Here is a 144,179-nt window from a genome sequence, read left to right as displayed (position 1 = left end):
CACCAGGTTCCGATCCTGGGATACTACAAGGAGGATTTATAATCATCAGTCTAATTCATAATGAGCATAACCAAAAGCATAACCCACGAACAATAACCACAAGAACACCACCACAAAATCCACTATGATCAAAAACTTTTGAGTACAATGCGACTGAAAGGGAAAATACAATGTAACAAAAGAAACAAAACTCCAGAAGCTCGGCTGCACGCTCCAACTACAGCGAGACTATGGCTGCGACTGCGTCCTGGCGTCACCTGCACGCATCAATCATGCATAAGCTTATAGAAAGCTTAGAGGGTGGTGTAAGTATGTGCGCAATATAAGCGTGCTCAAAATGCAAGGTCAGAGTAATGCGGAATCATGGTGATGAGCATATGAATGCAATCAGCCGTACCAAGGCTATGCGGTGCAAGATATGAATACTATCGCCCATAACACGGCCATGCGATGCGAGATGCAACTCAAGCATGCCAATCCTCATTATGTATCAGTACAGTTCTCATTCTGGATAATTACCGGGGTTCAATACACACCAAATGGCACTGTCGCTCTCCTAGCCGCACAGTCCAAGTGAGCGTAAGAAACCTCACTATCCGCCTGGCCAATAGTTTGTCAATACCTATCCGGCACGTCGATAGCAGACCCATTCACGAGCTGGTCAAACTCAACCTAGAATTGCCCCTACCCTCGGGCGAATAAGGCCACACTCCTTTCCAACCGACCACGACACAGTGGGAGACGCGGCCTCCTGGTATTCGGCCCTCATGCGCTCATATATCCACTCGGTCTCGACGTTGGAGTCATCCTCTGGTACCATCGGGTTTAGAGATTTTCACCCAGGGATGTCTATGGCGCCCGTATGCTAGAACCAAACATTTTCGGTATCCAACCCAGCCATCCACGATGTGTCTGTGAAGGCTATGGCCCTGATGTCACTAAGGCTTACAGTAACTACAATCACACAAATGCAAGTGCATGAGTCACACTATCAGTCATGTAACAGTCCTGCATGTATCATACACTTATATGGGGCAACTCTGCCTATCAGGGAGCCCATAAACAGTCTGCCCAAAGGCATATGCTATGATCGGTCACTCCTCACATCAGGCATACATATGATGCGTATGATCATGAATCATAGATCTATGTTATACATGTTATGTGGTGATGGTCTCTAATCAAAATGAAGATGGGCCTGGACAGCCTATATACTACAGGTATGGGCCTATTAATGGGCCTTAGGGAGAATCGTAATGCGTACATTTAACCAACATTATCCTCACAATGTGGACATCAAACCAACATTGCTCCCAAGGAATGGCCTTCCAAGAATCACACATTGCAATGGGCCTTTTGTACATCTTATTGGGCCTCGACCCATGGGCCTCTAACACATCAAATGGCCTCATACATGGGTCTCACATATATCAAGGTAGGCCTCAATGACGGGCCACAAATGCATCCACATGGGCCTAGTCACATGGGCCTTGCATACATCACAATGGGCCTCATAAAATAGGCCTTAAATTATCTCCAAAATGGTTGGACAGTTGGATGAAACACATGCATCATGATGGAGCCCACTCTAATGGAGGGTATGGTTTACAACACATACATAAGTGGGTCCCATGTGGGGCCTACCATAATGTTTATTTCCCATCCAACCCATTGATAAGGTCATTCAAACCGGGCCCACAGTAATATTTATTTTCCAAGCAATATAGGGCCCAACATAATGTTTTATTTTCCAACCAACTGTTCATGAGGTCATGTGGACCAGGGTAGGACCCACTGTAATATTTATTTCATCATCCAATCTATTCATAAGGTCACGTGGGCCTGGATAGGGCCCACTGTAATATTTATTTTCCATCCAAAATGGGCCCACTGTAACATTTATTTTCCATACAACCTGTTGATAGGGCCGTGTGGACCAAGGGCCCACTGGAATGTTCATTTGCACCCAACCGTTCACAGGGCCACGCGGTCAGGGAGGGGCCCACCGTAATATTTATTTTTCATCTAACCTGCTGGTGAGGTCACGTGGGCAGGGAGCCCACCGTGACGTCCATTTGACGTCCAGCCTGTTTATAAGGTCACCTGGACCTGGGGGTGGACATGGGGCCCATCGAAATGTGGTTCACAAATCCAGCCCATCCATTATGTGGGTCCCATCTAACTGACGGTACAGACCAAGTTTCAGCAACATCCAAAACTCAGGTAGGCCCCACCAAGTGATTTTATATGTTTTGGCATGTCTTCACATGATTTTAAATGGTATGGCCCACATGAGTTCCGTATAAGGCTGATTTTTGGGATGGACGGTTGGTCCGTGGGGACCCATCAAATGCACGGATCTGATGGTCAAAAAGCATCAAAGTGGGGCCCACAGCTGGGGCCGTGAGCCCCAGCCCGTCCGTCCGTCAGCGGCCAGTGCAGGCAACGCCTGCATGTGCGCTGACAGCAGCAGCAGCACTGCTGCTCGTTTTTATTTTTATTTTTACGATTTTCTATGGATTTTAGTAGATGGGGCCCGCATCCGCAAGATCCACTCCAGCCATGGGTCCCTGTGGCTCGATACAAACCCATAGAGTCCAATGTTGGGCTATTTTTGATATACAAGAGCATCAGGGAGTAAATCGAAGGTAGGATCGCTATTTCCTATAGTATGACCCGCTTGATTTTCAGATTGGTCCCAAATTTTAGCTCAACGGCTAAAATGATCTGGGCAACGGGATAGACGGCTTAGATTATACGTATACATCAAGGTGGGGCCTACATGAGTGGCCCACCATTTCCTTCTCCCTTAGCTAGCTTGTTAGTACCGTCCCATGCTAGTTTACACTTCCCTGTTTGCCAACGTCCAGCGTCCAGGGACGCTGGACGGCATACATAAACATGTTATTGTGGTGGGTCCCACGTAGATGTGGCCCACCAACATATATACATATAATATATACATAATACATATTATATTATATTATATATATATATATATATATATTATATAAAATATAACATATATATAAACAAAAATGATGCATTGGGCCCATCCAAACAGTGGATGGTGTGGATCATCACCTGTAATAGAGTGGGCCACACCGTCTGATGTAGATGGACGGGGTAGATGTAACATGTATTAGTGGGATCCACACCATCACAAAGAGAGAGAGAGAGAGATATACGGTGAGATAGAGAGGAGGGACCCCGCCACTATGGGCCCTCCATTGATACAACACATACATCAAAATGGGTCCCACAACAAGTGGGCCGTAAAGATCAAGATTCCAACGGTGGATCACCCACCTTTAAGCCTCCTCCTTGCTCCCTTGGCCTCAAATGCTCCTTAGCTTCAACTTTGATGGAGGTTGATGGGGTTTAGATGGTTGAGATGGAAGATGAGAAGGTGGACCACACTTGGGAGGGAGAGGAAAGCTTGGACGTGTGAGGCTTGGGTTGCTTGGAGATTTTAGAAATGAGAGAGAGAGAGAGAGGTGATAAGGATGGGTGAGGTGTGATGGGTGATGGGTTGGGTTGAAATTTTTGAAAAAGGGGTATGGATGTTGTTGAAAATGGGAAAAAGAGGAGTGGTGAGGTGGAAAGAGGGTAGACTTTTGAAAAAGGAGGAAATGGGTTGTTGTACTTGAGGTAAGGCTTGCATTAATGGTTGATTGATGGGACTAATTGTAGAGATTCCCTCGAAATCCGTAATGCGCGGTATTTCTTTTGGATAAACGCAGATCAGCATCTTCTTGCCTGGGTATCGGTTCAGTGCGCGAGTCGCGGCGTTGGAACCGCGGCGACGGCGCGGTCGCCAAGATATAGGTTTCGGATCGAGCCGACGTTGGTGTACGGGACCTGGCTTAGGATCGCACGCAAACGTCGGGTATGGTGCGAAGGTTGCCAGAATTTGACCGGAAGGACCGCGGAAGCCAACGGAACAGTACGGACTAAGACACGGGTCTTACAGCCATGCTATTGTAACAATGGTGATTGGTCATTAAAAATTTTTTGTAGACCACAAAAGCTTTGGATCAAGCTGATATTTGTTTTTTTTCCTCCTTTTTCTGGATCTGTTTGACCTTATCAACAGGTTGGATGGCAAATAAAAATTACGGTGGGCCTTAGTAAGTTTTTAATGATGGCCTTCAATCACCACTATTTCCTGTAGTGTGGTTCACGTGAGATTTTTATCTACTTCATTTTTGGGATCATGGTTAAAATGAGCTGGAAAAACGGATGGACGGGTGGATATACTATACATACATCAAGTTGGGCCCCACGCTCAGGGCCGCACCGTGTTGGGTGATGGCCCGCACCTAATTCTCTCCCCTTATTATGCGTGGTCATAGGAGGCGTGCTTACAACCAAGCGAGCATAAGGGGAGAACATGCATGGGTTCGATGCCGTCCATCAGGTGTAGCTATCTGAAATTTACCTTGTAAGTAAAAGAAATAAAAAAGATTATCTGCTCCATCCAATCCACATATGAATATTCTCACAAGATAAAAGTACGCGCAAGGAGTTCTAGGAAGATTTTACAGTCATTCTTCTGGTGAGGCCCACCTTAATTTCAGATCAGTATAATATTCGGGATCAAGGCTTAAAATGAGGTGGCACACCTGATGGACGGGGTGGATCTCATCCACGTGAAGTCTTCCATGGAAATCAGTATCTCGAGAATCACGCTTGTATTTCCAACATTTTGCACATGGGCGTTCAGTTTGGGGAAGTGAAGCCTATGATTTAGTAGTCCATGCACATGTGACCTCTGCAGTGGAAAATTCTAAATTTTCAATTGGGTGCCCTGCAAATGGACGGTTAAGAAACAAAATACAGCAACGGTCAAATTTTAACAGCAAATGCCAAAAGGTTTGACGGCTAAAATTACACGATCTGCAAGAATTTCGTCGCACATGGCATTCTAGGTAGGGTCCATCATATCAACGGTTGGATCACTAAACGTTGAGTCCACTTGTAAAAACTGAAAGCCTTAAAACGGTGTATACTACTTTATCATGGACCAGTACTAGAGGTGTACACGAACCAAGCTAGCTCGGTTAGGTTGCTCGGCTCGACTCGTAAAAGCTCGATTTCTTGAGTTCGGAAATGAGTTCGGATCGGATCAAACCCAACTCAAATCGAACTCAGATGGAACCAGTTCAGTGACTGGGTTACTTTGATATTGATGTTTCTCAACAAGTGTTTGATGAATTGACTCAACAAAGTGTGGCCGGTGGCAAGGAAGGTATGTATATGAAATAAATACCATTTTTTTTCTTGATTTTTATGTTGCTTATAAGGTGTTTGATAAAATACCTGTAAAGTCACTGCTGCTATTTTACATACAGTGAGAATTTGAAGGTGCAATCCGTGTGTTTCTGAAAATGTTGCACAAGAACTCGGCTCAAACTTAGCTCGAACTGGCCTGAGCTATTGACCAAACCGAGCTGAGCTGGCCAGTCAGGCTCGAGGACCAAGTTGAGCCGAGTTCGAGCTGGGGTCAGCTAGTGGCTAAGCCGAGTCGAGCTGAGGCCAGCTCGACTCGGTTGGACTCGATGTACTTCCCTATGGACTAACATTGTATTCTAATCAAGGTATACAAGGAAGGGAAGGGGAGTGAAGGGAAGTGGATTGCCTGTGACCCAGGCACAGAGATATTCTTGTGCCCGAGGCTGCGTGGGACCATAGAGATTTTCGTGCCAAATCCACTCTGTCCATTTGTTTTACAAGATTACAATAGGATAGGTCTTAAAAAATAATAATAATAATATGCAAATCCAAAATTTATGTGAGCCACACCACAGAACATAATGGGGATTGAACACTTGGAGCTGACAAAAGTTTCGTATCGGGATAATATTTGTTGCTACAGTTTATTAGAGTGTTAATAACCCTATGAACGGTTTGGATGGCATATAAACAACATGATCAGCTCCATTAGAGTGTTAATAACCCTATGAATGGTTTGGATGACATGTAAACAACATGATCAGCTCTAGTAATGTTTTAATGGTAGACACCTCCCTAGCCCATGTTTCGTTTTGTGCAACCTGCCTGAGTTTTGGATCTGCCTATTTTTGAGATTCATCTTTGATGTAGGATGTGGAGCAAGCAGAGTCCCATCACAATTGGATAATAAGAAGTCCAAAAAGAAATCAACAAAAATTCAGCATAGTTCAATCGATTGAGGTTTATTGAATAGACTTATCGAATTAATTGAGTCGATCGGTCAATTGGGTCAACTAATCGGTAGAAATTCAGATTTAGGTGAGAGCTTGCTGGATATTTTTTGCTCGGTTTAATCGATCGACCAATCGTGATTGGAACAAATACAATTTTTAGATTTTTACTCTCGTTTTTGTGTCGTTCCAATTGATCGATCGATAATCAAAACAATGGATGGCGAAAATTTGCACGTTTTTCAACTTTTGTTTCCTTATTTGTTTAAGTCTTTTCTAATTATTTCTTAGGATTTGTTTAAGAGAATTAAAGCATGCAAACTCATTTATTTTTATGGTTATTTTCAAGTGAAATTTTCTAATTTTTTTTATTTTTCTCATGAATTCAAGAAATTCTCTCATGGATTCAAGAGGGCCTTATGGATTTAAGGTATATATTGTTTGAGGAGGACGGTGATCATCCTCATCATGCCCTTCCCTGTATTAATTCATTATCAGAGTGAGACTTTTCCTCAAATCGATGGCTTCTAGCAATTGATTGGATAACAATCCCATGGACAGTGTGAAAAGGCCGAGCTATCTCGAGGGGGTGAATAGGACTATGCTAAATTAAAAAATAACAGCGGAATTCATATAATTTAAATACAAATAGAAATAGACAATCCCACAATGCTGAAATTAAAGACAACCTCAAATAAACGAGTATTAAGAGGTTGATACAGATGTTGTTCTAAGGACAACCTTACACCATAAAAACTAAGGGTTTATGGCAGGACAACCTTACTAGAACGGTTTGTGTATCAAAAACTCAAACTAATATAGAGGAATAAAGAAATAAATAGCAAGGAATGAAATCTACGCTATTACAACATTCTCCACAATGCAAAAAGGAAATTACAATCATCCACAAAATAAAATAAACATTCAATCCACAAGACCAAGAATTATAGTGGTTCTCTTGTGTGTACACCAACTGTTTAAAAAAAATAGCCACACAACTACTCCACTCCTAATATCCTCATACAGTGGATATTAGCGTTCACTATGAAATAGGTTTTTCCAGGTTCACCTAAAACTCTCATAATTGTGTCTTTCAAGTGGGCTTACACAATTCAAAACCCCACACTCTGAGTTTTCTGGATCACCTCAGACAAACCAAAACAGAGAGATTTTTCTGGCTTAATCTTAATGAAACCAAAATACAGAAATTTACAATAATGTAAAATACCTGGATATTCTCTTTTTGACGAAGCCCGAAAGAACCAAATCGGAGTAGAATTCAACGTAGAAGTTCAATGTCCACACTCACTTATGAAATGGTTCTAGGTTCTAAATTAATTTTAAATTAAATCAAGTTGAGCTAGCTCTATTTGATTTTGATTCCAAGAAAAGGGCAAGACTCAATCCCTTCTTCAAATGTGATTGGAATAAAGAATACAAAATCAAATATAACAAAGCTAAATTAAGAGAATATTAAATGAGCCCAATATAGCTTAAAAAAATTACTAACTTATCTCTTAAAGTGGCGTATTGATTTATCTTGAATTGAATGAAAAACGCTGAAATTCGTGCTCTATTTATTGGTAAAGAAATCGCATTCATGATTGGTCCAGAGGACACCACGACTAGTCGTAGAACTAACAGATTTTTAAAATTTTAAGCACGATAAGATAAAGTCGTTCCACGACTGGTCGTAGGCCCAGCACGACCAGTCGAGGGACCTCCACGACTGGTCATGACCTATCCACAACCGATCGATCGAGTGGAATCAGATATAGTTGCTGGACTTTGAGTCGAGGCTGCAGGACTGGTCGAGAATGAGTCAAATACTATTCACACGACCGGTCGAGCAGTATCCAGGACTGGTCGAGGCTTAACAAAAAATTTCAAAATTTTACAACAAACTTAGGACTGGTCGAGGAATTTCTTAGACTGGTCGAGCCAGTGCTAGGACCAGTCGAACAAAGTTCAAGGCTAGTCGAGAAACAGTCTATTCACTTATAAAATGAGTCAATTGAATTATGTATTCAAAATGACCTACCCTATGGTCAATCTAGGGTCATTCATACCTTATACATGATGTATGAACATTAAAACTTCTTTTCCTTCGGTTGATAGTCGTTCTTTAAAGTTCGTGAAGCTTGAGATCTAGTTAAAGGATGAAGCTTGAACTTGAGTCTCTTGAAGCTTGAGAATGACTAACGTTGTAGCTTGAACTTGAGTATCAAAATCTAGGAATGTTGTCTTGACTTGTACAGAGCTTTGAAAATCTTGAACTCTTAAATCTTGAAAGCTTGAATGCACAATTGATGTTGAACTCGAATATGACCATGTAAACTTGTATTAAAGATCTTTGTTCTTTTGTTCTTCAGTGATGCACAGTCTTCATTATGTAAATGAGCTACATAAGACAGAGATTCCAAGAGAGGTTTTGGCAATACAAAATTTGACAATTATCGGAGCTAGAAGCCATAACACTTACAATCTCCTCCTTTGTCAAATTTGTGACAAAACACACACCACAATAACATAAACATTATATGCACAAAGAATCATGCACCAATTATCAATATAAACCAGTCAACCTGGTTAAAGAATCATGCACCAGTTATAAACAGGACAAAGCATTAATTCATATCAATTAATTCGCATCAATTAACTCGCACCAATTCCTCCAATAATACTCCCCCTTTGTAATGACCCTGGAAATTTTTCGCTAATCTTTCCTTAGTAGTTGTTTTTGGGGTAATTAGCGTTATACTCGATTGCTTGTGAAATTGGCATCAATCACTTTAAATTCGATCTGCATAACTCAAAACTTGTAGATTAGTTAGCGCTATGTTACTTTGAAATCTGGGATCCATCACTAAATCCAGTTGTTCTTAGGAATTTTTAGAAGTTCTGAATCGGACCTGGACCGCGCGTCGAAAGTCTGATAGCGATGATCTTAGGCTGTTGCGGTCACCAGGTTGGGCTTGACCATCACCTCGAAAATCAGGTCTATGTGATGTTCTGGGTCGATTTGTTTGAGTTCGGAGTGAAGAGTGTGAGAACGGTTGGAAATTTATTGAGCTTTTATGAAATCTGAGTCGTGTCGCTTGCGCGACGATTTTAAGCAATCTGACCATTGAATTCTGACCCAATTTCACCCTCTGATCAGGGAAGGTGGCCCAGGCACGTCCTTATGCTTGTGGACCTGATCGAGATTCAGTGACCGTTGAATTGTGTGTGGTCCGCCACGGCTGATCTGAAGAGCCGGTCGGTACGAAAACTCAGCTTGACCTAGATCCATGGTCAGTGAGCTTAAGTCCGACCTTTCGTGGTAATAGGCCCACCAGAAGTGCTTCGTTGGATCGTGAGAGGCTGGTTTTGGTTATACCCTAAGTATACCTTGGCCCTGGGGTTATTTTCATCAATATTAAGCCTATTTATAGTCCTTAAACCCTAGCTCTCTTTTCCATACAAATTTCCTAACCCTAGCTTAGAAAGAGAGTGGAAAAGAGAGAGAAAGTGAGAGAGAAGTTGGTGAATCATCTTAGATTCATTCCGGTTCTTCTTCATCCTTGAACCTTCACTTTGAATCGTTATTCTGATGATTCTGAGTTCATCTTGGGGTAAGTTAACCTAACCCTAATCTATGTTAGAGCTTAGAATAGTCTTGGTGTTGTTGTATCTCATTTCTATTCTTGCTTTAGGGTATTCTATCGCCGTTGACGAAGACACATCGTCTGAAATCAGTTCGGTGTTCTCTTCTGGCTTAAGGTGCGGACTTTAAGTGTAACGCCCTGAAATTCGGGTGTCGAGCATAACTCAGCTCCCGAGTTCCAAAACATCACTTATGCAATATAATTAATGAGAGATGTATGTTGACTGTATTAGTGCATAAAACATGGAATAGATTAAGCCAAAACACAGATATGATTCAGGGATAAGTGAATAAAGCAAGCGGAAGACTTATAGTAAAATGTGTACAAGTGTAAATCCCTGAATTACATATACAACCAGATCGTGTAAAAGTGTTATTTAACAAAATTATAAGTATCAAATTACATCATTTCAGTTCCCAAAAAAAATAATCCCAGAGATCCCGCGCAACAGACCGAGGCTCACTAGAACCCGTCTGAAAACTGCATATAGGAGAAGGCAGCCTCGTCGTCATCCAGCTCCCGCTCTGCCTCAGACGTCGCATCCACATCTGCAACATCAGAGCCTAAGACAGAGTCTGGTGGGTGTGTAACACCGCCCAGAAACGTGGGAGTGAGTGATCAACTCAGTGGAACAATAAGGCACTGGTTAACATGTTATCAGTTCAATCAAACAGTAATGATAAAGCAGGACAATTAAATAAATCCTAAGTACTCTTGTTAATGCAGGTATGAATGCAACATGATGCGTGCCCTCACGCGTACACCCTCAGCGTCTTCATCTTACGTTACGCATGACATCGCCTCAAAGTACGCCACATCTACAAAGCACATGCAAATGCGGTGCATGGATATGATTACCAAGTTGTTATTAGTCCATTTCACACAACATGATTGGGAAGCTAAGATACCTTCCTCATATCACCATCCAAACAGTGATCCATACTAGAGTCGTCAATCCTAGACATCTCATACGATCATATAGTTGAGGTCGTAGCAAAGGGCTCGTCACCAATCAATGCACGCCTTTCATGCCTTTACTACCACAATTTGGCTCGTCACCTCCTTGCGGTATCCAGGTATGCTCGAGGTCACTACAAAGGGCTCGTCACCAATCAATGTAGGCCGACAGCACGAATATAGTGTCCCATACCACCATAATCGGCTCACGAGTTTAGTTGCTCACTGGTCACTACGGGGAGGCTCGTCACCCCAGCGTAGGCCGACAGCTCGACCACGGTGTCCCATACCACCATGTCCGGCTCATGAGTCTTAGTGGATCAAGTACCATAGTTAACAGGATTTCACTGGTAAGTTCGGTATCCTAGATTCAAACAGTAGCGTCCATACATGGTTAACATACATCGGACAATCGGGTTACTTGACGAACTCGACTAGCACAAGCGCACGTCGAAATGAACGACATAGAGTGCGCAAACACTCCGCGTGGCCAAACCACTGCCGCCAATTCTAATACGGCTCGGGTTCTTCTAATACGTGCTACGTGGCGAAAGCAATCTCAACCACGAATATAGGGTCAATTACCGATCTCCTGGACTAAGGCATAGTCCCAAACATCCTACACTACTATAGATTATGGGATGTAAAACAGTAATGGAACAACAACTCAAATCATGGTACATCATCACTTGAAGAAATAACAACTTAACGTACATGTAAGCATAGGAGATGCTTGAATTTAAATAACATGGAATGTAACTGCATAAGGGAAATCATGCGCATCCAGGAGTATTGAGAATCACTTCTCAACGCCCACAATTCGTGTAATAAGTTACACTTAGATCATTCATGCATTTCTACCAACACTTAGCATACATGGAACAACATACATGGCGTATGTTGGAATACATGCACTTAGACAATTCCTTTTACCAAAGAGTCATCATACATGCATCTAGCATACATACATGACAAATAATCATGGCAAACACAAGTGCATATTTTATACGTATACGGTACTTTATAAATGCACATAGAATACACAAATCTCAATATAGCACATGCATATCAGGAAAGCAATGTAAACACAACATTTGGCATGTGAAATGTCATCCATAACAAGAATAAATCACTAACTGGGATTGAAAGCCTTGAAAACCATAACCTATACACTTAAAGTCCGCACCTTAAGCCAGAAAAGAAACACCGACTGATTTAGACGAGTTGTCTTCGTCAACGGCGATAGAATACCCTAAAACAAAGATAGAAATGAGATACAACAACACCAAGACTAGTCTAAGCTCTATCACAGGTTAGGGTTAGGTTAACTTACCCCAAAGGAACTCAGAACCGTCAGAAGAACGATTCAAAGTGAAGGTTCAAAGATGAAGAAGAACAAGGAAGAAATCAAGATGATTCACCAACTTATCTCTCTCACTTTCTCTCTCTTTTCCACTCTCTTTCCAAGCTAGGGTTAGAGAAAATCGTATGGAAAAGAGGGCTAGGGTTTAAGGACTATAAATAGGCCTTTTCTTGATGAAAATAACCCTAGGGACAAGGTATACTTAGGTTATAACCAAAGTAAGCCTTTCTCGATCCAACGAAGCACTTCTGGTGGGCTTATAACCACGAAAGGTCGGACTTAAGCTCATTGACCATGGATCTAGGTCAAGCAGAGTTTTCATACCGACCGGCTCTTCAGATCAGCCGTGGCGGACCACACTCAATTCAACGGTCACGGAATCTCGATCAGGTCCACAAGCACTAGGATATGCTTGGGTCAACTATCCTGATCAGAGGGTGAAATTGGGTCAGAATCCAACGGTCAGAATGCTTAAAATCGTCGCGCAAGCGACACGACTCAGATTTCAATAAAAGCTTAATAAATTCCAACCGTTCTCACACTCTTCACTCCGAACTCAATCAAATCGACCCAGGACATCGGATCGACTCGATTTTCGAGGTGAAGATCAAGCCCAACTCGGTGACCGCAACAGCCTAAGATCATCGCCATCGGACTTTCGACGCACGGTCCAGGTCCGATCCAGATCTTCCAAAAATTTCCCAGAACAACTGGATTTAGCGATGGATCCCAGATTTCAGAGTAACGTAGCGCTCACTAATCTACACGTTTAAAGCCATGCAGATACAATTTAAAGTGATTGATGCGAATTTCACAAGCAATCGAGTAAAGCGCTAATTACCCCAAAAACAACTACTTAAGGAAAGATTTGCACAAAAATTCCAAGGTCGTTACATTAAGTGTATAGGTTATGGTTTTCAAGGCTTTCAATGCCAGTTAATGATTTATTCTTGTTATGGATGAGATTCCACATGCCAAATGTTATGTTTATGTTGCGTTCCTGATATGCATGTGTTATATTGAGATTTGTGTATTCTATGTGTATATATAAAGTACCGTATGCATATAAAATATGCACTTGTGATTGCCATGATTATTTGTCATGTATGTATGCTAGATGTATGTGCGACAACTCCTTGATAAAAGGAATTGTCCAAATGTGTGTATTTCAACATGCGTCATATATGTTGTATTATGTATTCTAAGTGTTTGTAGAATTGTCTGAATGATCTAAAGTGTGATGTTTCAACCTAGTATGGGTGTTGAAAAGCGATTCTCAACTCTCCCACTAGTGTGTATGATTTCCTTCTTGCAAGTTACATTCCTTGTTCTTTAATTTCAAGTATTACTTATGTGAAATTCCATGTTAAGTTGATATTCTTTAAATGCTCATGTACCATATGATTTGAGTTGTTGTTCCATTGTTATTCTAAATTGTTGATATCAATATCTGTTATAGTGGAATGTGTTTGGGACCGTGAATAGTCCAGGAAATCGGTAATCGGCCTTAAGTTCGTGGCTGAGGTTGCTTTCGCCACGTAGGACGTAATTAGACGAACTCGAGTCGTATTAGAGTTGTCGGCAGTGGTTTGGCCATGCGGAGTGTTTGCGCACTCTATGTCGTTCAACCCAACGTACGCTCGTGCTAGTCGAGTTCGTCAAGTAACCCGATTGTTCGATGTATGTTCACCATGTATGGACGTTATTGTTTGAATCTAGGGTACAAAACTTACCGATGAAATCCTATTAACCATAATACCTTGATCCGCTAAGACTCATGAGCCGGACATGGTGGTATGGGACACCGTGGTCGAGCTGTCGGCCTACGCTGGGGTGACGAGCCTCCCCGTAGTGACCAGTGAGCAACTAAACTCGTGAGCCGATTATGGTGGTATGGAACACTATATTCGTGCTGTCGGCCTACATTGATTAGTGACAAGCCCTTTGTAGTGACCTCGAGTATGCCTGGATACTGCTTTGAGGTGACGAGCCTTGTTGTAGTAACGAAGGTATGATAGGCGTGCATTGATTGGTGACGAGCCCTTTGCTACGACCTGAAACCATATGATCGTCTGAGATGCCTAGGATTGACGACCCTAGAATGGATCACTGTTTGGATGGTGATATGAGGAAGGTATCTTAGCTTCCCAATCCTGCTGTATGAAAAGGACTAATAACAACTTGGTAATCATGTTCATGCACCACATTTGCATGTGCTTTGTAGACGTGGCGCACTTTGAGGTGGTGTCATGCGTAACGTAAGATGAAGACGCTGAGGGTGTACGCGTGAGGGCACGCATCATTCTGCATGCATCCTTGCATTAACAAGAGTACTTAGGACTTGTTTACTTGTTATGCTTTATCATTACTGCTTGATTGAACTGATAACATGTTAACCTATGCTTTATTGTTCCACTGAGTTAATCACTCACTCCCACGTTCTGGGGCGGTATTAAACACCCACCAGACTTTGTCTTAGCTGATGATGTTGCAGATGTTGAGGCGACCTCTGAGGCAGAGCGGGAGATGGATGATAATGAGGCTGCTTTCTCTTATATGCAGTTTTCAGACGAGTTCTAGCGAGCCTTGTTCTGATGCACGGGATTCTGGGATTATTTTTGGGAATTAAATGATGTAATCTAATACTTGTAATTTTGATAGTAACACTTGTCAGAATGACCTGGTATGTATATGTACTTCAGGGATTTGCACTAGTACACATATATTTCTATAAGTCTACCGCTTGCTTTCTTCACTTATCCCTGAATTATATTTGCTATTTGGCTTAATCTATTCCATGTTTTATGCACTAATACAGACAACATACATCCATCATTAAATATGTTGCATAAGTGATGTTTTGGAACTCGGGAGCTAAGTTATGCTCGACCCCCGAATTTCAGGGCGTTACACCCTTACTTAACTCCCCTTCACCAAAAATAGAATCATTCACAATCCATAATCCACATCCATATACAATCCACATGCCATATACCAATATACCACAATCACCATATATTAAGCATGCCAAAATTCTCCCCCTTTTTGTCACAATATGACAAAGGAAAGAAAAAAAAATAGAAGTGGAATTATATAATAAAGGAAGAATATGAAGAGTATTGAGGAATAAATGATCAAGATAGTATCCATGTAAGTTATATTCAAACATAATTAACCAAGTTCAACCAATTTAAGTCAAGTATAACCACACAAGACAAAAGAAATCTAAGTATCATGAAAGTTATTACAAACCAAGATTAGAAAATACTAATCAAATCCTGAAGAGGGAGCAGGAATAGATGGATCAATCTGATGTAAACCCTTATTAATACGGCTCATATATTTACGCATATAAGTAAATTGTGAATCCTGGGTTATACGTATCTGAGCCACTTGTTCCTCAAGAGAATTTAACCTCTCAGCAAAATCAGAAGGCTGATAATCAGGGTCAGCCTTAGAATCTGATCCGATCTCATCAAAGATATAGTCCATGTTAATGTCTTCTAGAGGTAAATCACCTTCTTTTTCATTTATAGCTTTAGCTCCACCAACACCCACATTGACTTGACCATCAGCTAGCCTCAAATTCATTTTGTTTATATTTGAGTTGTTGAAGATTAGGTGTTGAATGGGAGCCTCTCCAACAGGCATAGCCACTAACATATGGGTGGCCAACACAGTCATAAGATATGCAAAAGGGATATCACTGTGTCCAGGATGGAGACAAAATTGTATGATGAAATGACAGATTAAAGAAGGAAGACATACATTGGTACCAGAAATGATGGAATGCAGAATCCGAACCATGAAAGAGGTGAGTTTGGTTTTATTACCAGAATGTGGATAAAGATTTGAAATAAATATCCTGTGAAAGACCCTGTATCTGGGTAACAAATACTTTGAAGCAAGCGCATTCCCATTTTGACCCGATTACACATCTATATTGCACAATGCTCTAGTAAGCATACGTTTTTCTGATTCAGATGGTTTAGCTACTAGAGTGCTAATTGGAATACCTTCATCATTGACAGGTATGTCCATTAGGCCAAAAATCAGATGACGGTCAACTTCAAATGGACCTTCTCTAGTTGCTATAATAAAAGTTAAATTTTCAGTTGAAAAATCATAAATACATGCAAACATAGCTTGTGCAATAGACTGGTATGCCGGCCCACCCCAATGTAGAATGTTAGCCCATCCTACAGATTGGAGAAGAGAAAGGATTTCAAATATAGCAAGATGTTCAACATGAACAGGTCGTTCAACTATCACATTGCACAACCTTAAATCCCGCACATAGGGAGGATCATCTTCGGGTGACCGAAGGTGGCGCCTTGTGATAGGTGTCGATTTAGATGCTGAAGGACCATGAGAACTTTTCTTTTTGCCTCTGCCTTCCATTTGTAACTAGAAAAATAAGGAATCAAAAGGTTGCAACAAAAGTAGAGTGGGTTTTCTCTAAATTAGATTTTGGACAAGAAAACCCTAAAAACCTTAAGGAAACAAGAAATAAATCACTCCAAAGATACAAAAGAAGTGATATGAACTTGAATCTATAAGGAAAATGGAAATAAAGCACTAACCTTAAAGAATAATGGAGATGGGTTCGACCGATCGTGCTAGGACCCGTTGGAGAAGAAACCCAAATGCAGAAAAAGGATTTTTTTTCCCAAATAAAGCATCAGCTCGCGCTCCACGACTAGTCGAGTTCATGCTTGACCGGTAGTGTCACGACTGGTCGAGTATGTACTCGATTGTCGTGCACAGCTAAAAATATGCATTTTTCATGAAATTTTGAAATTTAAACATTCAAACTAACATATATATACATTATGTTACAAAAATGCATGAATAATCAATTCAAATTACATATACCAAGATCAAATTTCAATTTAGAAAACCTGCTTTTGTCGAGCAGTTTCGTGAAAATGTCAGCAAGTTGAGTCTCAGTAGGAATGTATTCCAAAGTAATTGTCTTTTCTTCCACTAACTCACGAATGTAGTGATATCTAATATCAATGTGCTTGGTTCGTGAATGCTGGATTGGATTTTTAGACATGTTAATTACACTAGAATTATCACAATATAAAACCATAGAGTCCTATGCAATTTCGTAATCGCTTAACATTCTTTTCATCCATACAAGTTGAGTGCATGCATTACCTACAGCAATGTATTCAGCCTCAGCGGTTGAAAGCGATACAAAACTTTGTTTCTTACTCTGCCAAGAAACTAAACAGTTCCCAACATAGAAACAACCACCACTGGTTGATTTCCTATCATCAACGTTACCAGCCCAATCAGCATTAGTGTAACTAGCTAATTGAACACTAGTATCATGTGGATACCAAAGACCCAAATTAGCTGAACTTGCGACATATCGCATAATCCACTTAACAGCAGTTAAATGTGACTCTTTAGGGTCAGATTGATATCTAGCGCAAATCCCTACGCTAAATGCAATATCAGGTCGACTCACAGTTAAATATAGCAAACTACCTATCATACTGCATATAATTTAGGATCCACTTTCTTACCTGCAGAGTCCTTTGAGAGTTTTAGAGTCATACTCATAGGAGTATCAAAATTTTTTCCATTCTCAAATTCAAACTTTTTAACTAAGTTCAGAGCATATTTGGTTTGAGAAATAAAGAAACCATCAGGTTGCTGTCTAACTTGCAACCCTAGGAAATAATTCAATTCTCCAACCATGCTCATTTCAAACTTAGATTTCATAAGATCTGCAAACTCAATAGTCATGTTAGCACAGGTAGATCCATAAATAATATCATCAATATAAATTTGCACTATTAAAATGTGATCATTATGTTTCTTTACACATAATGTCTTATCAACACTTCCCATTATAAAGTTGTGACCTAGTAAAAACTTAGTCAATTTTTCATATCATACCCTGGGAGCTTATTTAAAACCGCAGTGAGCCTTTTTTAGGCGATAGACATGATCAGTATTCTTAGGATCTTCAAAACCCGTTAGTTGTTCAACATACACTTCTTCATGCAAATCACCATTTAAAAAAGCACTCTTTACATCCATTTGATAAATTTTGAACTTTCTAAAGCAAGCAATGGATATAAATAGTCTGATTGATTCAAGACAAGGTACTGGGGCAAAGGTTTCATCATAATCGATGCCTTCAATTTGAGTGTACCCTTGTACAACTAGTCTAGCCTTTTTTCTAATTATATTACCAAGTTCATCAGATTTATTTTTGAAAATCTACTTAGTTCCAATAATATATTTATCTTTTGGCCTAGGAACTAAGTACCAAACATCATTTCTAACAAATTGATTAAGCTCTTCTTACATCGCAACTATCCATTTTTCGTCAGTAAGAGCTTCTTTTACGTTAGCCGGTTCTATCTGGGATGTAAAGCACACATAGTTACACACATCTTCTAGTTGTTTACAAGTGCGTACACCAGTGAGAAGGTCTCCAAGAATTTGATTAGTTGGATGATCTTTAATAGTTCTTAGTTCAGAGTTGTTTTGACTTGATGAAGAATCTGGTTTATTAATTAGAAGTACTTCATCATTATCTAAACTTGAGATGGGTGTATTCAAGTGATCATCAATAACCGCATTAATGGATTTTTGAATTACACTAGTTCTATTATTAAAAACCCGATATGCTTGACTATTCAGAGCATACCCTAAAAATACCCCTTCATCACTTTTAGTGTCAAACTTGCCTAGATTTTCTCGGTCACGTAAAATGTAGCACTTGCTGCCAAAAACTCAAAAGTATTTGACAGTAGACTTCTTATCAAACCACATTTCATAAGCCATTTTACCGTTTGATTTTCTAGTATAAACACGGTTAATTATATAACATGCAGTATTTACGGCTTCTGCCCAAAGATTTTTAGGAAGCTTCATACTGTTTAACATTACATTTGTCATTTCTTAAAGCACTCTATTTTTTTCTTTCTACTATACCTTTTTTTGGGTGTTTTGGGCATAAAGAATTCATGTGATATTCCCTGATCACTGCAAAACTTCTTAAAACCGGTATTCTCAAATTCTGATCCATGATCGCTATGGATCTTACAGACTTGAGTCTCTTTTTCAATTTGGATACGTCTAAGTACCCTTTTAACTTCATCGAGAGTTTCTGATTTATCTCTTAAGAAGACTACCCAAGTATATCTGGTAAAGTCATCAACGATTACCAGAATATACTTTTTACCACCTCGACTCTCCGTTCTAGTTGGTCCAATAAGATCCATATGGAGGAGTTCAAGTGGTTTAGATGTGGCATTGGAGTCTACCTTTTTGTGAGAGCTCCTAGTTTGATTGCCAATCTGGCATTCGCCACATATTTTATCTATTTTCTGTATTTTGGATAAGCCTCTTACTTACTCTCTTTTGCTCAATCTATACAAGTTGCGGTAGTGTACATGTCCAAGGCGTTTATGTCATAACTCGGTCTCATCGGTATGAACCATGTAACACGATAAATTAAATGAGCTAGAGTCACTTACAATATAGCAGTTTTCAGAAGTTCTGCGACCAGTTAATATTACAAAACCGTTTTTATTTAAAATTTCACACCCTAGGTTAGAAAATTTTACACTACGACTTTTATTGCATATTTGAGAAATGCTTAATAAGTTATATTTTAAGCCTTCTATATATAAAACATTCTTAAATAAAGGGAGGTTAGAAAGTTGAACCGTACCTTAACCAATGATCTTGTAGTTGCTACCATCACCAAATGTGACTGAATCATTAGTCATGTCTTTAAGATTGATGAACAGACCTTTGTCACCAGTCATGTGCCTGGAGCATCCACTATCTAGGTACCACTTTGAATGGGTTGAAGCTTTGAAAGCCATGTAGGCACCCAAGCAAGTAACCTTAGGAACCCATTTCATTACAGTTTTGGGTTTAGGAGTATAGTTGGTCTTCTTGTATTTGTAGTTGATATAAGACCCACCCTTTGAGTTAGATTTTAAGAGCTCCTTAAGTAAATCAACAATTTTTTCAGCAAAAGGGTTACAATTCTGATTTTTATAGTTGATATGGTTGCTTTTAGGTTTTAAGGATTGAAAAGTTTTATAATTTTGATTTGAAATTTTCCCTTTTGAGTTTGAAGACTCTCCTTTCATAAACTTAAGAGGAGTATTCTTATGTTTGGGAGAAATATTTTTGTCGTAGCTCAAACCAGATCGGTTGCCACATTTTCTGGATCCGGGTAATAGTTTTTCTAACTTAAGATCACCTTGGGCATACCTCTATGTATCCTTTAAACTTAAAAGAGAAGAGACTTCAAATTTTAATTTTTCATTTTCAGATTTTAGATTTTCAATAAGGGAGGTTTTGAAATATAAATCGCATTTAGTTGTTTAAAAAGAATCTGAAATGTGATATTTTTCTAAAATAAGAGTATCAAAATTTTCTTTAAGTTTGGAGAACTTCTATTTCTGAAGTTTTAGTTTTACCACAATTTTACAACTCTCCTTTTAAATGGCATTATACGCATCTTGAAGATCTTCTTCATTTTCATGATCACTATTCAAATTTTCTTCACTAGTCATATCATCATGATCTGAAAAAGTGAACTTGGCTAGAGTCATAAGGGCTTTAACTTCATTACCCGACTCGGTTTCAAAATCTTCTGATTTAGAAGAAGCTTCAGTGCCAGAAGATTCATCCCAAGTAGCTAACATACCTTTCTTTTTAGGTTTATCCTTTTTAGGACACTTGTTTGTTAAATGCCCATATTCATGACAGTTATAACATTGACTATCTTTTACAGATTGCCAAGTTTTAGATTTAGATCTTTTCTTATCATTAGATTTTTGAAAATCAACCCTCTTTTTACTTTTAAAAATCTTATAAAATTTTATAGCTAAAAAGGCCATATCATCTTCAGAATTTTCTAAATCAGAATTACTCTTTTCTTGAGAAATACATTTAGAAGATTTAAGGGTGATGGATTTACCTTTAGGAGGTTTAAAGTTTAACTTATAGGTCTGTAAGGACCCAACTAATTCTTCTACCCTCATATTGTCCGTATCACGAAGTTCCTGGATCGCAGTCACCTTTGAATTGAACCGTTTAGGTAGTGAGCGTAGTATCTTTGCAAAGACTTCACTTTCTGAGATTTTATCACCAAGACCCCACATAGAGCTTACAATGTCATTCAATCTTATATAGAAGTCCATGAAGGTTTCATTCTCTTCCATACATATTTTCTCAAATTTGGTTGTGAGGATTTGGACTTTAGACTTCTTGACAATTGTTATTCCCTCGTGTGTCATTTCTAAAATGTCCTAGGCTTGCTTTGCAATATCACAGGATATAATTCTTTTGAATTCATCCGGTGATAGTGCGCAAGTTATGGCATTTAAAGCCTTTGCATTGGTACTACTCTTATTTTTTTGAAGTGTGGTCCAAGTAAAATAAGGTGTGATTTTCATAGACTTGGATCCATCGATACCAGTTACTTCAATGGTAGGAGGGGTCCATTCAGTCACTGTGGCTTGCCACACGCTCTCATCCATGGATTTTAGGAAAATCATCATTCTGGCTTTCTAATGGGCATAATTGGAGCCATTAAATGGTGGAGGCCTAGTGACTGAAAGGCTATCAAAATTTGACATCTCAAATAACTCAGATGGATTAGCTCAGGAAATAAATCCAATAAGAATAATTAAAAGCGAGCTATTAGGCTTTGATACCACTTGAAAAGGCCGAGCTATATGTCCTAGAGGGGGGGTGAATAGGACTATGCCAAATTAAAAAATAACAGCAGAATTCAAATAATTTAAATATAGATAGAAATAGACAATTCCACAATGCTAAAATTAAAGATAACCTCAAATGTACGAGTATTGAGAGGTTGATATAGATGTTGTTATAAGGACAACCTTACACCATAAAAACCAAGGGTTTATGGCAGGACAACCTTACTATAACGGTTTGTATATCAAAAACTCAAACTAATATAGAGGAATAAAGAAATAAATAGCAAGGAATGAAATCTACGCTATTACAACATTCTCCATACTTGCATAAAAGAAATTATAACATTCTCCACAATACAAAAAGGAAATTACAATCATTCAAAAAATGAAATAAACATTCAATCCACAAGACCAGAAATTATAGTGGTTCACTTGTGTGTACACCAACTGTTTAGAAAAATAGCCACACAACTACTCCACTCCTAATATCCTCACACAGTGGATATTAGCGTTCACTATGAAAATAGGTTTTTCCAGGTTCACCTAAAACCTTCACAGTTGTGTCTTTCAAGTGGGCTTACACAATTCAAAAATCCCACACTCTGAGTTTTCTGGATCACCTCAGACAAACCAAAATAGAGAGATTTTTCTGGCTTAATCTCAATGAAACCAAAATACAAAAATTTACAATAATGTAAAATACCTGGATATTCTCTTTTTGACAAAGCCCAGAAGAACCAAATCGGAGTAAAATTTCAACGTAGAAGTTCAATGTCCACACTCACTTATGAAATAGTTCTAGGTTCTAAATTGATTTTAAATTAAATCAAGTTGGGCTTGCTCTATTTGATTTTGATTCCAAGAAAAGGACAAGACTCAATCCCTTCTTCAAATGTGATTGGAATAAAGAATAGAAAATCAAATATAAAAAAGCTAAATTAAGAGAATATTAAATGAGCACAATATAGCTTAAAAAAATCACTAACTTATCTCTCAGAGTGGCGTATTGATTTATCTTTGAATTGAATGAAAAACTCTAAAATTCGTGCTCTATTTATAGGTGAAGAAATCACGTTCACGATTGGTCCTCAGGACACCACGACTAGTCGTAGGACCAACAGATTTTTAAAATTTTGAGCGCGATAAGATAAAGTCGTTCCACGACTAGTCGTAGGCCCTATACGACTGGTCAAGAGACCTCCACGACTGGTCGTGACCTGTCCACGACTGATCGTGTGGAACTAGATATAATTGCTGAACTATGAGTCGAGGCTGAAGGACTAGTCGAGAACGAGTCGAGCACTGTTCACATGACCGGTCGAGCAGTCTCTAGGACTGGTTGAGGCTTAACAAAAAATTCTAAAAATTTATAACAAACTTAGGATTGGTCGAGGAATTTCTTGGACTGGTCGAGCGAGAGCTAGGACTAGTCGAACAGAGTCCAAGACTAGTCGAAAAACAGTCTATTCACTTATAAAATGAGCCAATTGAATTATGTATTCAAAATGACCTACCCTATGGTCAATCTAGGGTCATTCATACCTTATACATGGTGTATGAACATTGAAACTTCTTTTCCTTCAGTTGATAGCCGTTCTTTGAAGTTCGCGAAGCTTGAGATCTAGTTAAAGGATGAAGCTTGAACTTGAGTCTCTTAAAGCTTGAGATTGACTAACGTTATAGCTTGAACTGGAGTATCAAAATCTAGGAACGTTATCTTGACTTGTACAAAGCTTTGAAAATCTTGAACTCTTGAAGCTTGAAAGCTTGAATGCACAATTGATGTTGAACTCGAATATGACCATGTAAAGCTGCATTAAAGATCTTTGTTCTTTTGTTCTTCAATGATGCACAGTCTTCATTATGTAGATGAGCTACACAAGACAGAGATACCAAGAGAGGTTTTGGCAATACAAAATTTGACAATTATAGGAGCTAGAGGCCATAACACTTACACAGTGCTCCAGGGAATTATCCTGTAATGGTGGCAGCTTTTGAGACAGCATAGCTGGAGAATCGATAAGTCATACAAGGGTTGCAAGCTGCTCTTGACTGCTTAACAGAGGACTTAGGGTAACTCCATACTCGTGGTAATGATCCGCCTCCTGTAGGCATTAGAATTCGTAATCATGCTGATCACGGGACAATGCTGGTGGTGAATCGTAGAATCACGTTTGAGGAAATGGGATCATGCGACAAGTAGATCAATGACATGTCGTCTAATACTCCAGACGAGGCAGCAGTCGGGTAGATCGGACGGATCAAGAATTCAGGATGAAATCTTCTTAGCTTTAATGGCCAACTCCACATCGAGGACTTTCTCGATTAGCTTCTTGAAGTCAAGCACTTATTCAACTACATAGACATCCCTAAAGAGAAAAAAGTTAAATTGGTAGTTTACAAGTTGAAGGGCGGAGCTTCAGCTTGGTGAGAACAACCTCAGCTCATGCGAATGAGATAGATGAAGGCACCAATATGCACATAGTAGCGGATGAAACAACTGATGAGTGCCCAATTCCTCTCTAATGATTACGATCAGGTATTGTTTCAACAATACCAAAATTGTCAGTAGGGTAGTCAATTGGTAAGAGATTACATAAAGGAATTATACTGTTTGGCTGCGAAACAATTTAATTAAGACTGAATCACAACAAGTTGCCTGATTCAACGGTAGTTTGCATGTTGCAATTTAAGATTGGGTTAGTATCTAGCCCGTTTAGACGATGAACGAAGCGATCCAGTTAGCCACCTAAGTGGAAGTACAGCTTGAGCGATCCAATACACAAGCCTATCATGCTAATAGGGTAGCCACTATGTGTCTTCCACAGAGAGCACCATAGGCCAAGGGGAAAGAACATGTAAGGGGTGTCCTCAACCTCCTATACCCATGAACTGAGAGTCGGGGAGCAAACAAGTGAGACCCCAAAGAGCAGTGACCACTGTTGTCGGTCCAAGCAGGATCTTGAACCCCTACGGTTGATAAAGGCAAGACCATTGTTATCGATGTGGCCAATCGGGTCACCTATCAAACATTTGTCCTCAGCGGCAAGTGGCTAACCTCGCTATTGATGATGGAAGCACCGAAAGTATAGAAGGAGACTTGAAGATTTATGAAGCAGAACCCACCATGAATTATGAAGTAGATTGGGTCCCCCAAGATTACGGTGAATCTCTAATAATGAGACAGCTATTATATATGGTAATGAAGGAGGTACACTGTGAGACCTGTACCTAGCCCGTACCGTTCCATAGGCTTCCCTGGTTCTCCCAATCGAATTTCAGCGACCCGCAACACATAGATAGCATTTGCACACAACCCTGAGTTGTATCTCGTATTCTAGAGTCAGCTCGACCTGAGAATTGTACCCTTATGACTGTGCTGTCGCCGCGGTTCTGGCGCTGTGTCTCACGCGCCGATGCGATACCCGGGCTAGGAGATATGGGCCTGCGTTTAGTTCAAGGAAAATGCTGCCCATTTATAAATCTAAGGGAAACATGTTAAATCAATTACATCACTAGTCAAAGTACAACACTCATCCCCAAGTACAACCACCCTCCCTAAAGTCAACTCTCTCTCTTACAACCAAGTACACCCACCACTCACCCATCTCTCTCTCTCTTACAACCTCTCTCTCTCTCTCATCTCTCTCTCCCTCATTCTCTAAGCAACCCACATCCAAGCTTCCATGAGAGAAGCTAGTGTGGCCCACCTTTCTACCTCCCATCTCCACCATCCAAAGATCATCTCGACCGTTGAAATCATTCCCTTGGAGCTCTAGAAGCTATAGGCAGAGAAGGAAGAGGAGATCAAATCAAAGGTGGGTGTTCATCATCTCGATCTTTGATGATTTGAGGGGCCACATGTAGTGGGACCCATCTTGATGTATGCATTGTATAAGGAGGGCCCATAGTGGCAGGGTCCCTCCCCTTCTCACATTTCTCCCTCTCTCTCTCTCTCTCTCTCTCTCTCTCTCCTTCCTTGTTGATGTGGGCCACCTATTTTGTGCATGTATGATTCAAACCGTCTAGCCATTAGGCTAGCCCCATTGCCTGATCTGGATGAAGGGAAATCACAAATATCAGCTTGATCCCGACTCAGGTGGGCCACCACGTGGACCCACCATATTGTATGTATTTTATCAACGCCATCCATTTGTTTTATCCAGGCCGTCTAGCGGGCCTGGACGATGAGAAAACACAAATATTAGATTGATGTAAAGCAGGTGGGCCACACATGTGGACCCACCTGATGAATGCTCTTCATCCATGCCATCCACCATCCATTGGATGGATGGTGGAGCGTACCTTGATGATGTATTGATTATCCACACCATCCAATCTGCTAGACGGTGGGGCACCGCTGTGATGTAAGTGATTTATCTAGACCGTCCAGGTCTTGGATGGTGGGCCATGTACGTGTGGACCCACCTCTGATTTATGCGTTTCATCCAAGCCATCCAATGATGGAGACCACCTCCTATACGGCTATTGTGTAGACATCATCAAGTTCTGTGGGTTCCATGAGGTATGGGTTATATCCAATACCCTCAGCCCATTTTCTTGATGCGTGGGACCCACCCACACGTGTTGCACGTGTGGGGTGGGGCCCACCTTAATGCATGTATTCTGCATCCCCAACGTCTAGAGATCTCTGGACGGTGCTGTGGGACTCCACCGTAATGTATCTGTACATCCATGCATCCACATATTTTGGGTAGGCGTGGGGCCCACCCCACATGTGTGGGGGTGGGATCCACCTTGAAATATGTATTTTGTATCCACACTATCCATCTGGATGGTGTGCTGCGTGGAGCCTAACCATGATGTACATGTTATTCCACGCCCATCCACTAGGCAGGACGATGGACCCCACCTCTGATGTATATATTATATGCACCGTCTGTCCATTGCTGTGGGGCCAACCGTGATGTGTTTATTTCATCCACACCGTCCAAATTGTGTTGGACGGTGCTGGACGATGTTTGGACAATTCTGATTTACATGGACGATGTTTGAATGGTGTTGTCATGCCAGGCACACCGTGATGTATGCGTTTCATGCAGGCCATTCATCTGCAAGTCCACCTGCAGCGTGCAGGGCCCACCTTGATGTATCTATTCTATATTCACTCCATCCATATGCCAGATGGGTGGGGCCCACCTTGAGATGTGTTATATCCATAACATTCACATGGAAATTCCACCCGTGATGTATATTTGAGGCCCACTTACGATGTATTGAGGCCCATGTGTAGGGCCCACCTATTGTGTATTTGAAGCCCATGGGTTGTGGCCCATTGTGATGTATTCAAAGCCCATGGGCGAGACCTGATGTAATGTATTTATGGCCCATGTGACGGGGCCCACCTATTGCGTATTTGAAGCCCATGGGTCGTGGCTCATTGTGATGTATTTTTAGCTCATATGTCATGGCCCATTGTGATATACTTTCGGCCTATACGATTAGGCCCATTATGATGTTATGAGGCCCATCGCGATGTATATTAGGCCTTTGTGTGAGGCCATGAGCCCATGATACGTTTGGCCTTATGTAGGCCACTCCTTAGGAGCAATGATAGTTAAATGTCCACATTAATGGGCGATGATGGTTAAATGTCTACATTGTGACCTTTCCTTAGGCCCTTTATTAGGCCGATTACCGATTCTGATTGTCGAGGCCGATTCCGATTGTCGAGACCAATTGTCTAAGCCAATTCCGACTGTCGAGGCCGATTGTATCGGCCGATTATTGATACCGATTATCAAAATCGATTATGAGTATGCGACAACATAACATCATGATACATGCACTTATGCATCATCTGCATGTTTGTTATAAGATGTGGTTGACCATTGCATATGTCATTGGGCAGGTTGTTATGAGACTCCTTGATAGGCAGAGATTGTCTTACATGAGTGCACGGTATGTGAAGGATTGATGCATGACTGGATTGTATGACTCATGCATCTTGCATTGTGTATTATTACGCCCTAGCGACATCAGGGCCGTAACCTCCACAGGCATATCGTGGATGGCTAGATGGGACACCAAAAATATTTGGTTCGAGCATCTGGGCACTTTGGATGTCTGTTGGTGAAAGTCCCTAAACCTCCGTGGCCAAGAGATGCCCCAACGTCTAGACAGAGTGGATACATGAGCGCCCAAGTGCCTAATACCAGTAAGTCGCGTCTCCCACTGTGTCGTGGTCGGTTGGGAGGGGGTGTGGCTTTATCCGCCTGAGTGAGGGAGTTATAAGCCAGGTTGAGTTTGACCAGCTCCCAAATGGGTCCACTATCGACGAGCCAGGTAGGCATCGGTATACTACTGGCAGGTAGGTAGTGAGGTCTTTTTCACTCGCTGGGCTACCCAGCCGACCGAAGTGGTAGCTAGCTTTGAGTGTACTAAACCCCGGTGATGATCTCAGAGAAGTACGGTACTGATATGTGGACTTATTGAGCAGGAGTTGCATAATCATTCAATCATTCATTCACTATCCACTCAAGCTGGTAGTGCGCAACTAATTGTTATATACTTTCGCAATGGCAAGGATTTTGGTTGGGGCGCATGACTAACCTGAGATCAGGAGTCTACTACATTGAGTCTTACTCTCCAAATTTAGGTATGGAACTAGTTTGGATAGAAGTTCCTTGTGATGGACCCCATAGCATGCAATACTACGTACTATCATCCCGACTTCACTCCAGCATGGTCATATCATTTGTACTGCATATTGCATTACATCCGCAGTATTTAACATTCTGAGTTGCCATATTTTTACATTGATATGGCCGTTAGCATTCATGTCTTGCATTGCATAGCCTTGGTATGGCTGATGACGCTCATGGACTTATCAATATATTTCGCTTACTCTGATATCTTATAATTCATGATCTTACCAGTATTTTCGATATTGAATGATTATGGCATTGTATTTGTGTGCTTGGCGCTTATCTTGCACACACACTTTCACCACCCTCTAAGCTTTCTATAAGCTTATGCACGATAGATGCGCGCAAGTGGCGTTAGGTTGCAGTAGCGTGGAGATTGGAGCATGTAGCTGACTTCTAGAGCTTTGATTTCAATATATGTATTTTCCTTTCAGCATTGTATTCAAATGTTTCTATTAATGGATATGTGATGATGATGTTGCCTTTGTAATTTGGGTAAACTTGTGGTTATGCTTATTACGAGATAAAAGTACGTTGAAAAATTCTCCTTGTAGGATCCCAGGATCGGAATCTGGCGTATGGACGCTAGGAGCCGAGAATGGGGTACTATGGAGGCTGTCAGCATCGGATTCAGCGATCAGGAATTTTGTGAGCCCGGTTTCTGAGTTTGGGTCATGACATACACTCATAGCTATATAATATCTTTCGAACGAGGTGTATAGTAGGAGAGTTTGTGATGTGATCATAAATTGTGAGAGCAGCGAGAATATCATCTTCAAAGTCATGGTGAAGAAGTTGCAACTAAAAACAGAAAGACTTCATTCCCCATATATAATCAGTTGGATTAAGAAGGTCAGCGAAATGAAGGTAACTAAATAATGCATTATATCTTTCTCAATTAATAAACATAATAAGGACCAAATAGTATGTGATGTAGTTGAAATGGAGGATTGTCATATATTACTCAGTGTCGTGACAATCATATCATGATACCACTCATAGATAACGAGATAATGTATACATTTTCATCAAGGATTGCCGAAAAACCATACTCGCCCCTATGGACCCATATGAGCAACCTGGAGCTTCTAAAGTGGAGGGGCATTCTCTCCTAACAATACAAGACTTTGTGAAGGAATCCAAGGAAATGGGACGAATTTATGGATTAGTTGTGAAGGGTGAAGAGGTAGAGCCCACGATTATTTCTGAAAAACTGAAACCGTTATTGCGAGAATTTAAGGCAATCTAGCCCGATGACCTTCTGATGGGTTACCTCCCATGCGGGATATACAACACCATATCGACCTTGTCCTAGGGGTTAATTTATCCAATTACCCTCATTATCAGATGAGTTTGAAAGAGTGTGATATTCTACAAGGACAAGTTAAGGAATTGATTCGTAAGGATCTAGTGCAAGAAAGGATAAGCCAATATGCCGTACCAACTCTATTGACACCTAAGAAGGATATGACAGTCGAGCAATAAATTAAATAACAATAAAGTACAGATTTCCTATACCATAACTAGATGATTTCCTATAACCATAAAGTACAGATTTGTCAGAGGGGGCGGAACTATTTTTCAAAATCGATTTGAAGAGCGGCTATCATCATATTTATATTCGGTCGGGTGATAAGTGAAAGACAGCATTTAAGACCAATGAGGGTTTGTATGAATGGTTGTCCCTGCCCTTCAGACTCTCAAATGCACCTAATATGTTTATGAGGTTAATGAACTAGGTTTTATAACCATTCATTGAGCGATTCATGGTGGTTTATTTTGATGATATCTTGATATACAGTTAGAGCAAGGTAGACCATGTAGGGTATCTCAAACAAGTGCTTCAAGTGCTCGCAAAGAACAAGTTGTACTTCAATCTAAAGAAGTGCAGTTTTTTGACAGAGAGTCTCTTGTTTTTATGCTTTGTTGTAACATCGATGAGCATTCGTGTGGACATTACGAATGTGATAGTTATTAGAAAATAGCTGGTTCCGACGAACATTAATGAAGTATGAAGTTTTCATGGGTGGGTGACGTTCTATCGTCTGTTCAGGTGGAACTTTAGTACCATCATGGCACCAATCACCGATTGCATGAAGAATGAACATTTCAGTGGACTAACGAGACCAACAGAAGTTTTGCTGTAATTAAGCAGAGGTTGTCCACTACCCCAGTCCTCGTACTCCATAACTTTGATAAATTATGTAAGTGCTATAATGTATAAAGCACACTCTTGTTTATCAAATTTTGATGAGACAAAACAACTTATGATATAGTTCACCTTCACGTGAATCAAGAAGATGAAAAGTTCACCTTCAAGTACAAGTAATGAAGTTGGAAAGTGCAAGCTTAAGTACAAGTCATGAAGTTGAAAAGTTCAAGTTGAAATGAATTTAAGTTCTACTACACTTAAAGTAGAAGATCATGCTCCACATTCAACTACACTTCAAGTATAAGATCAACTATGCTTTATTGAAGATTTAAACTTTATACTTCAATGTCCAGTCTTCTTAGGTATAATAGACCCTAGAAAGACCTTAGACTTATGTGCTTTCAAAAGATAAACTTATATGGGTTTTTATACTTTAGTTAAGCTTAAGTTCGACTAGTCTAAACCTTGGTTCGACTAGTCTAAGCTGTGCCTCAACTAGTCTAAGATAATCTTTGACTAGTCCAAGTTTGAAATAAAAAAACAGATATTTCTGGTGCTTTCCCGACCAGTCAAGTAAACTGCTCGACTAGTCAAAGAGGGACCTTCGACCAGTCGAGGGTCGCTTGACTCGAAGTCCAGCAACTATATTTTAGCTCCCTCGACCAGTCGAGTAGGGTCCTCGACTAGTCAAGCAAGGCCTTCGACCAGTCGAAGAATAATTTTTTCCGATTGTGCCCAAAATTTGAAATTTTGTTAGATCTTAAACAAGTCAAAGGAGACCTCAGATGAGTCCAAACAACAACATTTCTAACTATAAATAGAGGTCTTCTCCCATTCCAAAATTACTTATTTCAAGCTAAGAAAAGCCTCCACTAAGAGAGAGAAAAGTTCCCACTATCTTCAAGCTATTGTATGGTATTTTAATATTTTGTTTATATAGCTTTTTCTTTTAATTCCTTGATCTTTTTTCATGAATATTATTCTTTAAAGAGAGTAATTTCTCTTCTTTGAGATCTTAAGGAATTCAAACAAGTAGCCTTTGGTTTAAATTAATATAAAATCAATCTAGAACCTAGAACCCTCGTTTGTGTTACTGAACATTGAACATTCTACTTTAAACGAAGTGGTTCTACAAGCTATATCAAAAACGTCTTCAATGAGAAGATAAGTATAATTCTATTATTTGTATTTTAGTTTCTTTGAGATAGCCAAAAAATCTCATGTGTTGGTTTTGACTGAGATAGCCAGAAAATTTTAGTATGGGGTTTTTGTTTGTGATAGCCCTTCTAAAATCACAACTATATAAGGTTTTAAGGTGAACCTGTGAAACCTTGTTTTAGTGAATGCCAATATCACGTGGGTTGTAATTATTGGGAGTGGAGTAGGTGTGGTTGTTTGAGAATAGTTGGTGTACACACCAAACCACTATAATTCCCGGTGTTGTGGTGAATGTTTAATTTTTGTATCTGTGATGAATGCTTTTAACTCTTTATTTTTACACTGGTAATGATTGTAATAGATAAGTTTATTATCTCATGCTTGGTTTGAAGTCTTGATCCTTACAAACGTTCGTGAAATCAAGTTCTCCTACCTAAAACTTAGTTTTTAGTGTAAGGTTATCCTACGAACTAAGTTTGAATCAATTTTTCAATACTAGTGCTATTGAGATTTGTGATTTATTCTTATTTATTTATTATTTCAGTACTTTAATGTTTTATTTGGCATAGTCCTATTCCCCCCCCCCCCCCCCCCTCGAGGACTGTTACGCTCGCCTTTTTCAAATTATTTAAAGTTAAATACAATGCTTTGTATGTTGGCATTGTGAGTGTGCTGTCTTAAGAGGGCGGGCCAATATCCTTTTATAACGATAAACTTAGTAATGCTCGGAAGAAATGGTTGACGTATACATAGTGGTTCATGCTTCGTGGCATTAGAGGCATTATTTGATTCAGCTGGAATTTATACTCTATACGGACCACTAGTCCCTTAAGTTTATTAACATCCAAGCTAATATTAAACATGTGTATGCTAGGTGGATTTCTTTCTTGTGAGAATTCACATTTGTGCAGAAGCTTAAGGCTAGGCAACAAAACAAGGTGGCAGATGCGCTTAGCTAGCGTGCAACCTTATTACTCACAATGAACAACAAGGTTATCAAGTTCAAATACCTCAAGAACCTATATGCCGATAACGACGAATTCAAGGATGCACGTGATTAGATGTAAGGAGGATTAGTCCAATGACCTCCATATTTATGATGGTTTCCTTTTCAATGAAAATCGTTTGTACATTTCATAGAGTTCGTTACGAGAGCGTGTTATCCAAGAGCTACATGAAGGTGGCTTCGGCAGTCGCCTAGGGCGAGATAAGACAATAACTTTCTTAGAGGAGCATTACTTGTCCTAAATCTTTCACCTCAGATCTTGACACTAAGTTCCTTAGTCACCTTTTGAGAACCTTATAGAGGCGATTTGACACCAAGCTCACTTTAACAATGCATATCATTCGTAGACATATGGACAAACTGAGGTGGTGAATCGTACACTCGAGAACTTTATGCGATGCATCTCAAGTGATAAGCCTAAATAGTGAGATTTTCCTTGGCTCAAGCAGAATTCACGTTCAACAATAAGTAAAATCATTCCACCAACAAGTCTCCATTTGAAGTTGTATACGGACGAGTACCTAAGTATACTCTTAATTTGGTTCCATTAACCAAGCTGCCAGGAATGTGTGTTGGTGCAGGACAGATGGCAGACCGAATCATAAGTTTATACGCCGATGTATAGGCCAAGTTTTAAGTATCTAACAAAAAGTACAAGGAATTGGCTTACACATCAACACCTAAAGGTGATCAACATGGGTGACAATGTCATGGTTCACCTACGCAATGAGAGATTCTCGATCGGGATGTACAACAAACTGAATAATAAGAAAATTAGGTTGGTACCTACACTCCATAAGATCAATGACAACACCTACGTTGTTGATCTTCCTAAAGACATGAAGATCTTCCGCACGTTCAATGTAGCAGACCTGTACGAGTACCATGAACTGGAGCTAGAGGATAACTCGAGGATGAGTTTCTTTTCAAGTGAAGGGGATTTGATGTAGGACATGGAGCAAGGATGTTCCTATCACAAATGGACCAGAAGAAGTCCAAAAGGAAATTAATAAAAATTCGGCATAATTCGATCAATCGAAGTCGATCGAGCAGACTGATTGAGTCAATCAATTTATGGAAATTCGGATTTAGGTGAAAGCTTGATGGACATTTTTTGCTCAGCCGATCGATCAACTAATTGGGTCAATCAATCGGAACAAATACAATTTTTGGGATTTAGTCTCTTGACGTTTTTGCCACATTCCAATCAATCGATCGGCGATCCAATTGATAGACAATGGAAATTTGCACATTTTTTAGTTTTTATTTCCTTATTTGTTTAAGTCTTTTCAAATTGCATCTTACGGTTTGTTTAGGGTATTTAAGCATGCAAACTTGTTTATTTTTATGACTTTTTTCAAATAAAATTTTTTAAAATTTTTATTTCTCTCGTGAATTTGAGAAATTCTCCTATGGAAAGACATTAATTGTCCTCATTATGTCCTTTCCTGGGTCAATCTTATTATGGTATTTCAAAACGCTATGGTCTTTCAAAATAGATAGACTGAATGAATTTGTCATGGGCATCTCTATGGCCCCATACAGCCCGGGCATAGGTATATCTTTGTTTCCAGCCAGGGTCATAAGTAATCCACTTTCATAGGAAAGGGAAGCAAACTACCAATGAGCCGACACACAAATATTCCTATGCTTGAGGCTATGTGGGGCTAATACTATAATGAATCCACCTTATTTTGAAAGACTGTAGTAGGAAAAGATTCTAAAAGTTAGGTACATCCAAAACTCACATGGACCATACCACAATAAATAATGGGAATTGAACACTTCATGTGACAAAAGTTTTATATCAAGTTGATATTTATGCTTACAATTTATCTAAGTGGTAACCCCACTAATAGTCTGAATGGTATGTAAACATCATGGTTAGCTCCAAAAGGGTTTCAAAGATGGACATTTTCATTTGGTGGGGCCCATCTTAATTTTGGATTTGTCTGAATTTTAAATTGTTGTCTCATCGAGGTCTTTCAAAACAAATGGACGAAGTGATTTTGTCATGGACATCTCTTTGGACCCACACAGCCCCAAGCACAGGTAAATCTATGTGCTAAGCCACAAAAATATTCTGTTACACCCACCCCAAGAATAGTGGTACGGCGTGGTCCAAACTCTTGGAGCCAGCCTGATATATGTGTTTTAGCTACATTATTCATCTGTTTTTCCAACTAATTTTAGGGCATGAGCACAAAAATAATGTAGATCCAAGGCTCAACTAGACCACACCACAGAAAACAGTAGGGATTGAACGCTCACGGTTGAAAACTTATCAGGGATTACAAAAGTTTTGAACTTATATTTATGTTTTCCCTTTATCCAGGTCTATGCATATTAGATGGAAAATAAACATCATGGTGGGTGGCAGGAAGTTTTCAACAATGGTCATTTAGTCCTCACCGCTTTATATGACATGGTCTACTTGAACTTCGAATCTGCATAATTTTTGGGCTCATGCCCTAAAATAAGCTAAAAGAACGATAAATGGCATGGAATAAAATACATACATCACGGTGGGCCCTACAAAACGTGGGCCACATCGTGCGACTGGATATCCCTGCGAAGGGCGCAACAGGAAATACACTTTCGATATAGAGACTCCGAATAGGGTATTTTTTATATATTGGTGCAATTACGCATGACTCTTGATACTCTTAGTGTAACCAGCTATTTTCAAATTACAGAAAGAATATATATATATATATATATATATATATATATATATATATATATATATATATATATATATATATATATATATAGATTGGTTGCAATATCCTAATGATTAGTGGACACATGTTTGTTGAAATAAGATTATTGGATAACCGTCCAATAAATGTCCACTAATCTGACAGTACGAAAATCAAATAAGCTTAATTTTTAGTGCATGATACATCTCTATTGGTATTCATAATTTGAATCATTTATTTTAAATTAATTGCATGTAGTTTCTAAGTAATTTAATAAGCATTTGCATATCATCCATCACATTCTGCTAGAGTTCTTCACAGGAATTTGTTCCTGATGAGTAGGCCCAAAAGGAAACTCACACCAGGCCAATAATCAATCTCGTTACTCACTGATAACATCTGCCAGAGCTGTAATACAATGTTAAGGCCTTTGGGTTGTGTACACGGAAGTAGATTGCACGTGGCACCGCCATAGGAATATCCTCGTAGCATATCCAAGGTTGTTTATCCATTTTTTAAGCTCCTATTGCGGGATGACTATAGAAATGATACCGATCCAAAGTAAATGATGTTGATCCATAGCTCAAGCTGACCCATAAAAAAATGGAAATTGAACACCTACAATTGAAAACTTATTGGGCCATAGAAGTTTTGGACTCTTGCTCGACTGGTAGACTCTCTAGAGTTTCAACACCCGGTCAAGGGTTCGAGCATCCATAGGTGGTGAAATTCCACTAGCATGAGTGTGTGGGGTGTGTGTGCGTGTGTAAAAAATTAAAAAAAAATAAAAAATCTTATATTTATACGTTCCCTTCATCCAGGTCTCCATGACCTTATGAATAAGGTTAGATAACAAATAAAACATAATGGTGGCCCTTGGGAAGCTTTCAACTATAGGCATTCATCCCCACTATTCCACTATTTTTTGTGGTATGGCACGCTTGAGCTTTAGATCTACATCATCTTTTGAGCAGGTAAACTGGATGGATGACATTGATAAAATATAAAATACATACATTACTGTAGCCCTATGGGGCTTGGTCAACAATCCGCACCTGTGTATACTGTAAGGCCCGTATCCTAGTCCGTACCATTCCTTGGACTCACGCGGTCCTCCCGGTCAAATTTCGGTGACCCACAACTTGTAATCGGCATTTGTGCGCAACCCTAAGTCGTACCGTGTCAACCCGAGTCGACTCGACCTTAGACTTGTACCCTTACGACCACGTCGTCGCCGCGGTTCTAACGCATGTCTCATGCGCTGATCTAATACCTAGGCCAAGAGATGTGGGCCCGCGTTTATTTTGAGGAAAACGCTGTGCGTTGCGAATTTCAAAAGAATCTCTACCAAATATCACATCAATCCATCAATCAATCAATCAAGTACAAGCAACCCAACCCATCACTCTCTTACACCACCTTACCTAAAGTCAACTCTCTCTCTCTCCACCCATCCCTCTCTCACCCAAAATTCAACCCAACCCATCCCTCTTCTTACACACCCATCCCTCTCTCCTTACATCGCCCCTCTCTCATTTCTCTCTCATTCCAAGCAACTCTCAAAGAGAGCCAACCGTCCAAGCCTTCCAAGGAGAGAAAGAGACTAGGTGTGGCCCACTTCTCTACCTCAATCTCCACCATCCAATCTTCATCTTCCTCCGTCAAAGAGCAAGCTTAGGAGCCAAGGAGTCCAGGGAGCCTAGAAGCTTTACAATCAGTGGGTGATCCGCCGTTGATTTTCATTTAAGGGCCCACTTGTAACGGGACCCATTTTGATGTATGTATGTAATTAAAGGGAGGGCCCATAGTAGCGGGGTCCCTCTCCTCCATCACGCGTTTCTCCTTCTCTCTTGCTCTCTCTCTTTTTTTTCTTTTGTATGGCGATGATGATGATGAGGTGTGTGTGGCCCACCTGATGTGTGTGTGTGTGGCCCATCATGATGTGATATATCCATGATGTTTACCTGTGGGGCCCACCTTACTGGACTGTCCAGCATATAGGCTTGCTGGACAGGCCTAGACGAAGAGGAAAAACAAATGTCAACTAATCCAAGATGGTGGGTCCCACACATGTGGACCCACCTACAATGCATGTACCTTACATCTACACCGTCCATCTTATACAGCAGCGAGTTGCTGTGCTGACGTGGCAAGCTCTATGAGCCCCATCACGAGGTATATGTTATATTCATGCCATCCAGCCATTTGGCACGTGTGGGGCCCACCCCACACGAGCTGCACGTGTGGGATGGGACCCACCTAGATGTATTTGTTATATCCAAACTGTCTATCCGTTTGGAGACAGTGGGGCCCACTGCTGTCCAACGTCAACAGGTTATGTGGCCCCACACGATGTATGCATTGTATCAAAACTGTCCATCCATCTGTAACTCATGGGCCCACCCCACACGTGTGACATGTGTGGGTGGGACCCACCTTCATGCATTTATTCTACATCCACACCGTCCAATTGCCAGGACAGTGGGACCCCTGTGGTGTATGTGTTTTACACACACCATTCATCTATTTGATCGTGGGGCCCACCCCACACATGTGGCACATGTGGGGGTGGGACCCACCTTGCTGTATATACTCTATGTCCACACCGTCCATATGGACAAGTGGTGTGTAGCCACCATGATATATGTATTTCATCCTTGCTGCCCGTCCATTTCTGGACATGTGGGGCCCACCCCGCATGTGTGGCACGTGTGGGATGGGACCCACCTTGATGTATGTAATCTATATGCACACCGTCCATCTGCCCCTGGATGGTGGGGCCCCCTATTGTGTATGTGTTTTATACACGCCATCCATCAACATGTGGGGCACACCATGGTGAATGTGTTTCAACCACGCCGTCCATTTGTTTTCTGGGATGAGGTCCACCTTAATGTATGCGCTGTACATCAGCACCATCCATCTAGACATGCTATGGGATGCACCGTGATGTATATATTGTATATCTATGCCGTCTATTTGTGCGGCCTGCTATAATGTATGTTTTGAATATCTATGCCGACCATTTGTGCGGCCTGCCGTGATATATGATTCAGGCTGCCCATCCATTTCTCCTGGGTTATGGACTATCCCAATAGGCCCACCTTGATGTATGTATTGCAAGTTCACTACCCATCCCTTGTGCCTAACCCGTAAGCCCTTGTGTGTGGCCGAATATGATGTATTTGTGGCCCAATGAGGCCTATTGGTGTAGCCCGTTGATGTGGCCCACTTGATGTTTATGAGGCCCATTGGTGTGGGCTTTTGATGCAGCCTGCTTGATGTATATGAGGCCCATTGATGCAGCCCACTTGATGTTTATGAGGCCCATTGGTGCGGCCCGTTGATGCGGCCTACTTGATGTATATAAGGCTCATATGATGAGGCCCGATGTGTTGTATATGAAGCCCATGTGATGCGGTTCATTGTGATATGTAAGGCCCATATGGTAAGGCTCATTATGATGATATAAGGCCCGTTGAGATTGTATGTGGCCCGTTATGTTGTGTATAAGGCCCTCGTGTGAGGCCATGGGCCCACTATATGTTTGGTCCTATGAAGGTCACTCATTGGGAGCAATGTTGGTAAAATGTTCATATTGATGGCAATGATGGTTAAATGTCCACATTGTGACCTTCCCTTAGTGAGAGCATAACATCATGATACATGCCCATACGCATCATCTGCATGTTTGTTATGAGATGTGGTTGACCATTGCATATGTCATTGGACAGGTTGTTATGAGACTCCCTAATAGGCGGAGATTGTCTCACATGAGCGCATGGTATCCGTAGGATTGATGCATGACTGGATTGTATAACTCATGCATCTTGCATTGTGTATTGTGATTACTGTACACCCTAGTGACATCAAGGCCGTAGCCTCCACAGGCATGTCGTGGATGGCTAGATGAGACACTGAAAATCTGTTACTAGCATTGGGGCGTCATAGTTGTCCTTGGGTGAAAATCCATAAACCTCCGTGGTCAGGAGATGCTCTAACGTCTAGACTGAGTGGATACATGAGCGCTCGAGTGCCGAATACCAGTAGGTCGCATTTCCCACTGTGTCATGGTCGATTGAAAAGGGGTGTGGCCTTACCCGTATGAGGGTAGGGGGCATGGCTAGGCTGAGTTTGACCAGCTTGTAAATAGGTCCGTTATCGATGTGTCGGGTAGATATTGGCTGACTACTGGCCAGGCGGATAGTGAGATCTCTTCCACTTGTATGGTTGCGCGTCTAGTGGGCGGCGATCACGTGTGTAGTGTATTAGACCCCGGCGATGATCCCAGAGATGTACAGTACTGATATGTGGACTTACTGAGTAGGAGTTGCATACTCAGAATTTTACTCATTCATTCATTCACTATCCACTCGGGCTAGTGGTTCGCAACTAATTGATGTGTGTACATTCGCAATAGCCAAGATTTCAATTGGGGCGCGCGACCAACCTGAGATCAAGAGTTTACCACATTGAGCTTATCTATCCAAATTTAAGTATGGGGCTGGTTTGGATAGAAGTCCCTTGTGATGGACCCCGTAGCCTGCGAAACTATGTATTATCATCCGGACTTCACACTCCAGCTTAGTCATTTCATTCACACCGCATATTGCATCCGCAGCATATGACATTTTGGGTTGCTATTTTTCTGCATTTATATGGCCTAGATGATCCTGACGATATTTGTGGACTCATCAGGATTTGTATATTATATTGCATTCTCAATATATAATATTTGACTTACCAGCATGTTTCCGCATTACTCTGATATCTATATGCTTGATAAGTGCATCGCACATACTTACACCACCCTCTAAGCTTTCTATAAGCTTATGCACGATAGATGCGTGCAGGTGACGTTAGGTCGCAGTAGCATTAAGCTTAGAGAGTGTAGCGGTCTTCCGGAGCTTTGATTTTCGATTTATGTATTTCCCTTTCAGCATTGTATTCAACTGTTTTTATTAGTGGATATATGATGATGATGTTGCCTTTATAATTCAGGAAAACTTGTGGTCATGCTTATTACAAGTTAAATGGAAAACCCTCCTTGTAAGATCCCAGGATCGGAATCTGGCATATGAGCGTTGAGAGCCGAGAATGGAGTACTACGGAGGCTGTCGACACCAGACTCGGCAATCGGGAATTTTGAGAGCCCGGTTTCTAAGTTTAGGGCATGACATACACTGACCCTTGCGTTCTCGATTTCCATAGCTCTCATGGGTTTATTGATCGTGGGAGTGATTTATGTGAGACGCTTGACTCACCCAAGATGGTAAGGCACTTATCTTAGAGCACATCTAGATGTGCATCTTATTGTACAGCTCATCTGGATGTACATATTATGTATCCACACACTTCATCTGTTTTTCCCATCATTTTAAGACATTACTGAAAAATTAACTAGATCCAATTATCAGGTGGACCATACCAACCATTAATGGGCCACAAAAGTTCTAGATCAAGCTAATATTTGTTTTTTTAGACAATGCTTTGCGAATGCTTATATTTTGGTGGGATTCTTTATTATAAAAAAGAAAAAAAAAAAGAAAAAAGAAAAAAAAAAGAGAAACCTTGCTTTTAAATTGTTTCTTAAAACTTGCTTAAGTTTTTGAAATACAACTAAAAAATCACTTTAACTAACGACAGTTTTAAAATTCCATTTGTTGTATTTGAAAATGATGATCATACCCTTCCTCTGTGTTCCTTGCGAAAGCTTTCGAAATCTAGTTCAAAGGTGATTGTGTGAACACTAAGTATGAGAGGAAATTTTGAATTTCTTTGTATTATTTTCTTGGATAGATTGTTACATATATAGGTGATTTGAGAAGAGACGTCTAATATGACAATTACAAGAGAGAGAATCCTAGAGCATTTTGGGCATACAAAGAGTAGAGTTCTACTCATATTCTTCAACACTTCCCCTCAAGTTGGGGTTGAGATATCAACAATGCCTAACTTGCGCAGCGAACTTTGAAACCTTAGTTTTCCAACAGTTTTTGTGAAATAATCGGCTAGTTGGTCCTTTGTTCGTACAAACGGGGTGGATATCACCTTCACATAAACTTTCTACCTAACAAAGTGGCAATATACTTTAATGTGTTTTGTTTACTCATGAAACACAAGATTAGTTGCAATATGAATGGTCACCTGATTGTCAAGATCGATTCAATAGAATTATCATCATGAAAGCCCATATATTTAAGTAAAGATTTTATCCAGATAAGTTCACATGTGGTAGAGGTCATAGCTCTATATTCTATTATAAGTGTTGTGATGTATAAAGCACCCTTATTTATCAAATTTCGATAAAACAAAACAGTTTATAGTGTGACTTATTCATGTGATGGAAAGTTCACCTTCAAGTGAAGCAAGATGAAAAGTTCACCTTCAAGATCAACATATAAAGTTGGAAAATGCAAGACATGAATATGGTACTTCAAGTTTGAGTTCTACTTTACTTCAAGTTCAAGATCAAGCTACAATTACAAGTTTATTTTAAGTAGAAGATCTATTGAACGCTACTTAAGATTCAAGTAATAATTTCAAGGTATATACTTCAATGTCCAATAATTACAAGTATAACTGACCCTAGAAAGACTCTAGACTTAGGTCCTTTCATATGCTAATTATACACAGGTTTTTATACTTTGGTTAGGCTTAAATTCGACTAGTCAAAGCCTAAGTTCAACTAGTCTAGGCTTTGGTTTGACCAGTCCAAGATTCAAATTCAAAAATCAGAATTTTCTGGTAGTTCCTCGATCAGTCGAGAAGTGTGCTCGACCAGTCGAAGGGAGCTCGACTCGAACTCCAGTAACTAAATTCATGCTCCCTCGACCAGTCAAAGGCTTTGCTTGACCAGTCGAGCAGGCCACTCGACCAGTCGAGCAAGCCCCTTGACTAATCGAACGTCAGTTTTATCTGATTGCGCTGAAAATTTAAAATTTGGTTGTCTTTAACCAGTCGAAGGAGACCTTAGATCAATCGAAAAAACGAAGAAACCATTTTTCAGCCTATAAATAGTGGTTTTTTCTTAATCCGAATTCATTCAGATAGGCCACAAAAAGCCTTCACTTTGAGAGAGAAAAGTTCCCGTCATTTTCAAGCTATAGCCCGATAATTTTAGATCTTTTTATAGCTTTTATTTTTGTAATTCCTTGATCTCTATTTTGTGAATCTAATATTTTAAAGGGAGTTTTTACTCTACTTTGTGATATCTAAGGAATTCAAACAAGTAGCCCAAGGTTTGAGTTAATTTAAAATCTGTTTAGAACCTAGAACCCTTGAATATGCTTATTGGACATTGAACATCTATAGATCAAGCGAAGCGGTTCTACGGGCTACTTCAAAGAGCGTCTTCAGAAGAAGATAAGTATTCTTTATTTATTTTTGGTATCTTGAGATATCCAGAAAATCTCTATATTGGTTTTGACTGAGATAACCAGAAAATCTCAGTGCTGGGTTTTGATTGTGATAACCCATTTGAAAACACAACTGCATAGGTTTTAAGGTGAACCTGAGAAAACCTTGATAATTAATGAATGCCAATATCACGTGGGTTGTGATTATTGGGAGTGGAGTAGGTAAAACTATTTGAGAACAGTTGGTGTACACACCAAACTAGTATAACTTCTGGTGTTTTGTGGGGAATGATGTATGTGATGTATATGTGTTGAATGATTGTAATATCTTCATGTACATATGATGAATGCTTGTAATAGATAGCTTTCTTCCTTTGCCTCTTGTTTTAGTCTACGATCTTGATCCTTATTGCGTTCAAGAATTCAGGTTATCCTACCTAAAACATCTGTTTTTGGTGTAAGGTTTCCTTTGAACAAGGTTTGAATCAATTTCTCAATACTATTACAATTGAGATATTTGATTAGTTCTAATTTATTTAATATTTTAGTTCATTAATTTTTTATTTGGCATAGTCCTATTCACCCTCCCCCTCAAGGACTGAGAGCTCACCCTTTTCAAGTAGTATCAGAGCTGAGTTGCTCATTTACTTATATTAAGTTCCTTGAGGTTAAAGATTTAGAGCTTTCATTATATCAAAATTTGATAGCTTATTTATTACCAGACTACCACCCTTTGATAGCAAAATTATGCTTTTTGGAAAGCCAGAATGAGGATTTTAAAAAAAATCTATTGATGAAAGTATGTGGCAAGCCACGGTAACTAAATGGAAACCACCTATGTCTAATGTTTTAGGCAGTGATGAAACCAAGTCCATTAAAGAAACTCCTTTTTATTTATGAACTACACCAGAAAAATGAAAGTAGTGCAAATGCTAAGGCTTTAAATGCAATTACATGTGCTCTATCATCTGATAAATTCAAAAGAATCATTTCATGTGATACAGTTAAACAAGCTTGAGATATTCTTAAAATGACACATAAAAGAACGACTATTGTCAAGAAATCTAAAGTTTAAATCCTTACTACAAGGTTTGAGGAAATTCGTATGGAAGAAAATGAGACTTTCATGGACTTCTATATGAAATTAAATGACATAGTCAATTCTATGTGGGGTATAGGAGATGGAATCTCAGAAAGCAAAGTCTGTGCTAAAATACCGTGATCTCTTCATGAGAGGTTTAATTCCAAAGTTACTGTCATTCAGGAACTAAGAGACACGGATCAAATGAAGGTTGATGAGTTAGTTGGTTCTCTTCAAACATAAGAGTTAAATTTTGAAGTTCCCAAAAGTAAGTCCATAACTCTTAAGTCATCCAAATCTATTTCAAAAGATAACGATGTTAATTCTGATATTAAAGACACAGAAGATGATATGGCTTTACTTGCTAAAAAGTTTTACAGGATTTTCAAAAGTAAGAAAAGAGTTGATTTTTAAAAACCTTCTGATAAGAAAAAGGGAAAATCTAAAACTTGAAAATCTCTAAAAGACAGTAAATGTTTCAACTTCCATGAATATGGGCATTTGGCAAATAAGTGTCCAAAAAAGGATAAGCCAAAAAGAAAAGACATGTTAGCCACTTGGGATGAATTATCCAGCTCTGAAATTTCTTTTGAGTCAGATGAATCAGAACAAGAAACTTCAAATGAAGTAAAGGCTCTAACGACTATAGTTAGAGTCACCTCCTCGGATAGTTGCAATTTATCTAATTATGAGAATATCAGGAGTAACCTTGAAAATGAAAATGAAGATGATCTTCAGGATGCCTATAATGCCATATACAGGGAAAGTTGCAAAATGGCTGTCAAGTTAAAGCTTCAAAAAGAAAATTTTCTTAAATTAAAAGAAGAATTTGAAAATATTAATTTAGAAAAATGTCATCTTTCTTATTGTTATGAAAAAGATAAAATTGATTTAAGTTTCAAAACTTTTGAATTTAAAAAACTTAGAATAGAAAATAAGAATTTAAAACTTAAAGTTTCTTCTCTATTGAGTTCTAAGGATACTTGGAGATATGCCCATGGAGATCTTAAACTTAAAAAATTATTAACCGTATCGAGAAAGTGTGTCGATCAATCAGGTCTAAGCTATATCATAAGGTGGTCGTCGCCTTGAGATTTAGATTTGCCTCATTTTTAGGCCCATACTCTAAAATGATCTTGGAAATGATCTTGAAAAATAGATGCACGGTGTGGGTATAAGACCTACATCATGATAAGGCCCACAGAGCTTGGTGACGCAAACTAACCACGGTGTACGCCACACCACGAAATCCGCTTCCGATCATCCGATGTGATAACAGGTACATTGTAGATGTCCCGTGCAGCAAAAAATAACACAAATGCGAAGATCCTAGCCATTCAACGTTTGGCTATAGCTTGGTTGAAGGTGAACCGTTGCTTACGCTTCTCTCTTTACCGTTTATCTATTGACCAACTAATGAAGCGTTAGGATCATTCCATTTGGGTGATTTTTCAGTTGGTAGGCTATCCACGGCGGATAACACAATGTTGCCATCTGCCAGTGGAATGCTCGATAAGAACAGCTGGCCGTTCTTGTTTTAACCATTCGATCAATGAATGGTTGGGATCATGTAGATGTGATAACAAGGTTGCGGTCCCCACGCACATGCCGAGGACGCAAGACGGCGAGTACTCCCGAAGTGTAGGCCCTCGGTCTCGTTAAGCCGCTCCATTAGCCAATGGCGGTCTGTCCTCCTTTTCTTCCGTAGACGATACGGTAGAAGGGGAAATACCATAACATGGTAGATCCATCCATCTGAAGTAAATCAGACCAGATGTTGCATCACCTGAGACCGTTTATCTAGTGGGGCTTATTTGGATAGATCATTTTATTAAAAATGACACCCATCAGACAATCCTAGACGTTACATTTCTTCACTTCCCGTCACTTAATTTCACCCGTTAAAAACTTAAGTTGTCTAACATATCTTCAAATCCACCGATCAATTAAGATAAATTCAACCACAGTATGGCCCATTATATGAACCGTGCCGATTGATGAATCACCCACACACGTGTACCGTGAAGAAATAGATCTAACATGTTTCGGTGTTACCGGCTACACCATATCATCTCCCTTCTCTTTCCTCCCCAACGCTGGCGAGATTCTTATGTTAGTACTGCACCAGTTAGAAAATGGTAGCAACTCTTCAAACATATATATAGTATATTTATACGGCAATCCAGACCGTAAAAATCTCTGAACCATCTGTGAATGGATCATGATAAAAAAGTTGCACTGAGAAGATAATATCAATCATCTGATTTGATTCTTCAAATTTGGACCAGTCATTATCATTTTTTAACCATCTAGACAATAATTTGATGGTTAAGATTTTTTTCATCATACATATTTTCCATCCACAGTGGACCCACAATTTGGATGGTCTGGATAGATGTAAATCAGTGACACATGTGAGAAGCATCAGTCACCACCATTTTTAAATGGTGCAAAACTAACATACTATTCTTACGTCTCGAAACGGAGTTCGAGCGAGCGGCTCTGCCGTCGTGAGGTATGCGTTTTTAATCCTTCGAATTTTCTTTCCGAATCAAACCCCTGCTATTTCTGGAACCTTCTTCTTTCTACTAAGTACTTGTAAAAATACCTTCTTTCTTCAATTTCAATCTCTTTTCCTGTTTCACAGCTTACAGCTTCTTCTCCTTCTCCTACTCTCGGTTGCTTTCTGCTGTAAATAAGCTCTTCGTTCCTTAATCCTCGTTTATATCGATGATGAACGGTTGAGATTACCGTAAGTCCCACGAAAGCGTGCTCAACGGACGTTCCAAGGCTTTGGACTGGCTGGCTGACTGACTGGTAGGTCGACAGAAAAATGCGATTTCTGGTTTGAATGCCTTTCTTTAAGGTTCCTTTTTCGTTACTGCTTTAATCTCATATTCTCCGTCTGATACGAGTACTTGCTCGCGTCGCAGTTCTTGAATTCCTTGGACACGATCGAACGGTGGATTCGATGAGTTGTTGAAAAACTTCCATGGAAGAGAGGGAAAGGAACGGGGTCCCTGCTGAGGTTTTGCACAAAGGTTTGGAAGATGATGTGATTTATGGTCTGGAGATTGTGGGAGATTTAGGGAAGAAAGAGTTTGGCAGCTACGTTGATGTTTCTGAAGTGGGAGGGGGTCTGAATTCTGGAACGGGTAATGGTCATTGTTTCAACGGAGGAGAGGATCGGAAGTCGGATTGTGTGTATACTCCTTCAAGCATGGAGATTTCAAAGTTCAAAGAGTCTCCGCTGAGTGGTGGTTCTCCTTCTCCTTCTTCTCCTTCTCGTCCTGGTTAGTTCGCATATCTCGTTGTCCAAATAGTCTCTATGTAGTTCGCTTTGAGGTTTGGTTTTGTATTATAGAAAAAAGGTGATGATTATCTGTCTCCATTACTCAATTACATGCATGTGTAAGTTTAGAATTTCATAGAGTAAATCTTGGTTTGTTGGGGAGAAGTATCTCTGGCTAAAAGGAATATGTAATATGCTTGCAAATGCGCATCTGTGGATGCTGAACTGAAGTGCTATGCTTGTACGGTTGTATGCTAGGTTTGTGCTGTTCATCAGGTGAGCCCCTTGAGGAGTATGACCTAGCAAGAAAATCATGTTGGTCTGCTCTTTTGATCTCCTGCATGTATATGGGAAAATGGATGGATCAAAAGAAAAGCCAATGGTCAACCTGCACTGCACACGTGGCTCACTGGATGATTGGATTGACCTGATTTTTGGACGCGGGTGCTTCCACTGTGGAGTCAGCCTGATGAGGGGATTGGATTTCACGCGTCCACAAGGGTGGTATGTTTGTGGTGCTTGTTTGGACTTTGCGGATAGGCATTTGCTAGTTTTTGCTCTTGGCATTACAACTTTCTTTTTATTAAAGCAGAAGTTTCGTTAAGAAACAGTTAGAAAGACTGCACAATCAAAAGTGTCTTCACTAAGAATATTATCAAGAACGAAGCACTATCAATAGATTGGGCCCACAGATATAGAGAAAACATCTGCTGCTAGGTTATATCTCTGTTCTGTAAACATGTCTGGCTGCCTTATATTGATTTGCTGAAGAAGGCTGTGGGAATTCCATATTCTCTTTTCCGTCCTCCAGTTTTATAGATCCTGCTTCAATAAAAAGCCTTACAGTAAAATTTGAATCTCCTTCAGTCTGAAGCATAGAAATATGTAGCTTACATGCCAATTTGGTTCAAAGAAACAGGGCATGGCATTTTGTGACATTTACTATCCAGTCTTGAATATTGATGGCAAAAGCTGAAATGTAGTCATCTTTTGTATCCCCAATTATTTCCCCAGCGCTGCCGCAATGAGATGTGGGGTTTTATGCTCCGTTGAAAGTCAATTTGAAAAATCCTGGAATAGAGTAATTCCACTTGATGGGAACCATTATTCGGTTAGCCGGCATAATATACGTCTGACACCAAGCCTGGATGATCTGATGATCCCGAGGATTAAAGGGCTTTTTAGGGTTCATTTGATTGCAGTATTTGGTTACCAAGTGGGTGATTTTATTTAAGATCATATTGAGGTTAGATATTTGATTTCTAAACATGATTGCCTTCCATTCCAAATGAAATAGAGGGTGCTTTTCCAATAGTTTGAGAATGGCCTTTAAATTGATTGATGTGCCTACATTCATGTTGGTAGGTGCTCGATTATAGTCAACCCTCTTTAATCCATGTTGTGTTTGTAAGTCAACTTGCGTCCATCTTGAGTGCTATCCGATGTTCGAAGTATCGGTATTGCTACAAGTTTTGCTGGCCAGGGATTCGGAAACAATATCGATATCGCCGATAATATCGCTGATAACTGGAAATGTGAGGAAACATGGGAAAAACGGTGGAATTTTCAGCAAAACTTCATGAGATGTTAAAATGTACATATTTGCATATTTAGAAATTTAATAAAAAAAATTGCAAAACGAATGCATGCTTAACAAGTTCCTATTTAACGGGGCCTTAAAAGCATGTGTTGTTGTAAGAAATCAATCCAACCATCCCATCTGGCCTATTTAACCATCCAGCCTTCCATCTAAACATCCATCGATATTGCAAAATATTAACAACACATGATATTTCACAAAGAAATCATCAACAATTGGAAAGGAAACGAAAGATTGTGGTCTCAATATCGCGCATATTGCGACATCGATAATATTGAGATATTATCAATGACAAATTGAACACTACATACAACTATGTGCCCATGAAAAAAATTGAAATAATTTTTTTCTAATAAACAAAATTTTGATGATACTAATACGTTGGCGATATTATTGAAATATCGTTGATACACTTATGATGCAAGCATTACCTAGAATTTACATAGTCGAAAATATTGGTGATACATTGACGATATTGATGCATTGACAATACAAGTGACGCCTAGAATTTACATAGTTGAAAATATTGGCGATTACATTAGCGATATTGATACGTTGGCGATACCTAGCGATACATTGCTAATACCTTGAATTTTTGATACTACTAGCATTATCGGTATCGCTACCAGTATTATTGGTATCGCTGAGCTGGAGATAAAGATAATATTGGAGATATTTTGATAATATTGGAGATAATTTGAACACTGAGTACAACAAATGGGCTTAGGCTTTCTCGGATGGCAGGACTCATTCGGTATGCTGGTAGGTTAGGCAAGGATGCTTCGGGGACCAAATATATGGCATGCTGAATATCCCGCAGCGAAGGCAACTTATGCATATCATTGGGCATCAAATCTTGGAAGTCATTAAGCATGAATTCAATTTCATGAGGAACATATCCAAGCTCTTACACTTGTTTTGTGACTAGAGCAAACATTATGCCTTTCTCCTTGCCTTCCTCCCCGAACTTCCGCATGGTGTGAACACGGGAGTTAGAAAGACCAGTCGATGTCAACGATGGAGGTGTAGATGAATGGGGTAACGTAAGCTGCAATGGGCGAAGAAAGATATGGTGACCTCATTATAGGAAAGTATGCGTGTTAGCCTCACCACCGCTTTGTACCTTTCGATCAAAGAGCCAAGGTCGACCTGAGAAGGATGTGGGTGACATTCACCAGAATTATGTCACACCAAATATTATTCTAATATATGTTGATTTTAAAGGATGCCAAACATCTTTGAGTCACGGGGATGGTAGTGTTGTCGACCCATGCAACCTTATATGGTTTTGGATGCTTTTCAGTTGAAAATTTGAGCTTATCAATCACTTCTTGAGACACTATGTTCATTGCACTGCCACCATCGACGATCATATTACATAACTTACCCTGGCATTTTACCCGTGTACAGAAAACAATGGTCTGTTGCCAGTCTTCCTCTTACTCAGTGGTGGCAAGGAGGCGGTGTATGATAAGAGTAGGGCCTTCAACCTTAGCTTCAACCGCAGTTTCAGCATGAGGGTCTTCTACCTACAATGTTGGCTCTGCATAGGGTTGTTCTATCTCAATGTTCTCATCGTAATACATAGAATCGTTCGAGTAGTAGAGGTCCTCATTACCGTAATAGTGGAGGTTCATGGCTTGCAGAGAATCATTAAAAAAGTTCCATATCTATCTGCAACAGTAACAGTCAACTAACCCACCGTTCTCTCTTGAGGGGAGGACTAAGATTAAGATCTCGCCCCTTGGTGTCATGTCCTTACACCGCTGGTTGCTTTTGGTATAAATTTTGTGGCGGAGGCCGTTGCAAAGGTTGAGGTTGTCTTATATGAGGAGTATGCATCTATGGGTGTGGCTAATAAGGATAGGGAGGTAGTCGGTAGTCCTTTGGTAGAGTTTGGTTGAGATGCAGATCTGGACCCTTTCTCATAGAAGGTTCCCCGACTGGAGAATCAAGGCATTGGGGAGGATGCTGCCACAACTGTTGCTCAACTCGTTGAGCCTTCTAATGAATATCATCAACTGACTTGAAATCATACATGAACATCTTGCGCTAGATCCGTTGGCGTAACTTTGCCCGATAGCGGTTAGCCGTTCCACGATCCGTCTTTGCAGGCTTACAATGGACAAAAAGCTCATTAAACTTCTCAGTGTAGTCATCCACCGATAAAGTTCCCATTTTGAATGCAAGGAGCTCTTGGAGAAGAGTATCTATGTAATCTGAAGGAAAATACTTTCCAGCTTCTCCCTCATGTCAGCACACTTGGTGATAGCAGGATAATCCAGGATGAGTTGTTGTTGTTAATGCTTCGCTACCAAATTCTTGCTAGGCCCTTCAACTTGACCTTGACAAAGGCTACTCGCTGGACATCATCCATGTCTTACCATGTAATCTTCCAATGTTGTAATTCAATCGGGAAAAGCCTTTGCATTAAGGCAACCCGTGAAGTCTGAAACTTCAACCCGTATTTTCTTGGTGAGTCTTTCTTGAGCATTTCTATTGTGATATCATGGGATCTCTTTGCAAAGAGCCGTTGCATGAAGTCATAAACAAACTCGCGAGGACTTGTACCATTTCGATTAACCGAAGGTTTTAGTTGAAACCCTTGTTATGGAATTGGATTACAATTAGGATCTTCGATGGGATCAGATTGCTCATCATGTTGTTTTCCACGTATTTGGTCAACAACGGTTTCCGTGCTAGCTAGTCTTGTGAATAACTCGGTGATGCAATTGTCTCCCTGCTGATCGGTAAGCCTCCCTCGATGGATGTCTACCATAGATGTTACTACTACGGGTAGACATCGTAATGTCAGAAAATAATGGGTAAAATATATGGCGGTTTCTAGTTTAGAACAGAAGATTGCTAATGGGCTAAGATTCTAGAATTTAATGGATTGAAATATGCTAGATTAGGGATGTTAATGGTTTGGGATTTTGGACTTTAATGGTTGTAATGGGGACTGGATTTGGACAGGAATATGACTGATTTTATTTCTTTGGGCTTCTAGTGGGTTGGAATAAGGGCTGTTTTCTTTTTTTGTTGGATTTAATGGTCTGATTTTGGGGTTTTAATGGGCTGGAATGTGGTTGATTGTAGGAGTTTTAATGGGTTGGAATAGGGCGATTTTGGGGGTTTTAATGGTTTGGAATATGGTTGATTTTTAGGTGTTTTAATGGGATGGAATGGGGCTGATTTTCGGAGTTTTAATGGGCTGGATTATGGAGCGTAGATGGTTGTTAAAATTTTGGCAGTCTTTCCTTGTCAATTAGACTTTTGGGCTTTGTAAAAGAAAAGGAAAAAAAAATAGGTGAATGGGGTAGGAGGGATGGATGCAATGAAGAAAATAACGGAAAAGATGCGGAATTTTATGATTAAAGAATCTAAAAAAATATGGAGATTGTTGTTGATCTAGGACTTCAACCAGCCGTTGGAACCTTGCTCTAACACCAAACTAGTGCTGCCGGTTGTTGGGGAAGATCTGCCTAAGCGTATGCACCTCCAAGCTAAGCACGGGAATCACACAAAGTAGAAAGAGACAATTTATAATTTTTATTCAATTCAAAGGCGTTTTGATACTACTAATCTTAGGCCCTTATATAACATTTTGAAACGTATATATAAGGAAAACTCATAATGTCGTTGACCACCAATGATTTATTACAAATATGGAATGGAAATAAAATGGATAAGAATGCATTTAAGAATATTTAACTAATGGATTATTCATAGCTAGCTGATTGGTTTTTGCTAGCTAATTACCTAAATAAACTAGCTACATAAATATGAAGCTTGGGCTTCCTTATTGATGGGCCAACTGTTGGGCTTGGGCTGAATGGGCCTGGGCCTGACCCATGGATTGTGGCCTAGATCAGCCTGCATCAGCTTGATATTCCTAGCGCTCACTCTTTGCACTTGCCTTGCTTGCAACTTGGCGCAACAGTCCCTGCTCTGGGTGCAAAGGGTTCTACGTAGGGCGGATAGCCTTCTTACGACCACAGGCATGGGGTCCATTTGTGCGAACAACTCTCCTTAGGCACACCGGCCCTGATCTGCCCTGATATGAAGTGTGTGTGTGGATCCTTAGGGTTAATTACATCCATTCTTTTACAAAAGTTTAATTCTGCTTGCAATGAGGTTTGGGCGAATGGTCTTCACCATAGATTTGCTCCCTATAGGTAAGGGTTTGATTCCCCTCCGTGGCTTTACCCGATACACGTGGTTGTGAGTGATTGCGTGTATCCGTAGGGATTAGTCTCACTTCAAAAAAGAGATGGGGACACCCCGTGTCTTCAAAAAAAATAAAAAAAAAATAATTCTGCCGTGTTTCCAAAACTCTAATAGACACTTGTCCAAGTAAGTTTGGGAATCAAGTTTCAAACTTTTTGCCTACTACTTGTTATATTATTGATGAAAATGGCTGTATGCAGTGAGATATATCTTTGGACAGATAAAAGGCTTGGTTGGTGGCTTGGTTGTATAAATAGGAATAGGGCTCCGGTGTATGAAACGATAAATATCGAATGAATGGACCCCTTGAGTAAGTGGCAAGGGATGCTCAGTTCTTTACTTCAGTTCTTTACATGTTGTGATATTTGGCATTTTAACTGTTAGTCAGAAGCTGTGCAGTACTTGCGTCTGTGTTCATGCCTTTCAAAAGAGCATATTATTGCTTTGTTCGGTGTAGTCTTACTAATACATTAACTTCATGCCCAATTTTTTGATTACCACTTATATGCATGCTTAGTTGTTGGATTTTGGGATGCAATTCAAGGAATTACATTGCATTGACCTTTGTTTTAGTTGAAGATGAATTGGTTGTTTTCCATCATCCATCCAACATGGTCTATTCTTGGCCTTGATAGACATTCTAGTATATGATACTTTTGGCATAAGAAAACAATTGGAACTCAATGGAGCACCCTGATCTATGGTGCACTGATAACTGATCAATGATTTATTTTCAGAAAAATATTTGAATAAAGTTTATTTGATGATCTCTGATATGGGATCAATTTGTTGCAGGCTTGGAGCATTCTAAAACTGCCCCTATGGTCTATGATGCCTACGATAATCTATTTGAGAGACATGAGCTTACTTTACCCAGGTCTAAGACTGAGAAAAAGGAAACTCCAAAGCATGACTTGAAAATAGATAGGCTACCAGAACATGAAAAGGTAAATATGAAGCTCAAGAATGCATTTCTGCCTAGGAAGAGTGCATGCTGAAAAGTATGCTTGCAACTGTGCTTATGTTACTCATTCCTAGTCGTACGTATGTTGGTTCTATATATGGAAATTGTTTGTGTATGCATACTAATGTAGAGGTTTGCTAGAATATGTTCTAATATATTGCATTATGAGTCCCGATAAGTCAAGACTTGGCCTTTGTATTGTATCTGGGTCATTTTCCTGCAATCTATCAAACTGTTTATATCGTGGGCCTCACCTTGGATGGTGGAATCCAAAAGATAAAATCTCTTAGATTGGAGTATTTAACCCTCTAATCATTTGATTCTTTTCCTTCAAATATGGTCATTCTCCATGAAGTTTGAATAATCAAAGAATAGAAATATTTAATCTGATAGTTCTTCTTGGGTCTCCCCCACCCACCATGAGGCTCATCATATGGACATTTTGGGTCATTGAAGAGGACCCCAATTCAGTGGCTAAGGCCTGGATGTATCCTATTGCAATGCATCAAGATCTATTCTAGCAAACAACACTATTGTGTTTATGTGAACAATCTTATGCAACTAGTTTGCACCATAATTTAATGCAAGCTAGATCTATGGGACACATGGATAGTTTGTGAGCATTCTAGACTGGATATCCTGTCCAATGAACTCTTCATGGATTAAATCAGCTAGTGAGATTAAATGTCTAGGTAAGTTACTATACAGCCCAATCAACAAACTAGACACTCCATCCGTGTACCCCACCTTGAAATTCCTGTCTTGCTTGGATCCAACAATCCTAACCATTTGATCAGTGGCTTGGAGAACAATATAACAACAAGGACCACGGGGAATGGTTAGGAGCATTTGGTCAGTGTGACCTTCATCATGTACAAGGAACCATGTGATATGGGTTGGACTAGACGATGTTCACGTGTAAAAAAATTGATAGGTCTTGTGCATTTGTTTGTAGTTCCTCGTTATTCCTCATGATGTGTTGCATTCTAAGCATTGTTCGAAGTATCTCTTATATTATCGAAATATCCCTGATATTATCTCTATCTCCAACTCAGCGATACCGATGACACTGGTAGCGATAGCGATAATACTGGTTGTATCAGAAATTCTAGGTATTAGCGATGCATCGCAAAGTATTGCTAATGTATTGATATCCCCAATGTATCACCAAATTTATTATTGTGTAAATTCCAGGTGTTGCTTGTATCGCCAATGTATCGCTATCTCCAATGTATCGCAAATATTTTTTATCCTGTAAATTCCAGGTGTCACTTGTATCGCCAGTGCATCGACGACATTTCGACAATATCGCTAATGTATCTATATCACCAAAAATCTATTTGTTGAAAAATTCATTTCAAATTTTTATGGGTGCACGGTTGTATGTAGTGATCAAATCGTCGACGATATTATCAGTAACGCAACATGGACGATATCGACTACATTCTTTCGTCTCCTTTTCAGTTGTTGATGATTTCCCGGCGAAATGTCGTGTTGTTGATATTCCGAAATACTGATGGATGGTTGGATGGATAGATGGGATTGATGAAATTGTTAGAGTGATTTGTTACAACGACCAGCGTTTCCATTGTCGACGAAAAATCGATAATATCGCCGATATTATCGGTGTCGCTGGACCGGCGATACCGAAACACCAAAAATTCGTTTCTCTTCCTAATGAAGACGAAATATTGGCGATATTTTCGATTTTATTGGGAAAAAAATAATTATCAGTGACAACTCTCCCTATTATTTTTAAAAAACAAAATAGATATAGAAAAAATAAATCTCTTACCATTTTTTTCTCAAAATCTAATCGTGGGAGTGGCTTTCGGATGGATTTGGTGGGCCAATCACGGTCGATAGCACCGGATTTTCAGAGGTAAGAAATCTCTCTCTCTCTCTCTTTTTTCTTTGAAAAGAATAGGTTTGAAAGAAACCCAATTTCAGCGAGGTTGAAGGGGATTTGGGTTAGGATTTGAAAAAGAGAGAAATTTGGGGAAAGATACTCGGGAATTTTTCTTTTTACACAGAAAAAACGATTGAAGGTTTTTCGGAGAAGATGAGACGAAAGGGAAGCGGACTGGTGTATACACCAGCATGGGTACGTGTCATGCGATGACGAGCGCTGAAGCTCCTCGAGCTTCGAGTTGTACCTTGTACGAATGGTTCAAAGGAGATCAAAGTTAAATGGGCCCCAAAATGATGTATTTATTACATCCATACCGTTCGTCCATTTTTCAAAATCATTTTAGAGCATGAGTCAAAAAATAAATCATAGCCAAAGCTCAAATGGACCACACCAGAAATAGCAGTGGGTAATGATTTTCACCGTTAAAACATTCGTAGGGCCACCATAAAGTTTATTTTCGATCCAATCTGTTCATAAGGTCAAAAATACCTGGATTAAGAGGAAAAACACATGTAATATTGATCCAAAACTTATGTGACCCCCAAAAGGGTTTCAATGGTATACGTTTAATCCCCCACTGCTTTTTGTAGTGTGATCCACTTGATCTTTATATCTGTCTTATTTTTCAGCTCAAGCCTTAATACGAGCTCATAAAATGAATGGACGGTTTGGACATAACACATACCTCATGATGGGACCCACAAAACTTGCTAACGTCAATACACCCAGCTACTTGGTACACCAGCCAAGACGAAAGCTCCCTTTTGAGAGAGTGAACTCGGTGCAATTACGGCTTTACAAACAGTGGTGCGTCTCTCACGGCGGGGCCCACATTGATGTATTTATTTTTTATCCATGCTGCCCATAGGTTTTTCCAGGTCATTATAAGACACTAGCCCAAAAAATGAAGCAGATCGAAATCTAAGCTGGGCCATATTTTAAGAAAGAGTGGTGGTTGAACCTCCACCATTAAAAACTTCTTTGAGCCTACATTAATGTTTTTATGTTTTTGTAATGTTTATTTGTCATCCAACCCTTTGATAAGGTCACGTAAACATTTATATGGAAAAGAACAAATATCAGGTTGGTCCGAAACTTTTGTTACCCATGAGAAGGTTTTAATGGTCAATCACCATTGTTTCTTATGTAAAGGTCCACCAAAGATTTGAATCTGCTTCATTTTTTAGATTATACCCTAAATTGATTTTTAAAAATAGATGAACTGGATGGATATACAATAAATATATCAAGGTGGGCCCCACCATAAGTGTTGTACTGTCTTACTGAAGGCTAAGGTTGCACATAATCCACTCTACTCCCTGCACCACTAAGTGGGTGGGAGTCAGTAGGCCGGGGCTATTTTTTATTTATTTATTATTATTATTATTTATTTTTTTCAATTCATCCAAGCAAGAATGGGACCATGAACTGTTTGAGTGTATATAAACATCATGGTAGACCAGGGAGGTTTATTTGTCATCCAAGTTGAAACCTTCCTAGGAGCTATGGCCCATAGTGGTATTTATTTGTCATCCAAGTTGTTCATAAGATCACATAGAGATGGATGAAGTTAAAATACAAAAATTACATGGATCCAAAACTTTTGTGGCCCCTAATGATTTTTCAACGGTAGGCATGTTCAATTCACATTGTTTCCTGTGGTGTGGTCCATTTAAGCATTGGATATGCTTCATCTTTGGGATCAAGCCTTAAAATTATCTTGTAAAATGGATGAATGGGGTGGATAAAATACATAAATCACAATGGGCCCCACATAGTTGACTCAGTACGATAAACATATTGATTTATACGGTGCGCATGTGTCACTTGTTTGTATCTTTAGATTGATGGGTCGATGCTCTGTGGGGCCATCATAATGATAAATATTTTATCAATGTCGTCCATTTATTTTGATAGATAATTTTAAGGCATGAGTCCAAAATGAGACAGATTTGCTTCTCAGGTGGACCACACTAAGGGAAACAGTGGTGATTAAATGCCCACCATTAAAAACAGTGGTATGGCCCACCACTAGGTTTTTGGATCCGCTTAACTTTTAGAACATTGTCCTATTGTGGCCTTTCAAAACAGATGGTAGGAGTGGATTTGTGACGTACATCTCTATCATGCAAAAACCACACTGATTGGATAATCCAATCCATCCTTGTTTTGGCATCTTTGAGTTCATTCACTTTTACATGTCTTAATTATTGCATGCCAGCTGCATTTGTAATATATAAACTCATTTTGGTTGTTATTAAAGTGATTTTTTATGGCATCGCATGCTTTTTTTGTCCCATTAAATGACTTATTATGTAATGTATTTTTTTGCAATTTTTTTATTCCTGAATATGTAAATATGTGTATTCATGTATGTCCTGAAGTTTCACTGAAAAATTCCACCATTTTCTTCATGTTTCCCCCTTTTTTCCTGCATTTCCGGTTATCGGCGATATTATCGGCGATAACGATATTATATCTTTATCTCCGGCCAGCGAAACTTGTAGCGATACCGACAACTCGAACACTGACAATGAATGACACATGCTTTTAAGCCTCCCATTAAATGGAAACTTATTATGTATGCATTCTTTTTGTAAATTGTTTTAATTCCTAAATATGCAAATATATGTATTTTAGCATCTCCTGAAGTTTCACTGAAAATTTTCACCGTTTTTCCCATGTTTCCCCGCATTTCTAGTTATTGGCGATATTATCAGCGATATTGATATTGTTTCTGTATCCTTGGCTAGCGAAGCTTGTAGTGATACCGATACTTCGAACACTAATACTAAGTTTGATTTTGTCATCTAAGTGGAAAGTGGAAAGGGGAAAGGGGCCATACCCAATTAATTGCAATCAGCTACAAGAATCCGGTTCCACCATTCCACTCTATCAAGGGCCATACCTTCGGTTCGACCATAGGTCATCAAGGCTTTTCTAACTATCTCCATACATGTCCTTTTGGGCCTTCCCTTTGCCCTTTCACAGCATTTAACTTGTACCAACTCACTCCTATCTTGGACAGCTCTTGGTCTCCGTTGCACGTGGACCCAAACCATCTAAGTCTACTTTTTGTCGTCTTATACTTCCTATTGGTGCTACTCCTAAGTTCCCTCGAATGCTTTCATTTCTAATTCTATCCTTCCTCGTCTTGCTACTCATCCATCTCAACATCCTCATTTCGGTTAAACTCATCCTGTGAACATGTTGTTCCTTAACTACACAACATTGCTTCCCATAAAGCATGGCTGGTCTCATTGCTATCCTACAAAATCTCCCTTTCAGTTTGAGTTGTACACGATGATCCCATAAAACTCTAGAGGCACTTCTCCGTTTCTTCCACCCAGCTTTAATTCTATGGGTGGCATCCTTTTCAATCTCTCCTCTCTCATGGATTATCGACCGAAGATATCGAAAGTGGTCAATTTTTTGTCATTATATATTGTCAAACTAATTTTGTATGTGCCAAAAATATGATATGCTAATCTTTAAACTGTTCATTTTCTAGTTGCTATATCAATACTTCGGATTGTGCTTGCTGCCAGATGATATACTGCTCAAATTTTAACATTCATGTTATCTTATTTATTTTCCAAAAGTTCATCAAGATGCTTCGGTGTTGGTAATTTATCTTTTCCTTGCTAAGCACTTCTTTGTTTTGGTTCCAGAAAAAGATAATTGAGAACATTGTTAAAATTCAAAATAATGGGACAGTGGAGGTTGATGTGGCTCGAAGTGCACCAGTAGCATCAGAACTGTTAGAGCTTGATTCTGGTTTAGTGTCCACTGATGTTGAAGATACGACTATGGAATTCAATAAGCCTGTTCCGAGATTGAAAATTGCAATGCTTGTAGTTGGAACAAGAGGAGATGTCCAGCCTTTTCTGGCCATTGCAAAGAGACTTCAGGTATGTTTACTGTCAATTGAAATGTGCAGTTGCTATTTATTTTATCTCCTATTCACTCATTGTTCTGGTGGTATTTTGTTTTTATTGCTGCTTATTTATCTTCTGTGGTCATGTGAATGTTTGTTAAATTGATAATTCTTTGATTGATTTGAAAAACCATTTTCCTGATTTTTTAAAAATCATTTTGGCTTTTCTTTGAGCTTTTTGTGCAACTCGTCCTGTATTGGATGAGTTGACTGCGTGTCGGTGATACGACTCAGTTCAGTACCTGGACAGGTCGCACCCTGCCATTACTTTAATAATCGTCCATGCATAGTCAGGTTCCACTAAAGAGGGGCAAAAATTTGTTTTTGGTGCTACTCTGGTAATCATATGGGAATCAAAGATGATTCTCTCTTGGGTGGGTAGTAGCAGTAAGCAGTGTACACTACACATCGTAGTGTGGCTAAAACGCATGGCTAAAACGCTATGTAATGTATGCAAGTAGCGTATCTCCCTGGTAGTGTACGCTACAGGGTATGTAGCGTACGCTACATGTAGTGTGGGTAGTGTATGTTACCTGAAAACCCTTTTAAAAAAAAAGAGTTTCTTCCCTATTAGTTTAGCACCTGTTTGTAAATGGTGGTGACTCATCCTCACCACACATGGCACTACATTAGATCAATCTGGACCATCCAAATTGTGGTCTCTATCACAGATGGAGCATATCTCTATTATCACAGCCATCAGACAGTCCTAGCTATCTTTATTTGGGCATGGAAGTGTATGGCTGGAGTCTTTACTGTTTTTGAATAGTGTAAGACACAAAAGTTATTCCCATAGTAGAACTCATCCTTTCAAAGAGGGATTTTCAAAACCCTCCAGCTCCAGCACTGATACTCTGGATTGTTTCAATTCACTCTACCATTGGGATTTTTTTTTTTTTTTTTGGGTTTGATTGGCCCTGTGAGAGGATTTTGTGACTAGAATTTCACAGGCATTTGAGGCCCAAACAAGGGAGACAAGAATTCCCTCATTTTATGTCTGTACAACTGTGGAGCTTGAGAGTTGCAATTTTTGCTTGATTTAAAGATAAATAGAGGTACTTTTCTAACTTTTAACCTCAATTAATTATTTTTAGTTTGTTTTGATTGATTCAATGATTGATGTAGCCTGTGGGGTATATTTTATCATTTCTTTTCTATTTTTTTCCCCTCTTTGGGATGCTGGTTGTATGCAACGTTGTAGAATAAGCTTGTTCTACAACCATTTGTTGCGTGGGGCCTACTTTGGTGCATGCATGACATGGCATCCGACCCATTCAGTCCATCATGTGGGTCACCATGCCATGCAATGACTGGATATGCGTGAGGTTTTCTTTTCTGTGGTGGCTTAAAAGTAACTTTTTTGAACATGCTAAAAACTTTATTTTTAATTTTATTTTTGAAAGGTAACACTACCAGGGATTGAAGCTTGGATCACTCACACACACGACACTGTCTCCATCAGCTCATCTAATGAGTAGGAGACCTTAGAAACTTGCTGATGTTATTGATTTAACATCCTAGGCCTTTTTCTTTGTTTTTTTTTTTATTTGCTATATTTATATTCATTTATATTATTTATCATAATTTTCTATCGTTTTAATTAAAAATAGGTATTGCGTAGCTTATGCTATATGCTACGTAGAGCCGAATGCTATGCTATATGCTACACACTATTTAACACAATGGATAGTGGTAGTTGTCTAGTGCTGTGGAAACACACCTTTGTGGTATGAGAAATTAGAGCCTTGATAGCTTGTAACCAGGTTTACTTAGTCACATTCATAGAGTGGTCAATTCCTAGCTTTTGTGTTAGCCAAAGGAAGGTGCCCCAAGGTTATGTCTCTGTATTGGCAATCTTATCTTTTGCTGTAATTGATAACATTGCCTTTTCTCTTTTCGATAAAATGAGGGAGCAGCTGAAGTGGACTGCAACATTGTCAAGCATGGACTAGTCGGTTATTCGAGGTCATCAAATGTGTTCTCACATCATCAGTTTTGTTTTTCAAACTATCACGAACTAGTTAGTTCCGTATTACAGGTCATCAAATGTGTTCTTACATAATAAATTTGGTTTTCGAACTATCAAATGTGATGCTAACACCAACACTATCTTGTCACTGAAAACCACAGTTTATCTCTGGAATGTATGGCTAAACGAGGCAAGCCATTGCATGTAGCTAGCTTCATTGACTTCACTGCATCTGTTACTGATGGACAAGATTTCCCCTGTATCATATTTTGGTACTGTGTTGACCATGGAGTGTTCAACTTATAGTTGCAAGAAGCATAAAGTGAAGCAGCAATAGATACGGGTGTGGTTGTGAGGAAGTGTCGGTTTCAAAGTGTTAACAATTGTAAATAGCTAGGAGCTAGGAAGTGGGAACAGGAGTGGGAGTTTGAAGTGATCAAAGTGGGAGCTGGACCTAGTTAGAAGGATTTTGCGACTAAGGTTCAACCCTCAATGATCTTAAGATGAATGTCCAGATACTGTTTCTATCCACAGTTCTATGTCACTAAACTTTTTCTTGGCTTTGGACCTTTAGATGCTCTCAAAATTTGCAAGTAGCATATAGTCTGTACCATACATTTTCAATTTTAGCTTTTTGTTTGGAAGCTTCTTATATATGCACTTCCTTTTTTTATGGTCAAATTTTGTATTGTTTTTTTCTGAAGTCAACAAATTTCTTAGTGATAATATCAGATTTTGTAAGAAAGGATGGTCCTTTCAATTGTCAGCATCTACTTATACCTGATATGTTATCAAAGCTGACTCAATAGTTCCTGCAGGAGTTTGGTCATCAAGTTAGATTTGCAACTCATGCCAACTTCCGCAATTTTGTGAGGTCAGCTGGCATAGACTTCTATCCTCTGGGTGGTGATCCACGTATTTTGGCTGGATGTAAGACATCTCAACCATGTAACATTCTTCATTTCACTTGCACATCTCAGATGTCTTTGTCCAGTTATTTCGGTGGAGATTTTGTCCATAAAGCCATTTAGGGCCTCCCTTTATGATTTGCCTCATTGATTAGATACATCACTCATTGCTTTTGGTCTTTCACAAGAATGCTAGCTAGACATGCTCATGGCAACCAAAGCATGTCTAAGGTATTGTGTTAGTTACTGCCAGCTCTGAAAGTTTAGGGATGCAGATGCATCTAAAAGAGCAATAAAATTTATGAAGCTCATAAAAATATGGGAATATTTTGAAAACATTGTGAACAAAAGCAGATTCATAAGTGAGTTGACTATAGAAAAATCACAAAAGATTTTGTAAGCTTATTCCAAAAGGATTTAAAAGGGTAGCTCACTTTGGAATGTCCGGGTGATTCTGTTCCCTATAATTTCTGCAAATGCATCAGTCTCTTGCTGCCTCATTTCCTGTTGTCTGGACTCTGGTTGCTTTTCCTTCTGTGGGTTTGTACAATTCGGTGCTTTTTTCATGTCTCTTTTGTTTCTGTACAACTGAAATGTTTTGAATGACAGATATGGCAAGAAATAAGGGTTTTCTACCATCTGGACCAGCAGAAATATCAGAACAAAGGAAACAACTGAAAGCCATTATTCATTCCTTACTTCCTGCATGCACAGAACCCGACTTGGACTCTGGTGCTCCTTTCAGAGCTCAGGCAATTATTGCAAACCCTCCTGCTTATGGTGAGTTCTGAATTCTGATGCTTCTTTTGGATTAGCTTCTTTATTTTTATTTTAAAATTTTCTTTTAACATTCTTGGAAGTACATGTAAAAGTATTTTGCCCTGCCAGTATTTGTCATGGATGATTTCTTCTGGTCATTGTTGATAAAAAAAAAACGTCTAGTTTTTTGCCCATTGTTTCCTTATATCATTATAAGTTATCCTGTTTAAGTTTGTGGCTTTGAATGGAACCTAGCTGCATTTCTGTGCATCCAGTCCTGTTGGAATGGTATGACAAAGGCAATAGAACATTTAAGGACACAGTTGCTATTGGAAAATGAATTTGGTAATTAAATTTTAAAGCTGTCCAGTAATAAGAAATGGGGAGTAATGCCTTCGACATCAAAATGAAGGTGTAGATTGACTGAAGGTGTGGATGTTTTATTTATTTATTTATGGAAACCCTATTCATGTCACTAATGTATTAGTGATAGACGATCATCTTATATTATCATGATTTGTTGAGTATAAGATGCCTAGATATTGGAAGGTTTTTTTTTTTTTTTTTTTTTTTTTTAAATAAAAAAAATTAACTTATTTGCAAAACTCTATGGGAATGCTTGGTTAGCATCTGAGTTCTATCTCGAAAAGCTGTTCTGGACACATGTTTCTAGCCAAGTCTTGTATAGATGGGTTTTCTTGGATTGGCTATTTTGTTGTTTGGATTGCATTTTGTCAAAAGCCATGGAGTAGGGATGGATGGTTACGCACGTATGGCACTTGTACATTTTTGGTATGTTGGCACCTTAGTTGCACGTTCCTTCTAACAAGGTGCTGCTCCCGCTTCTTTTTATGCTTTGTACTTTTGCCCCTGCTCCCTCTACTGCTCCCCAATTCCTAGTTGGTTATACTCGCTAACACTTCGAAATATACGTTTCCCCCCTCATGCATCCAAATATGTTGGTGCTTCACGCTTCGTGCAATTATGATTGGAACATATGGACACGTGGGGCATTTAGATTGATAGTGGCACATATAGCACATGGGTCGCTTAAAGATTCACGGTGGCATATTTAACGTATGCGGTCGCTTGAAGATGTACAATAACACATGTGGTGCATGCCCACATGGGCACATTGGCAGATGTGGCACATGTGGGGCACTTAAAGGTTGGATGTGGTACATGGGGGTGCTTGAGGATTGACAGTCACACTTGTCACACATGGCACCTGTGGGGCGCTTAAAGGTTAGATGTGGTACATTGGGGTGCTTGTGGATTGATAGTCTCACATATATGTGCTGTCACTCATGCATGCAGAAAATAAATAATCCATGTATCTTATGGAGGATGGACATAAAACAAATTCTTGAGCAGATAACTTGTGCAAGTTAATGGGCTAATTTCTTTGATGGTTGTAATATCAATTTTATTGGAATCAGTGCCCAAGGGTGCCTGACAAACCTTGGATAGACGCTTCAATGGCCTTTTTGTGTGGATAGAACTATGATGGCAACCAAAATGGGCCCTAAAACTAGAAGTCAGTAGGGTCATTAAAAATGTCAACATTTACCATTTAATGATGGATAGGTAGACAAGATGACCATACCACCATGAGGAATGAGAAATGATTACGAGGAATGAGACATGATTAAAATGTACCTTTATCTTATAGGTAAGCTGGGTCAGACCTAAGACCTCAATGTTGAAAGAAGCCGTCTACCACAAACACAATTATATAAAAGCATGTATTTTCCTTTTGTTTTCTTGATCGATGATAAAGAATTTATTAAAGAGCCTGTAAGGGGAACAAATAAACAAAATCCACAAGGACAATGGATAGAAGTCCCCTCTAAAAAGATGATATAGTGACCCCCTCAGTTGCAAGCAAATCAGCAATACAGTTTGTTCACGAGGAATCTGATTATAACAGGTATTCTCCTTTTTATTTAGTTGGTACTTTTCTTTCTAACTAGTAGTTTTGGAAGAATTTACATTGATTATGGCTAGTATGGGCACTCATGCAGCTGATTGATTTGTATTGGTTTTTGGGCTGGCCAATATGGGCAGCGGCACTAGTAATTACAACCTCAGTCCATTGAGGTTGTCTCTAGATTCGTTAGCTGGCCAGATATCATGTCATAGAGCCTCAAAGTACCTTGTAATGGAAGCCTCGTTATTGGGTAGAATATCAAATTATAAATGGGTCAATTTGAACTTAAAATGATGGGTAATGTGTTGAATAATCTCAACAACAATATTTGAAGGATTTTTGATGGGGACATCATGCGCACCCCCCCCAACGCACGTACGCAAGGAGGAGGGCCCCACTATTGATCTAGATAGATGACGACGTCCAGGGATGGTCTCCTAGTTAGAGTGCTGCGTTTTGGTTCCTTGGAGTGGACTCGATAATCATGCGAATCCCACCATGGGTTCTTATGATCGTGGCCCACTATTCTAATTAATCCAGTACTTTGGGTTTTGCTTATTGTTGTTATTAGGAATATCATGGACGATTTAGATTGCTTTGATTAGTTGTTATTTTTAATTACTTCGTCTCTAAGTAATAGGTTGCGCACATGACCCGAGTTTTGGGGTATAAGGTTTTATTATAAATAGACACCCCTTGTAGTCTTTTTTCTCATTAGAGATTAATAAAATTTCTGCATTTTTCTTCTCCTTTAAAATTTTTGAGTTGTGGATATTCAATTGGGTGTGAAACCCTCCCTTCCTCGAAGGGCTGACTACCATGGTGCGAAGCCACACCTATCCCGATTCGCCCCCACCTTCTACCATACATATTTCTCTTCTCCTACAATCATATACACTTCAAATCCATCATTTATTGTAGCCGTTTTTCTCTCTACAGCAGATTTTCAGAATCTGGCCCTGTAAGAGGGCTGAAGTTTCGGCGGAGCACCACGCATAGACCGTGCATCAGATTAGGCTGAAATTTGAAGGTTTTGTAGCCCACTCCTGGCCGACCAAGGCCAATCTGGCCGTTTTCCGATTTGTGGGCCCCACACACGTGCGGGACACCTCCAGCGCACGTGTGTCTGGGCTTTCACCGCTGTTCACGCGTGTGACGCTTCTCTGGTTCGTCTCTCTCCTCTCTTTTACCCTTCTTTCACCACAAATCCCTAACCCTAACCCTAAATTACTCAAATCTCTAATTTTATGCTCTTTCTTGAACCTTAGGGTTCCCCGAATTGAAATATGTGAACCCCTTGGATTGAGGAATTATTTCTGTGCTTGTGTGGATGACTTTACCCCTCTTTGATTATTGTTTGGTCTATAATTTTGATTGATCCAACCCTAGCTTGTGTAGGCCTGGGCCTACATAGATTCCCCTTGATTGAATGCTTGAACTTTTGTGTGGGATATGGAATTTTGTGTAATTGTTTCTGAACTAACGTGATCTAAAGCCTGAAAATCTTGCACATCTTATTTGAATTTCATGTCCTGCATCAATTTTTGAGAGAGAAACTCACTCGCAATGACCTTTTTTGAATTATTGAGCATACTTTGCAAGCCAGGTTGGTCAATGAAGGAATTGCCCTAGTCAAGTAGTATAGGTCTAGGGTGGTCAATAAGCCCCTTACTGTTTGGATTGTCAATAACCTGATTTGTTTACTGTATGGCCTTGTCTATGCCCCTCATTGTTTTGACCATAGAATCAACCCTTGTCATTTGGACCACATGATCCTGTAGATTGTTAAATGGCTACATAGTACTAATCTTGAGGGCCTATGAGAAGCTACAATGAGAGAGAGAGAGAGAGAGAGAGAGAGAGAGAGAGAGAGAGAGAGAGAGAGAGAGAGAGAGAGAGAGAGAAGTAAAAACGTGAAACCCCAGCCCTCTACTCTTATTTATAATAATAAAAACGTGAATGGGGCCTCCCCTTCAAGCTAGAGCATCCTAATAAGGCCTAGCTTGGAACAAGGGCTAACGTAATCAAACCTAAGAAAGAAAGAAATTCTTTTCTAACATTCGCCCTCAAACTCAAGGTGCTTTGAAAAGAGAACTTCGAGTTTGGAGGGGCACATAAAAGATTTCTTAAAAGCTTAAAAGTAAAAAAAAATAAAATAAAAAGTAGCGGGACTGCGAAGATGAGTAGCGCTGGCTGTAACAAGAGGCGAGTGAACGGATGAGAAATGGAGGCAATGAGACGACTAATAACTTCAGGTGAACATACACTTTTGTAACTTCAGTAATGTGAGCCCCAATGGAACAACCAAGTTCGAACCAACTGTCCAGTGCATAAATGGGTGCCAACTACCTGTTGTAATAACTGGTGACATCACACATTTTGGCAAGGAGAGCCTGGAATGAAGAAGCTGCTAAGTTGTCGAAGGAGGTGGTGGAGAAGATGCGAGCACACTTCACAACAAGAGACAATCCAGTCAAATACCTCCAACTTGGACGTCCAACAATACCTCCAACAATTTAGCAAAAACAACAAATCCTTTTGAAAAATTCTTCCAAAAAGGAATAAAATAAGAATTGTCAGCAACATCTTCATCTAAACAACAAAAAAACCAGCAAGTCCTTCAACTGCATATAAAAGAGGCTTTCAAATCCAGCAAAATATGATGCAACCTCAAAAATATGATGCAACCTCAAAAAAATAAAAATAAAAAAAATCTAGCTGCAAGCAACCCCCTTCTAATGAATCACAATGAGTTGGGGAGGAAAATGCCTCACCACTCTCAAAACAGAATGAAGGGTTGATAAGAAGCTGTTGTTGTGTAGGGAAGGAAGGGAACTGCCACCTGTTGAAGAATGAAGGATGAAGTGAAAAGAGTTAATAAGAAGCTGTTGTTGTGAAGGGAAGGAAAGAGGAAAAGAGGAAGGAAAAGATGAAAGAAAGAAAAGAAGCTTAGGAAGTGGAAGAAGAAACCGTCGAAGATTGTGAAGGGAAGAAAGCGAAACACCACTTGTTGAGAAAGATTACAAGAATAAAACTCATAGATTTGAGGGGAAGAAAAGGAAAGAAAGAAGAAAAAGAAAAAGGAAAGAAAAGAAGGAAACCACTGATGATTAGGAAGGGAAACACAAAAAGTACTAAAAAATCTTCCATAATAGAAAAGATCAACAAACCCTAGCCAAGATAACACAAAAATGTGCTTTATTAGAAAAAAATCAGTATACCTTAGCCAAGGCAACATAAAAATCTATACTTCGACGGGAAAAATCTAGCAAACTCTACCTAAGGCAACATAAAAATCTTCTTCGGCAAGAAAATTCCAGCAACTCTAGCCCAGCCAACACAAAAATATGCTTCAACAAGAAAAATCTAGTAAACCTTATCAAAGCTACATAAAAATCAGCAAGGCCTTCAGAAAAATCTTCAAAAAAAAGAAAAAGAAAAAAAAGAATTAAATAATAAGAAAAAAAAAGGTGAAGGGAAAAGAAAAAAAAGAGAAGAGAAAAAGAAACCCTAGGAGCAGTTAGGCTCTGATACCATGTTAAACGGCTGCATCGTGCGAATCTTGAGGGCCTATGAGAAGCTATAATGAGAAGAAGAAGAAGGAAGAGAGAGAGAGAGAGAGAGAGAGAGAGAGAGAGAGAGAGAGAGAGAGAGAGATGCTTAGGGTCTATTGAAACCCCAACCCTCTACTCTTATTTCTAATAGTAAAAACGTGAATGGGGCCTATGGGCCTTATCACATGGACTTGGGCCCAATGGATCTTATTCAACTATCAACCTTTCAATACTTCCCCTCAAGTTGGAGCATCCTAATGAGGCCCAGCTTAGAATAAGGGCTAACATAATTAAACGTAAGAAAAAAAGAAATTCTTTTCTGGCATAGATTAAGTGGGTTTCTTCTTTGTATAGTTTGTGTATTCCATTAGAGTGATCGAATGCATCCCATTGACTTGACCGACCTTATTTGGTTTACTGTGTGCCCTTATCCATGCTCATTGTTTGGACCATACAATCAAATTTATTTACCTGGACCATACAATCAACCCTACGATACGGACCACATGATCATGTAGAATAAGTGGGTTTCTTCTTTATGTAGTTCGTATATTCCATAGGAGTGACCCAATGCATACCATTTGCCTGACCAACTTGATTTGTTTTACTGTATGTCCTTGTCCATGCTCCTTATTGTTTGGGCCGTATAATCGATTTTGTTGATCTGGACCACACGATCAACCCTCATGATTTGGACCATATAGTCAACCTTGACCACATGAACATGTGGAATGAGAGGGTTTTTACTAAATTACTAATGAATGGTGCATACATTTAGGTTCACAATTTCCTATGGACCCTAGTTTGATCTTATAGATATATTTGTAATTATATATCTCAGTATTTGAGAGCCGTTCTTATCCATGTGTCAATGGGGAACACAATGTAATCTTATCTCAATCCAATCATAAAAGATGGATTTCGAGGTCTTGATCGTCAACTGGATAGGCTGTGGGGCCCATCTTTTGTTCATTAGTGGCAATTCTTTGGGATAAGGGACCTGCATGTATCACGATGATTATAGTCGCTACTCTGAAACCTTCAATCAATCCCCTCCAGTATATTGTCATGATGAGTTTATTAAATGCCTCAAAAAACATGTGCATAGGTTAAAGGACAATGGATGTCCTTCATTAAACTGTCTGATTATTTAAGCGTATCCCTTAGGAGATCCAGTAACTAAGTGTAGAATAAAGTAGATAAAAAATAGTTTGGATATATTAATGTTGTTTCTGTTAAACTAGAGGCTACATTGTGGAAAGCTGTAACTAATATTATTTCTCTAATAGCAATTGAATATGTAGAGGAAATAGGAGATCTATAAAGGATATAGAGAGAGTCTAACAGATACACACTATGATAGAAACAAAAACTACCCTAATCTTCCTAATATTCTCTAACACCCCCCCTAAAACTCAAGGTGCTCTGAAAGGATTAATTTGAGCTTGAAAGGCATGATGCACACCTATTTAAACAAAAAAGAATACTCCAACCAAGGTATTCCATAACGGTAATGGTGGTCGTAACAGCCACCACCATTACCTTTACAATACGGGTCGTAACAGCCTTTACAACTTGAAAAACCTATATATGCCCAATAATGTTGAAAAGAAATCCAAAAAATTTTATGTGCCTCGTAAGTCGTAACAGACCATTATGGGTTGTTACAGCCTTTATAAGGGGTGTAACGGGCCGTTAACGGAGGTTACTAGTCATGTTTTCGATAACAGATGTTCCAACCCCGTAACATGTAATGGTTGCCACCATTACGTTTACGTAACGGCCTTTACAGCCACCATGACTGCAACTGTAACATGGGGCGGGCATGATGAAGAAATGAAGAATGGCGAGGAAATGACGAATAGCTGGAAGTGAGCAGGCTTTTCTGATGACTTCTAGGATATGAACCAATAGCACTTCAAATGGCTGACGAATGAATTGGCAATAATTCTAGTGGCCCGGATTTCACTGATTTACTCCTCTGTTGGATACACACTTTTGGTGGCTGGGAGGTCAACTATTGTACTTTTGGTAGCTTTACATGTTCTAATAGCAAATGAAAATAGGTCTTGTCATAATGAAGACAAGTAATGAAGTCAGTCCATACGCTCGACACAAACATAAGTCCGGTTCAACACACCTGACACAAAAAAGAAGAAGAAAAGAAAACACATCTTATCAAAGTGTCTGATTCAGAGAAGCTATATCGTCAAACGTCTATGGCGGATATGATTGATCCCATGAGGCTGATGAATAGAGGTGATGAAGGGAGATCACACAATATCCAACAAGGTGGACCACACACGATCAGGCCTTTTAATAATCCAACAAAGAGATGGCTAACGATCAACAACAATAATTTGGGCTTCAATGCCCCCGAATCAGCAAATAGTGATGGCCCACAAAACTCAGGCCTAAAACTGATCACGGATGACTGATTAAAGGCCAATCACAACGCAGCATATGCATATCTTGTTCAAACATGTGTAACCAAAGATTCTTAACGAGATCTTAACACGGTCAGATCAGGTCCAAAGGAGATATAGCGGTGGGCCAGCAGCAAGGTATCCCAAATCGGATACGTATCGGTAACGGTGGTACCCGTTACGCGATACGGGGCTGTATCAGCCGTTCCCAGTTTTTGTACCCGTATCGGCTGATACGGGCCCATTACGGGCGTAACGACTGTTACTAACCCGTAACGGCTGTTACGGGCCTTGAAAAAAAAAGAAAAAAGAAAAAAAAAGACGTACCTCTTTTCCTTTCTTTTCTTCTTCTTTTCTTTCTTCTTCTTCTTCTTCTCAGGCAGCTGCGGCTGTGGCTGTGGCCTTCTTCCTCTCTCTCTCTCTCTCTCTCTCTTCTTTCCCTCTTTCCCTCTTTTTTCTTCTCTCTTCTTTCCCTCTTTTTTCTTTTCGGTTTCCCCCTCTCTTTTTTTTTTCCAGGCGTAACACGCACCGGCTAGCCATTGGTTGTAGGTACGTGTCACGCTAAGACAAGCGCTGACACTCCTCGAGCTCCGAGTTGTACGAACGGTTCAAAGGAGATCAAAGTTATATGGGCTCCACAGTAATGTATTTATTATATCTACACTGTTCATCTATTTTCAGAGATCATTTTAGAGCACTATCCAAAAAATGAATTATATCCCAATATCATCTGGACCACACCAAAAATAGCAGCGGAGATAATATTTTCACCGTTAAACAATTCATAGGGCCCACGGTAACGTTTATTTTCCATCCAATCTGATCTGATTAGACCCGAGTGGGCGATGATGTATATATTTTATCCATGTCGTCCATCCATTTTGCCACGTCATTTTAAGTCAGGATCTAAAAAATTATTAATATCCAATTCTCAGGTGGACCACACCATAGGAAATAGGAAACAGTGGTTATAAAATGGTCACCATTAAAAATTTCTTAAGGTCCACTGTAATGTTTATTTTCAATCTAACCTATTAATTGGGTCACACTGACGTGGATGAAGAGAAAACACACATGTCAGCTTGATCTAAAGCTTTTGTAGCCCCCAATAAATTTTTAATGGTGAACGTTTAATTATTGTTGTTTCTTATGGTGCTGTCCACCTGAGCTTTGGATGTGCCTCATTTTTGGGCTCATGCCCTAAAATTATTTGGCAAAATGAATGGACGGTGTGGATATAACACATTCATCATGGGTGGGGCCCAAATTTTTTTGACACGTGCTACACTTCACAATCCGAGTCCCGCCTAATTTGAGCCTTAAAAACTTGTACACGAGACATGTATTAACTTAAAATTTAGCAATTAAATTATGGACTGCAATTGCTAACTCACAATGCCAAAATCAAATTGTTTGAATAGTTTTAATTGTTAATTTGTGGACTTTTATTTTTTAAAATAGGGCCTTTTGATTTTTTTTCATGATTCACTATCCAATAAATGTCCACCAATTCATAAGTGGGATAATGACAATAAATTGCATGAATTTGAGGCTGATTTAGTGCATAGATTGGTCCTCCAAGTCAGCCCCAAATTGACAATGCCATCTACCTGAATTTAATTTCATTTTTTTAAGGAACTATTGGGAGAAATGATATCAAGTTGTTAAGTATATAACTTAGATATTTAGAAAATTAGATATATGAATTTTGTAGTCAAATTCAGGTTATCTGGTTCATAAATTCATCAGACAGTTTGATACAACTTCTCACCAAAGAGTGGACCGTTACACCACCATAAATATGTTCCAATTTATAAATGAATGCATATTTGGAATGCTTAGAATATTCCGGATTTAATCCATATTTTTTCATATTTTTTTGGCAAAATTTTTTTTTTTGCGCCGTTACGGGCCGTTACGCCCCCGTATTTGTATCGGTTTCGGAGGGCACCGTTACGCCAATTGATACCGATACGGGACACCTTGGCCAGCAGTGGACCCCACAACAACAGCAATAATGAGAAGGTGGACCCCACAACAACAACAACAACATCAATGAGGTGGACCCCAGCTGTAAACTTGTCAGATGGATGGGTATGGTAGAAGAACCTCATTATTTGAAAATATAATTCCATAGGTGGCAGATACAGGCGGTCTGTGCCAAAACCGACAGTGGCAGCTGTTCGAAGATGGAGTGGAGGATTGTGTCGGGAGATTAGGGCTGATAAATTGGAATTCAAGGGGGAGATGACGGTGAAGGTGCTAGAGAGGATATTTCCAGTGCCGGAATTTGCTGGAGCTCCAGTGGTGTTATGGCGGTTTTCTAGGGTTCCGGCAGCAGGATCTTCATCATCTGGGATAAGATGCTTGAGGATTTCATTGTCTTCGTCACTGCAACATCCCATTTGGAGATGGGTTCGAAGGTAGAGGTAATGGGTTTTGGAATCGGGGCAGACGGGTGGCAAAACAAATGGTGCCACTGTTGGGGGCACTGATGGGAAGACAGTGGCCAAGTGGAGGCTCTGATAGGAAGACAGTGGCCGAGTGGAGGTGCTGATGGGTTTTGGCAATGGAGAAGAAGACTGCGGGCTATGGTGTGGACGGGGAAGACAGTTCTTCAGGATTTCAGATTTGGGTGATGATGGTGGTAGTCCATTGATGGCAATCACGGTGTGTGAGGGATCCCAATCAGAAGGAAGAGACAGGCGGTATTGGGATTGGTATTGCTCTGATACTATGTTAAACCAGAGAGACAGCATTGTGGAAAACTGTAACTTATATTATTTCTTTGATAGCAACTGAGTATGCGGAGGAAATGGGAGATCTGTGAGGGATCTAGAGAGATCCTAACAGATACACACCATAACAGAACAAAAACTACCCTATTCTTCCTAGTATACTCTAACAGTTTCCAAATATGGCTTATCTATTTTTGAAACTTCCATTTTAATTATGGGAAACTTATCGGCCAAATACTTCCCCTTTTAATTAATTGGGTTAATAGAGCTACCTCGTGCTTTTCTTATATGCATTATAATGTGGACTGGCCAACTCCAATATATAGAATTGCTGATTCATTCTAGAACCTTGCAATATCTAAACAATAATGGTAAGTTCTGTTTTTTGGAAACCATGAGTTCATTGCATTTCAGTAGGTACGTTTTTCTATTATTCTCATCACAGTAAATTGTTGTTTAACTAGGCTGTTGTATCCTTGCTCCTCACTGAAACATGTGGGTACTTCATACTTTCTATGAGAATTACATATAGAGTTTATAGCATATACCCATGCTTGCAGGACATGCACATGTTGCTGAAGCTCTTGGTGCCTCCCTTCACATCTTCTTCACGATGCCCTGGACGTGAGTTCTAATCTGAATATTTTTCACATGATGAACATTGCATTTTCTACCCATGTTTCTTGTTAGTTGTTACATTGAAATGTTCATTGTTTATATTTTCTAGAAAAGTGGAAAATGTCTTTTGTCATGCAAACACATGATATTCTCTCTTCTAGTCATTGTCATTGAAGGCACTATGCATGTAGGTGCAGTTGTCCTTGGAACCATGATTTTGAATATCAGTACTGATGGGCGTATTGACCTTGGTCAAAAACCGATACCATATGGCGTTGCGTATTGATATCAGCCCCATTTTGGACCATATCAGACATTTTTTTAGCCAAGAAAATGCAGAAAAATATTAGAAAAATTCAAAAAAAAAAAGAAAAAAAAAAAAGAGATCCAAGAGTCTTATCTTTTTTAATTTTTATGTGTTTTGAACATGTATGGTGTAACGGACCATTCTTTGGTGTCAGGTTGACCTGCTGTAAGCTATGATGTTGAGTTATTTAGGCATAAATTATTGCAATATGCCATAAATTGATATAAAATATTATTAATATGATTATCTATCAACTATTGGAGTATAAAAATAATTCAAATCATAATAATAAGGGGCATATAACATAGATATACACTATAATGTATTAATATGTCGAACATTTGAGTCCAAGTGTTTTTACCATGTCAATCATAACATCTAACTTCAATGAGGTAAGAAGAAAAAAAAAATGATAAAAAACAAAGAACAGGTGAAAATGAATATATTCATCTACCATTTAATCCATATCTCCATTCCGAAATTGATTTTTTGAAAAAAATACAAAAAAGTATGAAATGGTTGAAAATACATTTTTTTATAGCTCATAGTTGGTAGATCTATGTCCAAACAACATGGATGTATGTTCAAACAACAATAAAATTTCATTTTCCCAATCTGAAAATGAAAAATTAGTGAAAATTACAGCATATGACCTATAGGACTGTTCAAGGAGCATCATTCCCCCCCAGAACAATTTCAAAAAACAAAAAGAAAAAAACAAAATCAAAAAATGCCTAAAGAAGCCCAAAAATTGATGAAAAATACAGCAGCATTTACATGTAGAATGTAAAGTATATGTTGAAAGAACTTAGATTTATGTTTCCTCCAAAGTAATTTTGGAAAAAAAGGAAAAAATTCAAAAAATGCCTAAAAAGGCGAAAAATTGACGGAAATAACAAAAACATAAATGAAAATCCAGCAGCATTTACATATAAAGTTTAAATCTATGTTGAAATAACTTTTCTGAAAAAAATACAAAAAAGTATGAAATGGTTGAAAATACATTTTTTTACAGCTCATAGTTGGTAGATCTATGTCCAAACAACATGGATGTATGTTCAAACAACAATAAATTTTCATTTTCCCAATCTGAAAATGAAAAATTACTGAAAATTACAGCATATGACCTATAGGACTGTTCAAGGAGCATCATCCCCCCCCCCAAACAATTTCAAAAAATAAAATAAAAAAACAAAATCAACAAAAAATGCCTAAAGAAGCCCAAAAATTGATGAAAAATACAGCAGCATTTACATGTAGAATGTAAAGTTGCCTAAAAAGGCAAAAAATTGACGGAAATAACAAAAACATAAATGAAAATCCAGCAGCATTTACATATAAAGTTTAAATCTATGTTGAAATAACTTTTCTGAAAAAAATACAAAAAACACACACACACACACACACACACAAAAAGAAGGAAAAAATTCGAAGAATTTCTAAAAAGGCAAAAAATGGATGGAATATATCAATGGTGGAAAAATTTCAAAAAATGTTGGCTACTTGGAAATGCAGATATCTGTCAATGGGAGGGAGGCTTACCCTTATTAAAGCCGCCCTTTCCAACATCTCAATTTACTTCATGTCCCTGCTCAGATGCCCGAATTCTATCCTACGTCGGATTGACAAGTTGCGACGTGACTTCCTATGGCGAGGTAAGGATAATCAAAATAAATTTCATCTTCTCGACTGGAAAGAGGTGTGTAGACACTATCGGGAAGGAGGAGCGGGTATCAAGAATTTCAAAGTCATGAATCAGGCTCTTTTAGGAAAATGGTCGTGGAGGCTGGCACTTGAACCAGAGGCTCTTTGGAGCAAAATCGTCAAAGGTGAGTATGGGCTCTCTCGGGGGGGTTGGTGGACTAAAGATTCCACTGCTTATAAAGCTTCTTATATCTGGAAACGCATCCTTCAAGCTAAAAGGCCTGTGGTGGAGAATGTGGGTTTTGATTTGGGGAATGGGGCTGCAATTCGTTTTTGGGAGGATTGTTGGCTAGGGGATTTGAGTCTGAAGGACAGATTCCCAAGCATATACCGTATCACCACTATTAAAGAAGCTCCTATTGTCAGATTTTATTCCCTATCCAATGCTGGTATAGTTTGGGATATTCTTTGTCGTAGAAATCTCTCCGAAAGGGAGGTAATCGACTACGCTGGGTTACTTGGGTGCCTCTCTATTGTTAATCTGACTCAGACGGAACAAGACAGAGTCATCTGGAAGAGGGACAAAAATTCTCGTTTCTCGGTAAAATCTCTTTATACAGCTATCGCGCCTTCTCTCTCTCAAGTTTCTCGTGCCTCCCCTTTCATCTGGAAGTCCCAAGTTCCCCCCAAATTCATTTGTTTCTCTTGGTTGGCATCAAAAAATAGGATTCTAACGATCGACAATCTGAAAAGAAAGGCATGCAGCTCCCAAATATTTGTCTCTGTTGTATGGAAAGTGAGGAATCAATCGACCATCTCCTGGTTCACTGTCAGTACATTTCCCATATTCGGGTAGATTTTTGGGCTAGATTTAATGTTAGCGGTTGTGTGCCGGCCTTTGCCGCTTAGCTCCTATCTCTCTGGCATGGTTGTAATCTGGGGAAAATCAGATCGATTGTTCGGAGAATGGCTATCATAGCAATCTGGTGGGCGGTCTGGAGTGAAAGGAACAATAGATGCTTTAACAACTCTCACTTTTCTGCAGCCGTTGTGGGATCCAGGGCGAAGACTTTACTTAGCGAATGGGCTGCTAATATTCCCCACCTCAAGGATTTTAATTTTATGTTCCTAGGACAGTAGCTGTTTCTCTATTTTTTTTTCTTTGTTTCTGCCATCTCGGCAGTCGTTGTCCTTTCTCTTTCTTTAATGATATCCGTTACTAAAAAAAAAAAAAAAATGAAAATCCAACGGCAATGGTGGATCTATGTTAAACATAGATTTATCTAGATCTATCATCGGATTCATTTCCCCAAATATATTTTGGGCATAAAAAAAGAAAAGAAAAGCAGACGCCCAAAAATGGCCCGAAATTACCATAAAAATGTTACACATTTTTTTAAAGGCAATGTTTCTGTCAAATCTATAGATCTATACTATTAAAACACTCTTCATGCATTATTACAACAATAAGTTTAAAAAAGTTACAAAAACAAGAAAGAAAATTTCTAAAAATTGAAAAACTATTAACATAAATCACAAAAAGGAAAAAGAAAAATGCAAAGCCCCCAAATCAAACACAAATTAAGCATGATTTAATAGATTTCTGGTTAAGGCCTTGATTCGACACAATTACAGAAAGAATATACAAAACGAGTTTTTGTTTTTGTTTTGTTTTTACCTTTTCTATTTTAATTGTCCTAGATTGGTCCATCGATGTTCAATCTTTCAATTGGAGCAAAAAAAAAGTTGTTTTGATCTTCAAGTTAACAGTTGATCTGGTAAAAAAATGGGGGGTAAAACAATCCTTGAGCTGAAAAAACTCGAAATGAGAAGGAAAAAGAGTGGAAGAAAGGACACCTGTTAAGGGTTTTTAAGCTTGTGTTGGTCTAACTGATACATGTACGACGTATCGGTCTTGATATGGGCTGATATGCACTGACGGGGTTCGGATTTTTCAAGTTAGGCCGGTACAACCCTGTACTGCGTATTGTATGACTGTATCCAGTGTTCGAGTTGTCGGTATCGCTACAAATTTCGCTGGCCGAAGATAAAGATATAATATCGTTATCGTCGATAATATCAACGATAACCGGAAATGCAGGGAAAGGGGGAAATATGGAGAAAATGGTGGAATTTTTCAGTAAAACCTCAGGATATACCTAAATACACATATTTACATATTCAGGAATGAAAAAATTGCAAAAAGAATGCATTGAATAATAAGTTTCCATTTAATGAGGGCCAAAAGTCATGCATTGTCGTAAGAAATCACTCAAATAGTAATCAAAATGAGTTTATATAATATAAGTATAGCTAAAATATAATAATTAAAACAGGTAAAAGTAAATGAATTAAAAAAGTTTCTGGATAGCTTTGAGACAATGCTGCTTTTCACTTCCCTCGTCCGGATGGCTTAGATCGTACAATTGTTGTTGTTAAACAACCAACATCAAATGGGCCACTGCCAAGAAAAAGGAAAAAAAAAAAACTAATCCAAAACTTCTGTGGCCCCATGAATGTTTCAATGGTGGAGGTTTAATTTGCATTATTTCCGGTCATGTGACCCACTTGAGTTTTGGATATGCCTCATTTTTTGGCCCATGTCCTAACATGATTTAGAAAAATAGATGGGCGGAGTGGGTTTCTCACAAATATCATGGTGGGTCCACCTACCATTCATGGCAAGCCCTTCTTTGAAGGCTGTGTAGGAGTGGATTGCACATCGAACAACTCTTAATGTATTGAGTAAACTCTGTGGGGTCCACCGTGATTTATGTATTTTATCCACTCCGTCCATCCATTTTACCAAACAATTTTAGGGCTTTATTCCAAAAATGAAGCATATCCAAAGCTCAAGTGGACCACACCATAGGAAACAGTGTGAATCGAACGTCCATCGTTGAAACATTCTTGATGGTCATAGAAGTTTTAAATGAAGCTGATATTTGTATTTTTCATTCATCTGTGTCTTTGTGATCTTATGAATAGGTTGGATAACAAATAAGCATCACTGTAGGCCCTAAAAAGGTTTCAATGTTAGAAATCATCGTTCTATCGATTTCCTGTGGCGTGATCCAATTGAGCTTTGGATATGCTTCAATTTTTGGCTCAACCCCTAAAATGGGCCCAAAAAATGGATGGACGACGTGGATAAAGCACATACATTCATGGTGGGCCCAACATAGTTTACCCAGTACATTAAAACCGTACAAGTAACCCAATACGGTGGGATTTCTTCACGGTCCATTATTGGGTGGGACCCTAGCCATGGGGCTACATCAATAATATAAGATGTATATCTACAACGTCCATTCATTTTGGCAGATTATTTTAGGGCATGGGCCACAAAATCAGTCAGATCCAATTCTGAGGTAGACCACACCATAGAAAGTAGTGGTCATTGAATGACCACCATTAAAAACTTTTTGGGTCCCAAAAGTTTTGATCATCAGCCTGATATTTGTGTTTTCCCTTCATTTAGGTCTATGTGAACCTAATGAAGTGGTTGGGTGGCAAATAAAAAGTACAATGGGCCTTAAAATTTTTTTAATGGCAAGCGTTCAGTCACATTGTTTACCGTGGTGTGGTCCACCTGAAATGTGGATCTAACTCATTTTTTAGCTCATTCCATAAAATGAGTTTCCAAAATAGATGGATGGAGCAGATAAATATGTTACATCATAGTGGGGCCCATAATACCGTAAGTAGCTGCGACTCATGGCTGTAACATGAGCATCATCAGCATCCCCAAAAAAAGAGGACGCGGATTAGATACTGACAGGTTGAGTAGCGAGTGGGCTACTGAAGTGATGTCACCAAGTTTTGTGGGCCCCACTATGATGTATGTGCTGTATCCCCACCGTCCATCCATTTTGAGATATCATTTTAGGGCATGAACCAAAGAATGAGGCAGATAAAAAGCTGTAGTGGACCCCACCACTAAAAACAGTAGGGAAAGTGATTCCCACTGTTGAAACCAATCTAAGACCCACCATAATGTTTACTTGAAATCCAACCTATTCAAAAGTTCCAAAAAACATGAAATAAGGGAAAACACAAATATTAGTTGATCTAAAACTTTTGTGGCCTTCAGAAGTTTTTAATAGTGGGCGTCACTGTCCCCATTGTTTTCTGTGCTGGGGTCCACTGGAGCTTTGGATTTAACTCATTCTTTGGATATTGTCCTAAAATGATATCTACAAATGGATGGAAGGTGTGGATACAAAACATACATCATGGTGGGGCCCACGAAACTTGGTGACGTCACTTCAATAGTGAGTCTAGCTACTAAACCTGTCAGTAGCAAATCCGCGCCTGAAAAAAAGGGGTCCGATGCCATTTTCGAAAGGGAAATAGGGTTTCCCATTTCTATTTGGAACCCAAATCCCAATTTGAGGGTTTCCATTTCGAACCCAATCTTCAAATCGAACCAAAATTCCTAAGAGATCACAGATTATTCGCCAGAATTCTTGTTGATTTTGAAACTTTTCATCCATTCGGAGAAAAAGAAAAAGGGGAGGTTTTTCTGTACCCGCGGAAGACCGAAACACAACTGTTGTCGATCAAGGCCCACCGAATTCTTCTTCCGATCAGGCGTACCTCTTCTACAGGTACCGAAATCACCTTTTTACAATTTTTTTTATATTTTATATTTTATTTTTTGGCATTTACGATGCTCTCTCCAAAATTTCTGATACTGCCTTTTTATCGGCGAAATGGAGTTGGTAGCTATAACGAATTTGTCGCCCGACTATAATTATCGCGAAAACTATAAAAAATCGCCGATAATTCGTCGAAAACTAGCAGAGAAACGAAAAAAGGGGTTTTCGGTGTCGCAACGCTGGCGACACCGATATTATCGACTTTTCTCCGATAACTTAAACACTGATTGTATCTGCCCGATATGGATACAATCAGTGTTCGAGTTGTTGGTATCGCTACAAGTTTCACTAGCCGGGGATAAAGAAACAATATCGTGATATGGGAAAAACGGTGAAAAATTTCAATGAAACTTCGGAAGATGCTTAAATACACATATTTACATATTTATGAATAAAAATTATAAAAAGAATACATACATAATATGTTTTCATTTAATGGGGGCCTAAAAGTATGCGCTATAGTAAGAAATTACTCCAATAGTAACTAAAATGAGTTTATATAATACAATTACAAAAATAACTAAGACATGTAAAAGTAAATGAACTCCATCTATCCATCTCATCCATCCATCTATCCAACGATTTCGTCCATCTATCCATCCCACCATCCATCCATCCATCTCAACCATTCATCCATCCAACCATCCCGTCCATCTATCCATTCATCCATCCCATCCATCCATCTATCCATCCACCCATCCCATCCACCCATCCCATCCATCCATCCATCCAATGTAGTTATGGCACCTAGTGTAATTATATCACGAGTCCAAACTTAGACTTAATTTATTACTTGAGCATCAGATTGGTTGACATTTATTGTACAATTAAAATGGAAAAAATCCAATGATCCCATTTTCATAAACAAGCATCCACGAATTAGAGGCTATGATTGTTTGATCAGGCTTGGTCCACAAATTAGAGGCTATGGTCCCACGGAGCCCACCTCAATGTATGAGTTGTATATCTACGCCTTCCATATGTTTTGTGAGAATATTTTATGGCATGGGCACAAAAATGAAGCAGATCCAACTCCTGAGTGTACCACACCGCATGAAACAATGGTGACTGGTGAATGACCATTAACAACTTTTTGTGGGCCACAAAAGATTTGGATCAAGCAGATATTTGTGTTTTTTCCTTTGTCTAGGTCCGCGTGACCTTATCAACAGGTTGGATGGAAATTAAACATTATGGTGGACCTTTGGAAGTTTTTAATGGCGAGCGTTCAATGACCATTGTTTCCTATGGTGTGGTCCACCTGGGTTTTGTATCTACTTCATGGGATCATGCCCTAAAATGAGTTGGCTAGAAGGATGGAAGGCGTAGATATGGAATGCATACATAAAGGTGGGCCCTCACGGTCAGGGTCTCATCCTCTTCATTGGATCTGGGATACACTTTGGCGCTGGTCTTTGATACCAACAAATCATTATTGTGGCACACAAGTAATTAAATTAAATTGTCCAAATTACAGTACCCAATATAGTTATGTGAGTGGGCCCAAAGTTAATCTTATATTATTATCCGATTATCACATTGGTGGACATTTAAATTGAAAAAAAATCCAATGGTCCTATTTTCATAAACAAGCATCCACGAATTGGGATTGTTGATCAATATATCATTGGGATTGTGACATGGCTAGGGAGGGTTTCTCAATCCATTTAACTATTTTCATATGAATATATGTCACGTGTACAATTTCTGAGTGCCTACACATCAAGATATAATTGCAACACATTATCGTATTACTCTTCTTTTAGAGTAATCTTCCGGTTAACCCCCAATAAGGGTAAATAGGTCTTTTTACCCTCAGAAGCTGGGTTGGGCCCACCATTATGTTTGTGAAAAATCCACTCTGTCCATCTATTTTTCCAAATCATGTTAGGGCATGAGCCCAAAAATCAAGCAGATCCAAAACTCAATGGGCTGCATGATAGGAAAAAAGTGGACAAGAAAATGCTTACTGTTGAAACATCCCTGGGGTCTACTGTGATGTTTACATGCCATCCATACCATTCATAAGGTCATTCCTACTAGGATGAACTGAAAACACAACAATACTAGCCCCATCCAAGAGGACTAAAACTTCTATGGCCCCAAGAATGTTTCAATGGTGGAAGTTTAATCCTCATTGTTTCTTGTCGTGCGGCCCACTTGAGTTTTGGATCCACCTGATTTTTGGGCTCATGCCCTGGCATGATCTGCCAAAATGGATGGATAGAGCGGATTTCTCACAAACATCACAGTGGGCCTTGCAGATAAGCGGTTGCAGCTCACATGTGATCTGCATCCTTACCATAAGGGCATAATTCCTTGAGTAAAATGGCTTTTCTTATAAGCAAAATCTCTTGGCTTTCCTTTTCGAATAAATAGCCATGGTGAAGGAAATGGTGAGTCGATGATTTCAAATCCATTGTTCCTATCAGAAAACCTCGCCAAAATTCATTTTTTCTTTCAAATCCCAACTAAAATCCTTATATTATCGCTGAAATCCATGTTTACTTTCAATCTTGTTCTCTGTTCCGGGGAAAAAAATTGGTGCTACTGATCTTCGATTGCCCCACCAAATCTAGTCGAAAATCAGTCCCTCGGGCAAATCTTGAAAAAAAAGGGTAATAATGGCTTTTTTCTTTTTTATTTATTTTGAATTTCTGAAAATTTTGGGAGAATTGTTGTGACCAAAATCAACGAAATCTTCTTCTTCTTCTTCTTCTTCTACTTTCTTTCTTTCTTTCTTTTTTTTTTTTTGGGTGGTAGTTGGCTAAATTTTCGTTGATAAATTGAAAAATCGATGATGTTGATACAACTTTTCGCTGATAATTGGAGGAGATACGAATAAATGTTGTTTCAATGTCACCGGTTTGGCAACACCAATATTATTATCAGAGATAATATCGATTTCTCGTCGCCAACACGAACATCGGATATGATACACCTGTATCAGTCAATACAATACTGATATTTATAACTATTCATGGAACACCTAAAATACCCAGGCACACGCCTGGAGATGATGAGCAATTTTTTAGAAATTTATGTTTAAATCATGTTATATATAGAAAGATTATAAAAAAAATTGTAGCTTTATACTAATTTTAACATAATGCGATAAAATTAATTATAAAGTTAGTACGTATTTTAAATAGAGTGGTAGTTAGACACTTCAAAAATCTTGCACCTACTCAAACATTCCAACGAATCAATAAAGCCCTAAAATTTCAAATTTCCCCAATTTCCCAAAGTTAGAAACCTTAATTTCGTAAAATTTCAAATTTCCCCAATTTCCTGAAGCCATAATCATTAATCATCCAACTAGCCCTTAAAGTTCTACAAGTGCGTTCATGAAATTATACATTGGTTTGGAAGTGGATTTGGATATGAATCTCGCACTTTTTGGGAACTGGATTTGGAGATTTGGATCTAAGCCAAGAAAGTTGTAGAGGGAGGTGTTAGCATGCAAGTATGGTGTCTCTGTGGGTGATTGGTTTGTGAAAAGATCATCCTTGTATAGAGACTCAAGCATGTGGAAGGTGATTGCGAGGGCAAAACACTTGGTTTGTAGGGGAATTGCTTTCTCTCTTGGCAATGGGGGCCACATTTGTTTTTGGGTGGATGTTTGGTGTGGTAATAGTTCGCTTCAAAATCTCTTTTTTAGAGTGGCTTCCACACCCTCCAATCATTTTGTTTTGGTGGCGGACTGTTTCTTCATCTGCAATGATTAAATTGTCTTGAATCCCCCTTGTTGTAGGAATATATTGGATGAAGAGTTTGTGGAGTTTGTCGAGCTATTGCAGCATCTTAAGGATTTTTCTCCTCCTCCAGAGAGAGATTCACTTCTTTGGTTGGTTCACTCTGGTAATTTTTATGTCAAGTCGCTATTTTGGATTTTTTGCTCGCCGCATCCCTATCATCACTGGTTCTATGATTCTCCTCCTTGGTTTGCACCTTTTGCCTGACTAGTGGGGTAGAAGCAGTGTTCGAATTGTCGGTATCGTTACAAGTTTCGCTAGCTGGAGATAAAGATATAATATCGTTATCGCCGATGATATCGCCGATAACCGGAAATGCAGGGAAAAGGGGGGAAACATGGAGAAAATGGTGGAATTTTTTAGTGAAACTTTAGGACATGCCTAAATACACATTTACATATTCAGGAATGAAAAAAATTACAAAAATAATGCATTAAATTAGAAGTTCCCATTTAATGGGGGCTAAAAGGCATTCGTTCTCGTAAGATATCACTCAAATAGTAACCAAAATGAGTTTATATAATACAAATGCAACTGGCATACACTAATTAAGACATGTAAAAGCAAACGAACTCAAAGATGTCAAATCAAGATGGATTAGATTATTCAATCAGTGTGGTATTTGATACTCTGGCTACGTATGGCACTTGATACCTAGCATTTGAAAATGGTACATGTGGCAAATTCTAATATAATCTAAACCGTGTTTTTGCTTCATCAAGATCTGTGTAACCTAATTAAGAGGTTGGATGACAAAAAAAAAAAAAAAAACACCCATTACAATGGCCCTATGAAGTTTTTAATGGTGGACATTTAATCACCATTGTTTCCCTTAGTGTGGTCCACCTTAGATGCAGTCATGCAGATCTGTCTCATTTTGGACTCATGTCTTAAAATTATCTATTAAAATAAATGAACGACATTGATAAAATATTTATCATTATGATGGCCCCACATAACATCGACCCATCAATCCATGGATACAAATAAGTGACATGTGGTGCTGTATAAATCATTACGCTTATCGTACTAAGTTAACTGTGTGGGGCTCATTGTGATTTATGTATTTTATCCGCCCCATCCATCCATTTTACAAGATAATTTTAAGGCTTGATCCCAAAGATGAAGCATATCTAATGCTCAAATGGACCACATCACATGAAACAATGTGAATTGAACATGCCTACCATTGAAAAATCATTAGGGGCCACAAAAGTTTTGGATCCATGTCATTTTTGTATTTTACCTTCATCCATCTCCATGTGATCTTATGAACAACTTCGATGACAAATAAACACCACTGTGGGCCATAGCGCCTAGGAAGGTTTCAATGGTAGGAATCATTGTCCCCACTGCCTTGGCGGTGTGGTCCACCCTAACTTTGGATCTGCCTCATTTTTGGGTTCACTACCTAAAATGATCTCCCTAATTGGATGGATGATGTGGATATAACACATACATCATGGTGGGGTCCACAGAACATGGTGACATCCAGACGCTGGCACCCGCACACGAAGCTAAAAGGAAGCAGATTGCGTACCGAGTAACTCATAGGCTAAGCATACTGAGTAAACTCTGTGGGGTCCACCGTGATTTATGTATTTTATCCACTCCGTCCATCCATTTTAATAGATAATTTTTGGGCTTGAGCCTAAAAATGAAGTATGTCCAAACCTCAAATGGAACACACAATGGGAAACAGTGTGAATTGAACATCTACCGTTGAAAATTTCTTGGGGGCCACAGAAGTTTTGGATTAAGCTTGTATTTGTGTTTTCTCTTCATCCATGTCTGTGTTATCTTATGAACAGGTTGGATGAGAAATAAACATCATTGTGGGCCCAAGAAATGTTTCAACGGGGGATGTTATTATTCCAACTGTTTCCAATGGTATGGTCCACTTGATCTTTGGGTATGCTTAAATTTTGGTCTCAACCCCTAAAATAAGATGGAAAAACGGATGGATGGCGTGGATAGACCAAATACATTGACGGTGGGCCTAATAGAGTTTACTCAGTACGGTAAGAGCGTGCTGAGTAACCAGTATGCAATCTGATTTCCCGGATGCGGATTAGTTACTGACTGGTTGAGTAGTGAGACTCCTACATGTCACCAAGTTTTGTGGACCCCACTATGATGTACGTGTTGTATCCACAATGTCCATTCATTTGGAGATATTATTTTAAGGCATTACTCAGAGAATGAGGCAAATCCAAAGCTTTAGTGGACCCCACCACAGAAAACAGCGGGAAGATTGATGTACACCATTGAAACCTCCCCAAGGCCCCCCATGATGTTTTATCGAAATCTAACTTGTTCAAAAGTTAACAAAAACATTAAAGAAGGGAAAACACAAATATTAGCTTGATCGAAAACTTTTGTGGCCTTTAGATGTTTTTAATGGAGGTGTCACTCTCCCCACTGTTTTTTGTCGTGGGGTCCACTGGAGCTTTGGATGTAACTCATTCTCTGGATCGTATGCTAAAATGATCTCTCCAGATGGATGGACGGCGTGGATACAAAACATACATCATGGTGGGGCCCACATAACTTGGTGACGTCACTCCAGTAGCAGTCTCGCTACTCAACTTGTCAAGAGTCGATCCGCGCCCGTAAAAACCCATCGCGCTATTTTCGAAACGAAAGAGGGTTTCGGAAGAGAACCCTCGAAACCCTAAAATTTCGAAAGAAAGTCTCTCCGAATCACTAATCTTCAGCAGATTCTTCGCCGAAATCATCTTTAGGTTTGGAATTTTTGAGTATTCGAAGAAAAAAAGTGGAAAGTAGAGATTGGATGGCACTTGCGGCACACCGATCAATCAATTGGCCCACCGCAATTTCCGTTCACCCATCATCTTCTACGATTGGCCCTCCTCTTCTACAGGTACGGAAATCTGCAAGTTTCCCCATTTTTTTTCTTTTTTTGGGGATATTTTTCGTATTTACGCAACGCTCCGATGTTATCGGTCCTTTTTATCGCTGAAAATGGGTTGTTCGCTGCGGTTATCCCACGATTTCTCGCTGACAACTGGACTTTTCGCAAAAAATCGATAAAATCGCTGAAAAATCGGTGATATTTGGAAGAGAAACGAAAAAAGGGAGTTTCGGTGTCGGAACTCCAGCGATACCGAAATTATCGGCGATAATTCGATAATATTGCCGATAATTTAAACACTGGGTAGAAGAGGGTTCTTATGATAGATAATTTACAAAGTAGATCCTCTTATTTGTCCCAACTTTTGCCTTATGTGTATAAAGAATGCGGAGTCTATTGATCATCTATTCCTTCATTGTTGGTTTGCTTTGAGAGTATGGGAACATTTTTTGAGTCTTTTCATTACAGCTTGGGTGATGTCGGAGTCAGTGGTGAATTTGATGTGGGCTTGACATGGGGGTGGAGTTGGCAAGGCTGGTAAAGCTATGTGGAGATGAACGGGTGTTGTTTTTGTAATGAGAGAGTTGATGTGGAAGATGTTACTAGGAAACTTAAGTTTTTGGTTTCAAGTTGGGTTGTTTATGTTAAAGATATTCTTGTTGCTAGCCGTCTTCACTTAGGCTAGCTTGCTTGGGATGTATTCTTTTCTTACTTTTTGTGAGCAAGGTATTCCATATCGGTAACGGTGGCCATAACTGTCACCACCATTTCCGATATAGGTATCGACCGTAACGGCCGATATGGGGGCGTAACGACCGTTACGACCCCCATAACGGTAGGAAATTGTTTTTTTTTTTTTTTTCGAAAAATCTGGAAAAATATCTAGAAAATTGAAAATAATGTAAAATTTTCAAATATATATTCATTTTTTTGAACATATTTATGGTAGCATAAGGGTCCGCTCTTTAGTGAGAGTGTTGTATTTAGCTGTTTGGTGAATTTATGTACATGGTTATCTCTAATGTTTACACATCACAATCAAACATTAGAACGAGAAATCAGAAAGAAGGCATAAATACCACTTTTTCAATTTTCTAAAAAAATGGCTCTCGGATCTTTTATTCGCCCAAATCGCTTCAATCTATGGTTTTAATCTTAAAAATTATAGTAAGAGTGGTCGAAATTTGTTGTAGAATGATCTTGGAAAGTTTTTGGAATGAGAAAAGTGATAAAAAGAGGAGAGAATTGAATTTAAAATAGAAAAAAAAGTGGTCATTTTTTACCATTATGGGGGTAACAGTCATTATGTCTCGTGACGGCCACTACGCCCCCTATAACAGCTGATATGGTACCAGAAAACCAACTGCCCTGTTTCACTCCCGTATCGCGTAACGGTCCCAATCATTACCAATACGTATCAGCCTTTACGCCCCTATCGTAACGGATATGGAACACCTTGTTTGTGTGCAATGTTGTCTTAATCATTATTGTGTCACAAATCATAATAGCAGTTAAATAATATCCAATTGCAAATCGTATCTTAAATCATAATTTTTTATATGATCTTCTTAAAATATGAAAAATATATATAAATCAGAAAAAAAATTAAAAACTCAACAATCAATCATTTGCCATCAATATGCACCAAGTAACATCATGTCATGATTGTGTTAAAGAATTCTTATCTTTATGACTTTCAAGAAATTTTCCTTAAAACATGCAAGGATCCTTTAATAATTTATGCTCTTATCAACTTTCTTGAATGTAGAATCACGTTGGATAAACGGCATTTGATTATGTAGACCGATGAAAAAAGATATTTTGATTTCTAACCAACATTCCACAATACATATTAGTCAACATGATTGTAACCATCCATAAAAACATTGTCGATAAGTCATACATCAATTTGCTGTTTTGACTATTTAAGAAGTGAGAAATCATTAAAAAAAAGCCATACGATTTAACTTTGAAGAGAATATATATAATTTAATCTCTCATAAAGAGCAAAATAAAATAATTTACCTTTTCTAAACAATTCTCTCTCTCTCTCTCTCTCTCTCTCTCTCTCTCTCTCTCTCTCTTTCTTTTAAAAAAAAAAAAAAAAAAAAATTCTTTTTAAAGGTTTTTTCTAAATGATTATTAAAGCCCCCACTAATTCAAAAACATAAATTAAAGCAAAGTAAGGCTTAAAATAGAAGAGAACAATTATAATTTGAATCGTAAATTGTAGGATTCAAATCATGAAATCGTAAGATTCATATGAAAAGGGATTCAAATCGTTTTGCTTAAGATTTGATTCAAGTCGTAAATTGTAGGATTTTGACAATGATGTTTGTGAGCTTTTTAATAAAGTTGTGTTTTCTCTTTCTAACAGAAGAAAAAGAAAAAAAGAAATTGTACATTGGTTTATTTTATTTCTTTGAAAGTAAACTTGGATGTGGAGGGGATTCAAATAGTTCTTGGATTCTAAAATCCTTGAAAGGTTTACTTCAAGTCTATGCATACCTATTGTGTTTGAAGAAATCACCGATATTATAATTTGTTCCTGAATTTTTTCAAACCTTGTTTTCATCTTTAATTATAATTCTTCCATATGAAACTTATGCGTGGTCACTTGTTTATTGAGTAATACATTCTTTAAAATATTGCATTAACTTTCTTTTGACCTTTAAAATTTTTTATTTTTATTTTTATTTTTTTAAATTTTTATACAACAATGTGCGTTCTTACTACAATTGATAGGCAGGCCAACTCATGAATTTCCTCATCCACTAGCCCGTGTGCCTCAAAGTGCAGGCTATAAGGTATTCTCGTTGTTGACCATAAAAAAATCCCCTATTTGAATAGATCTTGGTTCCTCTTTCTATACTTTTTATTCAAATCTTCTATCTTTACTCAATGCAGCTTTCATATCTTGTTGTGGACTTAATTATATGGTGGAGCATAAGGGGATTCATTAATGATTTCCGGAGAAAGAAGCTCAAGCTTTCTCCTATTGCATACTTTAGCACATACCATGGATCCATATCTCATTTTCCAACAGGATACATGTGGAGTCCACACCTTGTTCCGAAGCCAAGTGGTAAGGAGGTACTTTTTATTCGACATGTAATTGCGCTAGTTATCCAAGTACTAGATTATGGAAGGAATTTTAGTTCTCATAAAGCAGTAAATTATGTGCTTTGTACTCATTTACATATATGACATATGTACCTTAGATAAGGATGTGTATTAGTGTCGAACAAGGCAAGATGGTGGGAAATATTATGACTTCAAAAATAAATATTTGTAGAACTATTAAAATAGTAAAATGCTACGTTTAATACGATCATCATCGCACTCATTATAGCCTTGTGAATTGTATTTTGCTAATCATTCTGATCCAATGCCCCATCATCATTCAATGAACACTTAGTTGCATGATCCTTCTAAATAAGCACTGAATTTCATTCCCGCTTCCTAACTATTTATACTTGCGGACAATTTGAAAATTGAAACAGATGGTTCCCTGCTCCTGCTCCTGAATCTAATGCAGGGACCTAACTATTGATATTTGCGGACAATTTGAAACAGATGGTTACCTGGTCCTGCTTCTGAATCCAATGCCGTTTCTATTCAAGCTTCCATGCAAGTATAAGTGAATAAGCTTCCATATTCCTTCTCACGACCTGTTTCCAAGTTCGTTTACGTCTTTCCCTCCACCTTTTAGCTCCTTGAATCCTGTTATATTTATAGTATAGTCTTGATGATGACCATCATCATTATCTTCATCATTTTACCTTCATCAATTTTGGGGTCGACTTTTAAAGGTAGATTGGCAAAACTTTTACAATCAGCTGTCCACTAGGAATCAATCTCTTTTTTCCTAGGTTAATGGAAACCGGTAATGGTAGATGCTCACATTGATGGCCTGCCAACATGTTCCAGCTAGTACCAACCCTCAACCAACAATTACATGCACATCCTAAAGGGCAAGCAAACATAGTTGTATTAGCTCAGTCAGACAACGCATAACTTAAGACCCTATACAAAGGAAACCTATTACGTGCACTTCTTTTTTAAGATGTTATGAATTTAAAAGTATATATTAACGTCTTTTTTAACAATCCCTAAAGTTTCATTGAAAAATTCAATTATTTTCCCAATGTTTCCCCATGTTTCCCAAGAAGTATGATAAATTACCTTATACAAACGATATATCCTATGTGATAATCGATATGTATCCGTATCTCGAGGATGCAATACATAACGTGATACCGATATTTTGAACACTGCCCTATATAAAAAAGAAAGAAAGCAAGATGGATACTTTTTATCTATTGATCTGTGAGTGTTTAAATATATATATTTTTTTGTTTAAGATCAAGATTTAATATATATATATACATATATAGTTTAAGATCAATCACTCTATGTATCTTTGCAATGTGGGTCTCATTGGCTTATTATGCAGATTGGGGTGGCTTAGTGGATGTTGTTGGCTTCTGCTTCTTAAACCTAGGGTCAAAGTATCAGCCTCAGAAAGAGTTTGTTCAATGGATTGAAGAAGGGCCAAAGCCCATATATATAGGGTTTGGTAGCATGGTATGGCCCTAATTGAAATGAATGCATGATTTGGTAGTTGGTAGTGGTGGGTGATTATGTGAAAAATGATAGTACATGCTTTTCTCACCTTTGTGTTGATTACTGGAATTAAAGCATTTCCCATGAATATTATCTTTTTTTATATTTTAAATTATATATTATTGCACACATGTCTAATGTTTTCTTACTATGTGTTGTTAATTTATATTGATTCTAAAACCAATTGTGTTGGAATTTCATACTTGCACTGCTTTTGTTTCACCTCATGAATATAATTATGTTCATTTTTTTTTTTTTTTTGGCATTATATTTCAGTTGAATTGCAAGATTAAATCCTTCATAAATCGTTGCATGCTACTAGGTGCTTACCTGAATGATTACTACAGTACAAGATGCTGAAACTTCTATCAGTTATGCCAGTTCGTAGAAGAAAGAAAGTGATTGTTGGACGTCCACACACTCTCCCCTTGTATTCATTAATAAAAAATTAAAAATGACAAAACTGCCCTTAATAACAAAAGCAAATATACCCAACATGTCTCAAACCCCCTTAAACAACTAACAACTAAAGAGAATGACTAAAAATAAAGGCTAATAAAGGCTAGGGGGGCTGTACATTGTACCGTCCACCTTTACATCTGTTAATACCCCCCTCAAGCTGGAGCATAGATGTTGTTGATTCCAAGCTTGAAGCAAAATCAATCATAGTTGACATCAAATCAATTTAATCTACCTAAAATTGTAAAAGCCTTATAATAGTAAAAATATAGAAAATCCTAATTACATCTCTAAATTAACCTCATATCTTCAATCATTTTTTAAAATCAGCCCTTCATCTTCCAAAAATAGTAAATTTCTATCCTTAAGTTAAGCTACCAAATCTTTAAATAAACAGTCCAAAAATCAGTACATGCTAGGCCCTATGGTGGGATGCGGGCTTACATTATAGGTGGGCCTATAGTGGGCCTAGGTGAGCCTAAGTGGGTCATGGGCCTAGGTGGGCTATGGGCCTGCATTAGTTATTGAAGGCCTTGGTAAATGCATCAACAAGTTAATCTTAAGACTGGACATATGGTGTATGGTGTAAAGATTTCACCATTGGAGACCTCATGTATGCAGTGAAAATCGATTTCAATATGTTTAATTCTTTCATGCTAGACTGAATTCTTTGCATTGTGGGATGTTGGCTGATTATCACAAAATAACTACATAGGTAGATTCACTACAAATCCTATTTCTTGTAACGGTTTCTTAATCCACATCAACTCACTATTAGTATGAGCCATTATTGCTCTATATTCTACTTTGTCGCTTGATCGAGCCACAACTTTGTTTCTTATTCTTCCACTTGACTGGATTTCCTCCCATAAATGTGCAATACCTAGTAATAGATTGCCTATCTACCGGAGACTGTTTCAATATTGAGATCATGGGATCGAGTGCCAATGTGGTGGGTGTGTGTGTGTGTAAAAAAAAGTAAAAAATAAATAAAAACCTAGTAATAGATTGCTTATCTGCTAAAGATTCTGTGTAGTCTGCATTAGAGTACCTTATGATTTGTAGATGATTGTTCCGTCTATATATAATACCTTGACTTGGTGCTCTTTTAAGATACCGTTAAATCCGAACAACCGCATCCATGTGAGGTATCCTCGGAGAACTCATGAACTAGCTTACCATACTCACAACATAAGATATGTTTGGCCGAGTGATAGTTAAATAGATGAGTTTCCCTACCAGTCTTCTACACCTCCCTGGGTTTTCAAATACATCTCTTTGGTCGCCAAGTTTGTGATTCAGATTCATTGGTGTATCAACTTGCTTGGTACAAAGAAGGCTTGTTTCCGTGAGCAAATTTAGAACATATTTTCGTTGGGATAGTTTAATTCCTTTCTTTCTTTTGTTTTAGAATTTTCTATATAAAAAGTATTGAAGATGACCCAGATCTTTTAGAAATGTCTCTGAAGATACTTCTTAAGCTCCTCATTCCCCTTATTGTCACTTACTGTAATAACAATATAATCGATATATATGGTAAGACTTGAGGTGCCTTTCGGTACATAGATGGGAATGATTAACATGGCTTTGACCAAAGCCACAGTTCAATACAACTTTACCGAATTTGTCAAATCATGCATGTGGTGAATGCTTTAGCCCATAAATCGCCATGCCCATTTTACACACCTTGTTTTGACCCTCCCCCCTGAGGAACAAGTCTAGGTGGTTGCTCCATATAGACCTCATCTTGTGAGATTATCACAAAGAAATGCATTTTTAACGTCTAGTTGGAAGAGCAATCAACCATGATTAACAACCATGTAAAAATCCAACTTGGCAATGGGAGAGGAGGTTTTTAGCATAATCAACATCAAGGGTTTGAGTATATCCCTTGGCAACTAAGTGAGCCTTCAAATGTTCAATTGTACCGTCAAGGTGAAACTTAATGGTGTACACCCACTTGTAACAAACAAGAAGTTTATTGATAGGTAGACTGGTGAGCTCACAAGTGTTATTCTAACAAAGAGCTATCATTTCCTCTTCTATTGCCTACTTCAACCCTTTATGTAACAATGGTTCCTGGTATGACTTGGGAATGGAATGAGAGGATAAGGATATAGCAAAACTACGAAAAGTAGAAGACAAGCATTGAAAAGAGACATATTTGGAGATAGGATGAGTGGTACATGCATGCTTACCTTTCTTCAAGCTAAGAGAAACATTAAAGCTATTTGGAGAAGAAGATATGGCGGATGGCACATAATGATTGGCCAAGGAAAAAAAAAAAAAAAAGAAAGAAAAAAGAAAAGAAAAAAAAAGAACAAGAAACTCTAGGTTTCTTAAAAAAGCTTAAGCACTAGATAGATGAGAAAAACTAAGAAAAGAATGTAGATAGAAGAGTGGAAGATGGATTAAACAAGAGAAAACCTCGCTCTGATGCCATGTAATTTCGTCGATTAAAGAGTAAAAGAGGGAGAGAAAGAAGAGAGAGCACATAGTTGGGAGAAGAAAGACAGAGAATGTTGTATGTCCATACCCTCTCCGCTTGCGTTCATTAACAAAAAGTGAAATTGACAAAGCTGCCCTTACTAACAAAAGAAAATATACCCAACATGTCCCAAATCCTCTTGAACAACTAATAACTTAAGATTGGGTAAAAACAAAGGCCAACAAAGGTTAGGTGGGCAGACATTGTATGGCCCACCTCCACATCCGTTAACAAAAAGGAAATAGGCCTCTCACAAAAGTCTATTGTATATCGTCTATTTTCTTTTGAAAAGATCTCTTATCTAATGCTTCAAAGCATTTCGGAGAGGATGGTAGGGTGGTTGAGCTCCATTGCTCTAAAGAGGAAGTAAAGGGGTGGCGGCGCTTGGTCATGGTGGCAGCCTTTTGGAATATTTGGTGCTGATTGGAATAGGTGTTGCTTCCTTAATAAGCAAGGATCTTGGAAGAGGTAGTTTAGAAATCCAAAAGAGATGTATTAGAGTGGGAAAATGTAAATGTTGATGTAGTGGCATCCTTGCTTGGTTAATAATATTTCTTTTTGGGTTGTATTCTTTTCCGCTTAATTTAGCGGTTTCTCAATAAAAATTACTTGTTATCCTTCAATAAAAAAGGGTGGTCTTTACCTTAGGGGCAATAAATCTTCTAGGCTAGATGGTTTTACTATGGAATTTTTCAAAGAATGTTGGGATGTGAGCAAGGACATATTCTAGTTTTGAAGTGTGTCATGAATGGGTCTGTTTTGATAAAGGTTTAAACGTGACGTTCATCAATTCGTTCCCTAGAAAGATGAGGACTCAAAATTTTCGGACTTAACACTAATCTGTTTTGCCAACCATCTTAAGTTGGTGATGTAGCTAATCATATCCAAATTCCAAGGGTTGTTTGTCAACAATCGTCAAATTTTACCGACACAGGATTTGGGCGAATGACAAGTGTCATGGGTATGCTCCCCACAGACGCGAGTTCGATTCCCGTCCCCGGGATAACCCATGCACTTGGTTTGTGGATGATTGTGTGTATCCGCAAGGAATAATCTCACCTCAAAATGGGGCAGGGACACCTTGACATTAGAAAAAAACAATTGTCAAATTCTTAAGGTTTTCTTATCGCAAATTAATGTTTCAACTTAAGAGAAAGGTGTGATAATTCTTGAGTTATTTGTAAGGTTGACATGGAAAATGCCTTTGACCATCTGGGATTGTTCGTCCTCCTATAGTTTTTAAAATGGATGGGTTACGGAAATGTTTGGATTAGATGGATTGAAGGAAGCATGTCGTGGGCATATTTCTCAAATTTAATCAGTGGTTCCCCCAAAGGCTACAGTCGGAACTCTTAAAGATCTTAGACAAGGTGATCCCCTATTGTCCCCTTCTATTTTTGGTTGTGTGAAAAGATTAATTTAGTTTATTCAGTTTGTAATGGGTATTTGGTGCTTGAGATGCTTCAAGGTAGGGATCAGGGAAATAAAGATTTATCATCTTTTGTTTGTTGATGACATGATCACCTTATGTGATAGTTTAGAGACAGTCTAGGTCATCAAATATATAGTTGAATGTTCTTTGGATTAATGTTGGCCTGTAGTTAACTATAGATGAAGGTCTTATTGTAGGGGGAATCAGAATTGGAAGGATCATAAGATTTTAATGTCTTCTTATCCCTTGATTTTCGGCCTAAGGCCTAACATGAGTTATGCATCCATGGCTGGAGTGTATGTCATCAACACATCACGGTGGGGCCCACTTGATTTTGTTTCACATGAAACTCCTTGAGCCATAGCTTGCAAGGGAGCATCTCTCTCTCTCTCTCTCTCTCTCATCAACCATTACGATGGGGCCTGATTTTGCTTGCATGAGACTCCCCCTTGAGCTACAACTTGTAGGGGAGCATCTCTCTCTCTCTCTCTCTCTCTCTCTCTCTCTCTCTCTCTCTCTCTCTCTCTTTCCATGCACAAAAGATAATGAGCTCAACTATCTGACTTTGTTTGTGAGAAAGTTGCTTGAGGCAGATTCACATAATGCTTGTTCCTTCTCAGCAGTTGGCAGATGTTTATATTAAGCCTCTTCTTCTAGCTGATTCCATTGTATATGTAGCAAACAAAAAGTTTAGCCTTCACTGAGTGACATTTTTAGGGGATTGCAAACCAATAATCAATGGAGGTGAGTGTATAAAAGTGTTGGAGTCTAAGAATGTGGCCGTGCTAGGGAAGTGGCAATGGAGGTTTGGTAACGAAGAGGGCAAATTGTGGAGAGAGATTATAACATCCAAATATGGCGTCCATTCAGGGGACGGGAGGTAAAAAAAGTTTGCATTATCGAGCTTCGCATATATGAAGGCCATTAATTTAATAGCTTCTTCATTTAAGGTTGGGGTAGCCTTCTCTCTTGTTGATAGAAACCATATTCAATGTTCTCATAATCGTTATCATATCGTAAATAGTGAAGGGGTCTGTTTCGTATCGTATATCGTAATATTTTTTCAGATTTTCATAAAACAAGTCATAAAAAAATATAAAAATTGTATATAAACAAAAAATAAAAAACCACATCAATCATCCATTTTGTCATGAATATGCAAAAAATAAAAAGACGTATCATGTATATATATCATCATGTCATAATCCCTTTTCCTATCCCGTGTACATGTAAGTTTTCTATACAAATAAAAAAAATAGCATTTTCCCCATCCCCAGTGACATGTATAATGCTCTATTCACTTGTTTCTATCATTCAAAAAGTAAATAAAAAGTCCAATGAAATCTATTTTTCCTTGGTTGCGCCATCATCATCCTCCTCATCACCAATGAGGTCAACATCATCTTCATCTTCAGAATTTGATGTCGAAATAAACTCATCTTTCCCCTCTACTTCTACCACTTTTGCTTTTCCCTTCACCTTCCTTCAAATAGCAAGTTTCTAGGACCTACAAAATAGTTGTTGCAAAACTCTTTATAATATAAGCTATTTATTAATAATTATAAGACCACACTATAGGATTAAACAATTAGAATACGAGCCATACCATGTTGCCCATCCAATTTTGATGTGGATCCGCATATACCTTGCACATCCTCCAAGTCTTTAACAAAGCATTCACCTATGTCCATCTAGGTGTTATCTATAGGAAGTGCGGGATCCTCTTTCTTCGTGATCCATTCATCATCAGATTCCATATCTAATAAACATATAGGATCAAGCCCTTGGTCCTTCTCTCTCTTTGCTTGACAGACTTCGAGCTGGAGATTATATTTTACAAAGATGAGCGCATTCAATCTTTGTTGTTCAATATGCTTTCCCACAAAAATTGCATCTTAGGTGGAGATTATTGTTCTTATCCATCTTTGAATAGCACTCTTGTTGAATGGATGTTTTCAATTTATGTAAAAACATGGGACACTGATCGATCGACAACCATGCCCGATTGATTGAACCTCCCCAGGATTAGACAGATTGCTCTCTGGACGTTTTGGACCATGATCGATCTATCGAACCATCGGGTCGATCAATCGATAGTAATTAGAAAAATACCCGAAACTCTCTGGACTGTTTTTGGCGTGTTTAGTTGATCAAACATGCGTCTTTGACCGATCAAGGATTGCTTGATCGATGTCGATTGATTGACGACGCTTGCGGAACGCGCAAGTGTGCGATTTGTTTCTAATTCCGGTTGCGGTAGTATACATATTGGGACACGTACAGGGGCTCTCTCTCTCTCTCTCTCTCTCTCTCTCTCTCTCTCTCTCTCTCCCTCTCTCCAAAATAGGATCTTAAAAGGAAGAATTTGGGTCGTTGGGAGATACACCCAATATGGTACTCCACCCTACGGAACATTTGTATACCCTATTGTGAAGGATATTCGTATACTTGCCTAAAACACCTTAACTGTCCAAGTCCTTCTAATGTAAGTGTTCTCCTTCTCTGGGCAATCCCATGCCACCTAGGTTATGGATCATGTCAGATCTTTACCATTGGATGTCTATTAAGTGTGATTTAAAACAAATCAACTTTCGAAAACGTAATTCAACGGTTGAAAAACTTCGATCAACCATTAGATGACCCTAGAGGTGTTGATCGACCTTTTAGTCACTTAATGGACCATCCAAACCATAATATCACCCACGTATTCATGTGTTATTCATGTTTTGAGAAGACATAATGGATCCCTTGTTGAATTGTGCATGCTTTGAGGACCCTGATGAGGAAACCTAGCTACACCCACTTTTAATGGCTATGTAGAAGCCTTGTAAAGAGAGCTAAAGCATGATCAATCAAGGCATCTTCATTTACACATCCTCAGGTCATTAGGATTTGACAGATTTAGTGCAACCACAAACCTATTCGAGTTTGTGCATAACGGGTCTTCCAGTCTTGATGCTTGTAAGCAATCCATGCCAATGCAAGTGACCAAAGGCCCAACACTAGGGACCATCTATGGCTCACTTACATGATCATGTGGGGTAGGGAAGGAGGTGATTCGACACCAATTTGGCCCGATGGGTGGAGAATGTCCAGTCGTCCACCTGACACCAAGCCAATCCCCTTACATGAGATGACCATCCAATGATAATACAGGGATGCTCTAGAACCTGTGTGGCCATGGCTAAGGCAATGTGATCAATGGAACACAACTCTCCCAGTGCCCAAGAGCATCAGGGGTGTGCCTCTAAAACTCATACAAACATATTCCATAACAGTTAATTAAGAATAACGAATGCATCATGCCATATATCAAGGTCTAATATCATTGTTTTTCCAGGGCACAACCCCAACATAAAATGTGTGTTTGGGGTAAAAAATGTAAACGCTTGTAAAGTTGTCTTTGCTTAGGTTGTAATGTTGGGGTTGTATTTTTTATTTTTTATTTTTTATTTTTATTTTTATTTTTTTTGTCTTTTTCCGAAATGACTTTCATCAAAGTGTCTCATCAATAAAATTAAATTGTTATCCTTAAAAAAATTACTATGCAGGTATTTTTGTGATTTCTATGTACTATGAAGGTATTCTTGTAATCAATGAGAAGTTTTTAGATGGTCTTGAAAGAATCCTTAGGATCTCTCTAGATAAGCTTTAAGACTCTTTCTAGAACTTTCCTAGATAGACTTGAGAAGCCTATAAATATTATACATTTGTGTTTCTTTTGATTCTTTCAGCTATAGAGAAAACTATTCTATGCTTCAAGGTTCTTTTCACCTTCTAACTAGGTACTATTGCATTCTCTTTGAATGAAGCTTCAGAGTTGCGCTCCTGCTCTAGCATCCTATCTGTTTATACATACTGAGTGTACAGATAATCAACAGAATAGTTGTCCTAGGCAGTGTTCGAAATATCGGTATCGCACAATGTATCGCACCCTTGGGATACAGATACGTATCGGTTATCGCACGAGATATATCGTTTGTATTGCATAATTTATCGCACTTTTTGGAAAACATGGGTAAACATTGGGAAAATGGTTGAATTTTTTAATGAAACTTTGGGGATTGTTAAAAAGGCCCTTAATACACACTTTTAAATCATAACGTCTCAAAAAAAAAGATGCACATAATAAATTTCCTTTTTATAGGGTCCTAAGCTATCTGATGTTTAACTGAACTAACGCAACTATATTTAAATTGAATGCATGATATTTATAAATATATCATAGTCATGTATGAAAACACAATCAATCAAGTGTAACTCGCTAAAATAAAGAGAAGGTATATAATTCATCTTGATAATTTCAAATTCAGGTGGGCCTCGCAGCGTGAATTTATCAATTTGGAAGAAGTTTTACATTGTTCCCACTGGTATGGCCCACAATAATTTTTTAATCAGCATGTTTTACCCTACAGAGCTGTGACGGTTTTATTCCCAGCATATTTTCACTTCATATAGGTGTGTATAGGAACATATCAACAGGTCGGATTGAAAGTAAATGACATGGTGGGCCACACCACTGAAAGCAGATCCCGTGACAAATCCACTCCGTCTATCTATTTTGAAAGACAACAATAATGATACATGTATTCTGTATCCACGCCGTCCATCCGTTTTGGTAGTTCATTTTAGGACATAAGCCTTAAAACAGCAGATACAACTCTCGGATGCACCATAGCATACGAAATAGTGGTGATCGGCCATTAAAAATTTAAGTGGGCCACTAAAGCTTTGTATCATGCTGATATTGATTTTTTTTCCTTCATCCAAGTGTGTGTGAACTTAACAACAGGTTGGATGGAAAATAAACATTGCTGTGGGCCTTTTTAAGGTTTTAACGGTGAAACATACAATCACCACTTTTTCCTATATTATGGTTCACTCAAGATTTAGATTTACATCATTTTTTTTTTGGCTCATGCCCTAAAATGATTTGACACAACAGATATGCAGCTTTGATGTAGGATACATACATCAAGGTGGGCCCCACAGTAAGGCCACACCATCTTGGATGAGGCCAAAGCGCACCTAATGACTCCTGCTATCAAATTATCCGGAAAAACGGATGGGCAGCATGAATCAGGAATATATACATCAAGGTTGCCCCCCATAGCATGGTGCAACCCTTACCATGGGCCCACTGTGATGTATGCATCTATATCCACACTGTCCATTTATTTTTTCAAATAAACTTTTCAAATCTCAAGTGGACCCGTGACAAATCCACACCGTCTATCTAAAAAGGTTTCAACGGCATTATTCCAACTATTTCCTATGGTATGGTCCACTTGATCTTTGGGTATGATTAAATTTTGAGCTCAACCGTTAAAATAAGATGGAAAAACCGATGGACGGCTTCTATAAATCACATACATTCACGGTGGGCCCAACAGAGTTTACTCAGTACGATAATAGCGTACTGAGTAACTCAGTACACAACCCAATTGACGTGACCATGGACGTCACCAACTTCTGTGGGTCCCACCATAATGTATTTTTTGTATCCACACCGTCCATACATTTGAATGGCTCATTTTATGGCATGAGCCAAAAAATGGGTAAGATCCAGAGCTCGAGTGGACCCCACCACAGAAAACAGTGGACAGAGTGACGCCCACCATTACAAACTTATTTTGACGGCCACAAGAGTTTTTGATCGAGATGATATTTTATCCGATCTGTCCATACATTTTACCAAATAATTTCAGGGCTTTAGCCCAAAAATAAAGCATATACAATGTTCAAATGGGCCACACCATATAAAACAGTTGAATTGAACATCTACCGTTGAAAATTTCTTGAGGGCCACTTGGATGATTGGATTAAGCTTATATTAGTATTTTTCCTTCATCCACTCTGTATCATCTTTTTAACGGTTTGGATGACCAATAAACATCACCGCAGGGGCGGAGAAAGGTTTCAATGGTGGAAATCAATATCCCACGTCACCAAGATCTGTGGACCCCACCAAAATGCATGTGCTGTATCCATACCGTCCAACCATTTTTACAGCTCGTTTTATGGCATGAGAAAAGGAATGATATAGATCTAAAGTACAAGTGGACCCATCACAGAAAACCGTTGAAGCAGTCACACCCATCGTTAAAATATTTATAGGGCACACCATGATGTGTTTTTTTAGATCCAACCTATTTGTAAGTTAACATACAAATAGATGAAGTGAAAACAAAAATATAAGCTTGATCGGAAACTTCTGTAGCCCCTGAGAAGTTTTGAACGGTGGATGTCATTGTCCCCACTGTTTTCTATGGTGGGGTCCACAGAGCTTGGTGATGTCAATTCAGTAGCGATTTGGCTACTGAACTTAGGGATCAACCCATTAAATTAGATGGGAAAACGGATGGACGGCGTGGATAGACTACGTACATTAAAGGTGGGCCCAATTGAATTTACTGAGTACGATAAGAGCGTATTGTGTAAACCACCACAATGAAGGGTTCCCTTTCCGTCTCCTTCACATGAAAATCGCGAGGGTTTTCAGATGAAAATCGCGCCCCTCTTCTTCCATTTCCCTCTCCTTCATGCACGCAACGCTTTCGGACCCACGTTCTCTCGAGCCGAAAAAATCGAAGAAAGAGGGATACAGATACTTACCTGTCGAATGGCCCACCTCTGATCACCGCTACAGCCTACGGCTACAGGTACTCTCTGACTTCTCTTTTTTTTTCTAATTCAATTTTTTTTGATTCTCCACTACCCGGCATGGTGGCTTTTTATCGTTGTGGGTTGTGGGTTGTTGGCTATAGTGGGACTCATGAGTCCCCTGCAAATGCACGACTTGTCTGTTTGTCGATTTCCGACAATAATGGAGGCCGAAATACCGCGATATCGCACGGTGTGGGTTGTATCGGCGATATCGACGATATATCGTGCGATATCGATGATAATATTGGCCAATATCTGGATTTTTGAATTTTCGGTATCTTCCCGAGGTTATCGGAGGAGTTTCGTCTTGCTAGGGCCCGATACCGATAATATCAGCTGATAGTATCGATATTTCGAACACTGGTCCTAGGTACATGTGAGTGATTATGCAAAATGGCTCTATTACATTCACACATGTAAACATTTCGAAATAGATTCTTCCCTGCTCCCTTACCGGATCCTTTTGCTACTTCCCTTCACGCTTGATGTAGCTATAATTTTTATTTTAGTTTATTTTTTTATTCTTTTGAAGATTGTAATTTTGACACCATGATCTCTAAATTCACTTCCATCTCCCTCTTAGACAACATCTCCCACTATCCTTCATTTGCTTCCCAAGAGGCATTCTGATCATTATATGATGTAGGATGTGACACCGATACATTCCTAGTATGGTCGGACCAAAAGAAGGCGGGCCTTAAATTGATCATAACTTTTGATCCGGGTATCATTACGGGGCGCACAACCTATCAATCTTTACTGTAACGGGCCATCCGAGGTGAACCGACCCACAATGTGGGTCGTGTCTGTCCGTTTCGCCAAAAAAACCTGTGCTTTCAGCTCAAAAACAAAAATTTAGGAAAAAATTACTATTTTTAGTAATTCCGATTTTATAATATATATATATATATATATATATATATTTCTTAATTTTTAGAGTTTTAGATTTTGTTCTTTTTTAGAAATTAACTTTTAATCATGATAGGACTCTTCTAGCAAAAGTTTATTTAGATTTTTTATTTTTAGAAATTAGGCTTTAGAAGAGTTTTATTAGAATTGTGATTTTTATTAGAGTTAGAATTTTGTTAATTTTGGTAATTACGAATTTTGATTTTTTCTTTTTCTTTATTAATGGTGTAATAGGGACACACACATCAGACAATTATCAATAAATTTATTACAAAATTCTAGAAATTATTCTATTTTTCTTATTTTCCTCGTGGATTCGAGGTATCTCTGTGAGGAGTCCAGAGAAGTTCCGTGGATTCGGAATGGTTATGCCCTAAGGAAGACGGTGCTCGAGCTCAACACATCCTTCCCTTCTTCAGTTTGGTATCAAAGTGAGGTTTTCTCCTCGGATCTGTGGCTTCTAACGACGAGTCGGGTAACATTCCCATGGATGGTGCTCTAGGGAATTTTCCTTTAATGGCGGCGACTTTCGAAGTGGCGCATTGAGAGAATCGGCAAGTCATGCAAGGGCTGCGGACTGCCATCGTTTGCATGACGAAGGCCCTAGGCAACTCCGTGTTCATGGCGATGATTTGCCCCCAACAGGTGGTAGAACTCGTAATTGCACTAATCATAGGACTGTGCCAGTAGTGGACCACATGATCACTCCTAAGAAGGTGGGATCCAGCGACATGATTCCACAACATCTCGGATAAGGCATTGATCAGATAGATCGAACGGATTGAGAATTCAAGATGAAAGTCGATCTTCATAGTTTCAATGGCCAACTCCACTTCAAGGACTTCCTCGATTGGTTGCTTGAAGCCGAACGTTTCTTCGACTACATGGACATCACAAAAGAGAAGAAAGTTAGACTCGTGGCTTACAAGTTGAAGGGCGGAGCTTCAACTCGGTGGGAACAACTTCAACTCGAGCGGACGAGACATATGAAAGCGTCAATTCGCACGTGGTCGCAGATGAAATAGTTGTTGTGCATGCGATTCCTCCCTCGAGATTACGATAAGATATTATTCCAACAAAACCAAAATTGTTAGTAGGATAGCTGATCAGTAAAGGGTTATGTAGAGAAATCTCATTATTTGTCAGCGAGAGATGATCTTGTCGAAACGGAGTCGTGACAGTCTACAAGATTCATCAGTGGTGGACATGTGGCCCCTATGGAAACGGAGAACCAACCCAAGACTTTTAAAGTGGAGGAACAATCTCTCATAACCGAACATGATTTTTTTAAACAATATGAGAAAACATGAGATATAGATGCATTAGTTGAAAAAGAAAAATATATGGAGCTTGTGAACATCATAGAAGATTTGAAACCAGTGTTGCAGGAGTTCAAGGCAATTGTGCTCAATGAACTTCCTAATAAATTGCCTCCCATAATAGATATACAAAGCCACATTGATCTTGTTTCAGGGCAAGTTTGCCTAATTGCCCACATTATCAGAAAAAATGTGAGATCTTGTAGGCACAAGTGAAGGAATTGATATATACTACTATACTAGTCAGGTCAAGGAGAGCATGAGTACATGTATTGGGTCAGCTCAAGAGCCTAATCTGAAGTACAAGGAACAAACTGATAAACATCGGTGCCATAAATTGTTTGAGTATCATGTGCGAAGTCATTTGGATTACTCGAGGATGAGTTTTTTCCAAGTGGAGGTGTCTGATGTAGGACGTGACATCGATACATTCCTAGCATGGTTGGACCAAAAGAAGGTGGGCCATAAATTGATCATAACTTTTGATTTGTTACGGGACGCACAACCTATCAATCTTTACAGTAATGGGCCATCCAAGGTGAACCGACCCACAAAGTGGGTCGCGTCTGTCTGTTTCGCCAAAAAACGCGCGCTTTCAGCTCAAAAACAAAAATTTAGGAAAAAATTACTATTTTTAGTAATTTCGATTTTATAATATTTTTATTTTTATTTTTAGAGTTTTATATTTTGTTCTTTTTTAGAAATTAACTTTTAATCATGATAGGACTCTTCTAGCAAAAGTTTATTTGGATTTTTTTTTTTAAATACATTAGGCTTGAGAAGAGTTTTATTAGAATTAGGATTTTTATTAAAGTTAGAATTTTGTTATTTTTGGTAATTACGAATTTTGATTTTTGTTTTATTTATTTATTTATTTTTATTAATGGTGTAACAAGGACACACATCAAACAATTATCAATCAATTTATTACGAATGTCTAGAAATTATTCTATTTTTCTTATTTTTCCTCGTGGATTCGAGGTATCTCTGTGAGGAGTCCAGAGAAGTTCCATGGATTCGGAATAGTTATCCCCTAAGGAAGATGGTGCTCGACCTCAACACATCCTTCCCTGCGTCACTATAGCAAGGAGTCCTTTTTTGGCTTGGGAGTGGCATTGAGGTGACCTGTTGGAGCCACCTCATCTCCGATGAATCTCATCTCACCTCTTGTTGGAGTGGTGTATGTTTCTAGATTTATTATATGAAAAGTAATGTTGATATACTTATGGTTCAGAAAGTAGTTATGCCTAAACTTATGAATTCAATGAACAGATACCTCTGTTCATACAGAACAGTGCTTCTTTTATCATAATCTGTTTTAACATGCACACACATTATTTAGAATATTCTATCTTTTAATTGAGTAGCATATGTAATGCTATGTAAATGGATGCATCTGTTTGATATCTTCTAATGGAAATAACTTCCTTTTGCTTGTTAAGCCTCTTGATGATGCAAAGAAGACCACAGATATCATTCTAGGGGCATTGAAAGATACCGGACAAAGGGGGATAATTGATAGGGGTTGGGGAGATCTTGGGATACGTAAGTTGATCTCCTTTGTTTTAAAATTCTTTTATGCGTTTATCCTTTGTGACTATCTCTGGTTATGTCTGTCCGTCTTCTTATTTTCTTTTCTTCTTTTCTTCTTCTTGTTCTCCTCCCCATTCTTCTAGCTTGATTATTGGGGAACTAGCCATAGCCATATTACCCCTTCTATAAATTTGATAGCACTTGCAGCAATCATTGTTGCGTACCAACTAATTTAATGTCTGATGTTTGATTTCATGTGCCTTTTATTTTGTGGCTGTCTTTATTTTTTTTATTTTTTTATTTTTTATTTTTGTTTTTGTTTTTGTTTTTGTTTTTGTTTTTTGTTTTTTGTTTTTTTTTTGTTTTTTGTTTTTTGTTTTTTGTTTCTTGTTTTTTGCTTTTGTTTGTTGTTTTTTGTTTTTTTTTTTTTGTTTTTTTTTTTGTTTTTTTTTTTTTGTTTTTTAATTTAAATTTGTGATTATTGCTTACTAAGTTATATGCACTTCAAGTTTTTCTGCTTCCATCTGGTTAAGCTATTTTCTGTTAGCTTTTCTGTCCCAGTCAATTCCGCATCAGTTGTCAAGACATCCTTTAACCATAGATGTAATGCAATTTGAGTCTTCTATATAATGAGTTAAACTAAACTATATTCATGAACTTCTAGAAGTTCTGAGCATTCAAGTCACAGTTAATTTTTTATTGCTCTTATTTGATGTTTCTTTCTGTTCTAAGATATTCAGGAAAATGTTTCTGTCATTTTATTCCGAGTACCTGAACATTACTTTCTTAGATGGTGCTTAATCAATTTTAGTATGACAGCATTATTATTGATTGAAGTAGCCCTTTCTTCCCTCAGAATCAGCTTCTGTTCTGATTTAGTTTGAAATTGCAGTTCCAGAACTTCCTGACGATATTTTTCTCCTTGAGGAGTGCCCTCATGATTGGTTGTTTCCACAGTGTGCTGCAGTGGTGAGTAATACTTCCATTTGTGCCCAATTTTTCACAATTGACTTTATAATGAGTGTGAATTTTGAACTTGAGAGGATTTACTCTGTTAAATAATTACTATTCAATTGCTTTCATCAATGTTACCACCACCACCACCATCCTCATCATAGCCTTGTCCCGGGTAGTTGGCTTCAGTGTTCGAAATATCGGTATCGCGCTATGTATCGCACCCTTGGGATACAGATACGTATCGGTTATCGCACTGGATATATCGTTTGTATCGCATAATGTATCGCACTTTTTGGGAAACATGGGGAAACATTGAGAAAATGGTTGAATTTTTCAATGAAACTTCATGGATTGTTAAAAAGGACCTTAATACACACTTTTAAATCATAACATCTCAAAAAAAAAGGTGCACATAATAAATTTTCTTTGTATAAGGTCCTAAGTTATGTGATGTTTAATTGAACTAATGCAACTATATTTAAATTGAATGCATGACATTTATAAATGTATGGAAGACATGTATGAAAACACAACCAATTTATTGAAAAACAAAAGAAATAAAAATGGATAAATATACATATAAATGATAGGGACGTTGTGGCCTATACCGTTTCATGCGCTAGAAACTTAGATAGGGCCCACCGTGATGTTTGTGAGAAATCCATCCTACCCATTTGTTTTGTGAGCTCATTTTAGGACATGGTACCAAAAATGAGCCGATCAAATACTCAAGTGTGCTAAAAATGTGAAGATTGAACGTAAACAATTGAAATATTCGTGGGGCCACAGAAGTTTTAAATCAGGTAATATTTGTCTTCTCAGTTCATCTCAGTAGGAATGACATTATAAACGGTATGGATGGCATTTAAACATCACCGTCGACCCAGGGAGGTTTTAACGGTAGGAATTTCCCTACCCACCTTTTCCTTTAGTGCGGCCCACTCGAGTCTGGAACTTGCTCACTTTTGGTCCCAAGTCCTAAAATGAGCTCACAAAAAGGATGGACGGGGTAGATTTCTTACAAACATTATGGTGGGCCCACCTAGGTTTCCAATGCGAATTTCCTGCCAAAGGCTTTCTAGGAAATCCGCATAAGTGGATCGGCTTGTGTACCACACATCACCTTGGTGTGTTGATGTCAACAAGTTTTGTGGGTCCCATCATGAGGTATATTTTATATCCAAACTGGCTGTCCATTTGGCAAGCTAGTCGTAACACTTGAGCTGAAAAATAAGTCAGATCCAATTATCAAGTGGACCACACTGCAAAATGTAGTGGAGGATTGAACGTCTACCATTGAAATCATTTTGGGGTCACAAAAGATTTGGATCAATATGATATTTTTTTTTCCTCTTCATCCAGGTATGTGTGACCTCATGAACAGATTGAATGGAAAATAAATGTTATGGTGGGTCCTACAAACATTTTAATGGTGAGAATCATTGTTCCCGCAGCTATTTGTGGTGTGGTCCTCTTAAGCTTTGGATATGACTTATTTTTAGGGTCATGATCTAAAATGATCTCGCCAAATAGATGAACGGAGTGGATATAATAATACATCATTATGTGCCCATGTAACTTTGATCTCATTTGAACCATTTGTATAACTCGGAGCGTCAGCGCTCGTCTTCTTACAACACAACCTGTGTGGTACATCAGCCCGTCTCGTAGGGTCCACCTTGCTGTATATATATTTTATCCAGGCCGTCCATTTATTTTTTCATATAATTTAAGAATATTATTCCAAAAATTAAGCAGATATAAATTTTGGGTGGGCCACACCAGAAAAATTAAGCAGATGCATATCATTTAATGGTAAGTGTTATTAATCACTGTTTGATGTGGTGCGGTCCACCTGATATTTTAGTGTGTTTGATTTTTTGGATAACATCATAAAATGGGCTATAAAAACGAATGAACAGAGTGGATCTACAACATCTCATCGACGTGGTCCCTGTATCAAGCGTAACACCCAATAAGTTAGTTTCTCATGTAGCACCAATCCACCGACTGCATTTACGGGTGCGTTTTATTTTATGCACTTAGTAAAAACCGTGGGACCCACTGTGATTTATATATTTTATCGACTCCTTCAATCCATTTTAATAGATAGTTTTTGGGCTTGATCCCAAAATTGAAGCACATTTAAAGCTCAAATGGACCGCACCATGGGTAACAGTGTCAATTGAATATATACCATTGAAAAATTCCTGAGGGGCACTGAAGTTTGGGATCAAGCTTATATTTATGTTTCCCTTCATCCTTATTTCTGTGATCTAATGAACAAGTTGGATGACAAATAAACATCACTGTGGGGCCTGGAAAGCTTTCAACGGTTGAAATCATTATTCCCACTGTTTCATATGGTGTGGTCCACTTCAGCTTGGATATGCTTAAAATTTGGGATCAACCCCTTAAATGATCTGTAAAAACAGTTGGACGGCGTGGATAAACCACATACATTAACAGTGGGCCCCACGGAGTTTCATCAGTACATCAAAGCGTACGAGTAACTCAGTACGCAATCGGATTTCTAAAGGGATTTCAGCGGAGGAAGCCGCATTTCGAAAGAGGGAAGAGGGTTCCGGAGATTCCGAACCCTAAAAATCTCAAATCTTGTCTTCAATACGCGCGATTTCTCGTCGAAATCTCGGTTCCAGAAATCCCTTTGCCGAAATCTTCGTTTTGATGCGAAGTCTCCGTTGGATTCAAAGAAAAAATAAAGAGGGAAATCGTAATTACCGCCGTTGATGGAGTGGCCCATCAAATTCAACCTCCGATCATGCAATCTGAGTCTACAGGTACTAAAATCCTCCCTCCAACTTTTCCTCTGTTTTTTTTTAAAATATTTTTTTTATGATTTTTTGGTAATTACGAACCCCACAGATCCAACGATGAGTGATGGTATCGATGATATCCACGATATCGATCATAATGGGGCGATATCCTACAATATATCGCACGATAAAATCATTTTTTCTCTTTTTTGGAACTTCCGAGTGGTTTCGTGCGGGTTTCGTCTCGCTGGACAGCGATAACGATAATATCGGCCGATATATCGGCCGATAGTATCGATATTGTGTACACTGGTTGGCTTTACAGTTGCTCTCATCATTGTTACCACTACCACCACCATCCTCATCCTGTTTTTCTATGAATTTTCTTGATTATTTTTTGGATTTTAGTGATTGGTTGTCATCCTGACATCAACTCTTCCCTTTACCTGGGATGGGGACTGGTTGGCATGTACCTACCATGTGGAAAGAAAGAACTTTTGGCCTGTTTAATAGACACCTAAAATAATGGGTTCATCTCATTTTTGTTAATTGCAATTATGTATTAGAGATTACATTTCTTTTGGGTAAGGATTTAAAATAATCTTGGTAACCAACAATCATGATCTCTAATGCATAATTATGATTAACTAAAATGAGATAAACCTATTTTTTTGACGTTTTCCAAACAGGCCTAATCTTGTTTTGTTTAATCTGATTTCTTCTTCTTGGATTCCATAATTATGCTTTCCAAGGACTACAAATGATGAGCAACTATATTATCATTGGCTTAAGGATATGCCTAATATACTCGAGCTTTCGGTTTGTGCAAGCAAAGCTTCATGGTTTATTCAACCAGGCAGTTGGTCTGTTGGGCCCCATTCTTAATGGACAATGTCCCAAAGATCACCTTGATTGGAAGACACTAGCCACCAATATTGAGCCTTTTCTAACTTTAATGCAGATATTTCCTGTACTTCTCAACTGGAGAGATGATATGGTTGAGCTGGTATGACTGGAATAAGGTAGACCACCAATGAGAGTGTGACAGCTGGCATCATAAAAAGCATTGTTTCACAAAAAAATGCAGAAAAATGGTGAAAAGTGATTTTAAACACCATCTATCACTCTCATTGGTGCTCTACCTTATTCCAGTTCTACTGGTCTACCATAGCATTTCTAACTGTCTATCCCGGGCTACAAATTGCAAGTTTACAGTTGTTCTCCTGAGGAGAGTTTTGGAACCAAAAACCCAAGTATACTGAGCATATCCCTGGATGGAGGATTATGTAATTCCTCGTAAACGTGTTGTTCCTTCAAAATCTTAAAGGGATCTGTGACAATTATGTAAATGTTTTGACAAGTCAGATAATGCTGTTTGTCAGCTGTTTGTGGTCATATGTGATTACAAGTTTAATTTCCATGGCTGACCAGTTCTTTTTGTACGTGCTGATAAATCTTAGTAATTTAGTTGTCACTTAGTGGATGTCATGTTTTAACCAACTTCTTATTTGGAACACCTTATACTTAAGAATATAAAACAGGATACGATGTTTTGTAACATTATTGCATGTGCATTCTTTGTAGTTCATAATGAACATCACTTTTATTTCTATCTCTAATTGGAGGCTTATTTTGTAAAAAATACACAGGTTCATCATGGTGGAGCTGGTACAACTGCCACAGGACTTAGGGCTGGGGTATTATTCTTTCTTACAAATTTCTCCTTGTCATGGTATGCGTGTCTGGCATTTGTGCTGCTTCCATTTAGATCATGTGACAAATAAGGAACTTTTTACACTACATTGCTGAGAGCTATCGAATTTTGGTTTCTGGTCGGTATTATTTTTCACTGCAGCTTCAATGATGACAACACATCTACATATTTTTAAAAATGTATTATTTTATAGTTGTTACTAGTACTTTGCCCCCCCCCCCCCCCCTTCAGTTAACCTGTAACAATGTCTATTATTTCATTAAATGTTGATGTGAGACTCACATCCCAGCATTTCACAATACAAAAACTTGGAAGACATACATTTAAGTGATGCAGTCCCAATGTCCCATATATTCCACTTAGCTCTAAGGTTCTGAAAATTTCCTTGTCAGAGCTTACACTGGAGGTGCTAGCAATAGAATTCTATCATCTTTTGATTCATTTGCAATAGTTTCCATTTGAAATGATGAATTGACATAACCTGTATTTGATTTTGTCTAACAAGCCTCCCATGATGTTAGTGTCCAACAGCTGTTGTACCATTCTTCGGTGACCAGTTCTTTTGGGGTGATAGAATTCATGCAATAGGATTGGGACCTGCACCAATACCTATTTCAGAGCTCAGTATTGAAGGTCTTTCAAATTCTATCAGATTTATGCTCAACCCAGAGGTAATTTTTCTTTATCTTTATCTTTGGTAAAGAATAAACATCTAAAATCCATGCATAAATATGCTTTGTTAGAAGCCAATGAATTAATTATTTGTGTAGGAAAATCTTTGGTTGCTAGTCCTTTTATGTTGTGTTGGAGATGTATGGAAAAATTTCCAGTAATTATTATTTAATGTTACAGATCATAGTATTAGATCAAGTGGTGTTAAAGAGCTGAGACTTTATGGTGGTTGTAGAAACTATGAGATCCTGGTTGACGGTTTTGCTTTGTGCTAGCTATTTGGGTTCAGGTTTACGAATCCTGTTTTGCCTTTAACTCGTCTGCGGCCCCATCCTCAGCAAGTAAACAAGCTTTCATATCCTTCCCCATGGCCTTGTTCCAAGTCTTTTTAGGACTCTCCCATCCTCTTTTGAAGCGTTTCAACCCTAATCAAAGTTTCCATCCTTACAAGGGTATCTCTTGTTCATTGCACATGGCGGAACCATCTCAATTGGTGGCATTGTTTTCATTAAAGCAGCACTATTCAATCTTCTGTTAGTCTACATGTTGTTTAAAATCCCTGGATTAGCTGCAAGGAAGCATGCAAAACTTCAGTGAGGATTCCAGTGGGAGGAAAGAAGCGCGAAGTGGAAATTACATTGTCTACTTGAAGTTAAAAAAAAAAAAAAACCCAAGGTAGGCTAGGTTTGGGCCATAAGAGAAAGGAACTGGAGCATTTTGTGTAATGGTGTGAATTCAAATTATGAGAAATCAACAGTTCTGAAACGCGTCATAAGTGAAAATTGTGATTGCTTGATATAGGGTGGGTAGAACTCAGGGATTTTAAAGTATTGGAAGGGATTGTATGTTTGGAAAGCATTTGCAGTATGGGGGGAATTCTTCAAATATTGGTGAAAAATTCTTCAAACAGGGACTGGATTCAAAGTCAGTAAAGGGGATAGAATTCGTCAACAGGAAGACGTATGGATCTGCAAAAGGCTGTTGGCTGCTATATTATTGGATTTTTACAGGGTGGCGGCTATCAGAAATCTGACAATGAAGGTATGGACCAGCGTTTTAAATAACGTATTGCATGTAGGGTAGCAGTCACCCCTCAAAAGCATGAGACATAAGCTATGTAGCTACTTCTATATTTTAATTGAAATAAATAGGAAAATAGGGAAATGGTAAAAATAAAGATAAAAAACAGAAAAATAAATGTATAAGCTATGGGGTTATGTAGTGTGAAGGCTTATGCTACACTAGAGCACACGCCACAATCTATGTAGCATATACTATTTAAAACATACAAACATATTGGGGAAAATCGTTTGGAATATCATTTTCAGGAGGAACCTCAGGGATGAAGAGGATTCATATTTTCTCGAACTTACGTGCTTTCTTAGCTCAGCTTTTCTATTGGGGGATGATGACCCCAATAACTGAAAGTGGAGAACGGCAGGTGGCCAAATCTTCTTTCAAATTGTTTTGACAGAAAAGGTTTCTTCTTTCCCTGCTTTCTTTTGGAAAATCTAACTTTCTTATGTTGTCACTTTCACTGGGACAGTGTAGAACCATCCCAAAGGCAGGGGGTTTAACCTTCCAAATAGATGTGTTCTGTGCAAGCGGGAGGAAGAAACTCTCCACCATCTTTTTATCCTTTATCCTTTTTCGAATTCTATGTGGCAAAAGTTACTTTGTTTAGAATTGCGCGGCTTAACAGGGAAAAAATTGTGGGAATTTTCTATAGTTAGGGTAGTCTTTCCATTATGTTTGCTAGGAATTGTTAAACGAGAGAAACCGGAGAATTTTCAACAAAGATGCCACCCATACCACAACCTAGCCAAGAAGATCAAATTCAACATCATTATCTAGGCCTTAATCACAAATATTTCAAAAGGATTTCTGCATCTGACCTCTGGAAGGATTTGCAAGTCTTGGTGTGGAGTGAACCGGTAAAGCTGAATCTGATTGAAAGATAGATGGCCCCAGTGTTCGAGTTGTTGGTATCGCTACAAGTTTCGCTGGCTAGAGATAAAGATATAATATCGTTATCGCCGATAACCAGAAATGTGGGGAAAAAGAGGGAAACATGGGGAAAACGATGGAATTTTTCAGTGAAACTTCAAGATATGTCTAAATACACATATTTACATATTTAGGAATAAAAAATTGCGAAAAGAATACATTACATAGTAAGTTTTCATTTAATGGGACCCAAAAAGCATGCAATGCCATAAAAAATCACTTTAATAGCAACCAAAATGAGTTTATATATTACAAATGCAGCTGGCATACAATAATTAAGACACGTAAAAGTAAATGAACTCAAAGACGCCAAATCAAGGATGGATTAGATTATCCAATTAGTGTGGTTTTTGCATGATAGAGATGTTCATGTGGCAAAATCTAACATAATCTAAACTGTTTTTTCGCTTCATCAAGATCTGTGTGACCTGATCAAGAGGTTGGATAGCAAAAAAAAAAAAAAAAAACATTACAATGGCCGAATGAAGTTTTTAATGGTGGGCATTTAATCACCACTATTTCCCTTAGTGTGGTCCACCGAAGATGCAGATCTGTCTCATTTTGGACTCATGCCTTAAAATTATCTATCAAAATAAATGGACAACATTGATAAAATATTTATCATTATGATGGCCCCACAGAACATGGAACCATCAATCCATGGTTCCAAACAAGTCACACATGCGCGCCATATAAATCAATACGCTTATTGTACTGAGTCAACTGTGTGGGGCCCATAAGTTTTGGAGCAAGCTAATATTTATGTTTTCCCTTCATCCAGGTCTATTAGACATTATGAACAAATTGGATGGAAAATAAACATCATGATGGGCCCCAGGAAAGCTTCAACGGTGGATATCATTCCCACCACAACTTCCTGTGGTGTGGACCACTTGAGCCTCATATCTGGCTACATTTTGGGCTCATTCCCTAGAATAACATATCAAAATGGATGGATGATGTAGATAAAACAAATATATCATGTTGGGCCTTACAGAGCCCTGACAAGACCATCCATCTCTAGGCACCTGATCTGCGCCAACGCCGATTTTCCTAGAAGCAAAGATATCGTGAGAACTTTTTGAGAACTCATCATATGTGATGTGAGTCCAAAATTTGAATGGTCTAAGTGATGCGGCACTCCATGAAACCTCTATGGTTCAACTTTTGCTTTCATCTAAGACTTCAGTGGGCCATTAAAAAAGAAAACATTTTTCTCCCTTGATTTGCATCTTTCTTTGCTATAGCCCACCAGAGTTTTAGATTAGGGTAAAATTTGGTCCTTGGGAGTTTCATGGGATGCCGCATCACATGAACCGTTCAGATTAGAGGCCCATTACACGTGTGAAAAGATGCCTACGTGCCTTGTGTAGCCGTGCCCGATAAAAAAGGACGTGGATTAGCTATGACAGGTTGAGTAGCGAGACTCGCTACTGAAGCGACGTCACCAAGTTATGTGGGTCCTATCATGATGTATGTGTTGTATCCACACCGTCCATCCATTTGGAGAGAACATTTTAGGGCATGATCCAAAGAATTAGGCGGATCCAAAACTATAATGGACCCCACCACCGAAAACAGTGGAGTTAGTTACACCCACCATTGAAACCTTCCTAAGGTCCACCATGATGTTTATTTGAGATCCAATCTGTTCATAAGTTAATACAAACATTAAATAAGGTAAAACACAAATATCAGCTTCATTGAAAACTTTTGTGGCCATTAGAAAATTTTAATGGTGGGCGTCACTCTCTCCACTTTTTTCTATGGTGGGGTCCACTCGAGCTTTGGATCTGAATCATTCTTTGGCTCATGACCTAAAATGGTCTCTCAAAATGGATGGATGGTGTGGATACAAAACATACATCATGGTGGGACCCACAGAACTTGGTGACGTCACTTCAGTAGCTAGTCTGGCTACTCAACCCATCAGTAGCGCATCCGCGCCTGATAAAAAAGGGCTCCGAACCCATTTTTTATCCAAGAGACCCTAAAACCCCTGAATTCTTCCCCAAATCTCCGGATTTCTCTGGATTTTTTTTTTTTCCCCGCATTTCCTTCCTAAATCAATTCCGTTTTCAAGTAACAATCTAATAGAAGAAAGAAAGAAAGGGAATCGAGATTTTCTTTACAGTAACCTACGAATGGCGAGCTTCGATTCAAATGCCCACCAAATGCAGCTTCCAATCGGGGCAATCTATTCTATAGGTGCGGAAATCCACCCTATTGAAAGTCTCTCTTTTTTTCTGATTTTTTTGGAATATTTCTTCCGACGTGTTTCGTATCGTTGGACAGCGACGATATCGTGAACACTGTTGACAACTGGACTTTTCGCAAAAAAATTGATAAAATCACTGAAAAATCGGCGATATTAGGAAGAGAACGAAAAAAGGGAGTTTCGGTGTCGCAACTCTAGCGATACCAAAATTATTGGCGATAATTCGATAATATCGCTGATAATTTAAACACTGGATGGCCCCTCTTGAAGCGTATGGAAATTCACCTTTGGCGGGGCATCCTTTGGGAACTTGGGCACCTCAGTATGAGGGGTGTTCTCAAAGATGAATCTGGATAGGTTCACTTTATTCCTTTTAAGTACTCTGCTGAGGGGCACTACTTATCAGGCTGAAGTTTTTCTTTCTTTCTTTTTGCCCTCCCACAAGCAGTCCAGATCATTCACAACAATTCTTGTGATTGTTCGGTTATTTTAGAAGGGGATTTTGCTAATGGTATTAATTGGGCTAAGAGGGTAGGATTTGAACCTTGGTTATATTTGGCAGCCTACCCATGATGCTCGTCTCCCCTTTGCTGGTTGTGCCGGGACTCAATAGACTCATAAGTCCGACCTTGTGCACCTTGTTGATGCTCATCAGCCTCATGATCTGCAGACGACTGTATGGTGATTTAAGAAACAACAGAAGTATGACCAACATTAAGTGCATCATTATCACTACTGCCATGATCATCTTTCTCATTATTGCTAGTGTTCGTTCTCTTTTGCCGGACTGGGCTCTAGATGAAATGTGTCTATCTTCGTAGGTCCAAGACAGTTACAAGACTCTTGTTGCACCGCGTGTGCCATTGGGTCATATACTTTCAATTCTTCATTGTCCTCTTGTACCCATTTCCCCCTTTTCTCCAACTAAGGTAGAAGCGGGACATCCTCATCATAAATGTTGTTAAAGTTTATTGGACAATAGTCAGTGTTAATGTCAGCTATATTGCTCTTCTAATGCCGCTGCATTCTTAGCCTTATGTTATAGTGTATGCATATGAGTTGATTTAATGTTCTAGTCTCCAATCTATTCCTTTTCTTCAAATGAATGAGGGCAAAACAACTCTGGTTCCTATTGTAACTAGAGGAAGTTGTCTGGCTTAAAACTTCGATTGTAATTTTTTAGATAGCATTCGCACTCTTTCCAAAATTCATCCACCAATTGACCGGTTGCAACTTTGGTAATGCATGTATTGCAAAAGCATCTCCAAGGTTGCCCTGGCCAATTTCAAATGTATCCAATCTATTCAATGCCTTTATTTCTACATATAAGTTAGGCTCCTATCGGATATATTGCTCTTCTTATGTTGTTGCATTCTTAGCCTCATGTTGTAGTGTGCATGTATATTAGTTGATCTAATGTCCCATCTCTATTCTATTCCTATTCTTTGAATGGATGAGTACAAAAAACTTCAATTTTTCTCACAATTAGAGGAAGTTGTCTGGCTTAAAACTTTGACTGTAATGTTTTAGAAAGCTTTTGCAGTTTATCTAAAGTTTATCTGCCATTCGGCTGGTTGCAACTAGGTATTGCATGTTGTGCAAGAGCATCTCCAAAGCTGCCCTAGCGATTTTCAAATGTATGCAATTCATTTAACGCCTTTATTTGCACATCTATGTCAGGATCTATTCTCTTTATTACATTCTTTACCCTGACATGAACGTCATTATCTTAGAAAAATGATTAGGTATAGATTTAGATAGTAATCTGCTACGTGAAGATCTTGATGGAGCTTTTGCATTAATCTCTCGTTGATAATCTTCCAATAGTCAATGTAATTTTGACAATCACGACGAATTGTCATTTTGGCCTCATCCATGGCATGTAAAGGAGGCCCATAGTAGGTTCTTTATCTATATTAACAAGATAGAGTACACTCATTAATGGCTTCACCTTAAGGATATTTGCAACCTTCTTCCAATATTTGTTGTCCCTTGTGCCTCAACCAGTGTTCTTGATGTCTTCTTTTCATGTTTTTTGTTAAGCCAATCTTTGGAAGCAAACATCTCACTTAACTCTTCTCGATGTTGGTACAAACTCTCTAGGGCTATATAGTTCGTTGCAAATATTGTTGCTCGAGACCTAAGTAGCTCTCTCCCTTTCGTTAACTTCCTCATTATGGTTCTACTTAATTGTGATTGTAAATGAATGTCGTCATTTCTCTTGCCAATTCAACCAATATTGCAATTCTTCTTCTTCCCAATATCTTGCAATATGTGGTCAATACAATGTGCAACCAATGTTCGAAGTATCGGTATTGCTACAAGTTTCGTTGGTTGGGGATATGGAAACAATATCGATATCACCGATAATATCGCTGATAATCAAAAATACAGGAAAACATGAGAAAAACAGTAGAATTTTCAGTGAAACTTCAAGAGATGCTAAAATACACATATTTACATATTTAGGGTTATTTTTTTTTTTGCAAAAAGAATGTATACACAATAAGTTTCCATTTAATGAGGGCTTAAAAGTATGTGTCATCATAAGAAACAGTCTAACCATCCCATCAAACTCATTTAACCATCCAATCATCTATCAAACCTTTCATCCAAACATCCATCGATATTGCAGAATATCGACAACTCACTTCTTTTGCCAAGAAATCATTAACAACTGGAAAGGAAACGAAAGATTGTGGTCTTGATATTGCGCATTTTGTGATAATGATAATATCGATATATTATCAATATTAGCAACGACAAATTGAAAGCTGCATACAACAATGTGCTCATAAAAAATTGAAATAGATTTGTTTAATAAACAAACTTTCTATGATCTCTACATTTGCAATATTATTGAAATATTGTCAATACACTTGTGATACAAGCATTACCTAGAATTTACACAGTAAAAAATATTGGTGATACATTGGCGATATCAATAATTGGCAATACATGCGACACCTGGAACTTACACAATTGAAAATATTGACGATAATGATACATTGGCGATACTTAGCAATACACAACTGATGCCTGAAATTTCTAATACTACTGGTGTTATCGATATCGCTACCTGTGTTATCGGTATCACCAAGCTAGAGATAGCGATAATATTGGAGATAATTCAAACAATGTGTGCAGCACATGATGATCATAATATGTGGTTTCTTTAGCATTAACATCTTGTGCGCAACCTTTTATGTTGCTTCGTTATTGGTCACAACTTGCATCACATTCTCTTCTCCAATCTAATCCAACATTTTATCCATTAGGGAGAAAATATAATCAACATTTTTTGTTTATCCGATGCATCGATTGACTTATGGAACATCATTCCCAAGTGGTAGACATCATGAAGTTGGTCATGTTGCATTTGGTTGGGCTAGTCCAACCATTACACATAATTGTGCAAACTCCTCCCTGCCCCCTACTTCTCATGTTTCCAAGTCATGATTTGTCATGTCGTTTCAGTCGTCGTGGTTGACGGGGAAGGTAGGCACATGCACTTGACTGAAGGGGACCAACGCTTCTACTGCTCCACCGAGGAGCCATTCGTAGCAAGAAGCAAGGGATGTCGTGAACGGTGGGAGGTCACAGAGAATTTCTTTTGGCATGCCATATGCGTTTAAAGGTAGCTATGTATGCCTTCACGTCCACATACTTTGCATTTGTCCATTTACCTTTAATCTCCCTAGCCGTGGGTGCCTTAGTCCATTTGTCTGCTTCTACTGCTACATCAATTACCACTTGCCAATATGGAGAGTTGGCTACATTTGGGCGTACGTTGGCATGTATAAATAAATTAGTTGCTACTCTACCAGCTTCTCAATGACAGTTCTACTCTACATTTGTTCGATATTCTTTTATTTACTTTACTCCTTTCTACACAGGATCAGATCATATGAGGGTCACCTAGGCTCTACATCCATATTATGGGGGCATCATGTGAAGATGTCTCTTGTTGGCTGCCAAACATATGCCGTAATTTACTAAACTTAACCTATACATGCAGTTATACTCTTAATTGCCCCCCCCCCCCCCCCCCAACAAAAAAAAAAGAAAAAAGAACCCACTGATCTCCTTCCACTAAATATGTTCCAACGTTCTTTATCCTTACGAGCAGTATGCACTCTCTCTCCTAGTCATAGGCACCTCCCAATTTGAATCTTCGTCAAATTCAACATTCTCTTTATCATGAAGGCCCATATAATTAGGATTGAACACCTCTTATTAGGCCGCTTTCAGAACTTCACTATTCTTCTTCTGCACGACAACTCGTTTCCCCTTTAACTCGTCCTAGCTTGGTTGCATCAAGATCATTATCTCTCTTGGCACTTTGGTATGCCCTACAACTTGGCCCTTTTGGTGTGCCAAATGTTGTTTAAGTCACGCGATTCCACTAATTATCATTTTATCACAATAGTTTCATTTCATTTGGTGCATGGTACTATACATTCTCATATGTTGCCTTCCAATAACCTCACTTGTTGGCCACCCATTTTCTTACTAGTTATGGCCGATAAGAGTACAAGGGGCTTATGGATGATAAGAGTCTAAGGGGCCATTTGGCATCTCTACTAATAAGAGCTTATTTGCTTATTCTTAAAAAATAAGCTCTTATTTTAAAAATAGGCTGTTTGGTAAACCTCTTCTTTTAGAGCATATTATGTTTATTTATTTTATTTTTTAATTAGCAAAAAAAAGGCTCTTAAAAAATAAGTAATGGAGAGGTGATGTAGAGCGGGTCGCAGACAGTTTCATGGCCAAGATGGATCAGAAAAGGCCCGGTCGACGACAGAAGTGATCCAGACCGTCAGACCTTAGATCGGGCGTATCTCGCAATCCGGAATGAGTTATAGGGCGTAAAATATATGATTTTGGGGTAGAACGAGCTACTTTAGCCACCCAACCCCGCTATGCCAGGTTGCGCTAGCCGGATTTGCGAAATACCCCCGAATCGATGGTCGTTTCCCTATTTTAATTCTGTTTTTACTCGAAATAATAAGTTTTAGTTTGATTATAACTCTTCATCCGTTGGGCTTTAGGAGTTGCACCCAACGTGAAAAGAGCTTAGAATAATTAGGAGAACAACTTGGTGAAGCCAAATAGGACACTTACTATTTTTAGCCAAAAACCTTGCGCACTAGTAGACATCACGACCATCTATAAATAGTAAGTTGCGAATTCTAGGAGTTTTAGTTGTAATTTGCTTCTGATTTCTGTCCCATTGCTTGGTATCCCAATTTAAAGGGTTGTGAACTCGTTTATTTCATTAATCTATCAAATTACGAATTTATTAGAATATATTTCTATTCTTCTGGTTCTTTCCTCGTGGGTTCGAGAAGTCTCTATGAGGAGTCCAGAGAAGCTTTGTGGATTCGGAGTAGTTATCCTAGAGGAAGACAGTGATCAACCTCATCACGTTCATCCTGCGTCAAGAGGTCACTTTTTCTTTAAAAGCATATTTGGCTTAAGCGGGTAGACATTTTTGGATAGTTTTTGAACAAAATTGCCCTTAAATGTTTTTAAGTAATTCCTATCTTGCCATTTTCTCCTCTTTACAATATCTCTAAGGGCCTGTTTGGCACAAGGGCTTATCCGGTATTAAGTGGGATGGGACTTCAAATCCCAAGGTAAGAAAAATCATTTTTTGTTTGGTTCATCATAGGTTTTCAACCTTGGGTCCTACGCATGGAGTAGGGATGGCTAGGGAGGGCTTTTCGCAATTCTATCCACTCAACTAGGATTTCCTCCTAAAAGCTTTTAGGTGGGAAGTTCTTATGCTAGGAAAGGAGGTGGGGTCCACCTTGATATTTGTGAGGAATCCACTCCATCCATTTGTTTTAAAAGATCATTTTAGGGCATGCGACCAAAAATGAGGTAAATTTAAAACTCAAGTGGGCTACACAAGAGAAAACAGTGGGGATTGAGTGACCACCATTGAAACATTCATATGGCCACAAAAGTTTTGTATCATGCTAAGGTTTTCTGTGTTGTTAGTTCATCCTGGCAGGAATGACCTTATAAAGGGTTGGGAGGACATATAAACATCAAGGTGGAGCTTGTGAAGGTTTCAACAGTAGGAAATTCTTTCCCCATTGTTTCCTCCTGTATGGCCCACTTGAGTTTTGGATCCGCTTGAATTTTGGTAGCAAGTCCTAAAATGATCTCACAAAACGGATGGACGGGGTGGATTCCTTACAAACATCAAAGTGGGCCCCACCTTACTTCCCAGTGTAATTTTCAAACACGGTTTTCGAGATTGTTGGTTGTTTTCCATGTACAACCAAACACTACATGAATCAAAACATGTATTTAAGTCATACATCCTTATATTATCCAAATACCAAAGTGAATAGGCTCACTCCCATGGCATTAAGAGACAATCCACCGACAAGTGCATTTATTGGGAAAAAAAAAGAAGCAATTCCATCCCACTCAATACCATCTAATTCGTTGCGCCAAACACCCCCTAAGGTACGCCCACATGATGAACAACCCATATTGAAGGTGGGGCACCAAATTATGAATAGTCCACATCAAGGTGGGCCCACATAATGCACCGTTCACGTCCATCTTGCAAGACCTTGGATGTGGAACACCCATTATGTGGGGCCCACTTGATGTGGGCGATCCATCATGAGGGGCCACACTTTGATGTGGGCCATCCATCATGTGAGGCCCACTTCGTTCATTATGTGGGCCACCTTCATGTAGACCATTCATTATGTAGGGGCACACCTTCAATGTGGGTGGTTTATTCTGGGCCCACCTTTGATGTCAATTGTCCATCATGTAGGCCCACCTTTGATGTCCATCATCCATCATGTGGGCCCCATTGTTAATGTTGACTGCACATCAAGTGGAGCCCACTTAACGTGGATGGTCCATCATGCGGGGCCACACTTTGATGTGTGCCATCCATCATGTAAGGCCAACCTTTGACGTGAACTATGCATTATGTGGGCCCACCTTGATGTGCATCATTCATCATGTGGAGCCCCACCGTCAATATGGGTTGTTCATCATGTGGGCATACCTTAGAGAGATTGTAAAGAGGAGAAAATGGCAAGATAGGAATTACTTAAAAAAGTTTAAAGGCAATTTTGTTCAAAAATTATTACAAAGTGGCCCAACATGATGGATGATCGACATAGAAGGTGCGGCCCATATGATGGATGGTGGACATCAAAAGTGGGCCTTGCATGATGGACAACCCACTTTGAAGGTGGGGCCCACATGATGGACACATCAAATGTGGATTCCCCATCATGAATAGTGGACATTGAGGGGCCCCACATAAAGGACAATTAACATTGATGGTGGCCTACATCAAGGTGGGCCCCACATAATGGACGGTCCACGTCAAAGGTCAACCCCTAATGATGAATGGTCCACATCCAAGACAAGCCTCGCATGATTGACGACCCACTTTGAAGGTTTGGCTTACACGATGGATGATCCACATGAAAGGTGGGCTCCATATGATTGAGGATCCACATCCAATTCTGACATAATGGACCCCCAAATGTCTTAAAACGTGAAAGTTGTAGCTATCCATTTTCTTGCCATTTGGGGCATGGTCAATCTATGATGAGATCCACCGAAACAACCATCTGGATTGTTCTTATAATGGAGTTGTTATAATATTTAAAAATGACATTAACTATCCTTAGAAAAAGCTCTTATTTGAAAGGTTTACCAAACGTGCTTATTTCAAGTAAGAACTTTTTATGGTTTTGAAAACGTGATTTATCGAATGAGTTTATTTAAAACAAAAGCCAGAGCAGAATGAGCTTATTAGAGTAGCTCTTATTTGAAAAGCCCTTATTAGATTAGAGTAGAGATGCTAAACGAGCCCTATGTCTAAACATATTACTTATGGGAGAATGAATTAATTAAGTAAATTTCTAAACTTCTAATTAGATCTAAATAGATTAATTAAGTAAAGTTCTAATCAATAAAGAATGGATTAAAAACCTATCAAGCTCCAAAACTGCCCAAAATAACAAAATATGAACATAAAGTTACTAATTCGAAAATAGAAAAATTAAAAAAATAAAATACAAAATTATAAAAGCAATGGGCCAAACCCAACTCATCTAATCTATTTTCAGAAATCAATATATATATATATATATTTATATATATATATATATATATATATATATATATATATATATATATAATAGGGTAAAAAATCTGACAGAAGCACATGATTATGATCATCTATGTATGACACATCATATTGAAACATTGAACTAGTACAATAAAAGAAAATTAATTAATTATTTATTTTTCCTATTATTAAAAATATGTCAGAAATTGATTCAAAAATAAAAATTATAAAAAATGTAAAATGTCATCAATAATCTGAAAGGAATACATGATTATGATCATCTATGCATGGCACATCATATTTAAGCATTGAACCAATAAAAAATGAAAAAAAGAAAAAATAATTATTTTTTCTATTTTTCGAAGATGGCAGAAAATATTCTGACCTGATTTGGGTAAACGACCATTACAGCCCACTTTTTTGAACCACCCCATTTCAGACCTGAATTGGGTAACAACTACAGCCATTATGGCCGATTCATAATCATTTTGCACACCTTGGTTTGATGGAAGTTCAATAACCAAGATCTAAGCCACAAACTAGTGTCTGAGATGACAGTGGATCCTATATTGGATCATGCAATGCTTCTTAACCTCAATGCATGTATCCAACAAATCTGTATTTCAACCATATAATCTGGTATTGTTAGATGTGTCAAAGCCACCACATCAAGACTATGATAACCTTCTTTGTCGTTAGGTCAGAGGATAAGTCCAAGCTGGTGCACAATCAAGTGAATCTAATCCAAGCTTGATGGGCCTCTCAGTTCGGAGCAAGGTATTCCATAATCCAAGCTTGATGGGCCTCTCAGTTCGGAGCAAGGTATTCCGTAATGGTAATGGTGGCCATAATGGCCACCACCATTACCTTTATGATACGGATTGTAACGGCTGTTATGGCCCCCGTAACGGCCGTTACAGTCTCTTTTCTTATTGAAAGGAAAAACCTGTATCTGCCCAGATCACTCATTACCTAGTTCCAAATAACAAAAGAATCCGATTGGTTTCAAGGGCAAATATCACCAATATCATGTGGTCCTGGAATGCACCAATAGGATTCTACAGTGCACCAATAGTGTCATTGCATGTTGGGAACCATATGAGTTTTTTCCTTGTGCGTATTATCATGTGCTTTACAACCATAAACAGTTGCAGGAAAATTGTCTGAATTGGTTATGTAAAATGAGCAGTATATGAATTGCATACATCCTTTCACAGCGTACACGAGCTTTCAGTTTTAACTACTGGTGCCGATGGTGGATTGTCTCAAGACTCTTGTATAGGATCATAACCTTTCAGTTGCTGGCCTACCTATATTTTTTTAGAAGAGATATACAACAAAGGTCCATGCTCAGCTGAAAAAGTTTGTAACATTGGCCATTCGGATCACCCAATCTGGGATATTTTTGGGTTTCAGTGTGTCTCAACAGACATGGTTTGGATCACCGAATCATGGGCCCCAACGTCGGAACCGAATACCATGTATACTATGCAAAACGTGGGCCACATATTGTAATTCCTCATTTAAAATCATCAAACATTTTTTTAGTAGCCATTACCTTCTATTATTTCCTTTATGCAGTTTTATTTTTAAGTAGCCTTCTTATTTAACAGTCAAGTTCTTTTGGCCACAATACACTAGTTTCCCTCAAAGACAACAGCATCTTAGCTCCATACACAACTATAGTTGTGAGAAATTGTCCCATGGTACCATGGACCCACTCTAGGATCATGCTAGACCTTGTAACTATTTGTGGTGGAGTAGAGCCTTGGAGGTATGGAGGTATGTGTGGAGCAGAAACTGAACGGCCCAATTGAAGCCTCTGGTATAGGATATGTACACCTAAGTTCATAATTCTAACATCAGGCCAGACCCATATTCCCATCATTGTCATGCAACATCAACCCTGAGTTCTGTGCATATTCCAAATGAATATATGGAACCATGTCTAACATTTTTTTTTTTCAAACAAATTCAAGTGAAACTACAGAAGCATGTCTAACATATCTGACATGCCAGTAAAAGGAACAGACTTTCAGGATGTAAATTCCAAGCAAATTTAAAGATTATGCGACTTTGATCACTTGTGTCTGGTACAAATAGTTTCTTTCTTATGTACCACATGGATAAGGCATTGAACTTGTTATGATTCTTGTATCACTTGTTATGCATGATTTTCCATGCAAGCGTTGGACGCCTGCACAGATGCCCATTTCTGGCAATTGTCATTTTCTACTGGTGGCATGGGGTGCAAGGCCGAATGGGTCCGAACTTACCTGGCGATGATTTAATGGCCTGATAAAACTGGGACCCGCTTATCTGGCTGTTTAACAGCTGCCTCACATTTGATTGCTTTAATCATGCTGTTTCTGGTGCCAAAGCTTGGATTCATGGCTCTCTCGATGATCTTGGCATTCTTTTCTCAGGTGAAGTTACAAGCAATGGAATTAGCGAAAAAGATAGAGAACGAAGATGGTGTTGCTGCAGCAGTAAACGCCTTTCACCGACATTTACCTCCAGAACTGCCAATGCGAACTGCCTCCTTAAACGACCCAGCAGAGACCAACCCTCTTCAATGGTTGCTTCAACTCATTGAGAAATACTGTTGTCTTCCTTGTGCACCATAGCATTCCTTTCAATGATGTGTATAGAATTTAGTTGCTGTTCTTTAGGCCAGTTATTCTCTTCATTTGTTGTATTGATTTTGAGATCGCATCTGTAACTAATAAAAAAAGTATATATTATATAAAAAAAGCCTGTGATATTCATTTAGCTAGTAGTCAAGGACCAATCTGTGTTTACTTCTTCGGATACCACTGTGCTGTGGAAGTTACTTAGGATCAAGCGCTGAGGCTTTGAGGGATGCGTATGTTTTGGTTGGATTTTTATCAAGCCCGATGGGTTTCGCTTGCAGTAAGTTTTAACCGGCAGTTAATGGTTAGCCTGAACTTAGGCTTGAGTCTACTTGCAGCCCAGAAGTTTCTCTAAGCTTGGGTATTTAAGATTATTGAGCTGAGCATGTCTAATGAGCCTGGTTTGGTTCCCTAACTTGCAGGGTGGTCTACGCTTTGGGCCTTTTACGCCGTTGGTGGGCATGGCCTAGTTGCAATATTCAACCCTTGTTCATCTTTGTTCTTTGGAACTAAGCAAATGGTGGCAAAAAATTTAGATTACCTATCCCCATCATTGCAAAATTCTTGTGCCACCAAAGCATATCTGCAGGCATTTGTGGTTGTTTATGGATGTGGAGATGTATGCCATAACACTGTTCGACCCGCCTAGATTTTGTTTTTAGTTTGTCATTCTTATTACTGGTTTGTTTTGGTTTGAGACATGTAAGGTATTTTTGCTCTTGTTATTGAGGGAATTTTTGTCATATTCATTGTAAATTATTTATATAAAGGGAGAGAACATGCGTCCATTTCTAAATCACATTTCTTCTCTTCTTCCAACTATCTTTTTTTTTTTTTAATTTCTCTTTTCTTTTCTATTCTTTTCTCTTTAATCTATAATTGTACATGTGAGCATCCTTATTTTTTATTATTTAATCTTTCTCCCTACTATCAAATGACTTGTTTTCATTCTTTTATTTTTGGGCTCTTATTCTTCTTATGCTGAAAATCTTTGAAGAAAGCTAGGTCTTTATTTTTTATTTTTTAATTATGTGGGGTCTTTATAATTGTCCATTAATAAAATAAAGGAATTAAGTATTCGTGATGATAGTGTGTGGGATGTGTGGACATATGGGTTGATTGTTTTTGTCAGATTGTTGTTTTGTGATCATTGACACTCATGGTTGGAACGATGGACATGTGGGCTGGTTATTCTCTTCAAATTTGGTGCGCATACCATATGAAGCACACCAGTGGGATGTTGGTTAGTCCGTTTTTGTATAAGCTTGTGGTGTTTATTCTAATCCTTTGTTCCAAATGGAAGATAAAAGTGATTCGAAAATTGGATTCATAAATTCATCCAACTTTTCTAAGGGTCCAATATAATCTCTATTAAGTTAGTATACAAACTACCTTCGGTGGTCTAAATCCATCCAAGTGTTTTTAACTGCTAAGGGAAAATAAAAATACTTGATTACTGAAAAGCCTGATGAGAGTACTAGTGCATATGATTAATGGATCTAGTACAATGCTCTGATCATGAGGTACTTGTATTGTTTTTGACGAGTGCAAATGTAATGCTTTTGAATTATGCAAAAGTGTGAGATGCATTATGATAGATATATTCATTCGGCAAAAACTTTTCTTGAACATGTCAGTTATTCGAGGAAATATTTGAGTTTCAACTTAAAGGAATGTGCGAGGAGATGAATGTGTGTCAACCTATTATTATTAATTTGGAGAAGAGTTTTATGTGGCTAAGTTTTTGTCCTATTTAAAACATGAATATGGATTGGTTCGTGCACGAACTTTGGGTGGTAAGGATTTGCCATCCCCGATGAAGTCTGTCTTCACCTCTGACATGTATCTTTCTACTTTAACATCCCTTACTAGATGAGGTCTAGTTGGTAGTCGTAGTGGCAAGGGCAATCATGGTGGTCGTGGTGAAGTAGGTGCTTGTAGACATGGGAAATGCACCTATTGTAGGCTTGCTGAGATCTTAATGGAAAGCCAATATGGGCTAATCATGCATCTCACATTAGAGAGAGAGCGGTGGGCCTCGTTCGGCTAGTTCTACATATACAACACAACAACCATGTAATGGTTATGCTTGTTCAAGAAGAGTATTTCAAGTTGCTAAAAAAATCTACATAATCAACTTATTTCTATAACTTTTGTTACTACTCCTATGACTCCTATGACTTCATATGTGACCTTAAGTATGACCTGTTTAGGATAAAAGTTTCTTACTCCATGGGGTCATTGACTTTTAGGGCATTTGAGCATATGATAGGCAAGTCTACTGTGTTCTCCTCTATTAGCACGTTGTTAGCGAGTGCGTCCGTTACTTTTGTAGATGATACCTAGTCCAATGTATATAGGATTTGTATTGTTCATCCAAGTTATTCCCTCCTATAGCCATCTGTCCTTTATGTTGTTAAAGATTCGGGCCTGTTTGATTTTCCAGCTTAAGTGTAATTATCATGTAAATGGGTAATAATTAAATACCTAGGTAATTACCGCATCTTTCCCAATGCAGATGTGACAACTTACTTTTTTAATACTTTAATCGAGAAATTTACAACATCAATGTGGGGCCCATCGTGATGTATGTTACTTATCCACACAGCTCATTTGTTATGCCAGCTGAATTTATGGCATGAGCAAAAAAAGAGAGGCAAATCCAAAGGTCAAGTGGACCACACCACAAGAAACAACGGGAATTGAATGCCTACCATTAAAATCTTCTTGGGGCCCTTAAATGTTTTGTATCAAGCTGATATTTGTGTTTTCCCCTTATCCACGCCTTTGTGACACTATGAATGGGTTAGATGATGAAAAAACCCTTAATGTGGGCCCAGTGAAGAAAATAACTTTCAATGGTGGACGAATTAAGGTCACTGTTTCCTTTAGTGTGGGCCATTTGAGTGTTGGATCTGCCTCATTTTTCGGTTCATGTTCCAAAATGTTCTAATAAAATGGATGGACGGTGTAGATATATCATATAGATTACAGTGGGGTCCACATATTTAAGTCAACACTTTTGTTTCGATTTTCGAGGTGGAATTACTCTCATATTTTCAAACATGGTGAAAAAGTAATAATTACTTGTTTACCCTGATTTACATGTATCATGGAATATAAAACAGACCCTGATTTTCGAGGTGTTATACTTATGTATCTGTTAGTTTTAGAGTTTGAAGTATGCTTAGTAAACACTATCACGTTCAAACTCCACCATGAGTGAAAAAGTATAATGTAGATCCTTTTTCTTTGTTCCATTTGATGTTTGAAGATTGGTAAAAATTTTAACCAAGGGTTAGTTAAAATTTTAACTAAGTTAGAATATTAAGTATTTTATTACACTTGTCCATGATTTTTATGAATTACTTGGATTTATTTAATAAAAGATAATATGAATTATTATTTTTATTTTTAAGACATTTATATGGAAGTGCAAAACTAATTTAACTTAAAAATGTCTATGTTTCATTCAAATAAGGGATATATATCACAATCTTTTAGTCTGTATTTTCTGAAATGGGTATACTATATTAAACATTGTGTGTCCACACCTCACAACAAAATAGTGGTACAATCTTTTAGTCTATATTTTCTAAAATGGGTATACTATATTAAACATTGTGTGTCCACACCTCACAACAAAATAGTGGTACAGATTGAAAAATCATCACCTACTTGAGGTGACCTGTGCTTTATTAATTTAGATGAATTTTTTCAGAAACTTTTAGAGTGATGTAGTACTCTTAGTGTGTTATTTGATATATCGAATGCTATGGACTATTTTAATGGGTAAATCTCCCTATGAAATTTTACTTCTATATACTCTATTATTTTCTTCACCTCTTAAAGTTTTTGGATGTGTATGCTTTGTTCATCAATTGGAGTTAGTTGAGCCATGATATTAGATTGTAGAGTCATTAAATGTATCTTTTGGGTACTCCAAATACGACGAGCTTATTATTGCTATAGGCCTCTTGGAAGACAATGTGTACATATATATTATATTTTTTGAGTTTACTCCTTTATTCTCAAGAGTCGATAAATCTCTTAATGTGGAAATTGTATCAGTACCTGTTGCAGTTGAAGAAAACAATTCAATATCTTCCTTCTATTGGCTCCTTCATTTTAACTATACTTCAATTGAAAGTCTACCCACGGCGAAAACAACTAGATAAGCGACGAATCATGATGTGCTATTCACCACATCTTTATTTATTTATTTTTTATTTTGAGTCTATTGATTTAGTGACTTCTACATATAAGACCGTTGTTCTTATTGCCTTGAGAATAGGTAAACATAAATGTGTTGATGACCTTATCTCTAAATATGTATTTTTAATACTTATTTGACACTTTCCGTAGATTTACTTTATTCTTATTCTCTCATTCTATTCTTAAGTTATATTAGGAAACATTGTTATATGAGGGTGGAAGCATGCAATGGAAGAGGAAATGATTGCTTTATCATAACAATATTTGGTAATTTACGGATCTACTTGAGGTAAATGTCTTCTTGTAGGTGTGTGTACACCATTAAGTTTTAGCCTAATGGTACGGTTGAACATCCGAAGTCTTGCTTGGTTGTAAAAGGGATATACTCAGACTTTGGTGTTGATTATAAGAAAACCTTTTCTCCTATTGCTAAATTGAACTCCATTCATGTTATCCTCCTGGTGGCCATTAATCATGATAGGCTTCTTTTTTAACTGGATGTAAAATGATCTTTCTTCATGGTGATCTTGTAAAAGATGACTATATGAAGCAACAACCTGGGTTTATTGTTGAGGGAGAGTTAGACAAGGTGTGTAACTAAGCAAGGTGATTTATTAGCTACTATAGTAATCATGTGCATTGTTTGGCAAATTTAGTATGGCTGTGTTGAACTATGGCTTTGTTCAAAGTCATGCTGATGATTCCATCTTTGTATGGAAATGCACATCAGGTCTTATTATGTTAGTAATTTACGTTGATGATATTATTGTTACAGGAAGTGACAATAAGAGATATTGAGGAGTAAGAAGTATTTTTTGAGATTTCTTTTTTCAAAAAAGATCTTAGCCATCTTTGATAATTTGTTGGTATTGAAGTTTCTAGATCCATTTAAAGAATTAATTTGTCTCAACATAAATATGTTCCAGATCTTCTCACAAAACAAGTTTTGTTAGTACCAAGCCAGTTGATACATTAGTGTATCCAAATCACAAATTATTTGGTGATAAAGGAGATGTAGAAGATTAGATGAAGAACTTATCTATTTAATTATCACTCAATCAATTACCTGGATAGAAATGCTCCCCAAATCATAGGTGTGCGTTTAACAGCCATTTCTCAACCGTTTCGTGAGATCCGTGGTGACGATCAGATCAAGTGGTGAAGCTCTTAAAACATAGAGGGATGGTGGCCAAGGTCAACCATCCAAGCCGACTTCAGGAATTAAACCTATGGCCGTTTTGATGATGACCTTGCCGAGCTAGGCACTTTGTAGGCTGTAGTTGGTTCCTCTTTCAAAATATCTTCGACATTCTGTCAAATTCTTGGGTTGTGGCCAAATGTTCGAGCAGCAGAGTCGAGATGCTTTCATTTGGGACCTTTTTGGTGTCTTGAATGTGCCAAGAATGACCATCCTCTTCGTCTCATTGTACAATGTAGAGACTCCCTTATAAGTTCCGAGCCACACAGCCCCAAATATGGGATCATGGCTCGAATGACCCTCAGAGGATCTCAACAGGAGTTTAGCAAGAGCTTGGAAATGGATGGGACTGTGCCAACCATAGGATATGCACATATATCGAAGCTGACCACATCTCTCTGATTAGTTCATTTTTACCTAAAACAGTAGCCCCACTACTTCCGAACTTACGACGTAAGCTTGGGAAGTAAGTCAGTGTAATGAGGTTGGATTTATGATATTTTGTGCATGGGAGGTTGAGCTAACTTGTCATTATTGTGTGTTAGGATGATGGGCACGAAAATCAAGAAGGATCTGCAATGATAGTGACAAGGCACTCGAGATGGTGTGCACTGGCAAGGCACCTTTTCAGTTTTTGACCCATGGGGCATAGACACGTGGCGCCGCTTTGGAAGTCGGGTTGTACATTCAATAAGAAGTCACAACGTGATATGACTTGCAGAAGGTGACATCTCTTCGGCTATCGTATTTAATGCAAGCAATTAATACCTATGGCCGAGGTCCTTATAAAAAGGGGGGAGCCCTAGCAACCTCGTTCATTTGCCTTTGCCTCCTCTCCTAGACTTCCCAGACTTGGCGATTTTTGGTAAGTTAGAAATCTCTTCTCCGACAAGCTCTGTTTCTTCGAATCTTCTTCGTTTTTCTCCTTTTTTCACTTTCTCTTTTTTGCTTTTACTTCTTATCTATTCTTTAGCCAGATATGTTAGATATGTTGGATGAATGGGATGAGCCCATGGCTTTCCAAGGTGATTCTGGGCCGGAAAGTTGGGATTCTCGGCTGGGGCCCCCCTATAATCTACTGTCTCCGATTTTGCTGCAACGCAATGGTGAGACCATGTCTGCCCCGACAGAGAGGATAATGGATCAATCCTCCGTGGAGTGGCCTGCAGACGCTGAGGTTGGATCCACCTCAGCGGAAAGGGAAACAACTCAATATTCTGCAGAGCAGCCCGTAGAAATAGGCCCGTTCAAGTCAAGGCTCAAGGACTCTAACCCGATTTAGATCAGGTCGGAGTACCACATTCCTGATTTTGTGGTGTTTCGAGCTCCTGTGCTTGGTGAGATCCCCGGGGATCCTTGCGAGGGCGAGGTGTCCGTATACTTGGTCACTCTACAATGTGGCCTCAGACTCCCCTTTCACCGCATCGTTAGGGAGGTCACATCTCGTTTGAGGTTGCCCCATGGACAAATAATTCTGTATGCCTGGAGGGCTTTGCTAGGGGCCTTTATTCTATGGTTTTAGCTCCGTAATACCGAACTGACCGTCGACGAGTTCCTCCAACTCTACCAGATGAAGGCCAACCCAAGGCATATGGGTTGATACTATTTCTTATCCTGGCCAAACAAGGGTCAGGCCCTTATTATAGATAACCCGTTCTCCAACAAAAAATAAAAGGACAAGTGGTTTTGGGCATCTACAGACAGGGAAACTTTGAGGACTGTTAGGTTACACCTCGTGTCCCCAACTAGTTTGCCAACCCAGGTTGGATATATCCGAATTGCAGACCTTGTAGTTTTGTTTTCATTTTGTATTATCTTTCGCTAACTGTGGTAGTTTTTTGCAATCCTGCCTAGGAAGCCTGCTCTGAAAACCGAGTCAGAGCGCAATCAGATAGCCCATGTGAGGTTGGTAGACGCTTCTGAGAGATTTTGGAAGCAGTTGATCACCCCGGAACTCCTTTACCAATCTAGCCTCGCCCCATCCATCTTGGGAGATAAACATACTAGCTTCTTCTGACATGTGGCTTTTCTTTTTCATTTCTGATCATCATTTGTCATTGCGTAGGAATGATTGATCTCCCTCGTTCTATTAAAAGATCCCGTGCCCTTCTGAGGCTGAACTGGCCTAGAAAAAACCATCTTCGAAGAGGAGGGCGGTCATACCCCTAGCCAAACAATGAGTGAGCTCTTTTGTAGTCATGGAAGGGAGGTCGATGTCGGGCGCTGGTCAGCCCGTAGTGGAGTAGTCAAGTTTGGTTGCTTTCGGAGGGGGGGAGCCCTTACCATTACAAATCCTTTGACGGCTCTGGAGGTGGTGGATTTGGAACCCTCCTTGGCACAGGAGGTCACTCCCACCACCAAGTCTTAGCCCCATACGGCCTAGGTTTAGGAGGTTAGCTTGTCTGGTCAGCAGGTGGGTGAAGCTCAGGAGCACCCTTTTCCACAAGGGTATTACACACATAGTCTTATCCCATGGGTTGCTCGGCATATTCTTGAGGACGACATCACGACCTTGATGAAGACTCATCCGGTCACCTTTCTGGGTAATGTGGCTGTAACTTTTTATAAGGTAGAGCTCTTTCTTTGCATTATACTTGCTTTCGTAATTTGATGCTATCTGATGTATGTCTTCATTTTCTTGTCAGGTCGCCCCCGTTATCTTATCTGCTTGTCGAGTAATGATACGCGTTGGGAGGGAATGCGAGGAAGTAGAGGTGATGCTTTAAGAAAAGACTGCTGAGGCCGATCAGTTTCGATCTGCCTTAGAGAAATTTGGGGAGGTGCAAACAACTTTAAAGATCTAGATGGAGGAGGCCCAGAAGGGGGAAGCTCAGGTGAAGGCCGAGTTGGAGGTAATGCGGTTGCACCTAGATGGGTGAAGGCTAAGGTTGCAAGGTTGGAGGCCGAACTAGCGAATTGAAGGTTAGCTCGGTAGCGAATTTGGAAAGCTTGGCATCGAAGTTGGCTGAGGTCGAACCATTCATCCTGCCGGCTTAAGTAGCAGTAATGGAAGAATTCAAGGCCTCGAAGGAGTGAGAAAATGAGAAGGAGCTGATTTATAACTACAGGTATGATTAATGCCTCAAGGACATCAAAGAGAAATACCTTGAACTCGACTTAAGTGGCCTTAAAGACTGTGCTGTCAAGGACCCGACCTCGTAAGAAGCCGAGGACCTGACCCCGGTAGAAGCCGAGCAGCTTCCTCAGGGGGATTAGCCTCTCCTAAGCCTTTTTCCTATACTCCTCATGATGTAATCATTTTTCTCAATGGAAGAGGAATTTTTGGTGTGCATTGTCACCCCCCAAACTCGAAAACTGGGCTCACAAAATTTCTGATCACCGAATCTATTGCCGACATCCTCCGTAGTACCCCATTCTCGGCTCCCAACGCCCATACTTCAGATTTCGATCCTGGGATCTTACAAGGAGAATTTTTCAACGTACATTTAACTCGTAATAAGCATAACCACAAGTTTACCCAAATCATAAAGGCAACATCATCATCATCACATATCCACTAATATAAACATTTAAATACAGTGCTGAAAGGAAAATACATATATCAAAAATCACAGCTCTAGTAGACAATTGCATGCTCCAAGCTCAACGTTGTTGCAACCTAACGCCACCTGTATGCATCTATCGTGCATAAGCTTATAGAAAGCTTAGAGGGTGGTGTAAGTGTGTGCACAAGGTAAGTGCCAAGTATGCAATATCAGAACAATGCGGAAACATGCTGATAAGTTCATAAATACCATCAACCTTATCCAAGCTATGCAATGTAAAAACATAATAAGCAAATATCACATACTGAAGAAGCAATGTAAATTAGATATGCAATGCGGAGACATAGTAAGCCAAATATCATATACTGAGGATGCAATGCAACAAGCAAATTCTAACGAGTCCACGAATATCGTCAACCGCATCTAGGCCATATAAATGTAGAAACATAGCAACCCAAAATGCTATATGCCGCGGATGTAATGCAATATGAGGTGCGAATGAAATGACCAAGCTGGAGGGTGAAGTCGGGATGATAGTACGTAGTAGCGCAAGCTGTAGGGTTCATCACAATGGACTTTTATCCAAACTAGTCCCATACCTAAATTTGGATAGCTAGACTTAATGTGGTAAACTCTTGATCTCAGGTTAGTCGCGCACCCCAAAGGAAATCTTAGCCATTGCAAAGGTACACATAATAATTCGTTGTGCACCACTAGCCTGAGTAAATAGATAATGAATGAATGAATGAGTGAAATGCTAAGTACGCAAATCCTGCTCAGTAAGTTCACATATCAGTACTGTATATCTCTGGGATCATCATCAGGGTTTAGTACACTTAATGCTACCTGCTGCCCCATCAAGTGCACAACTAGGTAAGTGAAAGAGACTTCACTATTTACCTGGCCAGTAGTTAGCCAATATCTACCCGGCACATCGATAGCGGACCCATTTATAAGCTGGTCAAACTCAGCCTAGCTATGCATACTCTTTCGGGAGGATAAGGCCACACCCCCTTCCAACCGACCACGACATAGTGGGAGACACGACCTATTGGAATTCGGTACTCGGACACTCATGTATCCACTCAGTCTAGACGTTGGAGCCTCCTCTAGTACCTAGAGGGTTTAGGGACTTTCACCTAGGGATATCTATGACGCACCATGTAGAAAAAGATTTTTGGTATCCCATTTGGCCGTCCACGATATGCCTGTGGAGGCTATGACCCTGATGTTGTTAGTACGTATGATAGTCATATCATAAAATGCGAGATGCATGAGTCATACAGTTCAATCATGCATCAATCCTGCGCATACCGTGCGCTCATGTGGGACGTCTCCGCCCATCAGGGAGTCCCATAAACAACCTGTCTTATGACATATGCAATGGTCAACCACATCTCATAACAAACATGCAGATGATGCGTATGAGCATGTATCATGATGCTTTGTTGTCACATACTCATAATTAGTTTTGATAACCGACACCGATAATCAACATCGATAATTGGCATCGATAATCAGCATCGACCTCGATAATCAGCACCGATAATTAGCATCGATAATTGGCATTGACGATTAGCATTGGCCTCGATAATCGGCATTGATAATCAGCATCGATAATTAGCCTCGATAATCAACACCAATACAGCATCGATAAGAATGAGCCTAACAAGGCCTAAGGGAAGGTCACAATGTGGATGTTTAACCATCATTGCACATCAATGTGGACGTTTAACCAACATTGTTCCCAAGGAGTGGCCCTCGTAGGGTCAAACATATAGTGGGGCCCATGACCTCACATAAGGGCCTCACATACGACATTATGGGCCTCACCCAAAAGCCCAATATACTTCTCGACTGGCTCCATCATACGGGCTTCGTATACATCACAATGGGTCTCACCACATAGACCTTATATACATCACAATGAGCCTCATCGCATGGCTCTCACATACATCACACTGGGCCTCATCACATGGGCCTCACATATCACGATGAGCTGTATCTCATGGTCTTCATATACATCAAGATGGGCTGTAACAATGGACCTCAAATACAAAACATCGGGCCTCACTCATGGGCCACATATACACTCCAATGGGCCTCGCCAAATGAGCCATAAATACACCACAATGGGCCTCATATACATTGCATTGGGCCTCATACTCGGGCCTCATATACATCAAAATGGGCCTCTCACTCAGGCCTAATATACATCACAATGGGCGACAACCCATGGGCCTTAAATACATCACAATGGGCCACAACCTATGACCCTCAAACACATCACAATGGGCCTCTCATACGGGCTCATCACATTAAGGTGGGCTTGCACATGCAGCAGGTGGGCCTGCACATGCCAGATGGGCCCTACTAGATGGACAACATGGATATACCACGCATACATTTCGGTGGGTCCCATATCCTATGGACGGTATGAATATACAACACATATATAACAGTGGCCCCACATCTCATGTGGCCGGACGGAGTAGATACAATACGTACATCATGATGGGCCCACGTCCAGCCCATCTAGACAGACGGGATGGATAAAACCCATACATCGAGGGGGTCCCATGGAGGGATGGTGTGTGTACAACACATACATATAAGGTGGGTCATACAATGCAATGGGGCCCATGACCCTAAAAAAATAGTTGAATGTTGTGGGTATAATACATACATCTTAGTGGGGCCTGGGACTTAAAATTAAGTCAATCTGTGGCTTGATTAGGCCACACCATACACACATTTGAGATGTTACCCTCCATGAGAGCACTCATAATCATTTGTTGGGCCCACCAAGCTATGGTTCACAAATCCAACCCATCCATTATGTGTGTCCCACTAGGTTAAGGGGTCAGACCAAGTTTCAGGAGCATCCAAATCTCAGATGGACCCCAACAAGTGCTTTTATATGGTTTATCATGTCTTCATAAGATTGTAGATGGTGTGGGCCACCTGAGTTCTGTGTATGGCTGATTTTTGGGGGCACCCCATATATAAAGGGGACCCATCAAATGGATGGTGTTGATGTTTAACACGCATCATGGTGGGGCCTGTAGTGGGGCCCACTGACCCTGCCCGTTTCATGTAGTAGGACGCTGCTTGCTGCAGCATCCTCTGGATGCTGTCAGCAAGTGGCGTCCAGACCCTCTTTTTTTATTTTTATTTTTCTTAGGTTTTCATGGGTGGGGCCCACATCAGGATGATCCAGTCCTTCTATTGGATTCTATGGCTCATAATAGACCTAACGAGACCAATATTCAGCATGTTTTGATGTGAAGAACATTACAGTGGGCCCTAACAGATTTTAACCGTAAAAATTATTGTTTTCTATGATGTGGCCCGCCAGAGATTCGAATTGGCTTCATTTTTCGGCTCAATGGATAAAATGAGCTGGGAAGTTGAATGGACGGTGTAGATAAAACACTTATATCATGGTGAGTCCCACCATCCCAGCTGGACGGTGTGGACACCACACGTGCAGAGTCCCACCGTCCCAGGATGGTGTGAATATTTAACATATACATCATGTGGCACCCATCGTCCACGTACTGGATGGTGTGTATCCACGCATACATCATGGTGGGGGGCCCACCGTCCTAGGTGATGGACGGACGGCCTGGATATCACACATACGTCAGGTGGGTCCATGTTGTGGCCCAGCAGCTGGAAGGATCCAGCTAATATTCCTTTTTTGCCTTCAACGGCAGGGCTTGCTGCTGGACAGCAGGTTGTCCAGCAAAAGGTGACCCGCCTGCCCCCAAATGATCTGAAAAGATTGGATGGATGGTGTTGATATAATACATCATGGTGGGGTCCACAGATGGGGGTCTACACGGCTGGTTGATCAAGCCAATATTTGTGATTTCCCTTCAAACAGGGCTCGCCCAATCGGGCAGCAAGGTGGACGTCGAGGTGGCTGCCACTAATAGACGGTGTGGATCTAATCCATTCATCAAGGTGGGTCTCAACAGAAAAGAGAAAGAGAGAGAGAGAGAGAGAGAGAGAGAGAGAGAGAGAGAGAGAGAGAGAGAGAGAATCGTGTGATGGAGGGCTCCATCACTATGAGCCCTCCTAGGATTACAATACATGCATTAAGATGGGTCCCAAATAAGATCCATACCATCAATCAGTAGGCCCCACTTGGTCCATCACAAAAATTGAAATATAATCCTATAAAACACCCACCGTTGGTTCCTAAGCTTCTTCTTTAATGGTGGAAGATGAGAATTGAAGGGTTGGATGGTGAGATGAGGGGGTAGGAAGATGGGTTATCTCTTGGTTATTTTCTCTCCTTAGGATTTTCTCTCATGGAAGCTTGGGATTTGGTGGAGAATGGGATGGGATGGAGTGATGTATGGGAGAGAGGGATGGTGTTGTAAGAAAGAGATGGGTGGAGAGAGAGAGAGTTGACTTTGGGAATGGGAGAAAGATGGGAGCCATGTCTTTTTGGTAAGAGAGGGATGGGTTGTGTACTTGACTTGTGATTAATTGATTGATGTGATGGGTTGTAGAGATTCTCTCAGAATTCACAACGCGCAACGTTTTTCTCGAAAAAATACGTGGGCCAACAACTCCTAGCTTGGGTATTGCATCGGTGCGCGAGACACAACATTGGAACAGCGGCGACGGCGTGGTTGCTAGGATACAAGTTTCAAGTTGAGTCGACATAGATATACAGGGTGCGACCTAGGGTCACGTGCAAACACTAATTAGAGGTTGCGGGTTGTTGAAATTTGACAAGGAGGATCACGGGAGTCTATGGAATGGTACGGTCTAGGATACGGGCCTTACATGCATATTCATCGTGCATTATATTTATAAGTTTCAGTAGATTGGGTGTTGCATGTTGATTATACTAGTAGGTCGGTCATATCATTCGAGTAGTCGGAGTGTTTGGGGGGAGCTCTTCCCTTTACTTTGGGGGAGTCCTACCCTTGTAGAACATAGGAAGAATTAGCTGCAATGTCCTTTTCACAATGGGTCGAGCAGTTTAATTAAAAAGATTTCTTTCCCTCGCATTAAGGGAAATCCTCACAGTAGGTCGTGTTGTCTGAATAGCGAAATTGATAAGTAGAAATTTGAATTTCCTGACCTCAGGAGATTTTATTATAGATTCTGTAGAGTAGGTAAATTTATTGATATTCAAAACTAGATGATATCGAGGAACGCTCGATCATATCGATGCCTGTTCACTTCCAAAGGAAAATCTGCTCTCATGTTTTTTTTTAATGTCGAGGAATCGAACCATGGGTCGATGAAATCGGAGTTCGAAATCCAATGACATCGAAGCATGTTCGATATCTTCGAGCAGTTGGCAAAAAGGTTTAAAAGCGTTTGACAGATTGAGTTTGTGTCATTGAGTGGCCATTCGAAGTTATCGAGAGTATACACTCGATGATATCGAAGCCTGCTCGATGATATCGAACTCTGTAAAAAATATGACTATTTTATTTCCGTTGGAACTTTTCGCCTATTTAATGAAAGCTTGCCTTAAGTTGTTTGTAGAGAAAATAGATAGAGCTTTTTTGAGAGTTTAATTCAAATCACCTACCCTAAGCCCATTTCTCCCATGGGAGTTCATCCTCTAACCCACCTTCAGCATTGATATTCAATAGAGTGGATTGGAGAATGAACTTCCACATTTAACAATCATCCAACTACCACCTTAATGACAAATCATTAAGCTGGGAAACCTTGAATGCTTAGATGCTTGGAATCACTCTGTCTCTAAGATAGGAAAATATTTAATAGAGAAGGATTCCAACATAACCTTGACCTAACCCATTGCCAAACATTAGAGCATCGTCAGTGTTGCGGATCAAGGGAGTTGAAGATTCTTCGTCATCAAAGGAGGAAATCTTCACCAATGTGCTTAATAGGGCTCATCTACTTATTTATAAGTCATTAGAGTTCAGAGACCCTACTAATCATTCCTTTGTATAGGATTGGGTCACAAGTTATTCTCACCCCTTTCAAGTCCTCATAGGAGGCCTCCGATGGGAGAATACATATGGGTGCTATGTGTTGACCCTTACTCTTGGTGAGCATAAACTTAGGTCCCTAGTGTAGGTCCTTGGCCTGTATGGCCTAAAACCCTAGGTGCTGTGTGTTGACCTTTGCTCTTGTACAGGGCATAAACTCTAGGTTCCTTGTGTGGATCCTTAGTTTGTGTGGTCTAAAATCTAGGTATTGTGTATTGACCTTTGCTCTTGTGTAGGGCATAAACTCTAGGTTTCTTGTGTGGATCCTCAGCCTGTGTGGCCTAAAACCTAGGTGCTGTGTGTTGACCCTTTCTCTAGTGTGGGGCATAAACTTGTGTCTCGTGGAGACATGTTAGGTACCTTGTGTAGGTCCTAGAGTCAACCTTGTGTAGGTTGTACTGGTTTGAGGTGAACCTGATTTGAAACCTTCGTTAGTGAAATCTGGTACACTTAAGGGTTGAGTGCATCCGCCGGGAGTGGAGTAGGCAAGTAGCCGAACCACTATACATGACTGTGTTTGGGATTGTTATTTACACTTTACTTTTCTATGTTTACTTTGAATGTTCACATGATGCATGATGACATGACTATTTAGAACTGATAAGTATCACATTCCACACACCGTCACTCATTCATCCATCATAGACTAAATTTATATATTGC

The 144,179-nt window shown here is 39.0% G+C and overlaps 1 protein-coding gene across 11 annotated transcripts; it reads left to right on the top strand.

The window, feature by feature from the left end:
* Positions 1-46,474: 46,474 nt before the first annotated feature.
* Positions 46,475-128,750, top strand: LOC131237382 (sterol 3-beta-glucosyltransferase UGT80B1). Of its 11 annotated transcripts, none has more exons than XR_009167210.1 (15): positions 46,475-46,807; positions 46,924-47,283; positions 53,908-54,059; positions 59,660-59,899; positions 62,713-62,824; positions 63,412-63,582; positions 74,770-74,833; positions 90,819-90,876; positions 90,977-91,154; positions 92,526-92,656; positions 107,411-107,513; positions 108,394-108,470; positions 112,885-112,967; positions 113,481-113,620; positions 128,398-128,535. XR_009167210.1 is itself a non-coding variant. In XM_058235108.1 (15 exons), the coding sequence occupies exons 2-15, from the start codon at positions 46,983-46,985 to the stop codon at positions 128,596-128,598; spliced, it is 1,938 nt and encodes a 645-aa protein (XP_058091091.1). In that variant the 5' UTR covers positions 46,479-46,807; positions 46,924-46,982; the 3' UTR covers positions 128,599-128,750. The 11 variants fall into 11 exon arrangements, 8 of the variants coding, with proteins under 8 accessions (XP_058091094.1, XP_058091093.1, XP_058091092.1 ...); XR_009167209.1 differs by having other exon boundaries at positions 46,476-46,807; positions 112,885-112,932; XM_058235108.1 differs by having other exon boundaries at positions 46,479-46,807; positions 92,574-92,656; positions 112,885-112,932; positions 113,471-113,620; positions 128,398-128,750.
* The last annotated feature ends 15,429 nt before the right edge of the window (positions 128,751-144,179 follow it).

This window comes from Magnolia sinica, chromosome 2 (assembly GCF_029962835.1).
Source record: "Magnolia sinica isolate HGM2019 chromosome 2, MsV1, whole genome shotgun sequence".
Classification (NCBI taxonomy): Eukaryota; Viridiplantae; Streptophyta; class Magnoliopsida; order Magnoliales; family Magnoliaceae; genus Magnolia; species Magnolia sinica.
Note: the sequence above shows the minus strand (reverse complement) of the source record. Positions and strands in the feature narration are given on the sequence as shown.

What these genes read in the sequence shown, in the direction of transcription:
- LOC131237382 (XM_058235106.1), top strand. Translation starts at nt 46,983, where the DNA reads ATGGAAGAGAGGGAAAGGAACGGGGTCCCTGCTGAGGTTTTGCACAAA. An exon ending in CCATTGCAAAGAGACTTCAG is followed by an intron (nt 59,900 to 62,712) that starts GTATGTTTACTG and finishes TAGTTCCTGCAG; the next exon opens with GAGTTTGGTCATCAAGTTAG. An exon ending in TTCTTCACGATGCCCTGGAC is followed by an intron (nt 74,834 to 90,818) that starts GTGAGTTCTAAT and finishes ATTGATAGGCAG; the next exon opens with GCCAACTCATGAATTTCCTC.